General features: G+C 35.4%; 2 protein-coding genes and 1 long non-coding RNA gene across 5 annotated transcripts; 2 read left to right on the forward strand and 1 right to left on the reverse strand.

The window, feature by feature from the left end:
- Positions 1-13,192: 13,192 nt before the first annotated feature.
- LOC117326259 lies at positions 13,193-77,934 on the reverse strand. Of its 2 annotated transcripts, none has more exons than XM_033882938.1 (28): positions 77,373-77,934; positions 66,503-66,576; positions 49,111-49,196; positions 48,497-48,636; positions 47,567-47,683; positions 46,892-47,014; positions 46,516-46,607; positions 44,998-45,070; positions 43,920-44,368; positions 43,664-43,725; positions 38,936-39,222; positions 37,884-38,116; positions 35,834-35,895; positions 34,558-34,838; positions 30,312-30,598; positions 29,829-29,881; positions 29,098-29,360; positions 28,065-28,280; positions 27,286-27,486; positions 25,981-26,184; positions 25,321-25,490; positions 24,936-24,994; positions 23,996-24,255; positions 23,667-23,821; positions 23,022-23,080; positions 22,657-22,817; positions 21,371-21,534; positions 13,193-17,260 (listed from the first exon to the last, which is right to left on the reverse strand). In XM_033882938.1, the coding sequence occupies exons 1-28, from the start codon at positions 77,527-77,529 to the stop codon at positions 16,910-16,912; spliced, it is 4,839 nt and encodes a 1,612-aa protein (XP_033738829.1). In that variant the 5' UTR covers positions 77,530-77,934; the 3' UTR covers positions 13,193-16,909. The 2 variants fall into 2 exon arrangements, with proteins under 2 accessions (XP_033738829.1, XP_033738830.1); XM_033882939.1 differs by having other exon boundaries at positions 17,153-17,260; positions 21,283-21,534.
- A 12,536-nt stretch (positions 77,935-90,470) lies between these two features.
- Positions 90,471-97,521, forward strand: LOC117326260 (tripartite motif-containing protein 3-like). Its single transcript, XM_033882940.1, has 2 exons — positions 90,471-90,561; positions 95,027-97,521. Exon 2 carries the CDS (start codon positions 95,037-95,039, stop codon positions 97,050-97,052), a length of 2,016 nt encoding a protein of 671 aa, XP_033738831.1. The 5' UTR covers positions 90,471-90,561; positions 95,027-95,036; the 3' UTR covers positions 97,053-97,521.
- A 28,708-nt stretch (positions 97,522-126,229) lies between these two features.
- Positions 126,230-142,644, forward strand: LOC117324828. Of its 2 annotated transcripts, none has more exons than XR_004532072.1 (3): positions 126,230-126,288; positions 140,260-140,328; positions 142,048-142,644. It is a non-coding gene; the product is annotated as an uncharacterized LOC117324828 (long non-coding RNA). The 2 variants fall into 2 exon arrangements; XR_004532073.1 differs by lacking the exon at positions 126,230-126,288 and adding an exon at positions 137,060-137,176.
- Positions 142,645-144,179: the final 1,535 nt, after the last annotated feature.

A 144,179-nucleotide genomic window follows, 5' to 3' on the forward strand; every position in this document is an offset into this window, starting at 1 on the left:
ACTTGGTAGTCCTTCATCTCAGCATGCCACTGGCCCTGAATATCATAATTATCAAGTTGGTTAAAAGAAGCTGTTTTAAAAATTGAAAAATTATGACCTCTGTACATGTGACCTTGACAGTTTGTTATGACCTCTGTACATGTGACCTTGACAGTTTGTTAAGATCATTCATTTTAACACACCTAGCGAATTGGTATGGTAGTCCTAATCTATATCCCAGCATGCTACAGGCCCAATATCATTAATCTGTGAGGCTGTTTGCTTGTTGATGTCAGAGAGATAGGACAGATGACAGTCACTTTACCATGACATCAGCTTAATCACAAGCCCTTTGGGAAGGTGTGCTAGATATATATTATAACTTCAAATGAACATTTTTCATTAAGATCTGACAGGTAACTCTGGACTAGATAATAATGGTAATTTATTGAAAATTTACCTGTGCAGCAGATTTACAAATAAAAACAGCATAACCACAAATTTATTTTTAAATCAGCTTGAAATTTCAATTGTTCCCTTTTTAAACTACGAATAATATAAATAAAAACAGCTGACTCATCCATTCCTCAGTAAGTTACACTTATCATACATATTTACATACATATTCACAAACTCTATACTATATACATGTATGCGTTCAAACTACAAGTTTAGATATGGTAAACGTTAAAAAATTTGAACACAAAATAACATGGTGAATTCATCTATGAAATTGTATCATATCTTTTTAAGCAAATGTTCAAACAAGAGGCCAAATAGACTTGTATTACTCATCTACTACTAAATTATGAGGCTGAATACCTCATTTCAAGTCGATTGAATGTTAATTCATTTTGACAAATTTAAAAAGTCAACCCAACAATTATTTCTAGCTCCCAAAATCTTGAACCCAGCTCTCTTGCTAATTTAGATGAAAGATATTAAATGCATTTCATACATGTACATGACCTTTAAAGTAAAGGTTAATTTCTCATTTGAACAAAACTGGTAGCACTTAATTCATCCCATGGTACCTAATGTCACATTATCATGACCCTGTGGGCCTCTTTGTTATTGAGAAAAAGTTAACTGTTATATTTCAGTATATTTGAAACATGTGACCTTGAAAGTATGTAGGTCAAGGTCATTCAGTTGTTTAACAAACCTGGCCATCTCAGAATACACTTTGTAATTTTTTTCCCTGTCATAATAAAAAAAAATATACCAAAAATGGGAAATTTTGATATACTTTACTGGTATGTATAAATGCCCACAGGAAATTTCTGGATCACTTCAGTACTGCTGGAGAACTTAAAATAAAAGTTAATAGATTGATTTTTAAGCTTCCAAAATGGCTGTCATATATGGTAATGTACGTGAATGTATAGCATGAGTTCAAATTTCAGCAAGAGCCAACTAACGATGACAGACACTCCCAAAAAAATTAAAAGAAAACGCAGCACCTTAATTAATTTAAATGTCAGATTGAGAGCCATTTAACATTTGTGCAACACCCAATGAAAAATATGGGCCGATCCTTTATGATATTTGTAATATAAATTTCCTTCGTTTTCTTATTTCACAAAAAATGTGTAATAGATAATAATTGTGTCCAAAAATTCTTTCAGCTATTAATATAACTTTTTCAGGCAAATCAAAAATTTAAACGAACAGCTTAAAATGTTAATTGCCGATGTATTATGATCAACACCATTGAGTGAATTAAGATGATAGTTGTATTTAAACACGAGTATAGATTTGCCTTAGCAAATAAGTATCATTATAAACACTGGAAATGTTAAAAATAGCCTATGGCTATACATTAATATTATTATTTTTTTATCTTTGTAGGAGAAATGTTTTTATTTATTTTGTTTAACGTCCTATTAACAGCGAGGGTCATTTAAGGACGTGCCAGGTTTTGGAGGTGGAGGAAAGTCAGAGTACCCAGAGAAAAACTACCGGCCTACGGTCAGTACCTGGCAACTGCCCCATGTAGGTTTCGAACTCGCAACCCAGAGGTGGAGGGCTAGTGATAAAGTGTCGGAACACCTTAACCACTCGGCCACCGCGGCTGCAGAGTGAAATAGCATCAAGCACCAACTATTCATTATACAAGACTGCATATATATCTTTTTATTCCACAACATATACATTATATTTATAATTGCAGTTGAGCATATTTTTTTTCTAAACCACTAAAGCATTGATGTCATTTTTTTTTAGTTTCATCGGGGTATGAAACAAATTAAATTTGCATAGCGGATTCTTACAGAAGTTTGCAAACAAAATTTGTTTCATACCCGGATGAAACTAAAAAAAAATTGACATAAACGCTTATAATTAATTTTTGAAAATGATTTTCTAATTTAAAACATGTTTTATGTACAATTTTACTGGTTTTAAATGGGATTCTTTTTCTCAATTCTTTTTCTCAAATCAATACGCAACGTCAATTGTCGTATTGTGACGTCACATTTTTCGAGCCATTCTCAGAATTTCTTTCATAGAAGAATGAAAAGAATTTTTCGACCAATCACATTTGAGTATTTACCATGAAAACAAAGAAAAATTAATTATAGCACAATGGTACAAGCATGTAATTGGTGACATTTTGTCGGTTGGTATCTTATACAAAATAGTTCGTTGTTAGATGACAATGAATTTTTATATACTTAGTCGAGTAGTACCTGTCAATCGGCAGCTAGCCTTAACTTTATATACTACAGGTTGAATTGGGAAAACTTCCAACATGCGTGTCATATGGAAACTAGTGTATTATACACCAGTTTGAGTATGGATTTGTTTCTTAAGATATACATCTAAAATCTCTTAAACAGTGAATTTTACAATATTTTATTTAACAATGCATAAATTTATGACGGTAAATAATATTTTACTAAAAGATGTTTACGTAAAGTGTTAGCTACATGTACTTAGAAATGCAATGTTACTCTAACAGAAGTATATTGCATCTATATTTGGTATTTTTGCAACTTGAAATAATCTTTATTTTTGCATTTGTATGATGTTTCATGACTATAAAATAAATGCACATTGGCTGAAAATTTTAAAACAGAAGATAAGTTTAAAGTGATTTTTGCTAGTTTTAGTTAAAAAATATATATATACACACTACTGTACCTCAATTGCGTATAATACTAAGCACACAATTTGGTGTTTTTCACTAAATATTATGTACGAGTACAACTATAGTTGTCATAGTGGATACATGTACCTGTATTTATGTATAACATATACTGTATATATACACAGAAAGCATTCTAAAGCCTACCTCAACAGCTCTTTTGGAAAAGATGGCCAATTCAAGCTTCAAATTGTTTTTGAAGCATGATTATCAAATTATGTCCGCAGAAGAACCATTAATTCTTTAATGTGATGAAATGTCTGTTACAAACATGCATCAGCCAAGAACAATTACAATCTTAACAAAAATCTGCGTTGATTATTACGTCACATATAAACAGTTACGTATGTTACATCTGTTTCTGTAAACATATACAAATTATATACCTGCGTTACGAATCGAGCTTGTCATCAACCTTACTTCGTCACGCGCACCCGACGCTGACAAAATGAAGCGTACTGGTGATCAAGACTTCAAGGTGATCGGGACCACGTGCATGCGAGTACTTTACGTTTAGGAATCAACAAACCCAGTTTTAAATATTATTTTTAATGAATTTAAGTGTATGCAAGCTAACGTGCTAGAGATATGTCAACGCTACTGTACTCTATGTCTTGGATTTGTTTATTTACTTCTCACAATTTCACGTTTTCTTTGAATTTGACCTTCATGTTCTCAAGGGTTTGTTTGCAACGATGACAGTAACAGAGCATTTAAATGACGTTGATATGGAGTATCACTTCGGCATGATTTCTTAAACATGTTTAAGGTTATTTCAAACCATAAACATGTTCGAGTATAAAAAAAAAACAGGCCTAAGGCGAATGCTTTCGTTTACTGGAGGCAAGTTCTCGAGAAAAATACCAATGTCCTACAAGTATTATGTACTATGTATTATATATATATATACATGTATATATATATCCACTGATCATGAGATGCTTTAACTCTGTTCTAGAGAAATCATTTTAATTTTGAGGGCAGAAATATACATACAAATCAAAGTGTGCATTACTAGATGCAGGTCACAGCAAGGGGGACTACTCCGTCGAACATATTGAGATGATGTATAATTAACTGTCTATTCTGTCTTATCAAATGTAAGGTTTTTATACTGAAAAATATCTAAATTGTTTAGAGATATAAAAAACATGAAGGCTGATTCGAAAATTCGCTTAACTGTATTCACAATTTACAAATGGAATGCGAGTTACAGAAAAGTGGTGCATGTTGGCGGAGACCTGTCGAGATCTAGATCTGGGGTCTTCCCCGAACACCAACTCTAGTTAGGGTGGGGTGTTTACATAGGGATTAAGGTGTACATGTGTTGATAGGGAGTTATAGTCTGTTACAGAAATGTTCTCAGTGTAAGAACACAGGTAAATCAGAACACAGGTAAATCAACTCACCTGATTCAAGATTTAAAGATTTTATTCACTATTCACAAAGTGTGTAACAAGAGGTCAATATGACAAAACAATGTACAAAGCTTACAGGGTAATAACATGAAAATACAAGAGTGTATATACTAACGATGTTATAAACAATGTTATCTCACTATACATATAATAACTACAATACAACATATGAAATAATATACTTATCTATTATCTACTTGAAATACAAAGTTTTTCTACAATTTTCAGGAAATGACTCACTCTAGATAATAATGACTTGTTACATATTTCAAACATACCTTCCATTTTAGTTAAACTTGGATTTATATAGTAATAATTTGGAATGTATCTGTGTCTAAACTCTGTCACTAAAATATCATTGCATTGAAATAAATAGTGGTATTCATCACCAATACCGTTATGACATAATAAGCAATTACGATCATTACATGGTCAAATGTTGTTAAAACCAGTATCATTAAGTATTTGTTTTATATAGCTAAGCCATTTAAAGTCTGCTACTTGATTTTCTTGCACTTTGTAGCCCTTCAGGAGATTCGGACATCAATACGGTATCATCTGTATATAAAATAACAAATAACTAACATTCACCAAGAGTATGTTCACATAAACTATCAATTTCTTGCAAACAAGAACCATTATTTTGTTGAAGATAATCTTCTAAATCGTTAAGGTATATAGAAAAAAATGGTGACAAATTTTCGTCTTGTTTTAAACCGACGTTACACATGAACAAATCAGATGTCTCACTTCCGTTTCGAACACATGATTTAGTGTTATTATATAAATTATTGATAACTTTGAAAATTTCACCCGTGAGAGAAGAGGTCTGCATTTTTCTCCATAATCCGATACGCCACACCGTATCAAACGCTTTTTAAAATCAATAAATGAACAGTATAGTTTTTTTTATTTTTAGAGAAATAGATAGAGATAAGAACATGTAGTATGAAAATATTTTCAGTGGTTGAGTATCCTTTTCTAAAACCAGATTGTGCTCGAGATATACTACTTAGTTTTTTTTTGTTTTTTTTTTTAGTTTACATGTTTACATATTTATATATATTTTAATATAATATTGTCATTATAAATAGTAATATATATATATTTAGTGCTTTGAATTTAGGAAATAGCTTCTGATTTTTATTTGTTTTTATATATATATTGTAATCTGATATTGTTACTATTGATAATAAAATATATAGTTAGGCATAGTACTAGTGCTTTGGAAATTTGATTTTTTTATTTCATTTTTATTACTAGTAAAATCATCTATATGATAGTGCTTTGTATTAGAAAACTATATATTTGATTTATTTACCTGAGTTGACCCTTTTTTTTTTACCTGAGTTGGTATTCCATATTGAAACAGGCTATAACTAAACTTCAAAGAACTTCCTACAATAACACCTCCCTTTGTCTTCACCAGAGTTGGTGTTCGGGGGATGAGCCCGAGATCTCATTACGATATATTGAAATTAATCAAACAAGGTTCCTCTAGGAGAATGTTAACCGCGGTGGTAGCACACTTGGTTTTGTGTTTCATTGGAATTAATAACCGACCTTCATCTGTCTCCGAATGAAAAGAAAAAAAAAAAAAAAATAAAAAAAAAAAAAAAATCAGCCTGCTTTTTGGATGACGATTGAGGCAGGGCCCTCATTCTGCTTCACATTTCGAACGAGGTCTTGTTTTTTCGGACGACGGTTTTGACATCATGATTTCACGATATCTAATATGGTATATACGATATATTGTTAAGTACATCAGATATTGGATATCTCATGGATATCTATAATTCTTCTGAAGTATACATGAATATCTTTATATCTCTCTAATTTGGTTAATTACTGGATCAACTTTGCTCCATGAACTTCTTATATGATGACATTTCTAACAAATGGTTATAAAACTATGTCAGACCTCCCCTTCTTCCTCTCCTCACATTTAACGCGTAAGGATACCCATAGTGCTGATGTTTCAGTCTTAAGAATAATTTTGAAATATATTATTCAATTGGCATTAAAAGTAACACTTTTGATAATAACGTGAAAACGTATCCGTGTTTTAGTTTGATTTGGTGCTGTAAAGTTCGCGCGTGGTTCTGATTTTGTATTACCGTCAATGTCACACATAATTCAGTTTCTTTGGATTACTGTAAATGTCACGTGTAATTCAGTTTGTTTGGATTACTGTAAATGTCACGCGTAATTCAGTTTGTTTGGATTACTGTAAATGTCACGCGTAATTCAGTTTGTTTGAATTACTGTTAATGTCACGCGTAATTCAGTTTGTTTGGATTATTGTAAATGTCACGTGTAATTCAGTTTGTTTGGATTACTGTTAATGTCACGCGTAATTCAGTTTGTTTCGATTACTGTAAATTTCACACGTAATTCAGTTTGTTTGGATTACTGTAAATTTCACACGTAATTCAGTTTGTTTGGATTACTGTAAATGTCACGCGTAATTCAGTTTGTTTGGATTACTGTAAATGTCACGTGTAATTCAGTTTGTTTGGATTACTGTAAATGTCACGTGTAATTCAGTTTGTTTGGATTACTGTTAATGTCACGCGTAATTCAGTTTGTTTGGATTACTGTAAATTTCACACGTAATTCAGTTTGTTTGGATTACTGTAAATTTCACACGTAATTCAGTTTGTTTGGATTACTGTAAATGTCACGCGTAATTCAGTTTGTTTGGATTACTGTAAATGTCACGTGTAATTCAGTTTGTTTGGATTACTGTAAATGTCACGTGTAATTCAGTTTGTTTGGATTACTGTTAATGTCACGCGTAATTCAGTTTGTTTTGATTACTGTAAATGTCACGCGTAATTCAGTTTGTTTGGATTACTGTAAATGTCACGCGTAATTCAGTTTGTTTGGATTACTGTAAATGTCACGTGTAATTCAGTTTGTTTGGATTACTGTTAATGTCACGCGTAATTCAGTTTGTTTGGATTACTGTAAATGTCACGCGTAATTCAGTTTGTTTGAATTACTGTTAATGTCACGCGTAATTCAGTTTGTTTGGATTATTGTAAATGTCACGTGTAATTCAGTTTGTTTGGATTACTGTTAATGTCACGCGTAATTCAGTTTGTTTCGATTACTGTAAATTTCACACGTAATTCAGTTTGTTTCGATTACTGTAAATTTCACACGTAATTCAGTTTGTTTGGATTACTGTAAATGTCACGCGTAATTCAGTTTGTTTGGATTACTGTAAATGTCACGTGTAATTCAGTTTGTTTGGATTACTGTAAATGTCACGTGTAATTCAGTTTGTTTGGATTACTGTAAATGTCACGCGTAATTCAGTTTGTTTGGATTACTGTAAATGTCACGCGTAATTCAGTTTGTTTGAATTACTGTTAATGTCACGCGTAATTCAGTTTGTTTGGATTATTGTAAATGTCACGTGTAATTCAGTTTGTTTGGATTACTGTTAATGTCACGCGTAATTCAGTTTGTTTCGATTACTGTAAATTTCACACGTAATTCAGTTTGTTTCGATTACTGTAAATTTCACACGTAATTCAGTTTGTTTGGATTACTGTAAATGTCACGCGTAATTCAGTTTGTTTGGATTACTGTAAATGTCACGTGTAATTCAGTTTGTTTGGATTACTGTAAATGTCACGTGTAATTCAGTTTGTTTGGATTACTGTTAATGTCACGCGTAATTCAGTTTGTTTGGATTACTGTAAATGTCACGCGTAATTCAGTTTGTTTGGATTACTGTAAATGTCACGCGTAATTCAGTTTGTTTGGATTACTGTAAATGTCACGTGTAATTCAGTTTGTTTGGATTACTGTAAATGTCACGTGTAATTCAGTTTGTTTGGATTACTGTTAATGTCACGCGTAATTCAGTTTGTTTGGATTACTGTAAATTTCACACGTAATTCAGTTTGTTTGGATTACTGTAAATTTCACACGTAATTCAGTTTGTTTGGATTACTGTAAATGTCACGCGTAATTCAGTTTGTTTGGATTACTGTAAATGTCACGTGTAATTCAGTTTGTTTGGATTACTGTAAATGTCACGTGTAATTCAGTTTGTTTGGATTACTGTTAATGTCACGCGTAATTCAGTTTGCTTCGATTACTGTAAATTTCACACGTAATTCAGTTTGTTTCGATTACTGTAAATTTCACACGTAATTCAGTTTGTTTGGATTACAGTAAATGACGCGCGTATTTCAGTTTGTTTGGATATCTGTTAATGTCACGCGTAATTCAGTTTGTTTGGATTACTGTAAATGTCACGCGTAATTCAGTTTGTTTGGATTACTGTTAATGTCACGCGTAATTCAGTTTGTTTGAATTACTGTTAATGTCACACGTAATTCAGTTTGTTTGAATTACTGTTAATGTCACACGTAATTCAGGTTGTTTGGATTACTGTAAATGTCACGCGTAATTCAGTTTGTTTGGATTTCTGTAAATGTCACGCGTAATTCAGTTTGTTTGGATTACTGTTAATGTCACGCGTAATTCAGTTTGTTTGGATTACTGTAAATGTCACGCGTAATTCAGTTTGTTTCGATTACTGTAAATTTCACACGTAATTCAGTTTGTTTCGATTACTGTAAATTTCACACGTAATTCAGTTTGTTTGGATTACTGTAAATGTCACGCGTAATTCAGTTTGTTTGGATTACTGTAAATGTCACGTGTAATTCAGTTTGTTTGGATTACTGTAAATGTCACGTGTAATTCAGTTTGTTTGGATTACTGTAAATGTCACGCGTAATTCAGTTTGTTTGGATTACTGTAAATGTCACGCGTAATTCAGTTTGTTTGAATTACTGTTAATGTCACGCGTAATTCAGTTTGTTTGGATTACTGTAAATGTCACGTGTAATTCAGTTTGTTTGGATTACTGTTAATGTCACGCGTAATTCAGTTTGTTTCGATTACTGTAAATTTCACACGTAATTCAGTTTGTTTCGATTACTGTAAATTTCACACGTAATTCAGTTTGTTTGGATTACTGTAAATGTCACGCGTAATTCAGTTTGTTTGGATTACTGTAAATGTCACGTGTAATTCAGTTTGTTTGGATTACTGTAAATGTCACGTGTAATTCAGTTTGTTTGGATTACTGTTAATGTCACGCGTAATTCAGTTTGTTTGGATTACTGTAAATGTCACGCGTAATTCAGTTTGTTTGGATTACTGTAAATGTCACGCGTAATTCAGTTTGTTTGGATTACTGTAAATGTCACGTGTAATTCAGTTTGTTTGGATTACTGTAAATGTCACGTGTAATTCAGTTTGTTTGGATTACTGTTAATGTCACGCGTAATTCAGTTTGTTTGGATTACTGTAAATTTCACACGTAATTCAGTTTGTTTGGATTACTGTAAATTTCACACGTAATTCAGTTTGTTTGGATTACTGTAAATGTCACGCGTAATTCAGTTTGTTTGGATTACTGTAAATGTCACGTGTAATTCAGTTTGTTTGGATTACTGTAAATGTCACGTGTAATTCAGTTTGTTTGGATTACTGTTAATGTCACGCGTAATTCAGTTTGCTTCGATTACTGTAAATTTCACACGTAATTCAGTTTGTTTCGATTACTGTAAATTTCACACGTAATTCAGTTTGTTTGGATTACAGTAAATGACGCGCGTATTTCAGTTTGTTTGGATATCTGTTAATGTCACGCGTAATTCAGTTTGTTTGGATTACTGTAAATGTCACGCGTAATTCAGTTTGTTTGGATTACTGTTAATGTCACGCGTAATTCAGTTTGTTTGAATTACTGTTAATGTCACACGTAATTCAGTTTGTTTGAATTACTGTTAATGTCACACGTAATTCAGGTTGTTTGGATTACTGTAAATGTCACGCGTAATTCAGTTTGTTTGGATTTCTGTAAATGTCACGCGTAATTCAGTTTGTTTGGATTACTGTTAATGTCACGCGTAATTCAGTTTGTTTGGATTACTGTAAATGTCACGCGTAATTCAGTTTGTTTGGATTACTGTTAATGTCACGCGTAATTCAGTTTGTTTGGATTACTGTAAATGTCACGCGTAATTCAGTTTGTTTGGATTACTGTAAATGTCACGTGTAATTCAGTTTGTTTGGATTACTGTAAATTTCACGTGTAATTCAGTTTGTTTGGATTACTGTAAATGTCACGCGTAATTCAGTTTGTTTGGATTACTGTAAATGTCACGCGTAATTCAGTTTGTTTGGATTATTGTAAATGTCACGTGTAATTCAGTTTGTTTGGATTACTGTAAATGTCACGCGTAATTCAGTTTGTTTGGATTACTGTAAATTTCACACGTAATTCAGTTTGTTTGGATTACTGTAAATTTCACACGTAATTCAGTTTGTTTGGATTACTGTAAATGTCACGCGTAATTCAGTTTGTTTGGATTACTGTAAATGTCACGTGTAATTCAGTTTGTTTGGATTACTGTAAATGTCACGTGTAATTCAGTTTGTTTGGATTACTGTAAATGTCACGTGTAATTCAGTTTGTTTGGATTACTGTAAATTTCACACGTAATTCAGTTTGTTTCGATTACTGTAAATGTCACACGTAATTCAGTTTGTTTGGATTACAGTAAATGACGCGCGTATTTCAGTTTGTTTGGATATCTGTTAATGTCACGCGTAATTCAGTTTGTTTGGATTGCTGTAAATGTCAGGCGTAATTCAGTTTGTTTGGATTACTGTTAATGTCACACGTAATTCAGTTTGTTTGGATTACTGTTAATGTCACGCGTAATTCAGTTTGTTTGGATTACTGTAAATGTCACGCGTAATTCAGTTTGTTTGGATTACTGTAAATGTCACGTGTAATTCAGTTTGTTTGGATTACTGTAAATGTCACGCGTAATTCAGTTTGTTTGGATTACTGTAAATGTCACGTGTAATTCAGTTTGTTTGGATTACTGTTAATGTCACGTGTAATTCAGTTTGTTTGGATTACTGTTAATGTCACGTGTAATTCAGTATGTTTGGATTACTGTAAATGTCACGCGTAATTCAGTTTGTTTGGATTACTGTAAATGTCACGTGTAATTCAGTTTGTTTGGATTACTGTTAATGTCACGCGTAATTCAGTTTGTTTGGATTACTGTAAATGTCACGTGTAATTCAGTTTGTTTGGATTACTGTAAAGGTAGTAATTTTTAAAGTTTCTATCGTTCGTTATTTTCTTCAATAGAATCGCGCAATTGCTGAATAATACAATTCAAAATATATGAATTACCTTAAATGAACTCCCATTCAAATGAAACATTTTATTTGACATTTCTGGGGATTTACACCGTTAGAAGACGTATTTGTAGTCCGAGACGAGATCAAAGACGGATATTTGCGGCCAGTATTTTATGATCTTTACTGGTTCTACGGAAGACTGATCTTTTTCTTATACTTTAGTGATTTGATAGCAAATATAACCTAAATATGACACCTAAGATAGACCTAAGAAAATATGTGTCGCACGGAATGCCTTTCTGTAACAGACAAGTCTCCGAAACCGTCCCCGACCAAGGGTCTTGAACTCCAATAGTAACAGCGAATAGTCGGCAGTTTTGTTACATACAGTGCATCTACGTGTATATAGTCCACGATTGCATAGTGTAATATAACTATAGAATGGCAGGGTCTGAAAGACGTCCAACTATGCTAGGCTTGTCATCTAATTGGTTCTGTCTGAATAAATTTGAAAATGATAAATTATTTTCAATATCTAATTTTCAATATTCATCATGGACTTTTTTTTTCTGAATACATTTGTAAATATCTATTTTTTTATCATCACGGACTTTTTGCATTCAATACCATCATTCCTCCCGTATCCAGACAAGGTCTGATATTGTTGTGGGCGAAACAGGTCACACAACTCGAGGTTGTTGGATATGGTATACATTTGTTTGCTAAGCTACAAAATACATATCAAGCAAATAATTGTAGTGTAACCGCTATATCATGATTAGATATCGATACGTGTATATAATCATGGTTATATTTCGATACGTGTATACTATCATGATTAGATATCGATACGTGTATATAATCATGATTAGATATCGATACGTGTATATTATCATGATTAGATTTCGATACGTGTATATTATCATGATTAGATATCGATACGTGTATATAATCATGATTAGATATCGATACGTGTATATTATCATGATTAGATTTCGATACGTGTATATAATCATGATTAGATTTCGATACGTGTATATAATCATGGTTATATTTCGATACGTGTATCTAATCATGATTCGATCTCGAAGTGTATAATATTATAATCATGATTATATCTGGATAAGTGTATACAATCATGATAAGATCTTGATACGTGTATGCAATCATGATTAGATCTCGATACGTGTATTTAATCATGATTATATCTCGATACGTTTATATTGTCATGATTAGGTGTTGACACGTGTATATTACCATGATCTGAGATTTTTGATATGATCTCGAAAAAAGGAAAAGATGAACAGACAGGGAACCAAAGATGATGACCAAACTGCATGATTACTACACGACAAATATAGAAGAATACTAGTTGTTAGGTCTTACTTTTGTACATTCATTTCCTAACTGTGTTATAGGTAAGAGCAATTAAAAAATCAACACATAAACAACAATAACTTGGCATATTTTATTCCTCTTTGCAAAAACTGTAAGTGATTTGTGAGTTGAGTACAGAAAAGACATATGGATAAACCGGACTTTACCGGAACTTTCCGGATCTTACCGGACTCTACCGGACTCTACCGGATCCCACTTGCAAACAAAATCTCAACCTTTTATTTTCGACAAGCCTGATAGTTTCATGTCTTTTTTAAAATTCTTATCTTCTGTTTCTTAATAAGCCCGCAACTTATGTAACTCATCGTCAAACCTGAAAATTGATATACAGATGTACTTATTTCATACGAGACTTTATTTAGTATTGAGATTTATTATGCAAGTCGGTGCAGGTAGCTAAAATCACAATCAGAAAATAAATTATATCAAATACCCAACCAAGATATTCCAGATATTTTGGTCCAAGTCAATATGTTGAGATATACTTTTAAAGTGGATTCGTTCATAAATTTTAAATAAATAGTAGAACGTTTGATGTATATTTTTAATAATGATTCTCAAATATTGTTTCAATTCTTATAATATATATATATAATTATTGACTGTCATCAACACAACAAGTTTCAGTGAAATTTCTTTCAGAATAAATGTCATTCAATGGGTAATGCGTTTCTATAAATAGAAGAAGTGTTGCTGTGACATTTCTCATGTTTCGCGAAATATGAGACCCGACAACAGGAAGATAACAATACGTCTACGTAAAGAATTCATTACACAGAGCCTGACTGCCACTTAAACTGAAATTGTTATACAGAGACATGAAATGGCAATATAAGGTGATTCATGTACATACAACTTGCGTTCATAGCCTGCATGAACTTTGTAAAATGTCGTTTGACCCACCTACACATAGCTCAGTAAATGTACACGCTGCAATGGTCAATAGTGCATAAGTGAGAGCAGACTTTATGTCACAATTAACTTAAAGGGGCATTAATTCGCTTGGACAACAGAAAGGTGCATAATATTTGTATTGATGAAATCTATGTCCGAGGATTATATGAGTGTTCGTGTCTACTAGTATTGAAAGTAACTCCGAAATATACAGAAAAATGATGAAACGCACACAAATAACGTCTGTCTTTGCGGTAATTAGTGATACTTCGGGACGAATTAAGAATTTTAGGATTTGATACTTGAAGAACTTCGGCTTACCTTACGAGTAAAACTGCCGTATCAATGTGAAGATATTAGCTCTTACTACTTGGGAAAATACATATTTTCCATTAAGTTCCATTTTGACGACATAACCTTTATTCAAAAGAAGGATTGCCCCTTTAAAGACTAATTTCTAGCTGAATATATTATCAGATTTATCAGAACGGATAAAGAGTATTTTGTATTGACACTGAGATTCATATAGATCATATAGACACATAATTGATTTCGGTACATATTTGAAGTACTCGGAGTGTCTCAACACTTTTCGACTGTTTACAGGCCTTTCAATCCTTTTGTCTTTTAAATTAATGTTCTATAGATTTATAAGCTGTGATCCTTTCTCGGAAGCCTAATGAATCCCCCATGGCTGGTTTATAAACATAATGTTCTAAATGATTGAATGAAAATACATCGTTTTTCAGTGAATATATTTCACGTTTTGTTTTGCAAGAGGGGAAGCAACTCCAAGAGAGAAACGTTGTTCGGACACTACAAAGAAAAGAAAATTCGACACCCAGCCGTCGATTAAGTAAATGCCTGATTCAGGATACATTCGGCTCCATACCAGAAGATATGGTATGCTTGACTTCAGGTGAAAAAAGTTCTAACGGTATAAAAATATATTGTATTTAGCGTAATTAGTAACAACTTTGATGTAATAATATATATGCATGTACATTTCAATATCAAACTCTATCCATATAACATAACAAAAAGTATTAAACAAAACAAATACAATATCTGTATAATGGCTATACAAAATTTAAAAAAATATATATTCATGAAAATACATATCTGCATTGCATTTGTCCGATGTCCAGTTATGAACTACATGTATATTGTATCAACAAAAATCATGACAAGTGCTGAAGTCAGTCCATATATCCAGTACCTAATCAAATTTCTTTTTTGATGTTCTTAAGGACAATCAAATATTTGTTATTATGCTTGAAAGCCTTTATTTCCAAGATAAATGGGCATATTATGCATATCATACAATTATAGCTTTTTGATAAGGTGGATACATTGTTTAATTAACCTGAACAAAAATCAACCGAGGACGATGCGAGTATCATGGACAAATGATATGTAACACACTGATATACTGTCTAAATCTGAAATTTGTGAACATTGATGGATATGAACTATTCTTACAGTACGCCTGCTTCATACAGTTACTTCCTGTTACAGGGAATGTCTCTGTAATTTTACAGAAGTAAAACCCAGCATCCAGAATTAACAGGATTGGCTGAATCCTGGAGCTCGTTAACTCTTCGTTATAAATCTAATTATTTGTTCTTGCAGGCTTTTAATTCCTAATTGCCTTCTAGCACCACTGACGAGTGATATGATGTAGTTTTGGATTCAGTACCCGGCATATACTGTATCCATAACGGAATCCATATTTAAATAAACTTAATTCACTTATTAAAAAAAACAAAAGTGTTTGTATTTCGTTTCTCAAGATATATGCATTGTGATTAGATCCGAATATAATATAAAGAGAAAGAAAAACTCATAAATATTTATTTTTCATTGAGAAAAAAAAATAATAAAAATAAATGATAATAATTAAAACGATAGGAACAAATCAACTTTGTGTTTGCGAATAGTTAAGAGGCTTTTCTGGATCAGAATATCCTTCTATACCGCCAATAATACTTTGTTCGCTTTTTAAACATTTTACATTTGTTTAAGTATGTCATCTCAACAACATTCCCTCTTTTTTGGAAAAAACTTCAGTATTAAACATACGAGTAAACTTTCTATTCTATGGAGACCAAACACACACAAAACATAAAAATATTCTAGTACTTTTGTGTCATGACTGCAACCTGAGGTTTGTACGTCAGGGTACAATATAATAGATATGATTAAATATACTATTGTTCCACTACGTAAAAAGAAAATCCGATTGATATGTTTCTAAACAATAGCAAAAACTTACTTTACAGAAGTTTAATTTTCATTTTAGTGTTTATAATTAACACATCCGCCACCATCTTGTTGGATTAATTCGTAAGGGAAAGATGTTCTCCCCTTTCGATAAATCTGTACTTAGTATCAATGATTAAATGTAAACTGTAAAAATACATGTTCGAAACATCAAAGACAACACTTAAAATGAAAAACAAACAATAAAAAACAGAAAGATATGTACGCTAAGCAAGCGAAACAATCAGTTTTCGGAAAATTCAGGATATTTCAGACACATTTTGGATAAATATTACTAATCTGACATCGCTAACATTGCCCAACTTTTTATAACCTAACAATATTAAAACTATAGAATTTTAAAACTAAAAAATATGAACATTGTTAACGGGTAACATATAATTCTTTTCGTCCTGAAGTTTGTTTTATGCTACACAAAAAACATCGTATGTGGAGACCATTATAAACTCGAAACTAAACTTCTTTTTTTTTTTTCAAATCTTCATTATTAGCTAATTTTTAGGTTACAGGAACAAATATACTCATCGGAATCAAAGAACGGTTCAAAACAAAAAGGAAAGATGAATCTTCGAGGACAAAACAAAACAAAAACATGCTACTCGGTGACGTAAGTCTCGATCCGGAATTCCGGCTGCGGTTTTGGACCATCATTTACACGCTGCTGCTGCTGTTGGTTAGGGTTGCTTGCTGGCATTCGTCGAACCTGGCTCTGAGTAACCGGCTTTTGATACACGAGTTGAGGTGCATAAGTGGATTGTGCATGGCGGTTGTCATAGGTACGACTGTCGAAGGCAGGGTTGACGGTTGGTCCGCCTGTACTTTTAACCCACCGGTGATACCTGCTTTCATTCCCGTTAACGGATCCTTTGTAATCTGATCTGGTCACCTGACTACTGACGTTGCTGCCACCATTGCCGTTCAAATGTTCCGGTAAGTACTTGTGCTCCTGTTAAATAAGAAATTATTGGATATTGATTATCAAGTATCATCTGTTTGATAATTATTTTCAGAACCAATTCGTAGAGCAAGTGAGCCTTGCAGTGTCCGCATGCAGTCTGTTCAGCGTCAACTTTTTCAACAATTCCCTTTTGCCGACTACTCCATAGTCAATGGTCGAAGATCATGATAACCGGCTGACAGATGCAGTACTATTTCGTTTGTTGACACAGGAGTCAAAGGTGGCAAAATCCCAGAACAGCTTTCTTTCAATTACCAAAATGAGCTAATTCTACAATCTTTGACAATCTTAAACAACTTCTGGCCCCAAATCGAAAGGTGTGTGATTCTGATATTGGGCCAGTGTTATGAAGACAGCAATGCTTTTCAAGTTTGTTCAAAGAATTATCCTTTACCAACTGGTGGTCACAGGGATGAAATGTGCGAATGTCTTTAAGCAAGTTTTTCTGGGTGTCTAAAAGGTCTAGGGCCACACTTATGCTGAAATTTTAAGATAAAGAGGGTCAAATATGCTAACTCTGGGTTTTTAATATCAAAGTCCTGGGATTATTACCATGACATATACCATTAAATTCATTGATTATGATTCCAAACCCATGACCTAAATTAACTTAAAAACTAACAAATTAAACCATTAAATCTGCCATTTTTTAAAGTTTCATTTAAAAATCTGTAGAGCATTAGAGATACATGCCCATTTGACCTCTTGTTTTTAAATACTATTATTTACATTTGTCATATATACGTGTAAATATTTTGTTCAGAACAAGCAGCAAAAATTGCTGATAAGTATTTTACTGAATACTACATTTTTCAGGTTTGTTAGTGGTGGTTTGTGGAAACGATTCCAAAGCAATTACACAGTGAATATTATTGTGCAGTATTTTTGAATTCGTTTCAGCAATCTTTATTCCGTTTACTATATATATTACATTATTTCAATATCTATATAATTATTTGATTAATAATACATTTTAAGCAATATGTTCATTTAGAAAGTTTGTTGAATTTAGATACATTTTGTAATTTTTAATTCAACGTAAGTGTTTTTATTCGACCTTTAGAGAATATTTTCATTCGACCTTAAGAGATTATTTTTATTCTACCTTTTGAGAATATCTGGTAGTTCGTTTGACTATCAAACCTTTGTTAAGCTTTTGACCATAATACTGGCCTTAATATCATGCACTGCATCCTTTTTGGTTTTTGTTGTACACACTTGACCTCTGTTGTGACCTTTGAAATTGCTCAAGGTCATTAATTTAAACATGCTAATGTCCTCGTGTAATAACTAATGAAATAGTTCTTGAGGGAAAAAAATCGTTAAATACTAGTAAATCGACGCCAAAAGAATAACACGCGGGCATCATGGCATAAGCTCACTCGCCAGTTTCCCATTTTGAAATATCAAGCCATGTCATATACACTGCCCTCCAAAAGTTCTGTTACACTTGGAACGTTTAAATCGAATGGCTAGCCAACAAAATTTGAGAAAAAGTGTTGTAATATCAGTATGATAGTCCATTTGTAAGTGACGATTACAAATTATTTGAAAAATAACTCACTTCCTTGAAGGTGCAGAGAGAGGGAATGGAGGGTCATATTTTCCATAATGTTAAAAAATGAATAAAAAAATTATTTTTTACTGACACAAATAAAAGTAATTGTTTAAATGATTAACAGTAAAAAAAATGTAAGAAATGCATTTTTGAAATTTATATTAAACAAAGAGGGAAATTTCCAGAACGTTGCAGTTTGAGGATTTCCATTGTAACAAAACATATCCACTGTTGAAAAATGAACATGAACATTTGAAATCATGAACAAAAACATCCTTAGAAGTTATGATTCTAACAAATTTAAATGAAGACTTCGCGATTAACTTCGCTGTATTTTACGTAATAATTGTAACAGGACTTTTGGAGGGCAGTGTATATGTGTAATACATACTCCAAAATTTATGAAGGAGAATGGTTGACTTCATTGCAAGAAAATGATAATCAACCTTATAACCATGGTAATTAGTTAATAGAGAGTTAGATCGTAGTACTGGTTAATGAATATGCATTTTCAAAATTCTGTAATTTTTGCTTATATCATTGAAATTTCCTTATTTTAGTTCTATCACATTACTTAAAACAAACATTTTTAAAAATCAGATTTTGATTTTATGGAATGAATATTGATGTTACAAAAGTCAACATTTTCATTTCTGCTATATATATTTTCTTCTTTGCTTGAAGGTTGAAACACAGATGATAATGGTTTATTTATTAAGTGACACAACATAATTATTTACGTAATTTCACATTTGCATTAAAATAGAGAAACATGTACAAAACAAATACAATGTATGAGTGAAAATATAACAGAAACAAATAACGATAAAAATTTTGAAGAAAGGCAGATAATACGACACAAGAAAACATGAAATATATACTTATATGAAACTTATATATAAAGTATAGCAACAAAATAATAACTAGAATACATGTTGTAAAATAGCCATGCTTGTCCCAGTGTTTAAAAAAAATTAAATAGAAAGATAAAATTCGTGCTGTGAAATATGGGGTTTTGTAGTCTAGCATGTTTTCTGCATTGACGAAGGGCTTATAATGTATGGTTTTAGTAGGGTCAATAATTATTGGATTATGTAACCTGTGCAGCAATTGAGGGTAACAGTGTTGTAAGTTTATGATATTAAACAGTGCATATACAGATATTAGTAAAAACTTAATAATTTTAATGGGAAACGTCAAAATAGAGACAGTTTGAAGCAAAGTAACGAAATAACTTTCACTACAGAAAAAGAAATATATACAAAGTATCGCAACCAATTAAACCCCAAAGTCACCACCTCTGACGGAAATGTGGTAAAATATACTATGGTATGTCACATGATTTCAGCATATGCTGTTGAGTTGTCTCAAGAGGTATCGTCTTCAAGATCTAGCTTCCTTGTAGGTATGATATTACATAGCAGACAGAATTAAAAGAAACCAAAGGATCTGTATATATGTCGTTTATCATATTTAAGCATTAATTTAATGATAAATACGGTATTTGTTGTACAGCTGTTATGCTCCTTCTTGGACTTGTCAGTGGTGTTAGGGGCATAGAATATGGTAATCCAGAAGTAAAAAACAAATAGGGTGCAGTTACTATGTAAATTAAATTGTTAATTGTGTAAAGTTAAAATATTAGATATTTTTGAAACAACGTAAGATACAGTGTGTATTCTAAACTGGTTCCTTTAATTCGTATGTATGCCGTAGCAATATTAATGCTAATGTAACCAGTTGTTTGAGTCACCAACACTTTAAGACAAATATGTCTGTACAACCAGTTCATCATTACAATACAGTGATGTTTTTTAAAGGTTATATACAATATTCTTTGCCTGGACATGTATACACCATACAACGAACTGTCTGGAGACAGGCAGCTCCGACTACAGTCCATTTTTGAAGTTGTGTGAATTAAACTTGAGAACCTTGCTTACACAATTAGAAAATAATATCCTTGTCTCTCGCTTTTGAGGGTTCTCAGTTTAAAAAAACCAGGATCTCGAGGGAGTTTTCATTCTTTCTCGAAGTTGATAAGATAAAGGAGACCATGTGGTAAAACAGAATTCCTTCGTTTTCGCCGGATAAACCCAAATCGCTTGGGTCTCGACCCCGTAAATGTGAATTGCTTGTTCGAGATATTAAGAAACTGGGAACATAAAGAAAGTCTATCCTATTGATAACAATGTTTAATGTTAATCAGAAGATGTTAGGGAATTAATATACATTTTGTGAATCTTGCAACTTTTCCTGTAAGAAAAGAACTGCTTTCTTTTCCAGACATAATCACCATCATTCTGTCAAAGGATCTGCTGTAATGCACATGGCGAACCCATAACTTCTCGGCTAGCACATTAATCCTACTATAAATTATAGATTCAGGAGTTTTGTATTGTTGGACAACAAACAACTGGTCACAAAGCGAACAAACAAGCCATGCATTTACCCTGTTAGAAGAAGGAAGCGAAGCGAAGCCAGCATCTACACTATTATAGGTGAGAAATGATCGTGCTCCCCGCCATGCCGTTCACTACCTCCTTCATTTGATGCTTCTTGTTGTGGTTGCGGACACAGTTGCACATGCCCAGAAGAAGAATAAGGAGAACTGCGGCCCCAACAAACGCCAGAATGATGATAAGTGGTAGAGGCAGATCTTCTGGAGTCTCGGTTTCAACGGGCTTCATGGTTGTCGGAACAACTGAAACGTGCATTGTAAGGTGATAAATCTGTTATAGCAAAATTGATACATTCTTACCAAAGCGTAACCAAATAAGGAATTTTATTCGAAAGTACCAACCGGTACTTTCATTTATCGTGATTTCACAATGATACCACAAAAATAGATTGAACTATATTTTCGAAATAACTTTTTAAGTTTTGTTTTATATTTGAAGAATCTGAATAGGGAAATTGTTGACATGATCTCATTTTTAAATTTCATGAAACACAAACCTAAAGCCAAATTGAAAATATACTGAGTATAAAATCGTATGAATTATGGAATTAATTGTTTAAAGCATCGTCTTAGAGTTTGGTGGTCATTCAGTAGCCTTTTGAAAAATTGTCATGAGAGTAATAATGCGAAGCTGATGGAACTAAGAAATATCAGAACAGTTCAAACACATTAAAAAACGGCTTAATTTTACCCTAAGACACAATGATAATGTGTTGTCTTTGAATAACATTATTTTCCATGACAAAAGTAGAATTTTAACATTCAGTTATGGACGATGCATGTTAATGAAGACCACGGTGAAATTATATGACCTCAAAGGAACATTATCTATTTCCTTGTTCGATATGAAGTAAGACATGTTCGATGTTCATTGACATAACTGGTCAATAGTATTATTACTACACAATGTTTATGATACTGCTGTGAACACTTTTTTTATTGATGCTAACAATTCAATCGAGCCACGGTCAATTGAGCACACCTGCACGTATTTACACACCGACGTATACATATACAGGTGATCGGTAGTAGTGCAAGGGAGATACCTGCTGTAAAAATACCAATTTAAGCGATGTTTTATAATTCGCGACAGAGTGTGGTCGCTAAATTAGCGAAAATTAGGCACTCGCTAGAAAAACCCGATATACGGTATAATATTGCCTGTATTTTACAAGGATTTACCAACGTCAATGAAGCAGAAAAATTTTACACCTCTGGAACACATGGTCCAATTCAACTTGTTAATTATCGATCGTCTCCGTGCATTTTTTTTTTCATTTTTCAGTGTTAAGGTTAGGTCTCTTTAATCAATCTACTATTGTTATAACCATGAAATTCATCAATATCTAATTAAACGTCTCTCACCTTCTTCTGCCTGGCTAATAGTCAAAGATGATGCATCCACTGTAAATTCTCCATAACTGCCTGATCTTGCCTCTTGATACATGGTCGTATTGACAGCTGTTGTGACCGCTTGGGCTGATCCGACGACCTCTACTTCCGAGTCTACAATCACGCTTCCTCGTCTGTATATAAACATATATGTTGAATCCTTACATACAAATAGCAATTGGCAGTCAATTCGAACATTATAAATAAGCAATTATGTCTACAAGATGAAGGTTGCAAACATTTATCTTATGAATACATTATTAAACCATGTATACAATGTAAGCTATGTAATATGGATTCTGTAAGAAAAATAATCTTATTCTGACATGTGTACTTACGAAAACCCTGTTACGGAGAAAACCACATATCCATCTAGTCTTGATAAAATGGGAATTAACTGAAACAAACAAAAAAGAACACGATTACTACTCTGCAATGTTTTTTTTTGTCTCTCTTTCTATATAAATCTCTATAAGAGTCGGGGCACCTGTTATCTACTATACATATATGGAAAGGTTGTGCAAGATCTTTGTATTTGGTAAGTAAGCCATCGCATAACGATTCATCCTCAATAATTTGATAAAATACATGCATATAACAAGTTTTGTCTCATTGTAGTGTAAAGGCAGGCCGTTCAAAGAACATCATTTTGATGTCCTCACACTTAAAACATTACTGGGATCTGTGGTATAGACTTTTGTAAGAACAAAGCACAGCCTGCGAAATGAATCCACAACCTGGCACATTGGATAACTGATGAGAAACACCGCTGATCGAGGTACAGGAAGCAACATGTGTCTAAAATGCCGCTTATATTGCTTATAAATATAGAGTTGCCATTTGTAAAATATCCAAGATACTAAAGAACAAATTGACAATTTAATATTAAAATTCACTAATAAGCTTTTACCAGAGCTAAATTGAATGTCCAAAGGAACAGGTATCCGGTATAAAGTATGCAGGAATACAGAAATACGACTTACAGAGGCTTCAACACGAGACTGGAGTGTTCTAAAAGTATTAGAATCTTTGTCCAATAGTGCATCATTCCATACCACATCCTGAAGCCTAAACTGCATAGTGACTTTACGTTTCGTCCCCGCAGTTGTGGGTGCAGGTGTTGTTAGTGAAGAGCTCCCTACAAATAAACGTACAAACCCGAGAGAATTAGTTTACTGTGTTGAATTTCAGTTTTTGTGGTAAACATCAGAATACAATGTCAACTACAGTTATTCTGTACCTTTCTGAGAGATTTTATTTTCTAGAGTAGCTAATATGTACAGTTAAACTTTGATTGATTTAGTATATTTACCTCCACACTGGATACAAAGACGCTGTCTAATTGGTGTGATATCGTGAATACCAATTCTATTTGTGACAGGGTCAAATGTTCCTCCAAGTGCAAAGAAAAAGTTAACGCACGAATCTGGCGTTAGTTGTATGTCCTGGTTTGTCTCAGGTGTAGTAAGCGGCCTGGTGAAGTTAAGGACTGTGACGCCATTTACCCGCGATCCACTGACGTCAGTAATAGAATTAGTATCCTCTGCCGGCATGGATCTACCTGCGGCCCACCTGAACAATTAGTAGAGAACAATATACTTACACGTAATTATACGCCTTATTTTTCTAGTGTTGCTTAGTATAGAAGGGTTTAAACAATGCCAAAACAATGACATTTCATTTTGATTAAACAACCCAAACGATCTCCAATTGATAACATGGAAGCGCCCAGCACCCAGATATCAATTCATTGCCAAACAAATACAAGTTTTACAAAATCCCTTATTCTCCAAATTCAGCTTAAGGCATTACATGTATATGATATTATATCGCCTATATCACTCTTTCTGAAATAGTTCAGAAAAATTAGAAAACATATCCAAACAAAATAATTGAAAGTCAAGATTCCAAGCATCCCTTATTTCCTGAGTGACTGAACCATAAATCCTGTAAATGAAGGATGTGTTGAAATGTCCATGTCTGTACAAGTTTTGCTTAATTAGGACTTTTTGAGGAACGGATCAAAACGAAAAAATTCAAAGTGAAATGTTGACGGCGAAAAAGTATCACCATAATCTCGATTTGCGACTTTGTCGCAGCTTGAACAGGTAGCACATGGCACCAACTGTGGCTGAGTATATAATGACTCTAACATGACATTTTTACCGAACAAAAATTACAAAATTTGTATTGATGGCCAGGGTTATTAAAATGAGTAACTTACGACATGATTTGACTATCTGACAACTCACCTGTCCGTCATCACTGCTACACCGTCAACAACCCAGCCTGCCATCACATCCGTGTTAGGCTGAAAGACAACATGCATTTTCACAATTGCTATTTTTCATAATAATACTTTGCCTGACATGGACCATAGGCATCGACACAGATCGCGCGATATGCGCGCGACACGGACTTCGAAAGTAGGGGGATGTCTCAAAATACATCATTTGAATAAAATTGTAAATCATTGGAGAGGTCTGATTTGTAAGAGATGGTTAACATATTGATGGCGTCTTTAATGCAAAAATACCCACACTGCAGCAGAAATAAAACAGACCTTAATCTGACTCCATGGACAATAAGGAAACTGACTTCAAACAATACAAAGGATGTTAACTTCTTTCTACTCACCATTTGGTTGTCAACGGACAGACCCAGAGCTATGTACTGATTGGCAGCAACTCTGGCGGTCATACTGAATCTGATGGCAGACTCATCCGGCATGTACTTCCACGTTACTACGTGTTCGCCGTTCTCCCACACGCAGCTGTCTGATTGGCTTGCGTTTGTGACAGGTTTTCCTGTGAGGAAATATAACAAACTTTATGTACTCTGATTGTTTCTACATGCATGCAAATAATTTCGGATTATTATGTTAATCAATCAATCAATTTGTTTATTTAAATGCCATAATATCATACAGTAATTACATTGTACAAGTATATAGTTACAAAGAATAAAACATAACTTAATATCTGTGATAAGTCATTTCAACCATAATGAAATATAGAATATTGATATTCTAAAAAGAACTGTTACAATGATATTTTTTCTTTAGATAAATAAAACCAACCACAAAGCCACAAATTCCAATCCAGAGAGTACATGTATGTGATTGGGACGATCCCTATCTACAAAATTCTCTGAAATCGTACTTACATATACATAATGATTATTAAAAGACTTCTTTTACAATTATATTGATATCAAAATTTGAAAGTTCAACAGACCCCTTTCCCATCTTTTATGTTTTCCTTCAAGAACTCTCATTTCAACTATAAAAATACTTACTCAAAAAGTTAACCCTGCTGACTCCTCGTTTTAGGTTACCATGGTATTTCAATTCATCAACTTTGTAGAAAAGTTTATCAGATGCTGTTGACACGGCTTCCAGACCAGAATTAGGTCTATGGTTATAACCAGAATTATCTTGTCCATACGCCCAAATAACATGCATGAAGTCATTCATGATTTGGTAATCCGTCCTCTCAGTGGCTGTTACAAAATAAAACAACCACGTATATACTCAGTGACGATGAAAACAAGGGCCCAATGGGCCCGAATTGCCCACCTGCAATGCAGCGATTCTTTCATATATGGACCCTGCATTTATTTCAGGAGTATTTTTAGTCTGTTGGCGTATTAAATTCTTAACTCATGGTTTATTTGACCCTTATGACATTGAAAAGAAACACTTCATTCGACCATGCTACTTGCCCTATACCAGGTCTCTGGGCATTTTGGTTATTGAGAAGTTGTTTTAATGGAAAAGTTGACGGACGGACGGACGGACGGACGGACGAGGGACGCCGGGCCACGCCATAAGCTCACTTGCACTTCGGGCAGTTGAGCTAAAAAAACAGGAACGCAAAAACAACGGGGAACATCATATCTGAGGCCACAACACAATTCAATAAGATTCAAATGGCATAACTATCAATTACCTTTTTTGGGTGAAATTTTAGCATACTCTGATATGATTTTACATTACTTTACAGTAAATGAAAGTTGTGTGCTTTTCGATTCGAAATTTACACAGTGAAGGTTTGTGTGTTTACTTCCATCAGAATTTCACAGGAATGCTTTTTGTATACATCAATCAGAAATTAGATATTTGTGTTTCAATCAAAAATCTTTCCAAAAAGTTGTCAGAAATTGTTTTGTGGATTTCCACAAGGGATTTACAGTAAACATTTCTGTATGTATGTAAGAAACATACAGAATGAAGATGTGTGTGTATTCTAATAGAAAATGTTTCCAGCAGTCCATCCAAAATTTGTATCTAAACTGAAGATTTTTTGCATGAAATTTACACAATGTGGATGCATTTTGGTTTGTTGATTTTGCTTAATGTCCTATTAACAGCCAGGGTCATTTAAGAACGTCCCATGTTTTGGAGGCGGAGGAAAGTCGGAGTACCCGGAGAAAAACCAGCGGCCTACGGTCAGTACCAAGCAATTGTCCCACGTAGGTTTTGAACTCGCAACCCAGAGGTGGAGCGCTAGTGATTAAGTGGCAGGACACCTTAACCACTCGGCCATCGCGGTCCAATGAATATCTTGTTTAGCGTAACAATTTTGTTTTGTATAAACTCACCTGTTATCTTTCTCCTATATAAGATCCTTGTGATGCCAGAATCCTCATTTCCGACGGCAGCTGTTAGGCTTTCGGAACCTCCATAGAAAGAGTCCCGTTGAGGAGTGGAGCGATCTCGAGAGTAATAATCGCCGATACGACTTCTAATTCCTTTAGCCGAACCAATGACCATGTCGGTACAGTCCATATGGTGTACATTACCTGCAATATACAGTGATTATGCAGATAAACAAGATCGTGTCAGAAATGTATTAGATATTTCTACATATACAAAAAATGATGGATTTGTATGGAGATCCTTGAAAAAGTAGAAGATCAGTGAGACCAAGTGTTCCGACAGAGTAAGCGTCTTCTGTTTCATAGATGAGAAATGAGATCATGATGTCGTGTTCTATCAACAATTAAGAAACTATTTCTTGGACAAAATTGCCTTGAAAGTTTTGCGCTAATCTGACCATTGATCTTAAAATCAAAGTCACAGTGACCTAATTTCAGTGCACTATATGCACACCTGTTGGTGGTGTATAAATGTTTCAAATTTCACCAAAATATCATATGTGATTCACAATTATGTCCCTAACAATTTACACTTTTGTGGTATGAAAAGCAGCAATGTTGGAAGGACAGTAGTTAAGCACTAGTTTTGATACAATACCTCTCCCTTCATTACAAGATTGCAATATGTCATAAAGAAACTCTAAAAACAAGCCGAAAACTTATATTTTGATATGCAATACAGATTTTTTGACTGGTGATATCGTAACTATTTCTGGACATACTTCCTGTCGTGTCAGAAGTGCCGCTTGGTCCTGATGAACCACTACATGATCCTGGCTCCCCCTCTGGCTCCCCCTCCGGCTCCCCAGTTGGTTCTCCTTCTGGTTCCCCAGTCGGTTCCCCTTCTGGTTCCCCAGTTGGCTCCCCCTCCGGCTCCCCAGTCGGTTCTCCTTCTGGTTCGCCTGTCGGTTCCCCTTCTGGTTCTGGTTCTGGATTTGCTGTTGATGACAGTTTAAGAATAGATGTATACCATTCATTCCTATATAAAGGTTATCTAAAACAACCAATAAAGTTGGAAAATTGGAAGCAAGAACTGTAACGCATTACATATCTGAGAAACTGAGAGAAGATTTGGAGTCCGTCTTCGGGAACATCAGAAAGACGTTGAAGTCCCAGTAAGCAGCAAATTAACCAGATCAAAACGTAAATAATCAGAGTCCCAGATCAACAAATCAGCCATCACAGATCACGGCACATAACAAAATAATGTGGCTGACCGGAAAAATGCTTAAGTGATTGACAGAGGAGGCAAGATTTTCAGGCGGCAGGTGAAAGAACGCAGTAGGCACGTTCTAAAAAGGGATGAGGGGCCAATAAACATTCGCACATCTATGACCAGGTATTAAACAAAGCGTAGTCGAATCGACAGTCCATCTACAATGAAATTGGTCGCTCACTGGAGTAGCCGAGTCGGCTTCTTTGGAAGAAAGTCACGTCACTATGCTTGTACACCATCACTACAAGCTGCACTTATCTATCGACGATTGCTACCATTTCGTACACACTTACACATTCTATACTGGTCATTCAAGTCTGAGGAAGATGACAGATCTGTTATCGAAACGTCACTAGCAATAAACTTATTTGTTGTGTTAGACAACCTTTTATATAGCTGTCCTTACCTACTTAAAGAATGTTTTCCGTCTTTCATTGTTTTTGAGTTGTAGATACATTCCTTAAGAGTCTACGTATTGTAAGAATATGCCTGTGTCTATTTATAGTTATTTTAACGTAATATATATAGTTATAACATACCACAGGTGTCTATTCTGAAGGTAGAATCAGAAAAGTAACGCTCCGTGTGATAAGATGCTGTATGTGGAGGGGTGAACACTCCTCGGGCAAATAAGATATAGAACGCCGAAGTATCTGTGAACTGCCAATCCGTATTGGGATCGTTTGTAGTTCTCGCCCTTACAAAGCGAATGGATGTCCTACTGCCATCACGCGACCAATCCAATATTCTTATGTCATCTTGTTCCATGTCAGCTAGAGGTTGTGTCCGGCTGCTTGCCCACCTTGGTAAATAGAAAACAATTTTGTGTTGAGTACGTTTTTAGGTCGTATGTCACAATATAATACATGTCACTTTCGTTTTGACCATCTTGCCAGGAATTAATATATGGTTACATATCTGAGGACTTTGTTGTGAAACTGCTTAAAAATTTAAAGTGATGGACTTTTTAATGTAAATGTGAAAGATTAGAGATGCAGTAGTGTAAAGGTTATTTGATATCAACACAGAATAAATCAACCGACAAAATTGTATTTAGTTCTCATCCAATATGTATTAGCGTTATCAACTGTATCTGGTAATAAATACCGAAGTTTAGCAAAGTATGTACATATTCCTGTTCATATCAACAAAAATGAAAACATTTAAGATATTTTAAAACTCAGACTTGTGGTACATGTGCACAGGTTTGTAAGTCGAAGAATATCTTAAATACACATCCAGCATCAGTATCATAAAGAAATAACAATACCTGTCTGAAACTCCCATTTTGTCAGTTTCAACCAGGAATATATCGCTGTTGGCCTACAATGGAGAGAACACTGCTTTAAACAATTATTTATCTGCGTTATAATTCCATTTTAACGTGAAATATGTTTTTTTTTATTTCATTAAACTACAAAACTACCCAAATGGCAAAACAGCAAAAGGTATATGTCATAAGTTTACATTGCATTGCCTATTTTTATATTTAATATTCATAGATACATTGTGTATTTTCCATATTATGTGTCTAGATACATTTTAATTTTTTTTCTTATTTTATGTTTTTGTTTTATGGCATACTTAATGCATGTTTTTAGTTAGAAGTTTTGAAGGTTCATACTTCAAAGATATTCAGATTACATGAAGTATCTCATTTCGTCCCTAAATAATATCATCCCAAAGGATATACCGATTTGGATCATGATAATTTTATATATAATTATGAATATGATTAATGCATATTAATTACCATCATTTGATTCGAAGAGATTCCAGCAGCAAAATAATAGCCGGTTTGAATATCCGCACTCATTGTGAAAGTAATTTCATCAGTGTCAACGTTGAATTCCCACGATATGTTTTGACGACAGACATCACAGTTCCACTGCCCTCTGCATATGTGTGGCTCCGGATGTGGAGGTTCAGGAGAACTTTCTGGTTCAGGCCGAGGAGTACCTTCAGGTTCAGGAGTACTTTCCGGTTCCGGTCGAGGAGTACTTTCTGGTTCAGGCCGAGGAGTTGCTGTCGCAGGTGCAACTGAAATTTATTGCCTAATACATTATCATGGCACAGATCCTTTTAAACAATTCATGTACATGATAAGTTAACAAAGAGAGGAAGAAAAAAAATATTACTTCCCTAACATGCATGCACATAATCGCATTCACATACGAACATACATGATTATAAACATACAGAACGTGCATCGGCAAAAAAACAAAGAAAACAAAAAAACAAAAAGTGTGGTAAATCTCCGGTCAGTTCGAACACGTATTTTTCGCAATAAGAATAAAAGAATTTTCTAGCTAGTTATAGTTCAAAGTCTAATTATATTTGACCCTATTTCGAATAGTTCGAACATGTCTAATGAATAACGTAAAGTAAGGTTATTTTCGACAAATTCCATTGAAGGCTTTTGTCCAGCGGAAATGTGTTAAGACTTTGATCAACGGCCACGTTTAGGGTAATTGGCAGGTGTGATCATTGTAGTACAGCTGTGTCAGAAATATCATAAATATATGCCACAGATGCAGTTTTACAGACTGTAAAGGGGAACTTTAGGCCCCGACGATGTATTTGTAGGCCCCGACAATGTATTTGTAACATGGGATCAGTAAGAGCTGATGTCACGCAGTACAAACGAAAAACATATCTTTCTCTGGAAAGACACGTGGTCAGGAAATAGGGATTGCAATAATATTAGCATATTTTGGGCTAACTGAGTTCTACTATTTTACTCCACCCATGTCCCCCCATTTATTGACTTAGAGGGCTTTTGAAGTAGTATACTACCTATTCTACATTTTGACAGTTCTTTCGATTTTTTTTTTTTTTGGGGGGGGGGGGGGGGGGGGGGGGGGGTATTTTTGAGTTTCATTAACAGTCGAATGGGATGCATGATGAATATTAATGTATACCATTTAAAACATATCTCATACTTTAGTAACAGTTACAAAGGGTTTACTAATGCTGATTTTCAAAGCTGTCTACAGTGAACATTCAAGAAAAACAAATTACATACACGTAACGTACATTTCACAGCCTTGGTTCATTATCTATGTATTCCCAGCCATGGTTCATTATCTATGTATTATCAGCTTTAATTCATTATCTATGTATTCCCAGCCTTGGTTCATTATCTATGTATTATCAGCTTTAATTCGTTATCTATGTATTCCCAGCCTTGGTTCATTATCTATGTATTATCAGCTTTAATTCGTTATCTATGTATTCCCAGCCATGGTTCATTATCTATGTATTCCCAGGCATGGTTCATTATCTATGTATTCTCAGTCTTGGTTCATTATCTATGTATTCCCAGCCATGGTTCATTATCTATGTATTCCCAGGCATGGTTCATTATCTATGTATTCCCAGGCATGGTTCATTATCTATGTATTCCCAGGCATGGTTCATTATCTATGTATTCTCAGTCTTGGTTCATTATCTATGTATTCCCAGCCTTGGTTCATTATCTATGTATTCTCAGTCTTGGTTCATTATCTATGTATTCCCAGCCTTGGTTCATTATCTATGTATTCCCAGCCATGGTTCATTATCTATGTATTCCCAGGCATGGTTCATTACCTATGTTTTCCCAGCCTTGGTTCATTATCTATGTATTCCCAGCCATGGTTCATTATCTATGTATTCTCAGTCTTGGTTCATTATCTATGTATTCTCAGTCTTGGTTCATTATCTATGTATTCTCAGTCTTGGTTCATTATCTATGTATTCCCAGCCTTGGTTCATTATCTATGTATTCCCAGCCTTGGTTCATTATCTATGTATTCCCAGCCATGGTTCATTATCTATGTATTCCCAGGCATGGTTCATTATCTATGTATTCTCAGTCTTGGTTCATTATCTATGTATTCCCAGTCTTGGTTCATTATCTATGTATTCCCAGGCATGGTTCATTATCTATGTATTCTCAGTCTTGGTTCATTATCTATGTATTCCCAGGCATGGTTCATTATCTATGTATTCCCAGCCTTGGTTCATTATCTATGTATTCCCAGGCATGGTTCATTATCTATGTATTCCCAGCCTTGGTTCATTATCTATGTATTCCCAGCCATGGTTCATTATCTATGTATTCCCAGGCATGGTTCATTATCTATGTATTCTCAGTCTTGGTTCATTATCTATGTATTCCCAGCCATGGTTCATTATCTATGTATTCCCAGGCATGGTTCATTATCTATGTATTCTCAGTCTTGGTTCATTATCTATGTATTCCCAGCCTTGGTTCATTATCTATGTATTCCCAGGCATGGTTCATTACCTATGTATTCCCAGCCTTGGTTCATTATCTATGTATTCCCAGGCATGGTTCATTATCTATGTATTCTCAGTCTTGGTTCATTATCTATGTATTCCCAGCCTTGGTTCATTATCTATGTATTCCCAGCCTTGGTTCATTATCTATGTATCCCCAGGCATGGTTCATTATCTATGTATTCCCAGCCATGGTTCATTATCTATGTATTCCCAGGCATGGTTCATTATCTATGTATTCCCAGCCATGGTTCATTATCTATGTATTCCCAGGCATGGTTCATTATCTATGTATTCCCAGCCTTGGTTCATTATCTATGTATTCCCAGGCATGGTTCATTATCTATATATTCTCAGTCTTGGTTCATTATCTATGTATTCCCAGGCATGGTTCATTATCTATGTATTCCCAGCCATGGTTCATTATCTATGTATTCCCAGGCATGGTTCATTATCTATGTATTCTCAGTCTTGGTTCATTATCTATGTATTCCCAGGCATGGTTCATTATCTATGTATTCCCAGCCATGGTTCATTATCTATGTATTCCCAGGCATGGTTCATTATCTATGTATTCTCAGTCTTGGTTCATTATCTATGTATTCCCAGGCATGGTTCATTATCTATGTATTCCCAGGCATGGTTCATTATCTATATATTCTCAGTCTTGGTTCATTATCTATGTATTCCCAGGCATGGTTCATTATCTATGTATTCCCAGGCATGGTTCATTATCTATGTATTCCCAGGCATGGTTCATTATCTATGTATTCTCAGTCTTGGTTCATTATCTATGTATTCCCAGGCATGGTTCATTATCTATGTATTCCCAGCCATGGTTCATTATCTATGTATTCTCAGTCTTGGTTCATTATCTATGTATTCTCAGTCTTGGTTCATTATCTATGTATTCCCAGCCATGGTTCATTATCTATGTATTCTCAGTCTTGGTTCATTATCTATGTATTCTCAGTCTTGGTTCATTATCTATGTATTCTCAGCCATGGTTCATTATCTATGTATTCTCAGCCTTGGTTCATTATCTATGTATTCCCAGCCTTGGTTCATTATCTATGTATTCCCAGCCCTGGTTCATTATCTATGTATTCCCAGCCTTGGTTCATTATCTATGTATTCCCAGCCATGGTTCATTATCTATGTATTCCCAGCCTTGGTTCATTATCTATGTATTCTCAGCCTTGGTTCATTATCTATGTATTCCCAGCCTTGGTTCATTATCTATGTATTCTCAGCCTTGGTTCATTATCTATGTATTCTCAGTCTTGGTTCATTATCTATGTATTCCCAGCCATGGTTCATTATCTATGTATTCCCAGCCATGGTTCATTATCTATGTATTCTCAGCCTTGGTTCATTATCTATGTATTCCCAGCCTTGGTTCATTATCTATGTATTCCCAGCCATGGTTCATTATCTATGTATTCCCAGCCTTGGTTCATTATCTATGTATTCTCAGCCTTGGTTCATTATCTATGTATTCCCAGCCTTGGTTCATTATCTATGTATTCCCAGCCATGGTTCATTATCTATGTATTCCCAGCCTTGGTTCATTATCTATGTATTCCCAGCCATGGTTCATTATCTATGTATTCCCAGCCTTGGTTCATTATCTATGTATTCTCAGCCTTCTCTGTAAAACTCAATATTACAGTGTGACTAGTTGAGTTGAAGTGTGTAAAAGTCGAGATTCTTACCACATCTAGGTATCGTCTGTGGTTGAGAGTAAGCTTCCCTGGCAGTATGAAATGCGAAACTCGCTTGTCCATTTTCGTTCATAACAAAGTTTGGTCCATATGCAAACATTACATAGAATGATGTTGTTTCCAATATTGGTATATCCTTGCTATCCAGTGTATCTCTCAATCTTCGGAAGGAAACTGTTTGTATGGTATTGTTTATTGAGCCACTAATATCCATGGCATTTTGGTTAGCATCATAATATGGTTTCGTTTTGTAACTCATACCAATGGTGTTGCTGTTGAGAAAAAGAAAGTTTAAAAAGATCCAGTTCAATATATGCACAATGTAAATGTACAGTTTCATAAAGTTTACTTTTTTCAATTTTTATATATCATGAGATATTCATCAAGGTTTATGGCATAAATATTTTAATGAATTGATCTTTTCTTACACACTTTCTCTGTTTACTTCCATCAATCAAATCAGTGTTTGAAAAGTTGTAAGCAAAAGATAAACCATTTTTTTTGACATCATTTAGATTTATTGTTCTATAAGACGATTTTTATAGAATCCTCATTATTTATTAGACTTGATTGAACAACCATTTCTCCTAGATATAAACATTAAAATGATTACATACTAATAACAGTTTTTAATAGGAATTTAGCCCAAATATTTTCCCCATTCCAAATAGCAAAACCTTCATTTTTTTTTCCAAATGCAAACATTAAAATTTCCAAAAAAATGGTAGGTTACGAACTTGTCAAAAAATCTGGATGGTGCCATAACCATTTAAAAGGTGCTAAAAGTCAATCCTGGTTTCTGATGACAGTATTTGTTGCAGCGCTACAGTAATGTAGCTGTATACAGTATCTATTTATTGTAGTACTGAAGCGTAGTTGTGTATTTAATGAAGTTGTGTATTCGCCGTTGCTGTGTATTGGACAAAACAGTTTTAATCTAATTGAGATATGTTTTGAAACTGTCTAGTAAAGTTTATAAGTAACGATAAATGCAACACAAGAAATAAACTATACATCTACATTATCTATTATATAGATTTTTCTCTAACTTTTATTTAGAATAAGAACGAGTTTTTTTCCTTTTACAATATGGGTCTGAACTAACTGCATAATGAAATGGAAAAAAAACCCACTATACATGCTAATTTGTTTTCATATAAAAGACTGTGTAGTTTTTCTTATTTTGTGAGGAAAACTAAAGGTACCATCCGAGAACAAAATTTAAACTAAGATTTGTACAAGAATGTCAAGTTGCGCTGGTTATTACCTATCCAGGAAAGATAAGGTTCCAAAACTGTTGATGGAGCTAATGTACATATCGGATTCCAGCTGAAATGGAAACAACACATATTATATATTTACACCAAACCAAGAACGCATGAGCAAGATTTTCGTCGACCATGTACACAGATGTATAAAAAGTATTCGGACGCACAATGATATTGATATTTTACTGTACAATGTATATTTCATGCATTTAAAAAAATCAATGAGAGATTATGGAAATTCCATGCTTTTAAAGTATACATTTGTTAGCTCTAATGATTTTCACATTCCTAACTTTCTATGTAATATATGAATACTGGCCCTGTAACAAAAGTGTGACGTCATTTTATTCTTACTTAATTATGATGTTGCTAAAATTCAAAATTTCAATTTGCAATGATTTCTTGAAATCCCCAGAGGAAATTGAAAAGCAATTATCAAAATGTATAAATTTTAAAGTTAAATATCATGACTCTAATTTGTTGCATGTCTCTGCATATATACTGATGTCGAAGGTGACATGGCATGTAGTCGTAATTTTACAGACGTCAAAGGTATTGTGATATGTAATACATAATGTCAATAAAACTGATGCTAAATGCATTGTGACATGTTGCACACACATTTCGGAGGTGAAAGGTTATGGCATATATACATAAAACTATATATGTTAATTATAACTTGGTTTGGCTTTATTTTGTTTAACGTCCTATTAACAGCCAGGGTCATATAACGACGTGCCAGGTCTTGGAGGTGGAGGAAAGCCGGAGTACCCGGAGAAAAACCACCGGCCTACGGTCAGTACCTGGCAACTGCCCCACGTAGGTTTCGAACTCTCAACCCAGAGGTGAGGGACTAGTGTTAAAGTGTCGGGACATTTTAACCACTCGGCCATCGAGGTCCCTTAATTATTACTATACATATGCATCTCTGACATATGTTTTCCCCATAAAGCATAAACAGTTGGGGGAAACACGTGACCTGTAACAGATATGGGAACCCTAAAAGTCTGACAATGGCGGACGAAGGTGCCAGTTCGCGGTAGGTTCAATGCTTTTAAACTTATTTACTGTATCGATATCAACAATTTAATAAGTGCACGGGACCTGTAACACTTAATACTCAATAGGTATAGACAAAATACATCATTATATGCTGTAGGTATTACAAACACGTCTACACCAATTCTTGCGTATTCAAGTGAGTATACTATTGTTACCATAGACTGATTACTAGAAATATGCACACGTATAGGTATAGCTAACCATGGTTTGATCATAAGTAATATATTCATTTACCAGTAAAACTTCCCATTGATTGATCATAAGATATATATGTAAAACTTACCATAGATTGATCATAAGAAATATATACATTTACCAGTGAAACTTACCGTAGAATGATCATTAAATTTATATATATGTACAGGTAAAACTTACCGCAGATTGATCATTAGATTTATATATATGTACTGGTAAAATTAACCATAGATTGATCATTAGATACACATATATATAGGTAAAACTTACCATAGATTGATCATTAGATATATGTATGTATAGGTAAAACTTACCATAGATTGATCATTAGATATATGTATGTATAGGTAAAACTTACCATAGATTGATCATTAGATATATATATATATATATATACATTGTATATATGTACAGGTAAACTTACCGTAGATTGATCATTAGATATATACACATGTACAGGTAAAATTAACCATAGATTGATCATAAGAAATATATACATTTACCAGTAAAACTTACCGTAGAATGATCATTAAATTTATATATATGTACAGGTAAAACTTACCGCAGATTGATCATTAGATTTATATATATGTACAGGTAAAATTAACCATAGATTGATCATTAGATATATGTATGTATAGGTAAAACTTACCATAGATTGATCATTAGATATATGTATGTATAGGTAAAACTTACCATAGATTGATCATTAGATATATACACATGTACAGGTAAAATTAACCATAGATTGATCATTATATATATATATATATATGTATAGGTAAAACTTACCATAGATTCATCATAAGAAATCCCAAACGCTGCCCATAATCCATTACGATTTGTCACATCTTTAAAGTTAAACGTATGGGTGAACTTAATGTAGTTTGTGCCTGGCATGACAAACCATTCCAATGTATGTTTTCCATCTAATGACTCCACGGAATCACCACAAGCATAAACAGACGGTAACGACGTTACAGGCTCAGGCGAGGGTGTTACTTCAGGTTCCGGTGTCGATGTTTCTGAGACATAAGAAAAGCTTAAAGTGAGTTGTATCTTTAAAAAATGATAATTAATTGATTGAGTATGTTATTAACATAGCACTAGGTAATTCAAAACATAGTCAGTTTTACGATGATAAACTGATTTCATTAGAACAGTCATTTCAAGGAATACCTCCCACAGGTAGAAATCCTTTGTTAACCAATCAAAGGCCTCCATTTCCTGGAAGATCATTGGAGGTCAAGATCTCATTCCTGACAACTCCCTCCTTGAAATTTTCACATTTATCAAATGAAGGGCATTCAAAAGTAATCACTCAAAGAGGTTTTCTGTTCAGAATATCATGATATTTCTCCGTTACATACATTTTAACTTGTAAGCCTGTGTTTTCAAGCGTGAATTCGTGGTCATTACAGGTTCTAATGTCGAGTTTAAGTGCGATATATAGCCGTAAACTTAGACTTTGTTCCACCTCACTTCGACCAAAAAGGTTTTAATGGTCGAAGAAGCTTGTAATTCACTGCAACGCTCTGAGACCAATCCTTTTGAGGTATTCTTACATTTGACCAATGTATAGTAAATATGAAGTCGCCAGGGCAATGACAAAAGGTTGAAAACACGAAGGTATACTTCAACGAAATGTTAGTATCCCCTCCCCATCTTGGTCAAAAGGGGAAATCTAAGTACTGAGAACAGCGAAGTTAACAGCATCTGGTCAAGGAATAACTTTTTTTAATTTATAACCATCCCGACTCTCCCCTCGATATATAAAATAACTTGAAATGGCTATAAATTATACATATTTTCCTACACATTGATATTATAAATAAAACACGTACCACACTTTTGGATGGAATATTTGATAGGTGTGATTGCCTTCGAGGAACCATGGTATTCGTACAACTTCAGTCCATTTATGTCTTGGAAATTAGGACCATCAGCAAACAATACATAGAACTGCTTCTCTGGTGTTACAGGGAATTGGAAATCATTGTTATCAGCTGTTTCTCTCTTTCTGAAGAAAGTCACTGATGAGATGTCACCATTTCGCACACCAGTGATGTTCATAACGTTGGAGACGGGGTCTACTTCCGGCATGCTCCGTACAGAAACACCCATTGTATTACTGTTGGGGAAAAGGTAATTATACATGTCTCGATTATCCCGATTTGTCATCATAGCAAGTTATAATAAACTCTAAAATTTGCTAAAAAATATAATGCACGTGATCTATGGGGTGGGTTGAGATGTCAAAACCACAATTCAACTAGGTTTGGAAGGAATACCACGGATACTGTTAGAGAAACTAGCTGAGCTATACACAAATCTTCAAATACACATTCCCAGCATCACTAAATTATTGTGTGACTAGACAATACATTCTGGATGACATTATGTAAATAAAGGCTATGTTCAGATGTTCATAATGCGATCTAACCATAAACTAACTTTGGTTAGGTATAATTTTGACCGTTATGTCTACCGATATGGTAAATATTCTTTTCCACTATCCATTGCTACCTGTCTAGTAAATAGACTTTTCCACTATCCATTGCTACCTGTCCAGTAAATAGACTTTTCCACTATCCATATCTATCTGTCCGTGCAGTAAATAGACATTTCCACTATCCATATCTACCTGTCTAGTAAATAGACTTTTCCTCTATCTATATCTACCTGTCTAGTAAATAGACTTTTCCACTATCCATATCTACCTGTCCAGTAAATATACTTTTTCCACTATCCATATCTACCTGTCCAGTAAATAGACTTTTCCTCTATCCATATCTACCTGTCCAGTAAATATACTTTTCCACTATCCATATCTACCTGTCCAGTAAATAGACTTTTCCTCTATCCATATCTACCTGTCCAGTAAATAGACTTTTCCACTATCCATATCTACCTGTCCAGTAAATAGACTTTTCCACTATCCCTATCTACCTGTCCAGTAAATATACTTTTTCCACTATCCATATCTACCTGTCTAGTAAATAGACTTTTCCACTATCCATATCTACCTGTCCAGTAAATATACTTTTTCCACTATCCATATCTACCTGTCTAGTAAATAGACTTTTCCACTATCCATATCTACCTGTCTAGTAAATAGACTTTTCCACTATCCATATCTACCTGTCCAGAAAATATACTTTTCCACTATCCATTGCTACCTGTCCAGTAAATAGACTTGTCCACTATCCATATCTACCTGTCTAGTAAATAGACTTTTTCCACAATCCATATCTACCTGTCTAGTAAATAGACTTTTCCACTATCCATATCTACCTGTCCAGAAAATATACTTTTCCACTATCCATTGCTACCTGTCCAGTAAATAGACTTGTCCACTATCCATATCTACCTGTCTAGTAAATAGACTGTTCCACTATCAATTGCTACCTGTCCAGTAAATAGACTTTTCCTCTATCTATATCTACCTGTCCAGTAAATATACTTTTTCCACTATCCATATCTACCTGTCCAGTAAATATACTTTTTCCACTATCCATATCTACCTGTCCAGTAAATAGACTTTTCCACTATCCATATCTACCTGTCCAGTAAATATACTTTTCCACAATCCATATCTACCTGTCCAGTAAATATACTTTTTCCACTATCCATATCTACCTGTTAGTAAATAGACTTTTCCACTATCCATATCTACCTGTTAAGTAAATATACTTTTCCACTATTCATTGCTACTTGTCCTGTAAATAGACTTTTCCTCTATCTATATCTACCTGTCTAGTAAATATACTTTTTCCACTATCTATTGCTACCTGTCTAGTAAATAGACTTTTCCACTATCCATATCTACCTGTCTAGTAAATAGACTTTTCCACTATCCATATCTACCTGTCTAGTAAATAGACTTTTCCTCTATCCATATCTACCTGTCCAGTAAATAGACTTTCCCACTATCCATATCTACCTGTCCAGTAAATATACTTTTCCACTATCCATTGCTACCTGTCCAGTAAATATACTTTTTCCACTATCCATATCTACCTGTCTAGTAAATAGACTTTTCCACTATCCATATCTACCTGTCTAGTAAATATACTTTTCCACTATTCATTGCTACCTGTCCAGTAAATAGACTTGTCCACTATCCATTTCTACCTGTCCAGTAAATAGACTTTTCCACTATCCATATCTACCTGTCCAGTAAATAGACTTGTCCACTATCCATATCTATCTGTCTAGTAAATAGACTTTTCCACTATTCATTGCTACCTGTCCAGTAAATAGACTTGTCCACTATCCATATCTACCTGTCCAGTAATAGACTTTTCCACTATCCATATCTACCTGTCCAGTAAATAGACTTTTCCACTATCCATATCTATCTGTCTAGTAAATAGACTTTTCCACTATCCATATCTACCTGTCCAGTAAATAGACTTTTCCACTATCCATATCTATCTGTCTAGTAAATAGACTTTTCCACTATCCATATCTACCTGTCCAGTAAATAGACTTTTCCACTATCCATATCTATCTGTCTAGTAAATATACTTTTCCACTATCCATTGCTACCTGTCCAGTAAATAGACTTTTCCTCTATCTATATCTACCTGTCTAGTAATTATACTTTTTCCACTATCCATATCTACCTGTCCAGAAAATATACTTTTCCACTATCCATTGCTACCTGTCCAGTAAATAGACTTGTCCACTATCCATATCTACCTGTCTAGTAAATAGACTTTTCCACTATCCATATCTACCTGTCCAGTAAATAGACTTGTCCACTATCCATATCTACCTGTCTAGTAAATATTCTTTTCCACTATCCATATCTACCTGTCCAGTAAATATACTTTTCCACTATCCATTGCTACCTGTCCGTGCAGTAAATAGACATTTCCACTATCCATATCTACCTGTCTAGTAAATAGACTTTTCCACTATACATATCTACCTGTCCAGTAAATATACTTTTCCACTATCCATTGCTACCTGTCCAGTAAATAGACTTGTCCACTATCTATATCTACCTATCCAGTAAATAGACTTGTCCACTATCCATATCTACCTGTCCGTGCAGTAAATAGACTTTTCCACTATCCATATCCACCTCTCCAGTAAATAGACTTTTCCACCATTCATACCTACTCCAATAAATAGACTTTTTCACTATCCATATCTACCTGTCCAGTACATAGACTTTTCCACTATCCATATCTACCTGTCCAGTAAATAGACTTTCCCACTATCCATATCTACCTGTCCAGTAAATATACTTTTTCCACTATCCATATCTACCTGTCTAGTAAATAGACTTTTCCACTATCCATATCTACCTGTCTAGTAAATATACTTTTCCACTATCCATATCTACCTGTCCAGTAAATAGACTTGTCCACTATCCATATCTACCTGTCCAGTAAATATACTTTTCCACTATCCATTGCTACCTGTCCAGTAAATAGACTTGTCCACTATCCATATCTACCTGTCTAGTAAATATTCTTTTCCACTATCCATATCTACCTGTCTAGTAAATAGACTTTTCCACTATCCATATCTACCTGTCCAGAAAATATACTTTTCCACTATCCATTGCTACCTGTCCAGTAAATAGACTTGTCCACTATCCATATCTACCTGTCTAGTAAATAGACTTTTTCCACTATCCATATCTACCTGTCTAGTAAATAGACTTTTCCACTATCCATATCTACCTGTCCAGTAAATAGACTTGTCCACTATCCATATCTACCTGTCTAGTAAATAGACTTTTCCACTATCCATATCTACCTGTCCAGTAAATAGACTTGTCCACTATCCATATCTACCTGTCCAGTAAATATACTTTTCCACTATCCATTGCTACCTGTCCAGTAAATAGACTTGTCCACTATCCATATCTACCTGTCTAGTAAATAGACTTTTCCACTATCCATATCTACCTGTCCAGTAAATATACTTTTCCACTATCCATTGCTACCTGTCCAGTAAATAGGATTGTGCACTATCCATATCTACCTGTCTAGTAAATAGACTTTTCCACTATCCATATCTACCTGTCCAGTAAATAGACTTGTCCACTATCCATATCTACCTGTCCGTGCAGTAAATAGACTTTTCCACTATCCATATCCACCTGTCCATGCAGTAAATAGACTTTTTAACCATTCATACCTACCTGTCCAGTAAATAGACTTTTCCACCATTCATACCTACTCCAATAAATAGACTTTTTCACTATCCATATCTACCTGTCCAATAAATAGACTTTTTCACTATCCATATCTACCTGTCTAGTAAATAGACTTTTCCACTATCCATATCTACCTGTCTAGTAAATAGACTTTTCCACTATCCATATCTACCTGTCCAGTAAATAGACTTTTCCACTATCCATATCTACCTGTCCAGTAAATAGACCTTTCCACTATCCAGATCTACCTATACAGGTTTATCCCGCCATCCTTACTTACCTATCCAGTAAATAGACTATTCCGCCATCCTTACTTACCTGTCCAGTAAATAAACTTTCCCACCATCCTTACTTACCTGTTCAGTAAATAGACTATCCCACCATCCTTACTTACCTGTCTAGTAAATAGACGTTTCCATTGCCATCTTTGTAACTGGTATATATATCGGCGTTAAGCTGTAACGGGGGAAAAATCAAGTTACCAGAGAAAATATCGGATAAAATTTATGTTTGAACCATTAAATTATAAGTTTTAATTTCATATTATTATCACCACATTTACTGTATTCTTCTACATTTATTTTAAGTTTAATATCATTTATTTTCAGACAGGCTAAGTACAATGGGTAAGCAGAAGTACTTAGTTTTACCATTGATTTATTAGAAGAGAATCCGATTGCCATCCATCGGTTGCTATCTATTCTTGATTCGTGGGTGAACTTGATGTAATCTGATCCTGCCGTTACTTCCCATTTCAACACATGGTTTCCGAGTCTCAAAACTGTTGTACAAATCTGTAGGCCCTCGGGCTCTGGTTCAGATGTTGTCTCAGGTTCAGGTTCAGATGTTGCCTCAGGTTCAGGTTCAGATGTTGCCTCAGGTTCAGGTTCAGATGTTCCCTCCGGCTCTGGTTCAGATGTTGCCTCAGGTTCAGGTTCAGATGTTCCCTCCGGCTCTGGTTCAGATGTTCCCTCCGGCTCTGGTTCAGATGTTCCCTCGGGTTCAGGTTCAGATGTTCCCTCGGGTTCAGGTTCACCTGTACTTGATCCAGAACTACCAGTATATCGAATTGGAAAATGCTGGCAGCCGCTTCTGTAACCTATGTACAATTATTTACGGTTATGGATATTATTCATATTGGTAAGACAATTTACTATCAACTACTATTAGAGGATACACTTCTTTTCAGGGGAGATAACTACTTGCAATATCGGGAGATAGTTAATTACTATCAGGAGTGATGAAGTAACTGTAACTCTTCTTTCAGGGGAGGCAATCAAGTGCCAAGACAGACACTATGTGAAAGTGAAGAATCCTTCGATCAAGGGAGATAAGTATTATCGGGGAAGGCAACAGCACTCTGACAGTGGAGATAACTGATATTGGTGGAGACAACTTCGATTATGGTTGACAACCATACGGACAACAGGCCACATTTGCAAGTAGCTTCTTAATTCTCAGTGCTTAATTCTCAAGCTAAATATGTTCTTAGCTGCGAACTTCTAAATTTCAGCTTGCTCAAACACGTTCGTAAATATTTGAGGACGTTTTCAGCTAAGATCGTATTATTTGGTCTATAAGCGGCCTCGCAGTGAATTCTTTTGTGAAAGAAGACGCGATTGTTAAAAAACTACAAGAAAACATTATCAGGGGAGACAACTTCATGTCAGGGTAGACGACTCTCTGGAAAAAAAGCTACACGTATAATAATTAGGGAAATCAACTCACCATTAGGACGCAGTCCAAGCCCAACCCAGGAATCCGTCTGGACCTCAAGCAGGACTTCCAACTCTTGTTCTGTCTGAAAGCATTGCCACACATTTGTTTAGATAAATGTTTGAGAAAACATCACATCAGTATCTCACATGGCATTTTTGTACCTGTATGTTTAATGTTGGTTTTGGTTTCACCATAAAAAAATTCTTAAAGCAGAAATTATCTTAACACATGATTTCTATTCCACTCTTGGATATGCTATCATATGTGTGGCAAAGTATATATCACCTATCAGGATCCTAGTACTGGCTCTAACGTTCCATTTCATAATAAAAGCGTTAGAGTTGTTTAATCAATTTGATTTATAAAAACAAGTGTATATGTTGACTATATACTTGTAAACTAATAGCTATGTCTGCTGAGCTATATACATAGTTAGATTAAATTTTCAAGACACTAGCTAATTCTAATAAGAAAACAGTTTGTCGAGAAAAAAATAAACCACGAATTGGAGTTATCTCCCCTTTAGAACTTATGTATATGTTGGTTTTTTTAATGAATTTCCTTTAAGTTTTAGATATGAGCTTATTATTTTACCATATAATGCATTCTAAATTGATTAGTTTATTGACTAAACCATTAAACTACTTTTAAATTGCCTCAATCATTATTAATATTGAAATAAAAAAACAACAAAAAACTTATTAAATGATAATGATTATGATAATTATAATAAAAATAACTATGATCTTTTAATTAACATTAACACCCGACCAACACCCATGCGTATTATTTGGATATCAATTCACGTAATCTCGAACTATAAATGGATTGGTCGACCGCGAAAATTACCCCCACGGGTATAGTTCACATATCGAAATCATGAAGCTAACCCCCCTCCCAACCGCGAAAATAATCACGTTTAAAGTAAAGGGCATACCAGATCACTTCTGTTCCTCAAATTATAAAGGATAGTTTGGTTTGCTTTGGTTTATTTTGTTTAACGTCCTATTAACAGCTAAGGTCATTTAAGGACGGCCTCCCGTGCGTGCGACATACATGCGTGTGGCGAGTGCGTATGTGTGTTTTGGGAGGCTGCAGTATGTTCGTGTTAAGTCTCCTTGTGGTAGGCCGGAACTTTTGCCGATTTATAGTGCTACCTCACTGAAGCATACTGCCGAGGACACCCAGCAGCACACCCCATCCGGTCACATTATACTGACAACGGGCGAACCAGTCGTCCCACTCCTAATATGCTGAGCGCTAAGCAGGAGAAGCAACTACCATTTTTAAAGACTCTGGTATGTCTCGGCTAGGGGACAGAACCCAAAGCCTTCCTCTCTTTATAGGATATGGTATGAAATAGCATCCATGGTAAACTGAACTGGATAAGACTTGGGTTGGATTACATCAGAAATAACGAAAACAATGATTGTTGACGAACCATGGAAGTAAGAGGACTTGAATAGCCCATCATCGTGAGCTGGTGGACTAAAATAATTTAGTTTGTATTTTATAACCCAGACTTACCTCCAAAACTCTGTGATACATCTGAAACTGCGCCGAAAAGTTGGTGTGAACAAACATTGACTTGTCAACCATCGTTGTCCGGAGTACCGACTCTACAATGTATATGAGAGTCCATATAAAGTATAATTAAATAAGATGAAATAATTTCATTAGAAACATTAATTTTCTCCAGTCCTGTATTAATCGGCTATAGCAAAGAATATACAGCCTACTTTTGACAGAAAATTTGTTTATAAACATTTTTATCGAAAAAGAAATTATTTGTAACACTAGATAATGATATTGCACTGAAATATATTATGGATTACATATTTTGTATATGACCAAAAAAGACGGAAAGCTTTTCAATCCGGAAATCCGGACTATAGATACTCACCGTGTTCGCAGAACTGTCCGTACCAGCCGGGATCGCAGTAACACTGCCGTTTGGGGTAGGACGTAGCTTCCATGAAGGCGCAAAGACCATGGCTACTGCAGTCAGTGTTGGTTTCACAATCGTCTGAAAATAAAGATTGGGCAGGAGATTTTAAACTTGGTGGTACATTTGCAAGCAAAATTCAAAACTTCTATACGCGTGAGACAAATGCGGCCGCTGGTAACCAAAGAGACGTTTACTAATTGTTTAGTGTCATTGACCTTGTTGATTAGAAGATGTGCTCATGGCTTTTCAGATCAATGCATGAAGTGGTTGACCGAGAATGGTTGTCCATAACTTCTAAGCAAATTAAGAGCAAATCTTATTTGATGGGAAATAACTTTTAGATTGTATTTCCCAGATATTTTCATTTACAGATCATTGTACAATTTTAGTTCAATTATTCGATTATGTTAAGGAGTTAGCGAAGGTTCTCATTTCTTGGCCCTACTGTGTTTGTGAAAGTTTTTTTAAAAAATCACAATTCCTAACAAAACTCTGAAAAAAATCAACCATTCATATAATCAGACCTTGACCTATATATTATCATTAAGAATTCATATAGAATTACAATTCTATGAAACGAAATAATGACGCAATGTCTTGCCTTCTGGAGGAACCCCAATCAGTACTTACTCATAAATTGACAATGGTTTCCATGGTAACGTCTGACACATTGACATGTGTAACCACCGCCGGGGTTGTTGATAACAGGTTGTCCATTGCACTTTTCAAACGGCTCCACAGATGAACCTGTCAAGTGTACCATTGAAATATTTATTGTAATACATATCAGACAGGATTCCGAGGGGCTTCCTCTGATAAGTTTTTTCACTGACCAGTATCGGGCCGTTAATTAAAAAAAAACACAAACAAATAAAAAAAAACCACACACACATACACACACAAACAACAACAACAACAATAACAGCAACAACAAAAATCAACAAACAAAAAACAAAAACAAAAAATGAACATAGTGTCCTATCAAGTCTATCCCACACGACCTTTCATTGAAATTAAGAGTTGTACAAAACAGTCACATGTAGACAACCTGGTATACACAGGTGGCATATTCTAGTGAGGCAAAAATGAAATTGAATTTTTACTTAATGTCATAATTATGTTCAACAAACAATATAAGCTTTTTAAGAGCTATTTATTACAACTCTACTTTGAGAACAAGTATTATTTTGGATGTTTGAGGAAACTTTAATCCGGAGAGAAACTGAATCGAAATCAACCCCTACCACTAATGTGTCTAAACCCATATCCTAGCGGAGAGGGTTCTGAAGCCCGTGATTGGCTACATTCAATTCAACTACGTTCTAGCAATCAAAGCCAGGGAGGCACGTGCCCGATTATTTCTGTCGTGAAAGCATTGTCTGCATTTTCAGGTTCTTATATTCACAAAGGCTTCTTCTAAAGAGAGTTTTATTCAATTCTCAAAATGCCGACCTGAAATTATCTTAAGAGAGTTTTTATTCAATTCTAAAAATGCCGATCTGAAATTATCTGTTAAAAAAATATCGATCCATGGCGTCACTGAACTTGGCGGGAACTCACTTGACAGAATGTTGATGTCTGCGCATGACCAGAAAATGTAGTCACATGTGGCTAATCTCCATTCTCCAGCCACTCTGGTCAATTGTAGTGAACAGTTATTGCACGCTATGTCGGGAATGGTAACCTCATGTTGTAATGTCCTGGAAAACAGAACAGAATTTACTTAAGTTACTTCAAGTCACAAACCTACTAAAGATTGTTTTTTGTTTACTCTTTTTTTTTTTTTAATTTTTCAACTTAGATACTGAACATTACAGAATTTATTGCGGAATTAGCAAAACTTACAGATATCGGTTTTTTTTAAATTACATTCATTTGAGGACAATCGTGAATTGTAGTCACTTTTCACACTTATTATAGAGAGAAGTGATGATGTTAAAGGGGTGTTTTCCCTTGATGCATCATTCAATATGGCTGCTACTAAAGGGCAGCCATATTGAATGTTGCATCATGGGAGGGAAACGCCCCTCTTTCGTCGTCACATCTAATTACTGTTATTTCTAATATATATGTCCTTGGTTATATCAGGTATGTTTGAAAATACTTTTCTTGTGCAAATGTAATCTTTTAAGTTAATACATTCTTTAAAGCGTAAACAGACATATATGACGTACGTGGGGTCATTTTGGCCAATAAACCCTTGGAAAAAATCGTGCACGACATTGTCATTGTGATCCAGTACAGCTAGGTGGTATCCTCCCTGGAAGAAGAAAATATGTGTTAATGATATATAAAAATATTAAGATTTTACATCTAGGCAAGGACATGTGCTACCCCTGGGAAAATAACATGTTTTTAGTGATATATATATAAAAAAAATGTATTTGTGTTTAACTTCATGGCGAGGACTTCTGTCCTAGTTTAAACATATTATATATATATGTATCATTAATATACAAAGGGATCGGGCACAAGTTTTCCAACTTATATAAAGCCCTTTTCCAAAAACAGTATTCAACACAAATATTTACACAAGATGACATTATAATTTACATAAAGTAATTTTATTTTGAAAATATGAGTAGAGATAGGGTGATAATAAGAGGGAAACGGAGGAAGAGAATTTAGAAGTCTCCTTCATTTACAATTTAATTTACAATTTTTGAAGAATAATAAGAACATTTTTAACAAGAAAGTTTTAAATTATTATTTTAGACAGAATGAGTGATCTTTCTCGACTCAGCTGACATGTGTTAACATTACACTATTCCATACTTTTAGCTGTCCTACCTGAAAATGTAATCACAAAAAAAAACCAGATGGACCTACGGGCCATGAAAGTCATTTTTAATGCACTTCTGAAAGAAATACGAAATCATTTTATCAGCCCTTATTTCATTAACAACTAAACAACCGTGGACCAACCGGTCAAATCGTTCTACTGGTAATAAACGGAAACGGCTTGGGCCTGTTCTCAACCTCGAGTGTATCAGGGACGTACATGTACGTCACACCTGTTAAAGTATCAAACATGTCCGTGATATCGGGACCACAGACCACAGGGGTTCGTTACTGTACAAATGATCTGTAATATGAGATGGGTCGTACATAAATATTTACTCTATACATACGTGTATGACTCATCTCATATACCATATCAAAGGTCCTCAATACCTATTTCGACATTTAGACGTGCTTGAATTCACGGAGCAGGGTTTTCAGAGATTGGAAAAAATGGTGAGCATAGGCATAGCTATGATTTAAAGATGGAAGGATCTTATAGAACGGGGGCGGGGCAATCGCCCCCCCCCCCCCCCCCCCCCCCCCCCTCCTCTCCAATTTCGTTCAGGTTGCAAAGACTACAGATTCTATTTTCTCTGGGAATGTGAGTGACGTTTCGGTGACTACATCGTCGCTTCATCGTCTGACTGATGAAACTAACACTGTAATCACCGAAATGTTACGTTCAAATACTCTCTAACACATTTATATTTTCCAATCTGAAAAATACATAAATACATGTCAGTGCAGTGAAACTACAAAGATTTCCGGGAGTTTCTAAGAAAATCAAATATCCGTCTCTTAAATTTGAATGTCCAAATTAAACTGAGGGGGGTACACTTGATCGCAGATAAAAGACAAATCAGAAAGAAAGAAATAACAAAATACAAAAAAAAGCACCAAACAAACCAGGAAAATTGGAAATCAAGACGATAAATTCGGCTTGTTTTCTACGCACTATTCATTAATACAATTGTTTAGGTTTTAACAGGTAATATGATTTCATATTACCGGTTTTATATTACCTATCTGGATCTCCTATTTCCCTATCCTTATACTGCAAAACCTATTTTGAATATAAACTAGTGAACATCAAATAAACAGCGTAATATTTCATTCAACAAAACAATGATCAAAGTCCACCATGTGGTAGGCAGACCGTACAGATTCTCCATTACATATACAGTCGAATCTGTATTAAGCGACCACTCAAGGGAGTTGAAAAACGGTCTCTTAATGGAGAGTGGTCTCTTCATAGAGATGGTATCTTAAATTTAATAAATGTTCATAAGCTTTTTATTCGCTTTATAAATTGGCAATAATGATTATAATATGAATGAAAAATGAACCACCACTTTGAATAAAACAAAACAAAAAACTTTTTTTTTCTTTTTTTTCTTTTTTTCTTTTATAATTATTACTGTTCTAATTTTTCATCATTATATGTATTTTTTGAAATTCTTTCAGCATAGCAAAATACATCGATTTAACATGAGAAATATATTTCATTAGTTATTTAGATTACTTTCAAATTATTTATATATATTTTTTTATTTCCTGAAATCTTGGTTTGGATTTCTGTGTGTAAGCCATCTTGATTTGATTTATGGGCGCTTAACGTCAAAGTTCCGGTTACAACTGAGTCTAGGACACGAATCAATCCCTCTTTACACGCGACTTTTTATTACCTGCACGTGACGGTATACCTGTGAAAAATCCAAATATAGAAATCACAGCTTGTTGATAGGCCAATCAAATACTTGAGATTTTTTTTTTTTTTTTTAAATTTTATTATCATTATTTTAGCTTAAGTATGTGTGTTCCTTTCAGTTCTCTTCAAATAAACACAGAATCGCCAAGTCAGTATGTAAACTCGGTTGACCACACAGAGGTAATAAACAGAAAAGTAACCTTCGACAAAGTTCTGATAGGTTCAATTATAAAATTGAAAACATGGCTACAGAGTAGCAAAGTAGTCGTCGCTATCGGCAAAACGAAAACATACATATTTATCACATCTAATAGTACGATTTGTCACTATGATATATAAGTAGCGCCCTAACCGGGTCTCGAACTCACGATCTGCGACACCTAATCGCCTAGCCAGAATTACCTGCAGCTTATAACACTGCACCCCATCCATGTAAAAGAACGTTTCAATGAAGCAGCGATGGTCGGCCCCGATACCTCGACATGGTTCTTGTATGATTCTACAGTATAGATATTGAAAACGTTGAAAATTACTGTGTTGAATACAGTATTTACAATGTATAGATATTAAAAATGTTTAAAATTACTATGGTGAATACAGTATATAGATATTGAAAATGTTTCAAATAAGCAGTGTCCAGTCAAGGTGTACAAATATGATATTTTATCTTTTTACTCTGAGACTGTTCTTGAATTAGGGTGGTCGGTTGACACAGTGGTAACACACTTGCCTTTCTCTTAGGCGGCCGGGGTTCGATTCCCCAATCGGACGTGGAAAGATATGGGTGTTGTATACCCCGATATGACTTGCCAGGTAGTGTCTGATTGATTTAATCAAATTCCGGATATTTGACCCAGCGTCCGGGTCCTTTTTGTTTGTATGTTTAGAGCTGACTTGTTGTTGTTTACGGGATTATAAATGGCGGTAAACGTATAAAGCGTGGATTTATTTATGAAGTTTACACCTCAAGCAGCCAAGATCACGAGTCACCCCCACAACATGGGGTCACCTGCCCGACCACGTGCGTTTCCCCCGGGTACTCCGGTTTCCTCCCGAGAGTAAGACCTCTCGCGCGCTTCCCACCGGGCCAACAAGCGTGATTAATAAAAGTTAATATAACTTGTTTCGCACTTTTTGAAAAAAAAAAAAAATAAAAAAAACTTTTTTTTTCAATAACCGGTTATTCAAGTTTATCAGACGGATGTACAAAATGTATTTCAAAAAATCAAATCAAACATCGTATATACATATGTACATGTACAAACATTTTTGTAACGTTCAAGCAATGAACATCAGATATCTTCACTGAAAGTGTCAGTTAATTTCTAAATCGACAGAGCCCATAGGATTTGATATCTTTCACTTGAAATTCACGCATGGTAGACTTGACATGTAGTGTGTGACTGTCGTGTTTGTTATCGTTTGAAAGAAATCGTGATTTCCTCTGTGACTCAGGTCATGATGGTGTTGGTATTTCTGACGTGTATCCCAGATTACCTACGTTCGCTCGGTGGTCACGCCTCTAGAAAAGTCTTAACTCCAAACATACATCAAAGGAAACATTTAAAATCAATAAATAAATAAAATAACTTTGATAGATACTTATAAATGCATAAATAAACAAATCACTAAATAGAGATTTTGAAAACGGGCTACATATTTAGAACACATACAGCAAAGACATTATTAGAATTTCAGGGATAATTGATTATCTTCGTTTTATATCGATTTAACATCGATGAGAATTTGTGTAGTCCTTATTTACTGTTTAAAAGCGATCTACATAACCTCCTCCAACACTTTGTTACAGCGACAATAACCCTCTCCCCTCCCATACTTTGTTACAGCGACAATCACCCTCTCCCCTCCCATACTTTGTTACAGCGACAATCACCCTCTCCCCTCCCATACTTTGTTACAGGACAATCACCCTCTCCCCTCCCATACTTTGTTACAGCGACAATCACCCTCTCCCCTCCCATACTTTGTTACAGGACAATCACCCTCTCCCCTCCCATACTTTGTTACAGCGACAATCACCCTCTCCCCTCCCATACTTTGTTACAGGACAATCACCCTCTCCCCTCCCATACTTTGTTACAGTGACAATCACCCTCTCCCCTCTCATACTTTGTTACAGGACAATCACCCTCTCCCCTCCCATACTTTGTTACAGCGACAATCACCCTCTCCCTTCCCATACTTTGTTACAGCGACAGTCACCCTCTCTCCTCCCATACTTTGTTACAGGACAATCACCCTCTCCCCTCCCATACTTTGTTACAGGACAATCACCCTCTCCCCTCCCATACTTTGTTACAGCGACAATCACCCTCTCCCCTCCCATACTTTGTTACAGCGACAATCACCCTCTCTCCTCCCATACTTTGTTACAGGACAATCACCCTCTCCCCTCCCATACTTTGTTACAGCCACAATCACCCTCTCTCCTCCCATACTTCGTTACAGCCACAATCACCCTCTCCCCTCCCATACTTTGTTACAGCGACAATCACCCTCTCCCCTCCCATACTTTGTTACAGCGACAATCACCCTCTCCCCTCCCATACTTTGTTACAGCGACAATCACCCTCTCCCTTCCCATACTTTGTTACAGCGACAATCACCCTCTCCCCTCCCATACTTTGTTACAGCGACAATCACCCTCTCCCCTCCCATACTTTGTTACAGCGACAATCACCCTCTCCCCTCCCATACTTTGTTACAGCGACAATCACCCTCTCCCCTCCCATACTTTGTTACAGCGACAATCACCCTCTCCCTTCCCATACTTTGTTACAGCGACAATCACCCTCTCCCCTCCCATACTTTGTTACAGCGACAATCACCCTCTCTCCTCCCATACTTCGTTACAGCGACAATCACCCTCTCCCCTCCCATACTTTGTTACAGCGACAATCACTCTCTCCCTTCCCATACTTTGTTACAGCGACAATCACCCTCTCTCCTCCCATACTTCGTTACAGCCACAATCACCCTCTCTCCTCCCATACTTCGTTACAGCCACAATCACCCTCTCCCCTCCCATACTTTGTTACAGCGACAATCACCCTCTCCCTTCCCATACTTTGTTACAGCGACAGTCACCCTCTCTCCTCCCATACTTTGTTACAGGACAATCACCCTCTCCCCTCCCATACTTTGTTACAGCGACAATCACCCTCTCCCCTCCCATACTTTGTTACAGCGACAATCACCCTCTCCCTTCCCATACTTTGTTACAGCGACAGTCACCCTCTCTCCTCCCATACTTTGTTACAGGACAATCACCCTCTCCCCTCCCATACTTTGTTACAGGACAATCACCCTCTCCCCTCCCATACTTTGTTACAGCGACAATCACCCTCTCCCCTCCCATACTTTGTTACAGCGACAATCACCCTCTCTCCTCCCATACTTTGTTACAGGACAATCACCCTCTCCCCTCCCATACTTTGTTACAGCCACAATCACCCTCTCTCCTCCCATACTTCGTTACAGCCACAATCACCCTCTCCCCTCCCATACTTTGTTACAGCGACAATCACCCTCTCCCCTCCCATACTTTGTTACAGTGACAATCACCCTCTCCCTTCCCATACTTTGTTACAGCGACAATCACCCTCTCCCTTCCCATACTTTGTTACAGCGACAATCACCCTCTCCCCTCCCATACTTTGTTACAGCGACAATCACCCTCTCTCCTCCCATACTTCGTTACAGCGACAATCACCCTCTCCCCTCCCATACTTTGTTACAGCGACAATCACTCTCTCCCCTCCCATACTTTGTTACAGCGACAATCACCCTCTCTCCTCCCATACTTCGTTACAGCGACAATCACCCTCTCTCCTCCCATACTTCGTTACAGCCACAATCACCCTCTCCCCTCCCATACTTTGTTACAGCGACAATCACCCTCTCCCTTCCCATACTTTGTTACAGGACAATCACCCTCTCCCCTCCCATACTTTGTTACAGCGACAATCACCCTCTCCCCTCACATACTTTGTTACAGCGACAGTCACCCTCTCTCCTCCCATACTTCGTTACAGCGACAATCACCCTCTCCCCTCCCATACTTTGTTACAGCGACAATCACCCTCTCCCCTCACATACTTTGTTACAGCGACAATCACCCTCTCCCCTCCCATACTTTGTTACAGCGACAGTCACCCTCTCTCCTCCCATACTTTGTTACAGCGACAATCATCCTCTCCCCTCACATACTTTGTTACAGCGACAGTCACCCTCTCCCCTCCCATACTTTGTTACAGCGACAATCACCCTCTCCCCTCCCATACTTTGTTACAGCGACAATCACCCTCTCCCCTCCCATACTTTGTTACAGCGACAATCACCCTCTCCCCTCCCATACTTTGTTACAGCGACAATCACCCTCTCTCCTCCCATACTTTGTTACAGGACAATCACCCTCTCCCTTCCCATACTTCGTTACAGCGACGATCACCCCGTACTTTAGTGCTTCGTTACGGCGTCAATACACCCACTCCCTCCCTAAATCGCTGCTCTTTCAACGGATATGGTTCAACGCCGATGTTTTGATAGTGAAGTTAATCTAAAGCACGGAAAAATATGAAAAATGTTTTTTTTTTTTTAATAAGGGAGTGTCCGTCACACACTAATAAGTCCAGAGGTCATGGCCCGTATTCTCGAGTATTCCAGGTTGTGTTTGTGCGGTCACCGTGTACGTATAATGACACACACACAAACAAAATACTTATTGAAACTCCCGTCAGACCCGTAATAGATACTTCTTCAAATACAAAAGTTTTTAGAACGGAGTTAGATCGACTGAGGCTTGCTGTTAAATTATAGCTAGGGCGGCATTTTTCAGTGAGAAACAGATCGCAAACCATTTTCGAGAAGTCCGAATGTAAATCAGATTTAGTGGGATAATTTGAACACCCCTAGCTGGGTCAAACATTAGTTAAGTGTATACCCTTCCAGCACTGATATGGGGCCGCGGTGGCCGAGTGGTTAAGGTGTACCGACGCTTTATCACTAGCTCTCCACCTCTAGGTTGCGAGTTCGAAACCTACGTGGGGCAGTTGCCAGGTACTGACCGTAGGTTGGTGGTTTTTCTCCGGGTACTCCGGCTTTCCTCCACCTCCAAACCTGGCACGTCTTAAATGACCCTGGCTGTTAATAGGACGTTAAACATAAAAACAAATCCAGCACTGAACCGGGCAGCTAAATTGGGTTACCATGGCAATTACCGGCTGTCTGGTGTCCCATGCGGATGTGACTGGACCAACCTCGTTATTTCAATTAGCTGACCATCCAATCACTGTCTTTGAATAACCTCTGATTTAACTATGAGAACAGGCGCTGATGACGTCAGTCCTGGTGTGGCCTTAGAACGGGTAATAACGTATAAGCTCGATACCCAGGCCATACATGTTATTAGTGTCTATGAATTACTTATTAATAATAATCAACATTTGTACATCATTATAAGCACAGTACAGAGGGCAACACACAGTTATTCACAAAGAGTGAGATATTTGGTTGTCGAAACTAATGTGGACACAGACACTCCAGGAATGGAAATTGGGTTATCTCCCCTGCTCTCTTTTAGGTCGCAAGTTTGGTTTGGTTTGGTTTGGTTTTAAGGACGTGCCAGGTTTTGGAGGTGGGGGAAAGCCGGAGTACCCGGAGAAAAACCACCGGCCTACAGTCAGTACCTGGCAACTGCCCCACGTAGGTTTCGAACTCGCAACACAGAGGTGGAGGGCTAGTGATAAAGTGTGGGGACACCTTAACCACTCTGCTACCGCGGCCTCCCCACATTGGAAGATTACCCAATATTTGAACAATATGATCGGGAGACGGGACATGGATTCTGAAATCGGAAACTCCCGACTAAATCGGGAATGTTTGCAATTATATCATTATATGATAATTGTGGTAATGATTTTTTTTTTTTAGTGTAATTGTTTTTAATGGAATCAATTTTAATGTCATTTTAAGGTTTTCATGACAGTTAACGTTGAAATAAAATTCAACAAAAGTTTTAATAAACTATGGCATGAAAATTCGCAGAAAATCAGACATTGATCGCCTAGCCCGTTGGGTAATATAATGGAAGAACAGAAAGGAAACCACTAGTCGTGTATTTGTGAATGGCCGACTGCACACGGTTACAGAAAGCGTTCACTGGGCCACAATACAGAACAACATTTAGTCACGATCTACGAAAAAGAATATTGTACAATTTAAAATGGCGGACATTTGATACCACGAGGAATGTGACCTCATATCTTGTTACAGGTACCCTCTGAATAATGACAGGGTTTGTGTAGAATCCACACAAATGTGGCATGCATTGTACAAATACGCATTCATTGGATAAACTCTACGTGTCCAATATCTCGTCAGAATTTACAAGTCAATTTACATGAAGACCTGTTCAACAAAGATTTCAAAACTAACTTACTATTGTTTGTTTTTTGTTTTATTATTTCATTTTTGTTTGTCTGATTGTTGTTGATGTTTTATTTCTATTTTTGGTAACAGGAAAAGAACATGTTAATAGTACAATATATACAAAACATTCAAATATGTCTGTCCAGAATTCGCGAAACGTGTTTGTTTGTTTGTTTGTTTGTTTGTTGGGTTTATCGCTCCGTAAATATCCTCTTGGGAAAAGATCTATAAACGCTTTGTTCACCATTTTGATTCATGAAATGACGGCTATTTTTAACGACACCCTATTGACATATCGTGTATACAAGGGCTAACTTATAAGGAATCTGTGATTTGGTCACTCCTTGATACATGTACTTGTATGGTCCTGGCTGCTGGTGTCTCCTTGACACCTGTCCTCATATGATTCTCCTTGACACCTGTCCTCACATGATTCTCCTTGACACCTGTTCTCACATGATTCTCCTTGACACCTGTCCTCATATGATTCTCCTTGACACCTGTCCTCATATGATTCTCCTTGACACCTGTCCTCACATGATTCTCCTTGACACCTGTCCTCACATGATTCTCCTTGACACCTGTTCTCACATGATTCTCCTTGACACCTGTCCTCACATGATTCTCCTTGACATCTGTCCTCACATGATTCTCCTTGACACCTGTCCTCACATGATTCTCCTTGACACCTGTCCTCACATGATTCTCCTTGACACCTGTCCTCACATGATTCTCCTTGACACCTGTCCTCATATGATTCTCCTTGACACCTGTCCTAATATAATCCTGACTGTTAATGTCTCCTTGACAGCTGTCCTCATATGGCCCTGGCTGATGGTGTCTCCCTAAACATCTGTCCTCTTGTGACTTTGGCTATTGGTATTTGTCTCCTTGACACCTGTCCTAATATAATCCTGGCTGTTGGTGTCTCCTTGACACCTGTCCTAATCTAATCCTGGCTGATGGTGTCTCCTTGACACCTGTCCTCCTATGACCCTGGTTTTGGTGTCTCCTTGACACCTGTCCTAATATAATCCTGGTTGTTGGTGTCTCCTTGACACCTGTCCTTCTATGACCCTGGTTGTTAGTGTCCCACTTGACACCTGTCCTCCTATGACCCTGGTTGTTGGTGTCCCACTTGACAACTGTCCTCCTAGGACCCTGGTTGTTAATGCCCCACTTGACACCTGTCCTCCTGTGAACCTGGTTGTTGGTGTCCCACTTGACACCTGTCCTCCTATGACCCTGGTTGTTAATGACCCACTTGACACCTGTCCTCCTGTGACCCTAGTTGTTGGTGTCCCACTTGACACCTGTCCTCCTATGACTCTGTTTGTTAATGTCCCACTTGACACCTGTCCCCATATGACCCTGGTTGTTAGGGCCCCACTTGACACCTGTCCTCCCGTGACCCTGGTTGTTGGTGTCCCACTTGACACCTGTCCTCCTATGACCCTGGTTGTTAATGAACCACTTGACACCTGTCCTCCTGTGACCCTAGTTGTTGGTGTCCCACTTGACACATGTCCTCCTATGACCCTGTTTGTTAATGTCCCACTTGACACCTGTCCTCCTGTGACCCTAGTTGTTGGTGTCCCACTTGACACATGTCCTCCTATGACCCTGTTTGTTAATGTCTCACTTGACACCTATCCTCTTATGACCGTGGTTGTTGATGTCCCACTTGACACCTGTCCTCCTATGACCCTGGTTGTTGATGTCCCACTTGTCACCTGTCCTCCTGTGACCCTAGTTGTTGGTGTCCCACTTGACACCTGTCCTCCTATGACCCTAGTTGTTGGTGTCCCACTTGACACCTGTCCTCCTATGACCCTGGTTGTTGATGTCCCACTTGTCACCTGTCCTCCTATGACCCTGTTTGTTAATGTCCCACTTGACACCTGTCCTCCTATGACCCTGGTTGTTGATGTCCCACTTGACACCTGTCCTCCTGTGACTCTGTTTGTTAATGTCCCACTTGTCACCTGTCCTCCTGTGACCCTAGTTGTTGGTGTCCCACTTGACACCTGTCCTCCTATGACCCTGGTTGTTGATGTCCCACTTGTCACCTGTCCTCCTATGACCCTGGTTGTTAATGTCCCACTTGACACCTGTCCTCCTATGACCCTGGTTGTTAGTGTCCCACTTGACACCTGTCCTCCTATGACCCTGGTTGTTGGTGTCCCACTAGACACCTGTCCTCCTATGACCGTGGTTGTTGATGTCCCACTTGACACCTGTCCTCCTATGACCCTGTTTTTTGGTGTCCCACTTGACACCTGTCCTCCTATGACCCTGGTTGTTGGTGTCCCACTTGACACCTGTCCTCATATGACCCTGGTTGTTGGTGTCCCACTTGACACCTGTCCTCCTAGGACCCTGGTTGTTGGTGTCCCACTTGACACCTGTCCTCCTATGACCCTGGTTGTTGGTGTCCCACTTGACACCTGTCCTCCTATGACCCTGGTTGTTGGTGTCCCACTTGACACCTGTCCTCCTATGGCCATGGCTTTTGCGAGGTCATTTAACCCGAAACAATCATCAAAACAACAACAAACGAACAACTCGATGAATTAAAATAAATACTATAAAAACAAGCATTTTATCTACAAAAACAAAACAAAAAAACGACATGTGGTTGATTGAATAAACAAGCACAAATTTTGAAATCGAAGAAAAATCGTTCTGCTTCGAAACACAATTCCTGTTATTTGTGTATTACCGCAGAAGGGCATAAAGTTGACGTTGATCAAATGTTTTTAAAAACTGTTGGAAGACATTTTGTATGTTGAATTTGAATAAACGACATTACATTTGGCTAAATGCCTGTATGTATAGCCGATACAGGTACATTACAAGTCGTGTTTTCAGTGCTCTGATATCAATGCGGGCCTTTGTTGACCGTAATGAAATAAAATCGATCACTTGTATCTCACAATAGATTCTACCTTGCCAACAACAGCATTTTTTCCCTGAGTACTGAGGCGGACTTTAAAGGGTCTGGCGATACCTGGGGGCATTTCCAGTAGTAGTTAACGTTCATCATTAGACTACGCATTAATGAATATTTCATTAAGATGAGCAATATGTATGGTAACCCAGTTATGATGTCGTTATCCCCAAGACTATAGAGTCATGTGTACCATGGATTGAGGTGAAGCGTGTACATCAAAACTGTATTTGGAATGCTGTCAGTCTATAAAATGGTTCATAAAATCCTAAATAAATGTCCAGACGTGGTCAGATCTCGTGGTACTCTGACCTATTGTAGAGTGCTACTGGTCTTCCGTGTTGACACAGATACAGTCGTTGTAACGAAATAAATGTCGGTATAAGGAGTCGGTGAAAGATTCAGACAACTTAATCACCATACGATAGAAATAATATGTTTTTGTTTGTTTTGTTTGTTTTTGTTTTGCTTTTTGTTTTGTTTTGTTTTTTTGGTTTGTTTTTGTTTTTTTTGTTTTTGATTTTTTTTTCCGTTTCTATATTTAATTTTGATTTTAACAATAATGGAACAGCACTTAAAACGTATCCTAATCTCATTTTGATTGCCAGGATGTACGCTTAGGGAGGGAACAAGATTATCACAAATTACGGCTATTTTTTTAGAATGACCAAAATTACGGGTTGTTGTGTTGAATAAAAATGTCTTCCGATTTTTGTGACGATGGACTACCGATTCCCGTTGCTGTACAGAATGTCAACCATTTCCGGTTGTTGTATAAAATGCCAACAATTTCCGGTTGTTGTAAAGAATTGTACCTGCTGCCCCCATTGCATGATCGTAAGAGGCGACTAAATTTGGGATCTTATCTTTCTCTTCTCTCTGAACAATTTTCTTCTTCCTAACGTCTCCCTCGACACTGCCTCACTTCTGGCCTTTAGTTAAGCGTTCGCCCCTGTGAGGAAGGCTTTGGATTCTGTCCCCTGGCCGAGACATACCAGAGTCTTTAAAAATGGTAGTTGCTACTCCTGCTTAGCGCTCAGCATATTTGGAGTGGGACGACTGGTTTGCCCGCTGTCAGTATAATGTGACCGGGTGGGGTGTGCTGCTGGGTGTCTTCGGCAGTATGCTTCAGTGAGGTAGCACTTTAAATCGGCCAAAGTTCCGGCCTATCACAAGGAGACTTAACACGAACATACCGCAGCCTCCCAAAACACACATACGCACTCACCACACACATGCATGTCGCACGCACGGGAGGCCGTCGTTAAATGACCTTAGCTGTTAATAGGACGTTAAACTAAATAAACCAAACAAAACCAATTGTTGTAAAGAATGACAACCACTTCCGGTTGTTGTATAGATTAACAAACATTTAAAGTTTTATTCAGAATGAAAACCATTTCCAGTTTTGCACAGTAAAGTCAATTTTCTGTTGTTTTTTTTTCTTTTTGATTTTTCTTGCAGAATGTCAACTATTTCTGGTTGTTTTATAATGACGAATAACTATTTTCGGTTGTCATACATTTTTTTCCGTTTCCTGTTGTTTTGGTGATGCTATATATATCCGGTTGTAAAGGTGGTGGACTTTCCCAACTGTCTGTTTGTTAAGCGATAACTGAAGATGTATTTGCATTGCAGTAGGCCGCTAGTTCTGGTTGTTATGGTGACGGAACCTATTTCCGGTAACTATTTATTAATGAAACTTACATTGTACTGTGCATGTTTATGTTAACGTTCTTACATGCAAATACCACAGTTATATTAAAACCTCCACAGATACGATGGGCGCTCGACTGAACATTGCATGAATATTAATGTTTTTATGGGCGTGGCGGAATGGGCACCTCACGCGGAATCGTAACGGAAGGATTCCTCGTGGTCTTGATCGAGGGAATAGAAATGTCCACATACCTTTGTACCTTATATCGAGGCCATTAAACAGGTGTCTGATGTTTCAGCACCATCCTGGAATATATTAGCTACCGAGAAGCTCTTATGATCGGAGATTGGATTTACCTACACCGAAGTTTCCGCTCGATTTAATCGAGGCTGGACATTAAAGGGGTTTGATAATGGCAGAGCTGAATTTGACATCCAATATATATATTTTCCTGTGTATAACAAATAATAAGAGAGAGTTTCAAAGAGGTGAACGGTTTCCTGGGATGTAGGTAATTTAGACGGATGTAGATATTATACATTAATGTACCTGGATGTTGTTACATTTTCGAATTACTCAGATGTGTAGTTTACATGGGTGTAGTCATACTACCCGGATGTAGTTATATTACCCGGATGTAGTTATATTACCCGGATGTAGTTATATTACCTGGATGCAGATGGTTAACCTGGATGTGTAGTTCGTACCGAATGAAGATACATTGTAGTTAATCCAGTTGTTGAGTTTACCCAGATGTAGATAGTTTACCAGATGTAAAATACAATGTAGTTTACCCAGATGTAGAGAGTTCACCGAGATGTAGATAGTTTACCGAGATGTATAGAGTTTACCCAGGTGTAGATAGTTTACACAGATGTAGATAGTTTACCAAGATGTAGATAGTATACCGAGATGTAGAGAGTTTACCATGATGTAAAATACAATGTAGTTTACACAGATGTAGATAGTTTACCAAGATGTAGATAGTTTACAGAGATGTAGATAGTATACCGAGATGTAGATAGTTTACAGAGATGTAGATAGTTTACACAGATGTAGATAGTATACCGAGATGTAGATAGTTTACAGAGATGTAGATAGTTTACCGAGATGTAGATAGTTTACCGAGATGTAGATAGTTTACACAGATGTAGATAGTATACCGAGATGTAGAGAGTTTACCGTGATGTAAAATACAATGTAGTTTACCCAGATGTAGATAGTTTACCGAGATGTAGATAGTTTACACAGATGTAGAGAGTTTACCGAGATGTAGAGTTTACCCAGATGTAGATAGTTTACCGAGATGTAGATAGTTTACCGAGATGAAGATAGTTTACCGAGATGTAGATAGTTTACCGAGATGTAGATAGTTTACCGAGATGTAGATAGTTTACCCAGGTGTAGATAGTTTACCCAGATGTAAATAGTTTACCGAGATGTAGATAGTTTACCGAGATGTAGAGAGTTTACCCAGGTGTAGATAGTTTACACAGATGTAGATAGTATACCGAGATGTAGATAGTTTACCCAGATGTAGATAGTTTACACAGATGTAGATAGTATACCGAGATGTAGAGAGTTTACACAGATGTAGATAGTTTACACAGATGTAGATAGTTTACAGAGATGTAGATAGTTTACACAGATGCAGAGAGTTTACCCAGATGTAGATAGTTTACCGAGATGTAAAGTTTACCCAGATGTAGATAGTTTACCGATATGTTGATAGTTTACCGAGATGTTGATAGTTTACCGAGATGTAGATAGTTTACCGAGATGTAGATAGTTTACACAGATGCAGAGAGTTTACCCAGATGTAGATAGTTTACCGAGATGTAAAGTTTACCAAGATGTAGATAGTTTACCCAGATGTAGATAGTTTACCGAGATGTAAAGTTTACCCAGATGTAGATAGTTTACCCAGATGAAGATTGTTTACCCAGATGTAGATAGTTTACCGAGATGTAAAGTTTACCCAGATGTAGATAGTTTACCCAGATGTAGATAGTTTACCGAGATGTAGATAGTTTACACAGATGCAGAGAGTTTACCCAGATGTAGATAGTTTACCGAGATGTAAAGTTTACCCAGATGTAGATAGCTAACCGAGATGTAGAGTTTACCGAGATGTAGATAGTTTACCGAGATGTAGATAGTTTACCGAGATGTAGATAGTTTACCCGAGATGTAGATAGTTTACCGAGATGTAGATAGTTTACACAGATGCAGAGAGTTTACCCAGATGTAGATAGTTTACCGAGATGTAAAGTTTACCCAAGATGTAGATAGTTTACCGAGATGTAGAGTTTACCCAGATGTAAATAGTTTACCGAGTTGTAGATAGTTTACCGAGATGTAGATAGTTTACCGAGATGAAGATAGTTTACCCAGATGTAGATAGTTTACCGAGATGTAAAGTTTACCCAGATGTAGATAGCTTACCGAGATGTAGAGTTTACCGAGATGTAGATAGTTTACCGAGATGTAGATAGTTTACCGAGATGTAGATAGTTTACCCGAGATGTAGAGAGTTTACCCAGATGTAGATAGTTTACCGAGATGTAGATAGTTTACACGAGATGAAGATAGTTTACCCGAGATGTAGATAGTTTACCCAGGTGTAGATAGTTTACAGAGATGTAGATAGTTTACCGAGATGTAGATAGTTTACCGAGATGTAGATAGTTTACCGAGATGTTGATAGTTTACCGAGATGTTGATAGTTTACCATGATGTAGATAGTTTACTCTGATATAGCTAGTTTATCAGATGTAGTTTACCCAGATATAGTTTACCAGATGTAGTTTACCCAGATATAGCTAGTTTACCAGATGTAGTTTACCCAGATATAGTTTACCAGATGTAGTTTACCCAGATATAGCTAGTTTACCAGATGTAGTTTACCCAGATATAGTTTACCAGATGTAGTTTACCCAGATATAGTTTACCAGATGTAGTTTACCCAGATATAGCTAGTTTACCAGATGTAGTTTACCCAGATATAGTTTACCAGATGTAGTTTACCCAGATATAGCTAGTTTACCAGATGTAGTTTACCCAGATATAGTTTACCAGATGTAGTTTACCCAGATATAGTTTACCAGATGTAGTTTACCCAGATATAGCTAGTTTACCAGATGTAGTTTACCCAGATATAGTTTACCAGATGTAGTTTACCCAGATATAGCTAGTTTACCAGATGTAGTTTACCCAGATATAGTTTACCAGATGTAGTTTACCCAGATATAGTTTACCAGATGTAGTTTACCCAGATATAGCTAGTTTACCAGATGTAGTTTACCCAGATATAGTTTACCAGATGTAGTTTACCCAGATATAGCTAGTTTACCAGATGTAGTTTACCCAGATATAGCTAGTTTACCAGATGTAGTTTACCCAGATATAGCTAGTTTACCAGATGTAGTTTACCCAGATGTATTCATATTTAGTATCGTTTTAGTTCCGAGTGCCGGCGTATCAATGAATTAAGAATATAATGATGATGATATGGCCAACAATCCTGATCGTCATATACTACATTAATAAATATTGTAACGAGTTTTGACAGATGCACATTGAGGGGTCATTTTGTACTAATAAATATATGAATAGCTTCCCTACGTAAACCTTATTAAGCCACGTTGAGGCGTAATAGACAATTTACCTGAACGTTCCACGGAGATTCAATTGTCGTTTTGTGTTTTACATATGTTGTCATAAAAAATGTCATAAATCTTACAATTTATTATGAAGATATGAAAGAGAAAATTTCTGCTTGATGGTCGAGAGCATGGCTCAACGGCCCGAATCTCATGTGCATGTTAACACGTGGGATGCAAAATCTGAATCAACGTGTTGTAGGTTCGGTCCCTGTTTCTTTTTTCTTGAGTGACATAGACGTGGCAACTGGACAGACGGTCTTTTGTTCAAGGGAGGTAATCTAGCGTGTTAACGAGTTTCCTCTGTAACTGACAATGGAAGAATGCAGAAGAGAGATCTGGGGTCGCTTACCTGGTGAGGATAGCCCAAGTGCCATGTGACGTTAATTTTCGTCCCTGCCTTGAAAGTTGTGAGGGCACCCAAACCTACAATAGATTAAAACATTTTTTTTTATTTGGTAGTAGTATAACGATGGTTTACATAAAATGGTACAGTGTATATCAGGGGCAATGTTTACCTGTAAAATGGCAATATAACAAGAGTTTATATGCCTGATTGTATTACAAAGTTCATAACTGCATACAAGTGAGAGATTACAAAGTTTAACTGTATACTGGTGGCGGTAAAACACATCTTATAACTGTATGACGGTGGCAGTATAACAAGGTGTTCACTGTATGACGGTGGCAGTATAACAATGTCTCACTGTATAATGGTGGCATTATAACAAGGTTTTACTATAATGGTGGCAGTATAACAAGGTGTCCATTGTATAATGGTGGCAGTATAACAAGGTTTCACTATAATGGTGGCAGTATAACAAGATATCAATTATAATGGTGGCAGTATAACAATGTCTCACTGTATAATGGTGGCAGTATAACAAGGTGTTCATTGTATGATGGTGGCATTATAACAAGGTTTTACTATAATAGTGAGAGTATAACAAGGGTTTTCTGTATAATGTTGGCAGTATAACAAGGTTTTACTATAATGGTGGCAGTATAACAAGGTGTTCATTGTATGATGGTGGCATTATAACAAGGTTTTACTATAATAGTGAGAGTATAACAAGGGTTTTCTGTATAGTGGTGGCAGTATAACAAGGTTTTACTATAATGGTGGCAGTATAACAAGGTTTCACTATAATGGTGGCAGTATAACAAGGTGTTCATTGTATGATGGTGGCAGTATAACAAGGTTTCACTATAATGGTGGCAGTATAACAAGGTGTCCATTGTATAATGGTGGCAGTATAACAAGGTTTCACTATAATGGTGGCAGTATAACAATGTCTCACTGTATAATGGTGGCAGTATAACAAGGTTTTACTATAATGGTGGCAGTATAACAATATTTCACTGTATAATAGTGAGAGTATAACAAGGGTTTTCTGTATAATGATGGCAATATTACAAGGTTTCACTATAATGGTGGCAGTATAACAAGGTTTCACTATAATGGTGACAGTATAACAAGGTTTCACTGTATAATGGTGGCAGTATAACAAGGTTTCACTATAATGGTGGCAGTATAACAAGGTTTCACTGTATAATAGTGGTAGTATAACAAGGTTTCACTATATAATGGTGGCAGTATAACAAGGTTTCACTATAATGGTGGCAGTATAACAAGGTTTCACTGTATAATGGTGGCAGTATAACAAGGTTTCATTGTATAATGGTGGCAGTATAACAAGGTTTCACTGTATAATGGTGGCAGTATAACAAGGTTTCACTGTATAATAGTGGTATTATAACAAGGTTTCACTATATAATGGTGGCAGTATAACAAGGTTTCACTATAATGGTGGCAGTATAACAAGGTGTTCATTGTATAATGGTGGCAGTATAACAAGGTTTCACTATAATGGTGGCAGTATTACAAGGTTTCACTATAATGGTGGCAGTATAACAAGATATTAATTATAATAGTGGTAGTATAACAAGGTTTCACTATATAATGGTGGCAGTATAACAAGGTTTTACTATAATGGTGGCAGTATAACAATATTTCACTGTATAATAGTGAGAGTATAACAAGGGTTTTCTGTATAATGATGGCAGTATTACAAGTTTTCACTGGATAATGGTGGCAGTATAACAAGGTTTTTGTTCTGTATAATGGTGGCAATTTAGTAGGTTTTCATAGTATAATGGTGGCAGTATAACAAGGTGTTCATTGTATGATGGTGGCAGTATAACAAGGTGTTCACTGTATAATGGTGGCAGTATAACAAGGTGTTCATTGTATAATGGTGGCAGTATAACAAGGTGTTCATTGTATAATGGGGGGCAGTATAACAAGGTGTTCGCTGTTTAATGGTGGCTGCATAAACCATGTTTATAATGGTGGTAGTTTAGCAGGTTTTAACTGTATAATGGTGGCAATATAATAAAATATTACTTATAATGGTGAAAGTATAACAATGTTTCACTGTATAATGGTGGCAGTATAGCAATGTTTTTTATTTTCTGTACAATGGTGGCAGTATATCAAGGTCATACTATACAAGTGCAATTAATGATTGCGAAAGCTCACCGGGGGCAGCAATCACACTATGCATTCATTTTTTATGTATGTATAAGCATGTAATTTTGAAATTGTACGTCACATAATATCGCTCCTAGACCTTAAATGGATGTATTAACTAAATAAGAAGGGCGTGGACTTACAAGCTTTCCAAAACTTATCCCCAAAATCTTTAAAGTGGGTTTTGGTGCCAAACAAATTAAGTCCACTAAATGGTAAAATGCGAAAAAATCAAAAAACAAAAAATTGCATGATTTTGCCATAACATCCCTCCTAGACCTCTAATGAATGTATATATAGAAGGGTGTGAGGTGTATACTTTTTGACTTACAAGCTTTCCAAAAACTTACCCCAAAAACTTTAAAGTGGATTTTGGTGCTAAAAAAGTTAAGTCCACAAAATGGTAAAATGCGAAAAAATCCAAAAAAATCTGCATGATTTTGCCATAGGTATAAACCAAATTAGAAGGGTGTGAGGTGCATACTTTTTTGCTGACAAGCTTTCTAAAAACTTACCCAAAAACATTTAAAATGGGGTGGGACTGACGCCGACGCCGACACTGACGCCGGGGGTACAGCATTAGCTCACGGTTACTCGTAATCAGTGAGCTAATAATGGTGGCGGTATAGCAATGTTTTTGTGTTAACCAATAGAATGGTGGTACTATACATGGTTCCGCTGAATAAAAGCGACAGGAAGAATAAAGTTTTACAATATACTGCTATATTTAATTACAAATTACTACAGAAAGATGAATGAATAATAGTCCATATTACGTACAAGTGTGACTCCTACAAACTTTTACACGTGTATTCTTTAATTAATTTAGCAATAGTGACGTAATAATAATATGTGGGTGTTTATAAATATGATACATACTGCTTGTGTCTGGTACAAAACTTCTGTAATATATTCCTATTTCACACTGAAATTACGATAAATTTTAACAGCATGCATTTCATCTCCACTGGCACGGAAATTTTTAATGATGTAAAAAATATGTATATACATTTAAATATAAATAGTAGTAAGCTTAACATGGTTTATAGATAATTCGTGATCGCCATGAATGATGATATGCAAAGTACGATACTTGTGACGATACTCTCAATAGCTTCAGTCTTTGTATCAGCGAGGCTCATAACATTCTGTAATATGGTACACTTTAATTTGTGTTTGCTGTTTCAATACATGTATATATTTAGCTGGTGTAAAAGTACTTTTTCAATTGCTTCTAAATTTGATAGAGATATCTCTTCTTGATTTAAACCCACAGGGGCTTGACATTATCCATCACTATTTCCAGGGACGTACATGTACATACACATACATGTATATCTGTTCCCGCTATTCCATAACATGGAAATTACTTGACTTGCAGTTTCCAATAGAAAAACATCACATAATTTAAGGAAAGCTCCTAAACAAGGCTTGCTCCTCAAATTCTGTAATGCTTTGCTTTAGAACCTTAAGTCAACGTTAAGTTAACCGTTGATGAAACCGGAGGCAGATACAACAATAAGCATGTACCTAATGACCTTGGGTTATAGCAACTTGTCAAGTCCCTGTGTTTGAGCCACTATGACCCGCGTTATACGCTCGACTTTACGTTCGTTTGTAGTGTCTAAATATAACGTTGTTTGCTGTATTAGTACATAATTATATAAGAAGCCTATATATTAATCACGCGTTTAGAAATTCTCTACGTAACTTGCCCGAGGGGACGGGACGACAACAATAGGGCCACATACTTATAATTATGTAGTGTCTGTATTGTCAACTGCTGATGAATCTGTCGACTTAACAGCGAGGTACGTAAATAACTAGAAAGTCTTATAGCTACATATGTAAGTCGTCAAGTGTATATTGAGAGGAAGTATCCTCTCTGTTAATTTCTGATTAAGGCAGCGCGTACTAGTGATATATGTATGCTGTACCTCTAACGTAGAAGAGTTCTAATTTGATGTTTTGCTTCCCTTTTTACGCTTTTTACTATTGCTGCTTTGTCTTGGGTTAAATTGACATATATAATTAGATATGTTCCAAATTAAATCAAAATTTAAAAACCGAAATTTCAATGCTCAAGACTAGACAATGTAAGCGGAACTTGCAAACATCACATTGCCGTGGCATAACATTTGGAAGACAGGAAAAAGCATTTAGACATATTCAATGTGTATGTCACTTCCCGAATAGTCGCTTTGATATATTTGATAATATTTTCTTTATTTAGTTTCAAAATTTGTCTAGTTGTTTAATTAAATTGATCCACATTCATTAAATTTCCAATCTAATTAAAATTAGACTTGTTATTTCCACTCCTCTATGATACTCTACGATACACTGCAATACATACATATTGTATTGCAGTGTATCGTAGAGTATCGTAGAGGAGTGGAAATTACAAGTCTAATTTTAATTAGATTGTTAGATGTCTATGTTTGTATATCAGTAAAGAGAGGGAAACAAAAGTTAATTGGAATGTACATTCTATACCTTTCGAAGAATACAGAAGAAAAATAGCGCGCTGGGTCCTCTACCTTATGTTGAATATTCATTTTGAAATCTTACACGACCAGAAATCTCAAACTTGGTAATATCTGCACTTTGCCCGTATCAAAAGTAGCTATTTCATTTGCACATAGAATTATTTCATTTGTTACAAAAATGTAATATGATTCAAAACGTGTACAGTGTGTGAAACTGATGATGGTTCTGTGTTTCGCTTTCGGTTTTCAGAATAGACAGGGTAAATATCTTTAAAAAAGATAAACGGCATAGTTTTAATGCTGCTGGTTATAATGTAAAACTGCTGGTGAAATGAATTAACGAATTACTGCGTTTCAGCACGGATAACAAAATTATATCAGTTAAAGTCATTTTTGGTGATAATAAGACTACATTTGAATCAGGAATATAATTTGATTAATGTGTCATATGAAAAGATACACCCACTTATTCAGCTTGCATTCAAATTACTTTGTTTCGTTTTTAACTGCATATCTGCATTTTGCATTTACCGCTACATTGACCAATCACATACTTCATCTTGACCAGTAACGCCACCTGTCGCGTCATATCCGGGGCCAAAAGAATATTATACGGCTATGTCGGAAAACACCGGGACCAAATATCAAAACCGGTAAAGACAGGTAACCGGATTAGACAGAGGTCCGTTTAGACAGGTAATCCGACATTTATTGTTTGTGTATCTCTGTTTGAACAGTGTAAGTGATATCAATTTATTGAGCGACTGTCCTCTGGTGTCATGTTTAGTTTAGACATGTATACAGATGTTTTATCTCTGGTGTTATTTCGTTACCTTGACAACCGTATATGATTTCAACACCAAACCATTTCTGTTATCTATACTGTACATAAACAGGGACCTGACACGATTCCTAGTAAAATATCCACGTATATATGTTAATTATGAACCGCGGGTTTTGAATCTGCGTCAAGTCCCTATGTAGACATATAATCAATGTCAGTTTCATTATATCAGTTCGACTGGCCACTGGTGTCATGTTTATTTTAGACATGTTTACAGATGTTTTATCTCTGGTGTTATTTCGTAACCTTCACAACAAGAACCGTACAGTGTGAACCCAACATCAAACTATACGTATCATCTATACACACACAAGGAATTCCGACGCGAATTACCAGTCCAAGATCCTTGACCGTTGATATTATATATGCCGGAGTTCGTAATATGTACCAAGTCCCTGTGTAGATATTCTTGATATCAGTTTCGTGCGTGCAATGAATTATATTATATCTCCGTGGCTGAATATCGAACCAGTATCGGGTGGTCGAGTTGCACAGTGGTGACACACTTGCATTTCACCTTGGCAGTCAGGGTTCGACCCCCCACCCCCCAGTTGGACGTGAACAGGTAGGGGGTCACCTGCCCGACCACGTTTCCCCGGGGTACTCCAGTTTCCTCCCACAATAAGACCCCACGCGCGCGCTTCCATCCTGGCCAACAAGAGTGATTCATATCAGATGACATAAGTTGTTACGCAATTGTTGTAAAATAAATAAAGTTTATATTTATGGGATCGATTTTGCGGCTGGTTTTGATTCCTTTTCAAATTACCTTTTATTATCGTGTCCGGATCAGTAGACGAATAAACTCATAGATTTTCCCTATCATAAAATATAACCAGTTATTTGGAGTGAAAAACAAATACTTTTATATTGAGGATTAAAAAGAAATATCAAAATTTTCACATATCCGTGGATGAAGGCGGAAATTACATGTACGTACAGCCTTTTTGAGGTCATTGACTTTGTAAAGCAATTCATAAAGACGTATAGCATTTCACACTAATGACTTGTGAATACATGTTATTTCCGGCAACGGTACCGGTTGGTCCTATCCGACAGGGGAGATAATCGGAAAGAAAAACATCACTTTATGACTGCCAACTATACTAGTCAAGTGTTCTCAATTCGATAATCTCCTTTTCAGTCATACTTGTGTACATTTTCTGATTTAAAGCGACTTTTCGACTTATATGTTAAATTCGAATCGTGACGTTCATTGTATAGGTGGATTAAATAGCGTGATATAAAATGTTGTACTGTCATGCCTACATGATTCTTATTATCAAACGTGAAACACATTAAACGATTCTGAACTTAACTTTTAACCCACATAGTCGCTCAACCATTAAGGATAAATGATACGCGTATACTATGTACATGTACGGCTTGCCCGAGTTTCCTCTGGCCCTAACATCTACACCAAACATGTTGTCAGGGCTAGAGGAAACTCGGGCTAAGGTACGGCTATCTTTAAGATTTACTTACTTTCTGAGCGCTTCTGGGAGTAGACAGGGTGCCCTCACTACCTAAAGACGGTTTTAACCGTGTATATTTCTTAGTGTCGATACGACCGTCTTTATTCGATATGGGTATCTCCAATTATAAACTGTTTATATTAGGGTGGGGATGGATTGGTGGTGTAGGGGAGAGTAAAAAGCCCCAGATTGACAGACACGTAACAAAAAGGGAACTGACATGCGTGGAAATCTCTTGTAATTCGATCCCGAACCTCTCCTATCGGACATCTCTATACACTGACATTCCAACAGTTTTTGATTTGGTTTATATTGTTTAACGTCCAATTAACAGCCAGTGTCATTTAAGGACGTGCCAGGTTTTGGAGGTGGAGGAAAGCCGGAGTACCCGGAGAAAAACCACCGGCCTACGGTCAGTACCTGGAAACTACCCCACGTAGGTTTCGAACTCGCAACCCTGAAGTGGAGGGCTAGTGATAAAGTGTCGGGACACCTTAACCACTCGATCACCGTAGCCCCTTCCAACAGGATTTGCCCTCTGACCGAGTAATACATGTAATGCACTACAATCTTTATGTACCGTCATCTCGATTTGCCGGTTAATGCTGTCTGTAAGATTATATTCCGTTCAAGTTTTTAAAAAATCTTGTTATCTAATGCAATCATATAGCCCTCTCCCACACCGACCAAAGCTGTTGATACACAGGGGCTTGATAATATGTATCCAATATATGACTGATCGTATTTGGACGAGTCCCTGTGTGGTTCAAATACTGTGACAATTTTCAGGACCAAGCGTAAATGACATTTCAGTGATATGACACTACAAATGCCCAATATGTATCGTCCTTAACTGTGCTGGGTAAGATGATAATTAAAATATTTCCCTACCTTAAGAGAGTGATGGGAAAATCTAAAACCTGATGGGGGGATTCTCTTGGTTGTCTAATCAGAGGCTCTGCCGAGGGTAAGACAATCATACAGCGATTGTTGAAAGTTTCTATGTCAGGTCCTCAAGGAAGAGGATCAATATGTAATGCAACACAATGTTCACGTGATGTGACGTCATTGCATTATTTTTGTGACGTCACTACGTTATTGCCGAGAAGTCACTATATTTTTGTCGTAACGTCATAATTTCATTGTCGCCAGGGAGAAAGAACGTTGAAAATGCGTCACCGACCCCGTGACTTTTAAAAATCGTGATGAGGATTTTATAACAGTGAGAGTCAACTTTCGGCAATAATTTGTCGATATATAAAGGTTGAAATCCCTCTTTGTAAACGGAAGTCCTGACGCGCATGTGCGTTATATAACCGGTAATCCATTTAAGTCATATTAAATTACACCGTTAGAAGTTATCGGTTATCAAGGACAGATACCTTGTATACTCCGGAATCGTAAGCTCAAGTTTTAAAACCGATATTGGATATTCTCCAATCTATCGTGTTGCCATTCAGTGTGAAATGGTAGATTAGTTGTGGTGTTGTTCCATTTTTTATCTATTTAGAATTTATCTATTTATTTATTTATTTATTTATTTATCTATTTATTTCATTTTGAAGTGGATCTGGATTACTTATTTTGACTCCATTAATGGTAGATTAGTTGTTGTGTTGTAGCATTTTTTTATTTATTTAAAATTTATTTATTTATTTATTTATCTATTTATTTACTTATTTATTTATTTATCTATTTTATTTTGAAGAAGATCTGGATTACTTATTTTGACTACATTATATACTGAAGCTTGTTTGATATAAGTATCAGTAATGTCCATAGAACTGTACATTATGTTTTCGTCTTAAATAACACATTTTTACACAGCCTATGTTCGAAGTCCGATAATTGTGTTCCATAGATATGTACTACACCGAGGACAGAACCCTTGGGATTTGAAGATGTATTGTACATCGACACACTTCAAGGTCGTAGGAACTCTACATATGGAATCTCTGTCCAGAAACATATTATTACTTTTATTTGGCCTAATGGGATGCCGTAATCGACTGTCCCTCTTACGTAACGTTATAAACAAATATATTATTTGTTGGGTTAAAGCTGTATGTCACCTACGACAAGTTGACAGATTACATGGCTGGACGAGAGTGGACATTCGGGTCGCGCTTTCGGCAATTATGCTGTATATACATAAAGGATTTATAATCAAATGCTAATAATGACGTCATAATTGAGATGGTAGCTTGTTTGCAAATCTGAGGGAGGAGTTGATACTATGGACAATTTTGCCACCTAATTTCAATGGTTAGATAACCAAGCCATTTCTCTATGAAAACTGTTTCAACATTTATATACACACATTCATGTGTAAATGCTCTTTAAACTAGATCAAGAAATCTAAATGCTATAATGCCACTGTTGATGTAAATTAGCATACACCTTTAATGTTAACTTATCAATATAATTAAATTAAGGTAGCATACACCCTTAATGTAATACCACTTTGTCTATAATGTTACAATTAATTGTAACTTATATAAAAGTTAGATTTTTTATTTCGCATTCACATACGACATTGCGACCGACCTGTAGATTTCAAATGGTGTCGTGCAATTAATTTACTCCATAATGAATTTCACAAGTATACACCTCCATCAGCTCCTTCCAGGGACGGTAGAATGTATATTTAGAAGGATTCTAAGGGGAGAAGAGTGATCTGGACGATGGGGGTGGGGTTGGGTGGAGTAGGAAGGTAATGTGAGAATTCGAGAGAGGGGGCCAGGGAGACTGGGCGAGGAGACAAGCAACAAATGAAAGCAAAATGTGGTGAAAGTTGGAGGTTGGGAAGGCAGGATGTTTGGAAAGTGGGAGGTATGGAAAGTTGGGAAAGTGGGAGGTCGGGAAAGTGGGAGGTTTGGAAAGTGGAAGGTTGGGAAAGTGGGAGGTCGGGAAAATGGGAGGTCAGGAAAATGGGAGGTTTTGAAGGTAGGAGGTTTGGAAAGTAGAAGGTTTGGAAAGTGGGAGGTTGGGAAAGTGGGAGGCTTGCAAAGTGGAAGGTCGGGAAAATGGGAGGTCGGGAAAGTGGGAGGTTGGGAAAGTGGGAGGCTTGCAAAGTGGGAGGTCGGGAAAATGGGAGGTCGGGAAAGTGGGAGGTTGGGAAAGTGGGAGGTCGGGAAAATGGGAGGTCGGGAAAATGGGAGGTCGGGAAAGTGTAAGTTTTGAAGGTAGGAGGTTTGGAAAGTAGAAGGTTTGGAAGGTGGGAGGTCGGGAAAGTGGGAGGTTTGGAAAGTGGGAGGTCGGGAAAGTGGAAGGTTGGGAAAATGGGAGGTCAGGAAAATGGGAGGTTTGGAAAGTTGGAGGCTGGGATCGGGAAAGTGGGAGGTTTGGAAAGTGGAAGGTTTGGAAGGTAGGAGGTATGGGATGTGGAAGGTGGGGAAAGTGGAAAGTGGGAAGTCGGGAAGGGGGGGGGGGGGGGGGGGGGGCAAGCGGGAGGCTAGGAAAGTGGGAGGTCGGGAAAGTGGGAGGTCAGGAAAGTTTAAGAGGCCTGAAGGAATCAGATGGAAAGGGAAGGAAGGAAAGACAGAATACAGAGTTGGACAGACACAAGGATACGGGAGGGGAGTGAAATACCTGTGTGTTTTTGATAACGATATACAGTAGTATAGTAAGTTTCGATAGCTGGTTTAAACTATGGATAAACGTCGAGGGTTTACAATATATCTTTATATATAATATCAGATATTTTTTTCATTACAAGCAAACAACCAGTGTAGGAAACTTAACATAAATAGCACATACCTATAACAATGCGTTTACATGTACTTACAAATAAGCCGACATACAACTATCGATCCATCAAACCCGCCTTTGTACTGACACAGTTATACGATATATTCAAAATAATACGACAGCATACAAACCTTTCGGCATTCCACAGGGCCCTGGTGTACGGAGATTATCCAGAAAGTCCAGGGCATATTTCCTAGCAGGTGGAAAAGTCAGGGACACATGGGCATTTCCAGGGAGAAAAAACATCGTCAAAAATAGACAAGTCACCAGGATTAAAAATCCTGCCATTCTTATATATTGTAGTGTCAAAAACACACGGTAGTATCCTCGAATCTGCGTACAGTGACGGATTAAATATCCAATGTGTCACTGGTAGGGCCAACGTAATGTGTCTAAATGGAAACAGGTATCGATATGTTACAATGTATCCAAGTACTACAGGAGGCAGCGAGTTCCGCACACCTCTCTCACGCGGACAGGTAAACACAGCGTGCAATGCCTGGAGATTCCTCTCAATCGATTCCACATAAAGTCATCGGAGCATGGAATGTTGAGCGGCTCAGCCGGTTATAACGTCATAACTGATTGGACCTCCTTAAATCATATACCTTATACACTTATGTGATATACAATGTATATTGAGGTCACAGATCACGCGCTCAATAGATATTCTACTAGTTCGAATTCGCTCCAAGTGCGACCCCGCCCATATTGGTAATTCAAAAAAATATCATCCGGGTAACGATTTAGTCGACTTAGTCAGTAATACGGGTAGCAAGTAGGAGGTCTTAAAGTATCTATTTATAAACGCTGATTATATGCGTTCTATTATCATGAACCAGATACCTTCCGTATATATATACAACAATTTAAGGTACTTGTAAAACGTGACCAGCTATAATTCGGCCGGCCGGAGATGTTGCCTTCGATGGGAGGGTCGGGCCGGTCGGTTATGTTGCCCTCGATGGGAGGGTCGGGCCGGTTGGGATATCTGGCAGAATTTTTTCGTATTTCGGCGAATTTCACCCATTCGCAAGCATTCTTGATATTCTTTATTTTGTAGTACTACAAACTACTACCTATATTACATTATATTGTAAATGTAGATATGTATTACAAAGACAACAATCAGAGCGCCTGTGTTAGATTGTTGTTATTTTACTAGCTATATAGTTGACCACCTTCATGAATCCGTCCAGTCCCTGCGTCCTTTTTACACTTAAACTGTAATGACCTAAACTTCCCTTGTTCTAAAATCACGAACTTAGCGCCCCGCCCGTGAAAGTCGAAAAGTTAAAATTCAGAACATCACGTGATTTTACAGACTACCGCACACGTTAGTATTCACCAAACGACTATGTAATGACTATTATATATAGGTCTTTTAAGAAATGTCGATAATTTACAGGGAAATATATAATGCTCGTCACACATGTATTGTTAGAAATAATGAACCGTCGACTACCCTCTTTCAGACCCGACAGTAGGACGAACATCATACACTACATAAAGAGAACTACGCGAAACGTGTAGAATTTGTCTTAGACCAACATTTAGATAAAATAGATAGCATTTGTTTAGTTGATTTATGTACATGTATATTGTGTTTGAGCCAATGTCCTGTCCACTGCGATCATTGGCGGATTTAGGGGTGGGGGGCGTACCCCCCCCCCCCCCCCCCCCCCCGTAAAATTATATGAATCTATCGAGACTCACTAGAATGCAGCAATTTTAAAACCTCGATGGAAACCTCGATGGATCCAATGGTAGTTATACAGAGAATATATGTTTTACAAGCATGACGTAATATCTGGCAAACCATTCAACTTCCTTTTTATTTCATATTTGAAAACAAAAGAAGAAAAATAATCAGTATATCATAATCTGTAACGCCGCATCCTTATGAGTTTCCGCTAGCGATAGACAACATGATGAAGTCATTTTTTTCATGTCACATTGCTGTTCTATAAACATGATAGGCCTATATTACTTTCGCATGATGTCATAAATTCATGACGTCATGATAATTTATTGTGTAGTAGTGATGCGTTTTTCGTGAAAACTCGCATTTAAATTACATTATACATACTGTATGTATGTTTTTAGAGTAATATCACATCAAAAAGTCTTTCATTTGCGTTTATGTTATACAAAAGTGTACTCAATTTATTAAAAAGGACATTCTTATTTCATACGAAAACTAATTAACTCGGTCAAAACATATGACATCACATTGATACTACTCAGGACACATCACGAGCGAACAGGTTCCATACCCAGTATTTTATTTTCAGTAATGTTAAAATTTCATACTTTAAAGTTTGTCATTAAATCTACAGTAAACTCGGTTAACTAATTAATTTATGTTTTACCTTAAGTTAATTGATTGATTGAGGTTTTGTTATTTATTTCCAACACTATCTAAATCTTTCTCTCTCGCATTAAGAGTACATCAAGTACAAAAGTCACGTGACCGCGATCGTGACTTGAAGGCGTCTTATCGTCAGTCGGATGTTCTGCATTGCTAATTAATTTCAATAACACATTTTTTCATTTAATGACGTTTTATGAAGCCGAGTCCGTTTCATCAATTTCTACCACTCAAACTGAAGTTGATATAAAATACTCGACGATGATATCTCAATGTTGTTTCTATAAATGACTTACGTTTTATTTATCTTAGTGCAGCTACTTTATAACTCCCGTGCTTCTAACTCAAATTCGATAGTAAGACAGCAAACTATGAAGAAAATGGATGGGACCATGGCCTTATTTAAATTTTGAACTTGACCATCCCACAGTCGTCTGCGTTTCGTTAGTATTTATATATAAAAAATAGCCCCTACTAAATAAAAAATATAGTATACACAATGTAAGTATTGGCTAATATTTTGGAGTACACCATTAACATTCGTATGGATTGATATTTTAAAAGGACTATTACCTTAGATTTCAACCTCAGGAATTGTAGAATTCGGCCTATGAATAATCAGATATATCAATAATTAAGCGATACAAGCGCCAACACCGTCAACTTTGTTGTTTTTATACGTTTTTTTAAGGTCGGAATATTGTTTATCTTGAGTGTTGTTTGTAAACAAGAGCACGCTCGCCTTATTACTATTTATTATTATTTAATGTTGAAATTTGACGAGTCATTGATAAATGAAAACATATTGGTCATTATTATTCTCTCTCTATGGTCATGCAGTTTCCTGACAAATGACACACATATTTATCTTTATGGCGAACCATTAAAAGGGTCAAAGGGAAACAGGACCATATATTTCGGAAGGGCTCTTGTTTCATCGACGTCATCCATTTGAAAATCAAGGTCGAATGCATGGCATACCACGCTTTCTAAAAGAGAACAAGGGTAATGGCTACGGAGCCACTAGATATATCAACGAACATCGTCACGTCCGTGGTGTCCGCGATTTTTCTAGCTACAATATCTCCGATCGACATTGTCGATTAAACTTATTTTTGCGCTTTTCATGTTTAAGGAAATTATGTGCGATTTTTCATAGCACGTTATTCCATTATATGTTGAAATTTACACGTGCAAAACATAATACAGAGTCAACACCCATAGGTCAAAATTTAGCACAGCGTCAACACTCAAAATATACCACAGCGTCAACACCCAGAGGTCAATATATATTACACAGTCAACATTCAGTCGACAAAATATACCACACTGTCAACACCCATAGGTCAAAATATACCATAGCGTCAACACCCAGAGGTCAATATATACCACAGCGTCAACACCCAGAGGTCAAGATATACCACAGCGCCAGCACCTAGAGGTCAAAATATACCACAGCGCCAACACCCAGAGGTCAATATATACCACAGCGTCAACACCCAGAGGTCAAAATATACCACAGCGTCAACACCTAGAGGTCAAAATATACCACGATTTACAAGATTTACAAGATTTTATTGGTTCACTCATGACATATATACATATGTAACAAGAGGTCATAAAGGGGAAAAAGAGAACTATTGGATGGACAAAGTAATCAATAGACAAATCAAGATAAATCATACAAATCATGAATTATTCTAATGTTCTTTACATACTTAAAAGCTTAATTACTCTTTGGATAAAACGACTTACTTTACTTAACAAACCTGAATTACATATAGAGAACATTCCTTTCATTTTGTCACAATTAGGATTAATATAATAATATTTTGGTATATAAATTGCTCGTAGTGCTACAACAGAATCATTTTTACAGACATATAGATAGTGGTACTCATCACCAACACAGTTTGTACAGAGAGGACATAACCTTTCCTCGCGAGGAACGTTATTCCATCTCCCTGTCTCTATAGGAAATTTTAAATTAGAAGTTCTAAATTTACACAAATATCTTCGGTCGTTATGATTCAATTTCAATAGGTATGGTTCAAAATTAAACTGAGATTTATACAAAGAATATACTTGTCCTCGCGAGGAGCTATCAATTTCATTAAACCATTTTTGAACAAATTGATCTTGAAGTCTTTGTTTAATGATTATTTTAAGATATTCTCTATTACTTGTACAAGAATGTTGAAGTAACCATATATCATTAAAACCAGTATTGTTCAATATGTCTCGTATATATAATAACCATCTAGAACTAAATACTGAATCCTGATGTAACTTGTACATTAATTTATACATTGTAGTAGATCATTTCATTTCGCCTGTTATGAGTTTATGCCAAAACATAATCATTCTTGTTTTTATTTCAATTTCTAAAGGGTACCTACCCAATTCACCATATACCATATAATTTGGCGTACTTGTGCGAACATTTAAAATCCTTTTACAAAACTGTAAGTGTATTTTTTCAATAATCTTAGTATTTTCGTAGCCCCAGATTTCACATGCATATAACAAAATTGGCATAACAAGTGCATCAAATAGTTTTAACTGCAGATCTATCGGTAATGAAATATTTCTAATTTTTGTATACAATGCGTACATGGCTTTCTTTGCTTGTTCCGATAATTTACTTCTGGCTTTTGTGAAAACACCATTATAATTTAACATTAATCCAAGATATGTATAGGAGTCTTGTATATCTAAACTCTCATTATTGAATAAAAAGTTGACGTTTCTTCGACTTTTTCTTTTTTCAAATATTATTACTTTTGTTTTTTGCGTGTTAACCGAAAGTTTCCATTCATCACAATAGTTTTGAAATTCGTTTAATGCATTCTGTAACCCATCTGGTGTTTCAGCCATAAGAACAGTATCATCAGCATATAATATAACAAACAGTTTTACATACAAATCCAGGTTTTGTTCACTTAGTGTATATACATCATTCAAAAACGGAACATTATGTTGGTCAAGAAAAGTTTCTAAATCATTAAGAAACAAGGAAAACAAAAATGGTGACAAATTTTCCCCTTGTTTTACCCCGACATCACACATGAAGAAATCAGACTTGTCATTACCGTTAATTACACAAGATTTTGTATTTTGATAAAGATTATAAATGACCTTGAATATTTTCCCCGTTATTCTACTATTCTGAAGTTTTCTCCATAACCCCGCTCTCCACACAGTGTCGAACGCCTTTTTAAAATCAATGAAGGAGCAATATAGTTTTTTACCCTTCGAGAAATATAAAGAAATTAATGAATGTAATATGAAAATATTTTCGGTGGTAGAATATCCCTTTCGGAATCCGGCTTGGGCGGATGACACTAGATTGATTTTATCGGCCAATTTGGTTAATCTATCATTAACTATAGAGGTAAATACCTTTCCCAAACAAGATACAAGTGTTATCGCTCGATAATTATCTGGGTCCCTAGGGTCTCCTTTGTTCTTATATATTGGTTTAATTATACCAGCACCTAGAGGTCAAAATATACCATAGCGTCATCACCCAGAGGTCAATATATACCACAGCGTCAACACCTAGAGGTCAAGATATACCACAGCGCCAGCACCTAGAGGTCAAAATATACCACAGCGCCAACACCCAGAGGTCAAAATATACCACAGCGTCAACACCTAGAGGTCAAAATATACCCAAGCGTCAACACCCAGAGGTCAAAATATACCACAACGTCAACACCCAGTCGACACACAAAGACTCCAAAATACATCTGTTTTCCGTCACTGCCGTATACAGCAAAAATTTAAATGGTGCAATGGTGTATTCCGACAATGCGGTGGCAGTTGCAGGATGAACACATGTATACTTTGATTTAGTATTGTTTAACCTCCTATCCACAGCTATTGTCATGTAAGGACAGGTTAAAGTACAATGTATTAATGTATTTAAAGATGTTAATCGCCGGCAGCGTATGTCTGATAAAACACCAAGAAATGAAAAAAAAAAAAAAAAAACCATGAAAAAATAAAAAAAAAAAAAAAAAACCGATTACAGAATCTTAAAAAGATCGCTTGGATACATGTAGACTTAATTTCTTCGAAATGCAATTAATTATTTATCAAATTCAAATGTAAAAGAATAAATAAATAAACATGTACCTTTAAATCTGAATGAAGAAGCAAACATAAGTAAGCAGGTTTGAGTCGAATAGGGCCTCAGTTTTGGTAGGGTTAAAAGACAATCTAATTAAAATACACATATTCATTATTGTATATATATCATGATGAAAAAAAACATTAGCTGGTTTTCAAAGTTTCTCCAATCGGATTGGTGAAACAGAGAGACCCTCTGACATAAAATATCGTTGTTTTTTTCTGTTGAATCTAACGACCGATACCAGAATAACAAAAACAACAACAACAAAATGGTGTCACATCCTAATAAATTGTGTAATTTAGAAGTATGAGAGATCACTATAAGAAGCAGAAACAAATCTTATTGTCTTATTATTTATATGTGTGGTACTTCTTACTATTGATTTGTATTTATGTACGATCAACGTTGATTTCGGAACTTTTTGCTAGATGCGGTAATGTTGAGACTGACGGTCAATTGAAGGGAGTTAACTCTGAACAAGAAATATCTTTAAAAAAGATAAACGGCATAGTATTAATGCTGGTGGTTATAATGTAAAACTGCTGATGAAATAAATTAACGAACTAATTAATAATGCGTTTCAGCACGGATAACAACATTTTATTACATTTTTACCAGTGAAATATCAAAAATTATTCATTCTATAAAAGTGATATTTTTCAGTCATATTTTTCACTAGTGAAAATATCACTTTTGCTTTTGACTTTAAACATATTTTATTTACACATATTTGCAAATAGGATTTGGCACAAGTTATTACAACTTATGAAGCCATTTCCTTACAATAGTTACATAGACAACAGATGATATTACAGACTGATAAACTGCAATACGAAAGAGATATAGGCCTACATAACATTAGGCACTCACACAAAATAATATAACAAAGTCAATACAATTTTCAAACATGTTAAATATTTTTAAAATCTTGTTAAAATCTTCCGCTGGATTTTATAAAATTTTGTACTTTGTTAAATACAACACAATTTAAATCCAAAGACATATTTTCATTTCCAAAAAGTAATAATCTTAAAGATATATTTATATCTAAATCACTTAAATGATTTAAAAGCACAACTCGAGCATTTGTGTAAGATTGACATTCAAAGAAGAAGTGATAGGCATTCTCACAATAATAGCCACAATTTACACAATTTGAGTTTTGGACCAGATTTGAACGGTAAAGATCATGATTAAGGGAACTGCATTCATGTCTTAATTTAGTGTGAATAATATTAAGTTTTCTATCACCAATTAAGTAATAAGGGGGTACTGAGCATGGTAAGTTAGGGGCTAAAGCTGACTTGAAAGCAGAAAAAGGCATGGATCTAATATCAGAATGTATAGAGTTCCACATCGTCAAAGAGGAAGGTAGAAAAGATTGTTTTGTAATAGACAGTCTGAAATTTGGGATTCTATATTTTTCATTATTTCTTAGACCCTGTCTGTTTTCACCGACTGTAGAGGGAAGTAAATTTGTAATGTAGTTTGGAGTTTGATGTCTATCCATTTTGTAAACTAATTGTAATTTCCGTCTTTTCCTTCTAACTGAAAGTAATTCTAGACCTGTTTCTGAATACAATGACTCGTTTCTAGCAAATAATGGTAACCCTGTTATTATCTTAGCTGCCTCCCGCTGAACCTTCTCTAACTTTTCTGAATCACTTGAAGTGCACCCATCCCAAACTTCACACGCATATTCTAAAACTGGTAAAATATAAGTTTTTATAAATTCGTAAAAGAGCATCACGCTTTAATGTATATTTAAGTTTTCGCAATATATTTACTTTTCCCATAGCCGACTTATAAATTTCATTTATATGATCTACCCATTTAGCATCTGAATTTAATGTAACTCCAAGATGTCTATGCTTACTACTAAAATTTAAAAAATGACCATCAAAAATCAGTTCCAGATCTTCATCAACGTTATCCGAATTAGAAATAAAAATAACTTCCGTCTTATTTGGATTAAAAGTAACTAGCCAAGTACTTGCCCATCTGTTTAAAGCATCCAGGTCTCTATTTAAAACTGTTTGTATTTCTAGACATGAAGATGAAGAGACTTTCAAAGAGGTGTCGTCAGCGAAAAGACGTGCAGTAGATTGAAGAATTTCTGAGATATCATTGATAAATATTAAGAAAAATAGAGGCCCAAGAATGGAACCTTGAGGGACGCCAGAATGTATCAAACCAAAATCCGAATAACAATTATTTATAAAAACTTTTTGTCGTCTGTTGGTTAAGTAGTTTTCAATCCATGATAGAAAATTTCCGCATATCCCGTATGACTTTAGTTTTACTAATAAACCTTTATGCCAAACCCTGTCAAACGCTTTAGAAATATCACAGAAAACTAAACAAGAATGTTTTTTTTCTTCTAGATCAAGGCAAATGTTATGATATAAATCAATTAATTGATATACGGTCGAGTGACCCGGCATAAATCCTGATTGATACTGATAGAAAAGTGAATTTTCAAGAAAATAATTATGTAAATACTTGAAGATAACTCTTTCAAATGTTTTACCAACAGAGGACAAAAGTGATATAGGTCTATAATTAGAAGGAGAATGCCTATCACCCTTCTTAAAAAGAGGTATCACTTTAGCAAGTATCGGGATAAATACCAGTTGATAACGACAAATTAAAAAGCAATTCAAGTGGTCTACATACAGTTTTAGCAGTATACTTCAACATGTGGTGGCTAATTTCATCAGAGCCAGAAGCTTTACCAAGTTTTAAATTCATCAAAACATCAGATATGTCATTTTGACTTATTACAGGTAACTCAAAAGAACTCTCTGTTTTAGGTTCTAACAAAGGAACATCGTTATTGTTGTCATCTATGCTAGTGATACTGCAAAAATAGTCGTTCAATGCATTACATTTGGCCTTATCATCGACTAATAAACGTTCCGAAATTGGATCAACTAAAGTAGGGATATGACGTGATGTCTCAGAATTCCCCATCAATCTTTTGACAAGTCGCCAATAGTTTTTAGGATCAGACGAATGATAAAACTCAATAAGATTTCCAACATTTTCATAAAAAGACTGTCGTGCATACTTTTTCATATTATTCACTTTATTTCGCTGATTTTTGAATTTAGCTATGTCCCGTGGATGATTGGTACGTTTGGCTATTTTCCGAAATCTATCACGAGCTCTCATATTTTTTCTAAGGTCTGAAGACATCCAGGGCTTATCGTTTGGTCTTACAGTAATTTCCTTATGTGGTATCGATCTACGAGCAAAATCAAGAAAAAATTTCAGTAAAACGTTCACTGGCCGAATTGACAGAGTTGCATGTAGCGAAAAGAGTATCCCAATCATATTCTTCAACAAGACGATTAAAAAGTACATAGTCGCCTCTTTTATATAACCAAATTTTACGTTTATATGCTAGTTTCTGAAATGACGGAACAGAAATATATACAACACAACCTTGGTGGTCAGTAACTACATTTTCAGTGGATACTACAGAGGAATAAGTGTATGAAATTGATTCTGATACCAAAATTGGATCGAGTAAACTTGACCTCGTGGGACTTATACGAGTAGGTTCATTTATGACATTTATAAAATTAAACGAATTTATTATATCAGATAAAACATGATTCTGTGACATAGTAAGCATGTCAACATTGAGGTCTCCAAGCAGTATGACATTACTGGATATTTCCACCGCATCACTTATTGAAGCCTGAAGATTTTCCCAGAATTGATTTGTATGAAAGGAAGAACGGTACACAGTCCCAATGAGTATGCTTTTTTCGGGAAGATAAATTTGGAGCCATAATATTTCAGTGTCGGGACGTTCTAGATCAACTATCCTGCTAACTTTCAAAACCTCGTTTACATATACTAAAATCCCCCCTCCCGCAAAATTTCTATCAAGTCTAAAAGGGTGGTGGAAGCCATCCAGTAATAACTCGCTGCTTGGGACTTCAACATCAAGATGAGTTTCAGTAAGACATATTACGTCATATTCACCTGCTATATTTTCAATATATTCAAGTTTTTTTCTCACACTTCTAATATTTAAATGAAAAACAGAAAGTTCACCTTCTACAGGCCCTGGATTTGACTCAATATCCATATGCTGTAATAATAGTAATATCAAAATAAGCAAAAAATAGTTATTGCTCATATATGTTTTACGATAATTTTGCTGATTTGACCAATCAAATTAATGATTAGAAAATACAAAAATAATTGACCAATCAGAAAGCCCGACATATATGTCAGCACCTGGACAGGGGGAACTACTTTTTTTGTTTACAAATTATCGCTGTAGGCCTAGTTAGCATACGGGGTAGGTTTTTCGTTGATAAAAAAATGTTATAAACAGAATATCTAACAGTGTCTTCAGTAATACCAAATATATTTCACTCGTGTGGCTAATATTTTGATATTTTTCACTCGTGCTGTGCACTCGTGAAAAATATCAAAATATTAGCCCCACTCGTGAAATATATTTGGTATTACTGAAGACACTGTTAGATATCCTCTATATATCAGTTTGAATCATTTTTGGTGATAATAAGACTGCATTTGAATCAGGACTGTAATTTTTTTTAATAATGTGTCATTTGAATAGATACATCCACTTATTCAGCTTGCATTCAATCTTAATTTTGTTTCGTCTTTAACTGCATATCTGCATTTTGCATTTACCGCTACATTGACCAATCACATTCTTCATCTTGACCAGTAACGCCACCTGTCGCGTCATATCCGACGCCAAAAGAAAATTAGACGGCTATGCCGAAAAAATATCATGCAAAAGACCACCTGGGCCGATATGTGACGGGTGTACTCGGAGACATGGCACGAATTCCCAACCCACGTGTGGCAGTTGCCAGGTACTGACTGTAGGCCGGTGATTTTTCTCCGGGTACTCCGGCTTTCCTCCATCTCCAAAACCTTGCACGTCCTTAAATGACACTGGCTGTTAATAGGACGATAAACAAAAACAAACCAAACCCAACCCACGCTCCATATCTATACACTGTACAATAAAGTCGTATTAGACTAATAACCGATGTCATGATTTTTGTTTTAATACATGGTATTTTTCCTAAACAGAATTTCACAATTGATTTAATATTTAATTAACTATTAAGAAATGTGTCTTTTAGCTTCAGGAAGAAATTACAAAAGAATGGACATACTGCCTGATTTGACTTGAAGTTGTCCGCTAAGGAAGTTATATGGTGTGGAATGTGTTGCCTAACTAACTCAGGACAGCTCGTTCTTTTACATGTTTTCGTCGGATTTCTCGGCACCCTAGAGGCCGAGATGTTGACGCTACCATTATGATTAACCGACCTATATTATGATTTTATCTCTCCAAGTTTAACCTACATTCTGCTTGAGCTCTATTCATGTTCCTAGTAAGGGTTTTGTTCAAAGATTTTTTTTCAATTTTTTTCCAATTCCTTTTTTATTTATATATACATGTAGTATTAATTTTTTTACTTATACATGTATGAACCAGCTTAAACATATTTTTTTCATTAACGTGACAAGCGGATAAAACTACAACATACGAAACGTCATCTTTCTTTTACTCCTGTGAATTCCCTCCGATGCTTTATTGTCAAGTTCAATATGTGATGTACTTCTTTTTGTTGATATATGTAAGTAGAATTTTTTATTTAACAACAATTTAGAAACAGATTATAACTTATGTTAACCAGTCTAGCTTATTAACCCAGAAAATTGAGTGTGGGGGCTCTCACTGTGGGTGGGAACAGGACTACCAGGAGAAAAGTCAACGTTGTCAGGTAGGAGACCGCCATGTTTTGTTTTGTTTTTCTTTTCTTTTCTTTTTACTTTACCTTTACTTTGTCCGCTGTACTTGTATCTTTGAAAGGTGGAACAAAATTAAGGTTTTGACTCGTCCACGCCTTTGGATGCCACGCCAATTTGCATTGGTTGGTGTTCGAAACTCAACGTTACGATATTATGATTTTTTTTATCGAGAACTCCAATAGTACACACTCACTGAGAAGCACTTTCAAAAATAATTGAACCATTTTTCAAATATCATTTCAGAAAGAGAAGCAAATGCACTTGAGCGTCTTCAGTCAAAAAAAAATACATAATCAAACTGAAAAAAAGACAATCCAGCAAATTGCTTCATACGTACTTGAGTGCTTTCAAAAAATTGAGCCACTTTTCAAATATTATTGCAGAAAATATGATTTCAGGAAAATTCAGAAAAGTTGCCATTTTCAAGTTTATATTTCTAAAGAGAGAAAGTTAAGAGCCTCATTTTTTCTGATTTTTGAAATCTTTCTAAAAATATAAGAAAATAAGAGTAATGTGGAAGAGATTTTTCTTTTTTTCCCTCATTAAAATTGATTGATGCTATATTAACTTAATTACCGTAACTAGAAAACAAATGATTGTATCAAAATTAATCTTTTATTATTATATCCACAACTACATGTAAGCTGGCATTTTCACCACATATAGGCCTACATACAGTAAGTTCATTCTGGTAATTCACTAGTGATCGTGGCGTAGACCTAGTCTCGTCACCAGACAGACGAGATTGTTGCGAACTTGGTATTTGGTATATACAATTTAGTGTGGTATCAAATTGTTGCTAACACCTGGTTAATACCAGGTACCGGGTGAACTTTCTACTTGAGCTACAAATATTCCGGAAATTGTATAGATGGTTTCGAGAATTAGTATACAATATCCGGTGGATGATCGCATTTGACAGACGAAGAATGGATAGCGAGAATAGGCCATTTATTTATATTATAAGCTTCTGAATAACTAGCATCTACAGGTATGTTAACAAATAGAAAATTGTGTAAGTTTTGAGTCCAAAGTATAGTAAAATTCCCCTGACTGACGTAGAATAGCACACACCGATTCTGTCGATAGGACTTCCGGTTTAGATATTTTTTGGAAGAAATTGCTATTACGCCTTGTCCTGCTTGTCAGATACGGTCTACACGTTTCTAGATCTGATCATTTATTCAACGGATATGCATGACTTTGATGATCATTTTACTAGAGAATACTCTTACACATTCAGGGATTTTTCTGCGGGCTTGTAGGGGCCTAGAACGAATATTAATACCCTGCCTACACTGGACCATCTGTCAGAAATTGTCCGTCCGTCGTCCAGAGCTACGTTATCGCAGCTAGTAGGGGCCCCATCCCAAATAAAGTTATTTCATTTTTCAACCAAATCAACAAAAAATGTAGTTAATCCTTCCCCAATCTTTCCCAATTCACCAATTTTCTTCTCAAAATGAGACAAAGGCCCCTTCGAATTCCCAAATCAGTGAAAAAAATGGCCTGACATTGTTAAATTAGCGCTGCCTGTCAAATGAAAAATAGGTCTTAACGGGTGGTTAGGTGACACAGTGGAAACACACAACCGTTATTAACACACATTTGCTTTTCACCTGGGTTTTCCATGTTGGTTTTCCCCCGGTACTCCGGTTTCCTCCCACAGTAAGACCCCTCGTGCGCTTTCATCCGGCCGGCCAACAAGTGTCATTGATTTTAGTCGGTATAGCTTGTTTTGGAATTGTTGTAAAATAGATAAAATTTCAATTTATGAAAAATGAAAGTGGCAAAACGCAAGTATTTTATCTATATAATATTAGTACTGTAGTACTCGGAACACCTTCGAAATCAAGATTTCACTAAAATTATTTTTTCTTCTTTTAATTTCTTCTTCTTATAAATATCAAACATACATTAATCAATGTTAACATAATGAGGAAAAGAGATTGTTTGTTCTTATAAATTGACATAATCAGGTTGGGGAAAATCACCAACTTGTGTATAATACCCAAGCTTAATAGCTATTATATGCTGATTGAGGTATGATCATGATTAGGTACTAGTGGTTGGCCAATCATCGATTATAATTGAAAATTAATTGATTTGAAGCATTTCTAGCGACTTGAATCATAAAATTCAAAAATTGAATAGTGAATTTTCTTAGTGGTTTCCTGTTTTCCAGAATTAATCTCCTATATTTTTTTCTTCATTAGTCAAGGGGGTCCCACAGGCACTTGTTTGACTTGTTGTAGTAGCAATAAAGCATTTGACTGACCCATGCATGCTATACAAAATGGAAGACAAGTTTGTTTGTTCAATCAACGGGGTGTCAGCTTGCCAATTAAGGTTTGGTGTTTATGTTGATGTTTAAATGTAAAAGATGACTTTCCAAACAAGGAGTTCAGCGGTCACTTGGTGTGGTGTGGTGTTTATGTATGAAAACATATACGAATAAAGATATCAGGATTAGATGAATGTCAATGCATCTGCACTATACACGGTTGAAATAAAGATAATTCATAGGGTGTTTAATTTACATGGAAACATAATAATATGTGTCAATAACTGCAACAGTTGAATTTAAAGTGAAGTTATTATATATGTAGTTGTGATCTCCACAAGTTAGATATAATTCAAACACGAACTTGTATTACCCCGGTATCTAATTTCGTAATCAAAGCTTATGAGCTCAGCTGTCTGGTTAATATTTAGTCATCCTCGTTATTTCTGCCTCAAAAAAAGCAGCAGACTGAAGTTTGATCAATTGTTTTGCTCCTGAATTCAACAAAAAATGAAATAGTGATGTTTACTGAACATCATTTGCATAACTAATAAGACACATTTTAGGCATTTCTATCCAGATTCAATCTGATTTAAAAATCCCACTATAATTTAATCGATAATTGATCAGACAAGTTCATCCGATTATCCTGATTAATCGAATGTGAAAATCTCATCCGATTTCTATCATTATCAGGTACAGCTGTACTTGCTTTCAAACCTGGTCCCAATCGCCTAGCCAGAAATACCCGCAGCTTATAACGCTGCACCACATCGGCGTTCTTAAAAAACATTTAGTCTAACCACTGTGTCCCATGTATCATCAAATATTTAATAGTGTCAATACTACTTCTAACTCTTGTATTGAACCCCAGAGTCTTAGCTCTGTCTGCTACTCTACATGAACCAGTTGATAGAGCCAAAGAGAACTGTCCACTAGTAAGCATCTAATTACATATACATGTATGTGACTTTTTAGTTATCCTTCAAATAGTGGTGTAACAATTCACTGATGTATCGATGTATTGTATCGTAGTGTGGTGCATCGATGCATCATCTATCCTTGATTTGACGTATCACGATACTTAGAAATTTGTAGTTATCTCCCCCGACCAACGTTAGCTTACGTTTTGTAGTAAACAAACATGGCTGAAAAGGCTGTTCCAGCAGCTTATGAAGTTGCCTGTTGGAGTTTATTCAAAATCAAATTTTCTATAAATTCAAGAATGCTTTTTAGGAAACAGACAAAACATATGTTTTTTGTAACAAATGTAGACCAGGACATCCAGTTGACCCTTGACTTTTAGCAATTTCAGAAGTCAAATCACTATTTCTGAAAAATATGAAGGGTAAAAATGTATGTCAAATAGACATGTCCCTTCAAACCCAAGAGTCAGATCTCAATTTGGGGAGTCAAAAACATACTCTCAAGGGTCTACTGGATGCCCTGTAGACAAAGACTCAAATATTCCCGAAATACCACAAACAACACATGACTTCTGTACGATGGAATACCAGATATCTGACAGGTCATCAGCTTCCATGTATATCGTGATACGTATCATATCTTGACCCTTGTATCGCGATACGAATCATATCGCTATCCACCTTGCGATACATAGCTCTACCTTCAAATAATTAAACTCGGCCCTGTGATGTATATATGTGCTAAAAATCACAGGCATCTGCTTTTGGTAAGTATTGATAGAAAAAAATATATACCCTACTCCTACTATGTCAACAAGGTGTAACACTCGAAGATCTACGATGTATCGACTGTGGAACGGATGTAGACTTGATTGGTTGACATTTATAATTAATATTGTTGATGGAGTGGTCGACCATTTGGTTTGTTTTTGTTTAACGTCCTGTTAACAGCCAGGGTCATTTAAGGACGTGCCAGGTTTTGGAGGTGGAGGAAAGCCGGAGTACCCGGAGAAAAACCACCGGCCTACGTTCAGCACCTGGCAACTGCCCCACATAGGTTTCGAACTCGCAACCCAGAGGTGGAGGGCTAGTGTTAAAGTGTCGGGACACCTTAACCACTCGGGTCACCGCGGCCCCCCTGTCGACCAATCAGATTGCCCCATGCATACCCATACCGCTCTAGAATATACAGACTACTTCTGTTCCACAGGCGATGCATCATCGGCTATCGTGATCGCTTTTGATCCATCCTCTCATCTTTAAATCATTGTCACACGATAAAAAAGAATACCATGAATAGATATTTGAGAATTCTAAACCAAGGTACGTTATTGAAGTTTATGTACATTTTATGTTTTAATTGGATTGAACTTGAATTCTAAGTGAATCGAACCTCACCCCCCCTCCTCCGTTTTTTCAAGTGTTACACCTTGTTGATATAGTAGGAGTATGGGCTAATATATGTATTTTTTATTAATACTTACCAGAAGCAGAAGCATGTACTAAAAGTAGTCTATCATCATAAATACAAGTTTTAATATCGGTCCAAAACTCATGTTTTGATAGTGGCCGACTATATATTAGCCATGAAACAGTTTGGATACCAGAGAAAAAGTCTTGTATAGTACAGACATCTTACTGTATGTCTGATGTGGCAAACTCGAAAGGACCTTGTAATGATTGGTTGTAAGCTTAAGACATGCATGGTCCCTGGTCCTCCTTTCACAGGTACACATTTAGGTTGTCAGACACCCATAAAATTATATTATATAATTCATCGGCTGCAACTGACCTCCAACCCCCCCCCCCCCCCCCCCCCCCCGGTCCAAAAATAAGCTCCCTTCTTCATTTTTCTTTCAAACACCAGTAATTATATATATATTTAGCAACAAGGCTCTCAAAGCCCTTCCCAAACTTAATCGTAAACTTTTTACACTTGGGAGAGGTGGCTTATTTAAGGATATTTCAATATGGTAACAAAGAGTTGCAGCACTCAGATCACCAATCACTTGCAATTGGTGAATGTGGTGTTATAAATTTGTAAATTGAGTTGTACTATCCTGGTAGAAAATTGTTTTGCGTATATTCCAATTTCGGTTTCAAACTTTGTTATATTTTGCCTTCATTTAAGATTCATTTCCATCTTGTCAAAACCAAAACAGTGGAGGACATGTTTCATTAACATTTTTAGCTGTTATATATATTATACTACTGTTTATATATATTTTTTTCATTGTTTGTTGCAGAAAATGAAGAATGGCTACCTCGGATTTCCAAGAGAACTTTTTTCACTGTTCTATCTGTACTGAGAAGTTTAGGCATCCAAAAGTTCTACCATGTCAGCATACATTCTGTAAAAGCTGTATCCAGGCCTACATCAGACAAGAGGTTTCAAAAATACCTGGAAGGCACGGATTTCCATGTCCGATTTGTCGAACCTTCACGTCGATCAGGAATCCCAGTATTCCATATGATAAATGGTCTGATTCTCTGATAACAAACTTCAACCTTATCAACATGATGGAAGCAATTGAAGGAGGAAAAGAAGTGAAATGTTCAATTCACAACAAAGCTGTTGAATACTTCTGCAAAGTACACGAGAAAAACATTTGCTCCGATTGTGCGATATTTGATCATAGGAGCTGTGAAGTAACAGCTCTTGCTGCGGCAAAAAAACACGAGAAACTCCTAGGGAGCATTTCAGAGTGTCTTCTAGAAGCTTCACAATTGGAAAAGAAAAATTTAGACTTGATCAGTGCTCTTACAGAAAGCAAAAACTCTGTGGAAAGGAAACTAAAAGATCATTTTACACAGATGAAAGAAAGAATTGACACAGCAGAAAAAGATCAGACCAACATGCTTCAGTGCAAGTATGACTGTGAGTTAAGTTGTTTGAAGGAAAATCAGGAAAAATGCCAGAACTTGAGTGAAAATTTGCAAACTGCAATGGAAGAACTTCGTCAACGAAAGGGAGATTCCTCAACAGACATTGATAGCTATGAGGGAAATGTTTTGGACTTGAAAGGACAATTAGAGACAACTTTAAAATCGATCAGGAGCAAAGGGGCAATTCATGTATCCCTGAGAACTGATGTTGATTTGGAAAGCAGAATTGAGAAACTGTCAACTTTAGTTGGAGAGGTGATTGTGAATATTTCTTCAGAAGAAAACCAGCCAGGAGCAACTGGGAGCAGGGGCCCTTTACAACCATCAGCACTAGGGAATAGGTTTCTGGATCAGAATGGGACTATGGATGATGTCGGTCTTCCTTCTTATGCAATGGCTGTACAACAGTTAGGTCCAATGATGCATCCTCCTCCCGGAGCTCCAGGAGTTGTCCATATGGTTCATCCTGGGTCGGTGCCTCCAACAGGCCCCCTGGGCCCGCCACAGATTCTGCCACTGGGGCCGTTTGGACCAACATCCAATGCCCCAAAATCTCTTGTCCCAGGAACATCATTCAATGCCAAGAGGCCAAGTGATAAAACTCATTGTTGGCTGACAGGTGCAGCATTTCTGTCAAATGATAACATTGTAATGGCTGATCGAAATAACAAAAAGGTTAAACTTTTCTCAAATACCTTTTACTGCATTGCCGAAATGGCGATGCAAACCTATCCATTTGATCTGGCAGAGACATGTACAGGAGAAATTGCTGTGACTTTGCCGAAACAGAATCGGATTGGATTCTTTCACCTGGAGACATTGACACCATGTTCTCATTATATTGATACCGAGCAGCCATGTCTGGGAATCACGTCGGGCCACGAGAGATTGTACGTCTGCTGTGACACAACCTGGTCCAAGGTTGGGTGTATACGTGTCTATGACAAGTTCAATCAACTGCTGATCAAAATTGAGAAGGATGACCGGGGCAAGGATATGGTGAGTGTTACAGACTATCTGACAGTGTGTCCGCTTTCTGGGAACCTCTTCTTTAAACGTGGAGGCCTCAGTAAGGAATGTATCCACTGCACAACCAACCAAGGTACAATCCTGTGGAAGGCCAAAGTTCCCTCATGGATGGACGTTCCAGCCGGACTGGCAGTCCTCAATGACGGACTTATAGTGTCTATTGGAAGTCTCAAGTGGATTTCTCCTGGAGGCCAAAAGTGGGAGAAACTGATCGACTCAAGTGATGTAGGAGGACCATGTGCATTATCTGTCAGTCATGACAAAACACGGCTTCTTGTTACGCAAGCAGATGCGATCTCCAACTGTAAGGAAAATGATGAAGTCCGTATTTTCAACATCATTTACCAGTTTGGTTAATTGTATGGCTAATAAATTATTTGTCTTTCGTTTTAAATGTGATATATATATATATATATCCTGTTGAAGTGTATTTGTAGGAACTGAATCTATAGCTGTTAACTAAAAGACTTTCATCATAATTTTCTTTTATATAACACATAATTAATGTATAGAATTAATCCAAATGTTAGTGATAAAGATTTTCTATACAGTGATACTTTCAGTATGGCCTGTTAATTTGAAGTTTTTTATAGCTGTTAGTGGCAAACATGTAGTTAGCTAATTATATATATATAATCACCATCCATTGTCTGTAAACATTTGGAATGTTTTTCTTTTTGACATATATATGTTATATGTATGATTCTGTACTTATAGTCCTTACCAGTGAAACCTGGGGGACTATATACTATATAGGCAGAAGTTATTAACATTTCTCGTAGTTTGATATGTGTGTGATATTTTGATTGCAGTCATTTGGTCCCCCCCCCCCCCCCCCCCCCTTTTTTATTTACCAAATTACAAAAGTTTTTGCTTGTATTAAGTTTATGATAGCTTTTAAAAACATTTTTCTATGATAAGTTTTTTTGCACTTAGACCTTCTTATCTAATGTGACTGAAGAAATTCAAACTCAACAGGAAGATTTTATTTTTGTATTGTAGCACCATGTTACCTTCATAGTAACATTAACAGAGGAATCTTGTTAACATGTATGATGTAAAGAGAAATCTTGTTAACATGTATGATGTACAGAGAAATTTTGTTAACATGTATGATGTAAAGAGAAATCTTGTTAACATGTATGATGTACAGACAAATCTTGTTAACATGTATGATGTACAGACAAATCTTGTTAACATGTATGATGTACAGACAAATCTTTTATGATTTACAGAGAAATCTTGTTAACTTGTTGTAGAACCTGCTTTATTCTTACAATTTTTTCACAGTTTCTCCTAGCAGAATTACTCCTTGCATGAACAACTCCAAAAAGTAAAACGAATCTGGTTATTTCCACACAGCTACCACACATAACCTACATAGTTAACTTCACACAGCTACTGCAGAACCTATATGGCTATAGCTAGTTAACTCCACTGTCCACAGCTACATGAGAACCTGGTTAAGTGTACCCAACTACATCATAACCTGGTTAAGTCTACACAACTACATCATAACCTGGTTAAGTGTACCCAACTACATCATAACCTGGTTTAGTCTACTCAACTACATCATAACCTGGTTAAGTCTACACAACTACATCATAACCTGGTTAAGTGTACCCAACTACATCATAACCTGGTTTAGTCTACTCAACTACATCATAACCTGGTTTAGTCTACCCAACTACATCATAACCTGGTTAAGTCTACACAACTACATCATAACCTGGTTAAGTCTACCCAACTACATCATAACCTGGTTAAGTCTACACAACTACATAAGAACCTAGTTTAGTCTACACAACTACATCATAACCTGGTTAAGTCTTCACAACTACATCATAACCTAGTTTAGTCTACCCAACTACATCATAACCTGGTTAAGTCTACACAACTACATCGTAACCTGGTTAAGTCTACACAACTACATCATAACCTGGTTAAGTCTACACAACTACATCATAACCTGGTTAAGTCTACACAACTACATCATAACCTAGTTTAGTCTACCCAACTACATCAGAACCTTGTTAACTTAAACATGAATAATCTAAAAAAAAAAAAAAGGGGGGGGGGGGGGGGGGGGGGGGGGGGGGGGGGGGGGGGGAACCCAGACAACTTTAATATCATAATGATTACTAAAACCTAAAAGGACAATAACTTTATTCTGTTTTTTGAGAATTCTATCAAGTATATTATTTGTAAGATATATAATCAAACAATGTACATGTATATTGTTTTATTTGAAAGTTATACTTAAATGGAATTTAAATAAAGTGTGAACATGTGTCAGTATAAAATCCATGTAGTGCATGTAGAAAATCCTATTGAATACATGATTTTTTTCTATGATGAATTTTTGAGAAGTTTTTAAAGCATATGTTTCATTATTTTTCCTTTCTGATAGTGTGTACTAGTATTTAATGTGCCATGTAAGGATGAAGATAAACTCTTAATATTTTTGCTTTTGTTTTGTTTTGTTTTTGTTTTAATTGTTTTTGTTCATTGTTATTGTGATGCTGTTGCATAACCATTAAGTTTTTTTTAGTTTTAGTGATGATACTGTCATACATTAATTTTGATGTAATTTTAACTGATTACTGTATACATGTATATATTCACAAGTATATGCTCCATCCATAAACAAGCTCCGCCCACAAATAAAGGCCCCCTCCCCCTATATCATTTATTGTGGTAGAAACAGGTCACACAAAGTCGTGGTTGTTGTATATGATATTTCTTTCACTCTCGTCAGTTATTTTTCAAAAGTTACAAAAAACACTTGATAAAGGGGGCCGTGTTGGCCGAGTGGTTAAGGTGTCCCGACACTTTATCACTAGCCCTCCACCCCTGGGTTGCGAGTTCGAAACCTACATGGGGCAGTTGCCAGGTACTGACCGTAGGCCGGTGGTTTTTCTCCGGGTACTCCGGCTTTCCTCCACCTCCAAAACCTGGCACGTCCTTAAATGACCCTGGCTGTTAATAGGACATTAAACAAAAACAAACAAACAAACACTTGATAAAATTAACTTTTGAAAAATAACTTACTTGAGGGAACTTGATACCAGATACAACAACAACTCGTTGTGGAACCTCTGTGCCAACTGATATCAATCACTTTTGATCAAGAAATAGAAAAAAATTCTATGTTTATTGGTTTCAGATTATAAAAGTGTACAGTCGCTTTGGAGACAATGAAAGATCAATGCCTAAAGCAGACATTAACTTCTGTCGTCAGTTATGGCATTCAGTTCAATTTGGCTAATTAATATGGCATAATTGGGGCGATATATGCAAAAGTTATTACTTAATTTTAAATTTCTTAAAAAGTTTGTGTAAGCTGATGAATGTTTATATACTGTGTGCACGGCGGTTGACTTGGCTTTTCTTCTTACAGTCGATTCAAAGAAAATAAACAAGACATAGTTTTCCTATTTCCTTTTAAATTCTTACACAAAACAATCTAATCATTTTAATCATCAAGTATTTAGTAGAATTAAATTTCAAGTTAAGTTTTGTGATAATCCGTCTTAGTTAATTTTCATTCATCAATTTTGGGATCTCCTAGACATCGCTTTTGGTCAAAGTCTTTCATGCACAAAATATATGGATAGAAGTTTTTTTCCAGCATTTTAAGTCCCAAAAAGTACCAGTGCAAATTACACAGGTGCGCAAATTACATATTGAAATAAAAAATGACTGGGAAAAGACACTAACGTGCTGTCTGTGTTGTGTAGGGAACCATATCGTCCACTTAACTACGACACCTGATCATGATGGCTTCGTTTCTAAGACGTAATTCATTAGAGGTAACGTGAGCGGAAATTACATGAGTTTTTATGGTATTTAACCTGTCTAGGTATTAACATTGCGCTGTCCAACCAGGACAAATTTCTCGTACTTTATAACTCGGTCTCACTTTTTTAAAAAATTTGTGGACTTCTTCTTCTTCGAAGGTTCTTGATTTCTTCTGAAAAAGATGTTTTGTGTGTCTTAGTTCACGTCCTTTGGTGCCAATCCATACAGACCAGAGCATTTTCTACTGTCGTAACTTTTAAAGAGGTCAGGAAACTTGTTGATAAAGGTGATAATTTCAAATCCTTTATAACTTGTATACATACAGTGCACAATGTATAGGTCTTCAGTATTTGTGTAAACTCAATGGCCATCATTTGAACAAAAGATAAATTTCACGTCGGTTTAAAGGAATGTTTAGACGACGGTCTTCTCCTTATTTTAAGTTCTACATTTGTAAGGCATAATTTAGTATAGTATTTGAATTTTTGAGCACCTTTCTGTCAATTTTAACCATTGTAATTCTGGACAATCCAGAAACAGTATACCAATATTTTAATTTCCCTCATTGAATTAACCAAGTTTGACGATACATCAGAATTTTGATTAAAAGATAAATATTACTCTGGTGGATTTTGGATTTTAGTTATTTTTACATTTTAATTTATCTTTAACATAAAATTGTACACAAATGTAGGACAATTCTGTAATTTATTGTGAAGACATATTGAGTTGTTTGAAGCAATCACTATTTTACTACTACCAACAGCATATGTTAGATTATATAATTATCTCCCTTAGAACACATGATAACATCATATGCTAACACTATCTCATATGCATGACTAGAACATGTGTATTTGTATGTGTTTCTTTCAATGGATGAAAACTTTATCATATATTTCTTCAATGCCTTCCTTCGGATTGTTAGAACGCAGCGTATTATATACGTGAATACATAAAATTTCTCAAATAAGCCCCTGCCAACAAATAAGCCCCCTTCAGGTTTTTCTTCAAAATCATCACTTGTAGAATTATAGTGAAACCTGAAAGTGGTTAAGTAAATAAATCCTTCTTAATATTAAACTTTTTCATCAAGGGAAGGGGTTTATTTGAGGATAAATACAGGACAAAATTTTAACACCAGAGGAGGGTAATTTTTGAGAGGAATTTTTTTTCATTTATGTTCAGTTGACGAAGAGTTGGAAGCATATACGACTACATATTTAAAAGTTATTCTCTCATTGTGTCTTTGTTTTATGGTTGATTGAATCTGAAGTTTATTTTATTTATGCTGGTGTTTTTTTGACACAATGTGTTGCAACATGTATGTAATTATGAAAGTTTTCTACTATGAATTTCACTTTATGATGTATTTTTGTTTCTTTTTACTGATTTCTGATAAATTAAGAAATATAAAAGTTTACAGGTTTGAAGTGTGCCTAAAGCCTTCAGGGAAAATACAAACAGAAGTTGTATGTGTAATTGGATGGAGTAACAAAAAATAAAATACATGTATATATATATATATATATATATATCATTGGATGGAGTAACGAAAATAAAAGACATGTACATGTATGTGTAATTAGATGGAGTAACGAAAATAAAATACATGTACATGTATGTGTAATTAGATGGAGTAACAAAAATAAAATACATATACAGGTATGTGTATTTAGATGGAGTAACAAAAATAAAATACATGTACATGTATATGTAGATGGAGTAACAAAAATAAAAGACATGTACATTTATGTGTAATTAGATGGAGTAACGAAAATAAAATACATGTACATGTATGTGTAATTAGATGGAGTAACAAAAATAAAATACATGTACATGTATATGTAGATGGAGTAACAAAAATAAAAGACATGTACATTTATGTGTAATTAGATGGAGTAACGAAAATAAAATACATGTACATGTATGTGTAATTAGATGGAGTAACAAAAATAAAATAAATGTACATGTATGTGTAATTAGATGGAGTAACAAAAATAAAAGACATGTACATTTATGTGTAATTAGATGGAGTAACGAAAATAAAATACATGTACATGTATGTGTAATTAGATGGAGTAACGAAAATAAAATACATGTACATGTACATGTATGTGTAATTAGATGGAGTAACAAAAATAAAATACATGTACATGTATGTGTAATTAGATGGAGTAACAAAAATAAAATACATGTACATGTATATGTCATTAGATGGAGTAACAGAAATAAAATACATATACAGGTATGTGTATTTAGATGGAGTAACAAAAATAAAATACATGTACATATATGTATAATTGGATGGATCAGTAACAAAAACAAAAAAAATTCAGCTCACTCTTGTGGATTCTATTAGCCACCATTTTTACAATATCTGAATGTCTATTGACTAATGATTGTGTTAAACACTAGGTTTTAGCTGATAACGTTTTATATAAATGGTTGTATATAAATACTAGCACTGCTGTTGATAAAGATAGGACAGAAAAAATAATTCTACTGATGTCGCACATCCTTACCGTTTGTAAATGGAAAGTCTAGCTACACATCCCTGTTCTAGTCTGTGAGAATGTTTTTTTTTTTTTTTGCAAATGGTTTTGAATTATTACAATGCCATTTGATGTCATTTCAGCAGTTTATATGAGTGATAATTAATCAACATTTTGGTATGTGATATTGACTTGAAATATTATTCTATGTATTTATTGTCTTTAAATAGCTATCAAAAGATTATTCTGGAAATAATACACTGTTGTAGACGGTTTTGCTTGTAATGTTAGATTATAATAAAGTTTATAGCGTCTGATATTGGTCAGTTTTTAACCGGCACCTGGTCAGTGTATGACCCTTTTAGGCAGTGGTGCGATGTCCGTTGTTACATTTGTATATAGGTATTTGTAAGATTTATAAGTAATCTAAAATTAGTGGATGTCATGTTTAATTCAAGAGTTGTCTGCATTTCCTTTAATGTCAAATCAACCGAGAATATTACGTTTGATATTGTCATCAATATCTACGGTGACTTTAATTTCAAATCAATCAAGGATCCCAATCAGCATCCGTCTATTATAAAATGAACCGTCAATCTACATATATTACGAAATATTTGACATCAACACATGACAGGATTGAAATCAGAGTCTATCTACATGTATTACAAAATATTTAAGATCAATTTACACAATGTTGTCCAGATGAGAGCCGATCTATTACAAAATAGACAAGCGTCAATCTACATGAATACAAGATATTTGAGATAAAAAACGGCAGGATCCAAATCAGTGTTCATGTGTTACAAACTTTTTAAGATCAAAACGCAATCCAGATCAGTGAACGTCTATTACGACATATTTGAGATCAGCACATAATAGGGACCACCAGGAATATCCATCATTCACTTACAATTAAGGGGAAGTGTCATCATTCACTGACAATTAAGGGTAAGTGTCATCATTCACTGACAATCGAGGGTAAGTGTCATCATTCACTTACAATTAAGGGTAAGTGTCATCATTCACTTACAATCGAGGGTAAGTGTCATCATTCACTGACAATCGAGGGTAAGTGTCATCATTCACTGACAATCAAGGGTAAGTGTCATCATTCACTTACAATTAAGGGGAAGTGTCATCATTCACTGACAATCGAGGGTAAGTGTCATCATTAATGGACAATCAAGGGTAAGTGTCATCATTAACGGACAATCAAGGGTAAGTGTCATCATTCACTGACAATCAAGGGTAAGTGTCATCATTAACGGACAATCAAGGGTAAGTGTCATCATTAACGGACAATCAAGGGTAAGTGTCATCATTCACTGACAATCAAGGGTAAGTGTCATCATTAATGGACAATCAAGGGTAAGTGTCATAATTCACTTACAATCAAGGGTAAGTGTCAGCATTAATGGACAATCAAAGGTAAATGTCATTATTAACGGACAATCAAGGGTAAGTGTCATCATTAACGGACAATCAAGGGTAAGTGTCATCATTAACGGACAATCAAGGGTAAGTGTCATCATTAATGGACAATCATGGGTAAGTGTCATCATTCACTGACAATCAAGGGTAAGTGTCATCATTAATGGACAATCAAGGGTAAGTGTCATCATTAACGGACAATCAAGGGTAAGTGTCATCATTAATGGACAATCAAGGGTAAGTGTCATTAACGGAAATCAAGGGTAAGTGTCATCATTAACGGACAATCAAGGGTAAGTGTCATCATTAACGGACAATCAAGGGTAAGTGTCATCATTAACGGACAATCAAGGGTAAGTGTCATCATTAACGGACAATCAAGGGTAACTGTCATCATTAATGGAAAATCAAGGGTAAGTGTCATCATTAACGGACAATCAAGGGTAAGTGTCATCATTAACGGACAATCAAGGGCAAGTGTCATCATTAACGGACAATCAAGGGTAAGTGTCATCATTAACTGACAATCAAGGGTAGGTGTCATCATTAATGGACAATCAAGGGTAAGTGTCATCATTAACGGACAATCAAGGGTAAGTGTCATCATTAATGGACAATCAAGGGTAGGTGTCATCATTAACGGACAATCAAGGGTAAGTGTCATCATTCACTGACAATCAAGGGTAAGTGTCATAATTCACTGACAATCAAGGGTAAGTGTCATCATTAATGGACAATCAAGGGTAAGTGTCATAATTCACTGACAATCAAGGGTAAGTGTCATAATTCACTGACAATCAAGGGTAAGTGTCATCATTAACGGACAATCAAGGGTAAGTGTCATCATTAACGGACAATCAAGAGTAAGTGTCATCATTAACGGACAATCAAGGGTAACTGTCATCATTAATGGAAAATCAAGGGTAAGTGTCATCATTAACGGACAATCAAGGGTAAGTGTCATCATTAACGGACAATCAAGGGCAAGTGTCATCATTAACGGACAATCAAGGGTAAGTGTCATCATTAACTGACAATCAAGGGTAGGTGTCATCATTAATGGACAATCAAGGGTAAGTGTCATCATTAACGGACAATCAAGGGTAAGTGTCATCATTAACGGACAATCAAGGGTAAGTGTCATCATTAACGGACAATCAAGGGTAAGTGTCATAATTCACTGACAATCAAAGGTAGGTGTCATCATTCACTGACAATCAAGGGTAAGTGTCATATGATCTCTTGCATGACCATTTTTACTGTGCCATACCATATTTTACATAAATGTATTAATATACATACAGTCTATTACATAATGTTGTTACTGTGCCATACGGTATATTACACAAAAATAATACTTTAGCATTCAATATATTCCATAGCTTCATTACTGTGCCATAAGGTTTATTAACTAGATGTATTACTGTGACATACGGTCAATTACAAAACATTATTACTTTACCACACGATCTATTACACAACATTATTACTTTACCATACGATCTATTACACAACATTATTACTTACCATACGATCTATTACACAACATTATTACTTTACCACACGGTCTATTACACAACATTATTACTTTACCATACGATCTATAACACAACATTATTACTTACCATACGATCTGTACACAACATTATTACTTTACCACACGGTCTATTACACAACATTATTACTTACCATACAATCTATTACACAACATTATTACTTACCATACGGTCTATTACACAACATTATTACTTTACCATACGATCTATTACACAACATTATTACTTACCATACGATCTATTACACAACATTATTACTTTACCATACGGTCTATTACACAACATTATTACTCTACCATACGATCTATTACACATTATTACTTACCATACGGTCTATTACACAACATTATTACTTAACATACGGTCTATTACACAACATTATTACTTTACCATACGATCTATTACACAACATTATTACTTACCATACGATCTATTACCAACATTATTACTTACCATACGGTCTATTACACAACATTATTACTTACCATACGATCTATTACACAACATTATTACTTACCAACATTATTACTTACCATACGATCTATTACACAACATTATTACTTACCATACGGTCTATTACACAACATTATTACTTTACCATACGATCTATTACACAACATTATTACTTACCATACGATCTATTACACAACAGTATTACTTACCAACATTATTACTCTACCATACGATCTATTACACAACATTATTACTTTACCATACGATCTATTACACAACATTATTACTTACCATACGATCTATTACACAACATTATTACTTACCATACGATCTATTACACAACATTATTACTTACCATACGATCTATTACACAACATTATTACTTACCATACGGTCTATTACACAACATTACTTACTTTTACCCATCACGGTCCTATTACACACACATTATTACTTTACCATACGATCTATTACACAACATTATCTACTCTAACTACGTATCTAGTACACAGACATTATTACTTACCATACGATCTATTCACCACAGCATTATTATCTTACTCAACGATATATTACGCAACATTATTACTTACCAAATTATACTTTCCATACGAATACTATTTACACAACATTATTACTTACCATACGGTCTATTACACAGAATATTACTTACCATGCGATCTATACGCAAAATTATATTACCCACATTACTTACCATACGATCTATTACACAACATTATTACTTACCATACGATCTATTACACAACATTATTACTTTACCATACGGTCTATTACACAACATTATTACTTCACAACACGGTCTATTACACAACATTATTTACTTACCATACGGTCTATTACACAACATTATTACTTCATAACACGGTCTATTACACAACATTATTACTTACCATACGGTCTATTACACAACATTATTACTTACCATACGCGTCTATATTACCCAACATTATTCTTACCATACGGTCGATAACAACAACATTATTACTTACCATACGGTCTATTACACAACATTATTACTTACCATACGGTCTATTACACAACATTATTACTCTACCATACGATCTATTACACAACATTATTACTTAACCATACGATCTATTACACAACATTATTACTTACCATACGATTTATTACACAACATTATTACTCTACCATACGGTCTATTACACAACATTATTACTTACCATACGATCTATTATAACACATTATTACTCTACCATACGATCTATTACACAGCATTATTACTCTACCATACGGTCTATTACACAACATTATTACTTACCATACGATCTATTACACAACATTATTACTTTACCATACGATCTATTACACAACATTATTACTTACCATACGATCTATTACACAACATTATTACTTACCATACGGTCTATTACACAACATTATTACTTTACCATACGATCTATTACACAACATTATTTACTTTACCATACGATCTATTACACAGAATTATTACTTACCATACGGTCTATTACACATTATTACTTACCATACGATCTATTACACAACATTATTACTTTAGCATACGATCTATTACACAACATTATTACTTTACCATACGGTCTATTACACAACATGTTACTTACCATACGGTCTATTACACAACATTATTACTTTACCATACGGTCTATTACACAACATTATTACTTACCATACGGTCTATTACACAACATTATTACTTTACCATACCATCTATTACACAACATTATAACTTACCATACGATCTATTACACAACATTATTACTTACCATACGATCTATTACACAACATTATTACTTACCATACGGTCTATTACACAACATTATTACTCTACCATACGGTCTATTACACAACATTATTACTTTACCATACAGTCTATTACACAACATTATAACTTACCATACGCTCTGTTACACAACATGATTACTTACCATACGGTCTATTTTATAACTGTAGCACTGTGCAATACGGTCAATTACATAAGTGTATTACTTTGTCATACAGTTTATTTCATAACTGTATTACTATGCCATGAGGTTTATTACACAGCACTAGTATTTTTACGATACTGTCTAGCATTTTATGATGTTTATCTCTATTAAATCTGAATAGAATACTCGCAAAAGTAACAGTACTATTATAAGTCATCAATACATGGAATTTCAATATAATATATTGAAGAATGTCTTGAGCCACGAGGAATTTTCCCTTTTAACGTTGTATTTTGTATACACTTGTGCGGGTACTGACCGAAGAATACTTTTCTGATTTCAAAGCTTCTAGCTAATTCTGTCAAAATACAAAATTAAATCAGCGACAAAGCGGTTGCCACAAAAGTCAGAGGATAACTTTTTCGTCTTTAATTATCAATAAAAACAAGATTAAGAACAGCTGAACAATAGATTTGATGAGATCATTTATAAAATCTTATTTTTTAACTTATATAATGCCTGGTCCTCTATATTAATGTTTGAAGCGATTTCTCTATTAAATTATACTTTCGATGTATGTCCAGGACACTGGCATGTTTTCACAAGAAGTTTAATGAGGATTTCAATTATTCTCATTAAACTCAAAGAGTCAAAAGATAACAACACTCGCCTGTCTGTGGAAAGTATAGATCGTATCATCATATTATCTAGCGCACACACATTTTTGATATGCAAACAGCAATCCACTACACCAAGAGCAACCAATAAACTCAGTGGATCGTCCATTAGTATATGTCGAGCTTGTGTTTATTAGCCAATGATAACAGAGCGGGGAGGAGCCTGAAGACGGGTGCCCGTCAACTGATAAGAGGTAAACAGAGGCAGCATTGAGACCTGTCAACACGAATCACCTCTGCTCGGGTTGCGCCTATTGTATGTTGCATTCATTATATAATTGTATTTGGAATGATGATACTTATTCAGTTTGGGGTCTATCAAACAACTCTTACATTGACAGCTTATCTATCGGTAAACCAGATTCTCATTTTCCATTTTCCTGCATCACCACTCCGATACGTAACTGCATCAAAGTATCAAGCGATTGTTAGAGAATCACAGGCTGTAAAACTACTCCCTTAGTTGAATAGCACAATCAAAGGTTGATATTTTTATCCCTAGGACGAAGGCAAACCTTTATATTGCCAATGTAATCCATGCTATGCATTTGGTAGTGGTAGTCAACTATGTAATATTGTGTTTACAATTGTCGTGACTATACAATAACTTCTTGATAATAATGAACATTCCATTATCAAAATAAAAAACGACAAAGTCATAAACAAGTCAATGGTGTACAAAGTGCTGGTCAATGTGGTTAAACAGAAAAAAGCGTTTCTCTACAGTTCAATCTTAAGTTTGAATCTTCGTCCAAATCACTCAGAAATAGTGATAGTGATTGTTACTACTACTTGCATCCACGAATAAATATTCATTCATGGTTTGTCCTATGCACTCATACCTACGCATTTATATCAAATTAATTTGCCTGCAATTATTCCTTGAGAAATAATAAGAGTGACATTTTGACATTCCAATTTACACTACTGAGGAGTAGATGTCTATGTTAAAATACCATAAATGGAAGAAATGTGTTGACTATATCCAATCAATCGTATTCCTAATAACAAGATGGTTAAAGAATAACGTAAACAGTTTACCTGGTAATCTAATATATCATGCATATAGTGTATATTTTACTACAAAATGATAATGTAATGTACGGTTATTTTTCCCAACACATACGTACATGTATATACATATGGACATTTATTATTTATTCAATTGCTTTTAATATTGATAGCAAAAAAAACATACTTATAGCAATTCAAACTGATCACATTTTTTGTAGATGAAGAAATATATTTGAACCAAATTTGTTTCCAATAACGATACCCTTACCACATCATGTCAAATATATTTTGTAATGTTCTGAAAAAAACAGCATCAAAGGCTAGGTAGCGATTTGCTGATGCGCCATAGAAAGTGAAACGATCTAAAATCATATAACAACACAGTTCATATATTGACAGTGCCTTAGTGATATCTAATACCAGAGAACAAGTAGAATATATTGGTAACAGCCTTAAGAATATTGGCCGTCTGTAACTGAGGATATTTGCATTGTCCCATGCCACAAACAATAATTACAAAAAAGAATTTAATTAATTGTATTAATTAATGTTGTTTTATTTACAATCAGAAATAAAATGCTAATTAAAGAAGACGATTATTTCCTGAGATTTAAGAAATGATAACTGATCATTTTAAATCAAATCCAATACGTTTCCTGTACTCAGCAAACCTTTCCTATATTATATATTTTAACGTTTTTAATAATCTATATCCATATAAACACCAAGGTTCAAATACTTATAATATCATTTTTAACATAAAATTTGTCTTTAGACATCCTCTCGTAAAACAGGAACTTTCATATCGCATATTTGCAACACGTTTGTATAGCCTGTGTGAAAAAAACCAACGTTTTAGTGATATATGTACTCCCCCAATGGTTCCCGGGACCAACAAGAAAGGAAACGAAAAACCATTAGCTAGGGAATAGAAGTTAAACATGTATCAAAACGTTTGATCGAGGGGAAATAACTCTTAACTTGTGTGTATGACGATTGTGGCTGCACTTTAAATCACGGGTCACATTCCAGTACTATCGTTTCCCGAGTGTAGGCTCGTTTTATTTACCCTCTTTGTAATAGATATGCTACTGCCGGCGCAACCCGAGCAGAAGTAATCGGTGTTGACATGCTCCACGGCTGCCTGTGTTAAACACTAGTTGACAGTCACCTGGCTTTAGACTCCTCCCCTAGTCTGTTATCATTGGCTAACTATTACAAGCTTGATATGTCAGTTGTTATGCATACTACAAGGTAATGGACGAGCCCTTGGGTTTCGTGATTGACTCCTGACCCGATTATCCATATGCACTATATACATTTCATATCTAAAATGTGTGTGCACTATGTAAATATGATTAAACGATCGAAACTAGCCAAACGCTGCTATCTTTTGACTCTGAAAGTTTAATAAAAGTTTGCAATCCTCAATAAACTTAACTTAGTGAAATACTGGTCAAGGTCTTGAACATGCATCGCAAGTATAATTTACCAGATAAAATCGCATCAAAAACTGAATTTAAAGGGACAAGCATTATTTAAGTTAAACAAATACGATTTTATAAATGATGTCATCAACTCCGTTGTACAGCTGTTCTTATTTTTTTGGGCACAATACCCGACATGTTAATGTTGTAGAGACCATACCTGCCGGTTGTGTTGGTTTCGTTTATTGTTTTGTTGCTGAATTTTGTGAATTAACGCATATTTTTGTGGAAAACCACTCGATTTATCTGTTATCAGAAGGTTTTTAACAAAAAAAATATGATTAATAAAACATTGATGTTATTCACAACATAAATCATTAATTTTATTCGATAATGTATAGAGTCAATTATTTCTCAAAACATTTTATAATATTTTTTTTATATTTTTTTTTATATTTATAAATACATCAATTATCTAAAAGCGCGACATGCCGCAAATTGCGTTCACCTTTTCAAACGTAAAACTGAGGCAGCACATGTTCACTGTGTTGGAATTAATCCGGATATATGTACCTGGCGAAGCGGGGTTGGACAGAGCGGGCGAGGATAGGGGGTTATTTTATGCAATATTTATCATATCAAATATTCTCAATTATTGCACAAATAAGTGTATATTATTAATATATAGCAATTAGTTATCCTCAGAACAAGTGAACAGAGTCCCATGGGTTTCGGGTTCCGGATGAGAAGGAAGGGAGACTTCCTCAGCAGCACCTGGTCATTCCTACAGCCTGTTTATGACGTAGAGCTTGCTATTTATATCCCGGCAGTGGTCAGTGTGGGGTTAATAATTGCTCCTGAATTGTTCAAGCTCATGTAGAAGGGATGACCTTATAGGCCCTATTTGATACACACATAACACATTCATTCAGGCTGAACTGATGTCAGAGTAATTTTGTTACACTTATGGTTTGTAGTGGCAAAAGGATTGTACACAATAGAAAAGGAATAATAGAGACAAGCCATGCGTCGAATAATTAAAGTGGTGGACATCAGACCGTCCTGATAGGTAGTGAAATTGCTAATGAGCTCTAGGTATATTGGTTTGACAGTCGAATGTGTGGCGCTTCATCTCGCGCCGCCAAGCAAAAGAAGGCAGATATACCGATCAAGACTTACACATGCACGCCGATACTTTAGTTTAGACAATCCCCATGGACTGCGCGCATAACATCTGTTCAACAAACTTGTGAGCATACTTTATGTATTTGACAGCAGGTTGGGACATCGGGCATTCAAATAAATATCAAATGTGACTTATTTCGTTTTGTCGCCGATCTTACATAAACATCCAAACATAATGAACCGAAGACGCCTGCATCTGATCAATCTTTCCCAGAGCGATAGGAGGGATTGGAATCTGATTTGTATTTAAAGATATGGTTGGGTTACAGGCTGCTACTTTTATCTATGAATATTTACCAGAAACAGACGCCTGTACATCTAGAAATATTGTCCATATCAATATTGTTGGCATCAGAACGGACACCATCAGTACTGTAATCACGCATGTGTCTACAGTCGGCGGTATGATAACATTTGTTTTAATTGATCTAAGGTTACATGTACGAAGCACAGTGACCTTTTCAAATCCGGCTTCGTCCATCGTCGGTTCTCAGTTAAAATGTTCACGACTTCTTGTTAGAACTCGTTTACTATTTTTGATGAAATTTCCTGTGACAAAGGTCTAACAATATAGGAAACTATAGTATCCCCTCCCCCGGGGGGCTAAGGGGCGGTGCCAAAATGAGTCAAATTGTTTGATATTTCAAAAATGTTTTGCTTAAGACCGATAATACGTCTACAGATGTGCGAGACTGACAAACACAGATAAGCTGGCATCCTATTATTCAATCACTGTAATATCAAACTGATGATTCTAGGACTCGTCAGTGATGCCAACCTTTGGAAAACTGTATACAAATGATAAGATATGGTGGAATATGAAATGACAATCCTCCCTCGGGTCTGGGGACTAGTCACAAAATACGTAGCATTACTGTCTAGGTATATCGAAGACTTTGACCTGCTATAATAATGTCATCAGAGTCATATACCGAATTACATGTCCAAAATCAATATTATTACATTAATGCAGAATTATCCTGCTGTCACATTTCGTACATTAGTACTGAAGCTCGTCTGTAAAGAACATTACAGCAGAGCTATGATTGGTTGTATTGTTTCAAAAATAAGTTCGCGTTTGCTTTACACAATATTGTAGAAAGAATTACAATGTGTATCAACTTTACAAACATATCTGATTTAAAGGACAAGTACTTCAAGTATTGATATTTAACATTTCCTTTTTTTTCTGATTTATACGTTCAAGAGGCTGACATATTGAAGGAATCAACAGATGATAGACCTATATATAGATTTATTGTCCACTGTCAACAAACAGGAAATATAGTAAGTGCTCCTTATTTCCTGTACATGCTGTCAAAATACAACGTAGTACACGATAAAGATCCTCTGCCTGTTGCTAGCTTTCGTATCCAAGGACAGGCGTTACGTGGCGCAGAATATTGTTGACCTGAAACATTTAATCACAATACTGGAAACCCTTCAATCATTATATAGAGGATATTACATGAGTGGCTATGTCATGAGATTTATCACATACCTATGTAATCTTACAATAGTGATACAACAAATTTCGGTGGATGTTTTCTGTCGGTTTGTATCACACATGTGTGATACAAGATGTTGTATCACCATACTAGCCGGAACTACTTTTAAGGGGAATTCCCTTTTCCATGAAACTAAAAATAGAAAGTTCATTGGAAGAAATAAAGTGACGCTGTATCTTACAACATTGATTAAAAATTATAAAAACATTTTTTTTAAAAATAAATGCATTTAATTACAAATAAAAATCAATTACTTGAATATTTTAAATGTACGTTTATTTCTCTTAAATAAATATTGTCCTCCCGACATTTCTGTCGTCTGCTATAGTCTGTTTGACAGCTCATAGTCTATCATCACAACATGGAACTTTCGGACGTTAACTTTGAAATTCTTCATGATATTATATTTGATGAAGTGGATAACGAGGAAGGGTTTGTAAAAGACGAAGAAAATCACATTGTTCCTTCACAGCAGCCCGTACAAACAGCTAACCCCTCATTACCTGCGTCTTCTCTCCAAGTTATGCCTGTCCCCCCACCAACGCCCGTCCCCCAAACAATGACAACACCGTCTGATCATGTATCTACAACTGCTCCCGAGCGTTCATTCACATTAGGGATAACAGACTTGCGTGATTATATAATGAGTAAAAGAAAATCCGTAGTCTCTACTCAACACTGTGTGGTATCATAATACAAAATTGTTGGGGTTCAGGGTGTGCGACGAAAACAGGCAATTAAAATGGGGGGATCTTGAACTGAAAACTGACGAAAACGGCCAAGAATATTTGGAATTTAATGAAAGATCAACAAAAACTCGTGGAGGCAATTCAACTCACCAGAGGTCATTTAATCCAAAACTTTTTGTAAATCCCGAGAATTCATCCAGATGTCCAATCAAATCATTTAAACTTTACGCGAAACACAGGCCACACGAAATGAACACTGCAGAATATCCCTTTTATCTTGCTGTCAATCACAACGAGAACGGTAAACGTTGGTTTAAAAATCAGCCAATGGGGAAAAATAAGCTTTCTGATATGATGAAAACCATGGCAAACAATGCCGGCCTTGTTGGAAAAAAGACCAACCAATCCCTCCGAAAAACTCTGTGCACAAAACTTTTGCATTCTGGCGTAGCACCGACAACAATCATGCAGTTGAGTGGTCATAAAAATGTCAACAGTGTGAATAATATTATGCAGTGGCATCCATGCAGCAGCAACGAGAAATGTGCGAACTTCTACAAAATGTCCCCGAAACATCTTTGTCAACAAAGTCTGTCCGATCGACAATTTCTCGTAGTGAAGTGGCAAAGAGAAATATCCAGTTATGAAAACGCGGTCGAACCAGTTAAAAATCCAATGCCAAGGTCATCTGAAGATTGTCAAAATCTTGCCACGGGAATGTTTTCTGGGGCAAATATTACTGGCGGCACATTTAACATTTCCTTTCAAATATCTTCCCATTCTTCCTCTCAAGTTATATCTCCTCCTAGGAAATATCGTAGAATCCTACGAATCACTGACGATGACGATGACTCGGTGTGACATGTCACTTGTTTTTGTGAATGAATTGCACGCGCTGTGACGTAGTCGCTCAACGACAGCCCATCAGCTATATGTCTAGGTATGGAGAATGTGTTTGATGCCATCGATATATAGGTTTAATTTGATTATTTTACTATATCCATGCTTAACTAATGCTAAATCAAATTAAATTAAACAGTATTTGTAAAGTTTGCTGCTTGAAGTAAACGATGTTGTATTTTAAATCATAATTAAATGCCGAACACTTTCACTGACAGTTGGGAGAATTTATTAAAATATATCTGATTGAAAATAAATGATTTCGCATCAATTAGTGCTGTGATTTTCCTTTACATTTTCAGTTTGAAAACAGAAGGGAGTTAATATCAGTACAAAAATATTGATCAAGTGTAAACTGCCTAGATCTGTCAACTAGGCCTACACTTTTAATCAGTTGACGAACTATAATGATGACGAGTTGACGATATGACGATTTTTTTTCTTCATTGAAAACGAAAATAATACATAGTGATGTGACGCCACTTGAAACCGCAAATGGATTCCATAATTAAGGAAAGTTGTAATTAATAAAGGTATGTGATAAAAGCAAAACCACCCATATGTGTTGATCTGTCGAGTCGGATCGCCCTCGTTTCTTGCGCGGAGGAAAAATATCACTCGTGTGCTCCGCACACTCGTGATATTTTCCTCCGCGCAAGAAACTCGGGCGATCCGACTCGACAGATCAACACATATGGGTGGTTTTGCTTATTTATTAAACGAGTTCAATAATTTGCTTAAGATTCGTTGGATATCATATTGTTTAACGAGTTTGATAAATTTAATATGATATAGCAATGTGTATTATATTTTATTTACCAGAAAACAGCTATTGATGAGAATATAAGCAAAAAAACTTTCAGTTTTGGTTTTGTATGAGACAGTCGAAATCCAGCCCGGATATATATCGGGTGGCAATCTAAGCGCCATCTGGCCAGGGTGAGAGGGTCCCGACGGGATGTAACTCTAAAATACATCTAATCAGCTAAGGGACAGAAATCTAACGATCTTAGATTAAACTGTAAACACAACGTGTAACAGAAGTATGGCCTTCATATGATGGATTGAATCATTTTAACGAAATTATTTTTATTATCAATAGAAATCCAGCAAAACAAAACACAAAACAGGACATACATATTATGGTCGGGTTTTATTAAACACAATATTGCAATAAAGTAGGATGCCTATTGGCTTCAACCGCGGGATCAGAAAAATGAAGGAAACTGGATACAAAAAAATCCTCCGAAGATAACTGATGTTAAATATCAATTATACCATCCGTTGGTGCCCGATAACGTTTACTCCAGTTAGCTTGTTGCATTTTTATGTGTGATTTTTACGTATTTATAAATCAGACCTAGCTGATATTAGTCATATTGCTGTTTGAGTAGTTTGCGTTTTTATATTGATATATCTACTCTCATTTATATTTTGAAAGTGTTATTGTTTTAAAGTTAAGTGAATTTCTGTCATCAGAGATCTATACAGTTTTTTTTTCCGTAGACTATTTTCTTTCTTTGTATGGGACGAAGAAACTCAAAACTATTGTATAATTTGTATAATTATAATCATAAAATAAACAAGAAATGCTCCTTTAGTACTTTCACTCTGAACGAAATCCTGGTAACAAAAGCCCGTTATATTGCCAGCATTTTTTTCGACGTTGTGAAATTGTTAATGGTAGTTAATTATGTTATATTTAATACATTAAAAATGTGATTGTAGAATAACCACCTTACTGATATCAGTATTCAGATAGCACAATAAAAAACAAACTAAGTTTTAAACATGTATAGAGCAATGCAGTTAAAATATGCAATGCGTTTCTCTATATATAGATATAAAGTAAGATTATTCATCCAAAACACTCAGAAATAGTGATACATTCATACTACTATTTTATCTGTAAACAAATATCCATTCATGGCATGTCCTATGCACATAAAACTACGTATTCCTTATAAAAATACGTTGAAAGATTAAAGCGTATGGGTTGCCATGGTAATTCAATATATCATGTATAGCTTACTAAATTATTTTACATTGATAAATAATGTACTGTACGTTTATTTTTCACAGCAAAGACATGTTTATGGGCTTGATATTGATTTTCTGACTCATAACATATATCAATAAAGTTCGCCAATACGCAGTGCTCTACTGATATCTAATCGTAGAGTGCAATAAGAGGAATGGACTACCGTTTATGTGTCCATATATTGATAACAACATATACTGCCCGTCTGTACCCGAAGATATACATATAGTCCCATACCTCAAACAAGTATTTCATCAATTGTGTAATATATACATACTGTAACATACGGAAGCTTGTTGAGATTATTTTCGTAAGAGAAAATGATATTACGTTTGAATTCATGTTCGTTTACTCACAGTCGGAAATAAGATACAAAACCAATAACACAATTATTCGCTGTAATTTTGGATATGATATCTGCTAATTTTACAAAAAAATGTAATACGTTTCATGTTTTTAGCAAGCCGATCACGAAACACCAATATTTCTATCATCTTGGACCACTCCTGTAGTGATAATTGTTTCCCTCAGCATCCAAAATTTATCACAGGAGTCACAAATCATGTTCTACATAATAAGTGTTAACGTTTTGGTTGATACACCAAGGTTCAGATGCAAAAAAACCCAACATTTACTTTGTCTTTAACATGATCTCCAAAAAGGCAATTTGCATATCGCATATAATACTTTCTGTAGCCTGTGTTAATAAAATAGCGTTTGAATGATATCTCTACTCCTCAACTAGTTTGAAGCTCCCAAGAGCCAACAATAAAATAGAGAACCACTAGCTAGGGAATGGAATGAAATAACACTAAAATAAACAAAAAGGTGTACACAGCTACATGTGTATGACGAGTGTGGCTGCACTTTAAATTACCGGTCACATTCCAGTGTTATTGTTTACCACGTTTAGGCACGTTTTATCTACCATGTCTGCAATCTATATTACTGCCGGATCAACTCGAGCGGAGGTGATTGGTGTTGAAAAGCCTCACGGCTACCTGTTTATTTACGCCAGTCTTCAGGCTCCTCCCCGCTTTGTTATCATTGGCTTACAAACACAAGCTAGACATGTCCATTGTTATGTATACAAGTATATAGACAAGAATCAGCACTTAGAATGTAAATAAAGTCGTATGAGCAAATGATCTTCTACGTATTAAAGTGAACATGCCATCCACTCCCCCTGCTCACTACCTGTAGCACAATAACACTGTCTTTACAGCGGACGACGTGTAGTTTATGACAAATAAGTGATTTAAAAGGACTAAACAGTTCCATCCCACTTCCATGCATGAGTTGGTGTGATGATGGGTTCCCTTTCCGTTCTAAATTATCCTCACTGAATTCTACTTTGACTCCGTTCTTTATCACTTTCAGATATGTTTTCACATCTTGAAAATGATGATTGTCGATGATGTTCATCGTCATTAATCATAAAGAATACAACATTGGATGCACTATGTTTAAGCATTGCAGTGATAACCGGTTGTATACGTTTACAAATTTCTCAATGGAACCGGTCAACAAAGTTACATAAGACAGTTTGTCACTTAACATAGCTTAAGGATTTGGATTTATAGAATGAGGTAAAGACAATAAAGAACAACATAGTAAGTTTATCAAGTTAAGCGCATGTTATTTTAATTTAAATTGCAAGTAAATACATTGTACTGATCACAACAAATTATATAAATCATTTAACGACGATTTTTATTGTATTTCATCTTCTGAGTATATATGTATACATTTATACACTGTTGTTAAACATGTGAACCATATCAAACAACACAGTGGCATTATATATTAGATATTAATAATCAATATATGTGCTAAATTATTACAGAGGAAATCATCGACAAGGTACATTTACTTTTAAGACATATAAAAGCAAAAATGATGTTCAATATAAACAAATGCAAAAGTAATTATTATAAAACCAGTTTATTGTGTATTTACTACCATAATCAGCAAACAACATATGTGAAATACAAAAGAAAATGTTAAGATATTGACCTCGTTAGTCAAACACCTCAAATAAACTTTCATTCGAATGGACGCGAAGGAGATCAATTTATGCTAATTTAAAAATGAAATAATATCTCACTGTTTACAATGTTTTACAGTGTGGTCACGTGACCTTTTAACCCTGCCTATGTCAATTGAGAAAACACAGTCCGATATAACAAACGTATACGGCCTTAAATAAAAATAGATTAAAACAAACAAACAAAAAACCGATTTTCGTACTAAATAACTACAGATAGATACATCGTTATTTTAATTTGATGATGGATAAAGGCAAAAATCATAGGAGGATCTTCAATATATAAACGTCACAATCTCATCACCATATTTTAAGCCAACTCATTTACAATTAGCTCATATACTTCACTTTGTTTATTAAAATATCTAGCAACCAAACACAAGTGTCATATTGAGGAGGGGTCTCCCTGTAGCAGTAAGTGACTTCCGTATCGAATAACATACTGAAGCTCGTCGTATGCCATCTAGGGGCCGCGGTGGAAGAGTAGATAATGTCTACCGACACTTAAACACTAGCCCTCCATCAATGGGTTGCGAGTTCGAAACCTTCGCGGGGCAGTTGCCAGGTGCTCACCGTAGGCCGGTGGTTTTTCTCCGGGTACTCCGGCTTTCCTCCACCTCCAAAACCTGGCACGCCCTTAAATGACACTGGCTGTTAATAAGACGTTAAACAAAAACAAACAAACAAACACTTGATAAAATTAACTTTTGAAAAATAACTTACTTGAGGGAACTTGATACCAGATACAACAACAACTCGTTGTGGAACCTCTGTGCCAACTGATATCAATCACTTTTGATCAAGAAATAGAAAAAAATTCTATGTTTATTGGTTTCAGATTATAAAAGTGTACAGTCGTGTACAAATCGTATGCCATCTAGAACAATTAAGTGTTTTGCCCATGAACACAGCAACGACAGCACAGACCGGCCCGTTTGTCAGTTTTTTTTCCGAGAATCACGAACTTACACGGACCTGCGCTCTAACCGACAAAGCTATTATGGCCCCTCTAGCTATTAAAGTTTCTGAAGTGATGACAAATCCTTATCTCAATAAGATTTCATTAGAAACATGTTTGGTCTATTGTTAGAGATCAATCGAAAACTAGCAACATGACAGCGCCTCTTCCATAATGTCATGTATATTTTCAATCCTGTCTATTTTTTATGTAGGTAATATTTACACATTCGGAATATCAATTCATAAGCGTGGTAATAATAAAATACCAATATCATCACCATGCTGCACCACTCCATTTTATGTTTTTTTCGCACGTAGTCTGCATCTTTATGGAAATAACTTTTGTTCTCCATGTACTTGGCTGCCTTGCAGGTAGGGCGAACGAATTGTACTTGCTGTTCCCATTGCATGATCAGAAGAGGCGACTAAATTTGGGATCTTATCTTGTCTCTTCTCTCCGAACAACTTTCTTCTTCCTAATGTCGCCCTTGGCATTGCCTCACTTTTGGTCTTCAGTTGAACATTCGCCCCGGTGAGGAAGGCTTTGGGTTCTGTTACCTAGCCGAGATATACCAGCGTCTTTAAAAACTGTAGTTGCTATTTTTGCTTAGCACTCAGAATTTTGGGAGTGTGACAACTTGTTTGTCAGTATAATGTGACCAGGTGGGGTATCCTGCTGGGTGTTTTCGGCAGTATGCTTCAGTGAGGTAGCACTAATAATCAGCAAAAGTTCGGGTCTATCACAAGGAGACTTAACACGTAAATACCGTCGCCTCCCAAAACACAGATACGCACTCACCACACGCATGCATATCACAAATACGGGAGGTCGTCCTTAAATATGACGTTAAACAAATACAACTTAAACCAAAATCAAAACCATGTACTCGGTAATGTTCGGTTTTATCCACAACTGCATGTTAAACCATTTTTTTCCGATGTAATAATTTCGGATCAAAAAGAAAGTATCCTTTCAAATTTTTTCACATCTTTTTGTACCATAGACAAGTGTATACAATGGTATAAAAAATGTTAAAATTCAAATCATTTTGTACTATATGCGTTACAGAAAGATCATAAACAATTTAGGAAGAACTACAGCTTACATTCAGATGTGTATGTACAGATAGCCGGTATCAGCCGCCAAAATGATGTGAAAGGTTATGTACCGCGTTACACTTTTTTTTAATTTCTTTTTGTACATTCTTTGATACCAAAAGAAGTAAAAAAAAAAGTGTACCATGAAATAAAAAGTTTCTGTGGTACAAAAAGATGTGAAAAACTGTACCAACAGAACATCAGAATGTCGTTATCCAACACGATGACCAGAGCTGACCCTGAATAGTAAAGGTTTGATAATACCGTCACAACAAGCCGCAAAGTGTATTAATCACTTCTGAGGACACAAATCGAGTCGAAACTATAGTGTATGTTTTGGAGTGCACCTTATGGCTAACAATTATCAAACCAATCCTGTATAATGTCGTCATTTCCATTTTAGAGACATAGATAGTATCTAACAGTGTCTTCAGTAAAGCCAACTATATTTTATGAGTGGGGATAATATTTCGATATTTGCGCAATCGTAAAAATATCAAAATATTAGCCCCACGAGTGAAATACATTTGGTAAGATGCTTTTGATTTGGTTTATTTCTGTCTAACGTCCTTATTAACAGCCAGTGTCATTTAATGTTGTGCAAGGTTTGGAGGTGGCGGAAAGCCGGAGTACCCGGAGAAAACCCACCGGCCTACGGTCAGTACCTGGCAACTGCCCGACGTATTGAAAATGCTGTTAGATATTATGTTTTCTACATTGCTATAGCAATATATACCTGATCAGCTTTTAACTTTTCCCATTGTCGTTTGTATTCAAGGTTTTGATTATTCAAATCAGAAAAAGAAAATGTTGTCACTAGTGAAAAATATCAATCTAAAACGGACCTCATCGGTATTTATAGTTTCTTGTACTGGGGAGGTTGAGGCAGATTGGATACATTGACAATGTAAGTTCAGATGATTCGTCTCTTGAAAAATTATAAAAGACGTTATTTTAAAAATAAAATGTCATTTAAAATTTAAAAGAGACAACTGTCCATTCTGCTGGCCCATATCAGTATACATGACGATTGGATCATCCAGTAGTCAGACATCCCGGGATATTAATTGACAGGCTATGTGAGCCGTTTCATATGTTTCTATACCGTGGCTGGTTTTGGCCGCTTTTTGGTACAAAAAGATACAAAAGCGACCGTCTCATTTCAACTCTGCTTTCACATCTTTCTCTACCGTACAATTGTACACAACGATGTGAAAAAAATACCATGAAAAAAAGTCTGCAATCGTAACATCAGACATGTACAACATAAACGTACATGATATTATATACAAATATTACAAACGACATGTAAATAACCTGTACCACGCATATCATTCCAAGGTTTATATCTTCAAATCAAGGGGAGTTAAGTACCGATGGCTTTGAACTAATTCCAATGGGTATATCACTGACATGTGTACACACTTACATGTGTATACGACTTTTGAGGTTGTACTTTAAATTACGGGTCACATTCCAGTGGTATTGTCCCCTCGCTTTAGGCATGCTCTATAACACGATACCTCTTATACTGTGTATAACGCTAGTGGTAGTCAACTGGTAACATATAGTTTGTTTAACGAGTTTACACAGATATGAAGTAAGCCATATTTTAAATTGTGAATTTTCCGGTTCGTTCCTATCAGTCAATGAAGGACATGCAATTAAAGGACCCAGTTTTTTGACTCTTCATTTCACTTGGACAACGGCAATTAAAACAACTGAATATAAAATTAAAATGAAATACAATGCAAAACTACTGTTATAGTCTGTTAGAAGGTCTCGTTATGAAAATGTTGAACAATCGTGCGCTTTAACAGGAAATTAATGAATGAAGATAATAAAACATGGCTAAGGTTTAAAAAATCTACATTCCATAAATTGCTCTTGGAGTAAACAGTATTGTGTCACTGACTAAATTGTACTATAAATGGTTGTAAGAAGCTGAGTTGAACAACTATTCGAGTTAGTAATAAAATATTCTTTTGTTTCTTATATTTAATTCATAAACAACACTAGATACATTTCTCTGAGTGTTCCCTTACATCATCATTACATATTTTCCAGGTTGTGTACCTTTATATCAATACAGTAAAAATAAACATGCATGTACCTTATAACATAATTTCTCGGTTCCATTTGAATCATATCGGTATACCATCATATGTATATCACAGTCTTTGTTTCAGTCATATCATGACCTGTTTATCCAATTCTGTATGGCGGTAGATTTGTGTCAACTACCCTATCCAAAGTTGTTCGAATAATCTACTATTTTTGTAAACACACGGACTTTGCTTATTGCACATCTGCATCAGAGTAAGTTTTGTTAAATTTTCCTTCTTCCACTGATAGGATTTATCGACATCTGTAAGGCCCTTGTACATGATAATACTTTGATGGGAAATTGATTATAGCTCTTCTTACTAAAGAAGGCGTGTTTTTTAAATGACCCTACAGTGTACATACATATATATATACATGGCAGATCATGCGAGTATTTCCATATAACATGTATACAAATAATGTCTATTTAAAAATCTTGCTACGAAAAAATGCAACTTAAAAAATATAAAAGACCTGGCTTGTCGTCAATATTACTATGACATAATTATTTAGAAATGGTGCAAGAGTAGTTCCTTCCGAAGGTGAACGCTGTCGACATTAAATATAATCACATTTGTAATGGACAAAAAAAAAACGTTTATTAACTTTATTATTATAACACGAAATACAATATATTGGCGGTCACTGCAATATAGCAGTGTAGTATCAATATATATAGAGAATGGATAGATCTGTTTACAAATTTAGACATTATATAAAATGTTTCCTAAATTGTGTAGCATCATGTACATATTTACATAACAATGTTAAATCATTAATATTTGTTGCATTATTTTATTTAGTCATCTTGAATACTGATGATTTCTTTTTTTGAAGAACATTTAAATCAATCTAGTTATTAAAGCTTGAAAATTTTGACAAATTCAGAGAAAGTGATATTTATTTTCTATGTCACCAGAGTTGCAAACTCTACACAGACGTTAATTTCTTACCATATTTCGATATGGACCAGTTTCAATTTGCAAAGTATGTGCTGAGAGACGTATTCTACTCAAAGCAATTATATTACGTTTGGTATATATTTACATGTACTAAACATCTCATAATCCGTATTCCATAAGTGTGTTACTTTGCAACATTGTTGTGTGCACACATGTGGAAAAGCTTTCAGATATTTACTTTAGTCGCTTTAGGCAACACAATATAGTTCTGGAAAAGTTTGAATTGTTGGGATAACCAAGTCATGAAATCCGGAATGACTTAAAGTTTTGATAGACGTAATAAGCTCGGTGATACCAAGAGTGTTATTAATGTTTTGTTAGATCTTGAGTATTAAAACAGTCTGCATTATATTGGAATATGTATAAGGCACATAGGCCACCTGTTTCACATGTGTATATTCGTGTATACAAAAGTATCACAAAATTAAAAAAAAAATTGAATTAGTGAAAGATGGTGAGGTATACAACTAGATGGTCCATGTAAACAATGCAAACTAAAAGACAAGCTACAGAGTCAAGATCAAATTGCACTCTGCACGTATATTCACAAAGACATTTTTATCGTGGATTCGTTTGTATACGTACAATTATAAAGATACGATCTGTCAGTGCTTGTGTGCTTTTTTAAATAATGAAATCCCAAATCACTCCGTAGGATTCCATGTTATAGTTTTGTACAACATTACGTATCCAGAATTGCACGTAACCTTTGTATCTAAGTGAAGAATGGGATATTCTACGGCAATGGCATAAACTCGTCTATGAGTTTCTATACTAAGGTAGGTTCATGAAACAAGTCGACACATTTTCAAATTTGAACAAGCTCTTATGAAGATATTAAGATAATTGTGTAATCTTATAATAAATCTGATGCAAAAAATAAAAAGTAGGATTTTGTTATATCACATTATTCGTACGATCTAAAATGTCGATATTTTACTTCAAAACTATAAGACGATATTATACAAATGGGAAACGCTAACCTGTTGCTACAATTGAAATGATGCAAATTCACAATGACAACAAGTTTTTTTTCTCCTTATTTTCATATGTTTGCATGTAAAGTAAAACTTTAATATGTTTTACAATAAGATTGTTTCGAAATTAAGTAATGAACACATTTTTGACTGTGTACACGTTGAAATAGTGACAACAGACATAGTCATACGGTCATACAGCACGGAGCGAAATCACACGTTATTTTATACGTTCCGTGTCCTAAGGAGTGATTTGAAAATGGCGTCCTACTACAAGGCGTTTGGAGACGATTTACCTCGTTTCGAAATTTAAGGTAATCTATATCCAGTTTTGTTTTCGTTGTTCGCTGTAGCTTGGAGCATGCATGATATACCTATATTTTGAAATGATTACAAATCAAAAATAATTTCAGCTGTGTGTATTTCTGATTGCTCAATAATACAAGAAAAAACAAATATGACTGTTTTAGCTTGTAGTCGGTCAAACATTACCATCCCAGGATAGATTGTCACTTGGACATAACAAATGTTTCATCCCAGGACAGAGATTTAGAAGTCAGGCAGATATTCCTACTTTTCGTCAACCTAGATATGTACTGGTTAAACATACGGTGTTCTATGATCTACCCAGGGATAGATAGCGGGTTAGGATAGAAAATATTATTTTACAACTGTATAACTCGATCACCGGGAAAACAGCGGGTAGTCTGATAGACATTACTAATTCCCTCCTGTCTCCATTTTCGGTACATATAACCGGTAGTCTGATAGACATTAGTAATTATCTTTACCACTTGGATAGACAAATGCTGTTGAACAGTATCATTTCTCTTCTGACCCTTAAATGTACTAGTGAATCAATTCCAGCCAAATCTCTGTACCTAGTAGTCAAACAGGCATTTGTAACTATCCCTACCACTGAACAGGGTAGACAGAGAGTCAGAAATTGTATTTACACATATCATCCTAAAGCCAACTGAGATTTCTACTTACCCAAATTTAAACCCCACGAATACAGAGATCGGCCAGCTCGATAATACATGCTGGAAAAAGCAGCTGTAAATAAACAGACAAAATATTCAAAATTCATCATGGGTACTTCAATATTTAATAACACGAATTAATGCAATATTAATTATTTGAAACGGATTAAGATGAATACCTATAAATTAAAATCTATATTACAGTCTTCAAAATATTGTGTTACAGAAGTAACCAGGACTTTATCGATTGTGTGAATATCAAGATATGTTTTAAAAATTGAATTCAATTAAAACTGATATAAAGGTGAAGTTTAATATACGAAGGTTATTGAAATCAGCTAACCAATAAGTATTCATAGGTTATACGTATATTTAAAAACAGGCAAACCATAGCTGTAAATAATATTTATAGGCATACGAGTTGTTCAGTGCGCACAACTCTGTGGCAAAATATATCCAGACAATCATATACACATATTCTTGACATGAAGTTTGGTAGGGGCGCCTACATTACATTATGTACCTAATTGAAGGCGTTATCGGAAAATAATTACTTTAGCACTGACCTGTAATATGCCGAAATAACCGTGTAAGTTTAAAGGGACAACTTAGCTAGACGTCATAACTGAAATTATAAAAAATGGATATATCTACACTAGATGTTTAAGGTTAAATGAAAGGGGGTTTCTGTTAATCTTAGCGTGTACTACTCTAGATAAATGTAGGGGAGTCACTTATGAAACAAGAATATACTATTATGGGTATATGTAGAGGAGCCGCTCTTAAAACTAGTGTATGGTTTTACAATTTTGTTCTCCAACCTACCAATACATGAACAAAGACAAATTCTGCCATCATGTGTTTGTTATAATGCTTCCTGTATCGACAGGAATATTCTTGACCTTACCACTGATATATAATCCAGTATATTACATTTTAACGAAGTGTTAACCTCTGTCATTTATTAATAGTTGTTTACTTCACACCATGTTTTCGATCGGTAGGGCGGTTTTGCTTCTGGTTCAAAGTTCAAGCTATTTTTGCTGCAGTCGGGATTTGGCTCTCTTTTTGCACTAGGATAATAATGTTAGGCCGTTACTTTGTAATATAGGGTCCTTACATATTGTATTACAGCCCTAGTAATCTAGGGCCAAAACGTAGTTACGTTAGCACACTAACATAGCTTTCTTATGGCCCTGACTTGGTTAACCATTGTTTTGACATATACATCTATGTAGGATAGCAATGTAAGGGTCCTAGGCTACGAGGTTTGAGCCCGAAGATAGTTATGTGTGCGCAATAAGATACCTATTTTAGAACCATATATTGCCTAACATAGCTTTCCTAGAGCCTTTAGATAACTATATTACGATTACAGGTAGCTACAATACCTTAAGCCTCTTACTTTTTAACTGAGTGCCATATATATTACACCGGTCATTTCTACTAAACATTAAGGTACCTAAAATGAAACTGGTGAATTCTTATCTTCTGAAATTTTAAAAGGGGTAATGAAATAAGCACTAATGCTGTGCCATCTCATTACAATTTAAAAAAATAAAAATCATAATTCAAAATTTAAGAGAAAAAATCTTAATATTATCATATTAAATGTGTCCCTCATTTTTAGTATTTGCCTGTAAACAAATGAATATTTAGATGTGCAGATGTAAAAACACTATACCATAGACCAAATAAAGGAAAGATGAATATTTATAAACATGGCACATGGATTAGCCATTTGATATACAATGGCAAAGTACACTGTTCTACTTTTTTAACATTCTTGCTTATACTAAGTCTTCTACTTAATGACTAATCAGTATTTATTTTTATTTCAAAGAATCGTGGTTTTTGTCTTTTTATAGCGACTGCATCAACCTGTGATTGACAAAAAGAATAACTTGGAATGGCGTTTGGCTAATAATTCAGGAGTAAGTACTATGTCGTCCAAAATATCATTAGAAATTGTGTTTGGTTCAGAACTCCAGAGTAAGAACCAGTGGTGTAGAGGGAAAATATGTTCGTAATGGTAACGTTAAAAAACTCAATTTAAGAAATAACCAACGGCACATGTATCGTTGTATCCGGCGTTACTAAAATTATTAGCCTAATTACTTAAATTAATGTAAATATAAAAATAAGATTTAACATGGATTCAAATTATTATTTCGTATATATCTAGGTAAATTAAGTAATTAAAAAATATACAAAAACAAAACATTATGAAATGTAATAAAGTCAACAGTAACGTTAATTCCAATTATTCAAATGCAACAAATCCATCCACTTTTTCAAGAGTGGAAAATTATTGCGTTTAACTGGTTTTGATTGCAAAGGCACATCATTCCAAGGTTTATATCTTCAAATCAAGGGGAGTTAAGTACCGCTGGTTTTGAACTAATTCCAATGGGTATATCACTGACATGTGTACACACTTACATGTGTATACGACTTTTGAGGCTGTACTTTAAATTACGGGTGACATTCCAGTGGTATTGTCCCCTCATTTAGGCATGCTCTATAACACGATACCTCGTATACTGTGTATAACGCCTAGTTGTAGTCAACTGGTAACATGTTTAACGAGTCTACACAGATATGAAGTAAGCCATATTTTAAATTGTGAATTTTCCGGTTTATTCCCATCAGTCAATAAAGGACATGGAATTAAAGGTCCCAGTTTATTGACTCTTCATTTCACTTGGACAACTGCAATTAAAACAACTGAATATAAAATTAAAATTAAATACAATGCAAAACTACTGTTAATAGTCTGTTAGAAGGTCTCGTTTTGAAAATGTTGAACAATCGAGCGCTTTAACAGGAAATGAATGAATGAAGATAATAAAACATGGCTGCGGTTTAAACATCTACATTCCATAAATTGCTCTTGGAGTAAACAGTATTGTGTCACTGACTAAATTGTACTATAAATGGTTGTAAGAAGGCTGAGTTGAACAACTATTCGAGTTAGTAATAAAATATTCCTTTTTTTCTTATATTTAATTCATAAACAACACTAAAGATATATATTGAAATAAAATGGCGCAGCTACTTCTACAATGAAATTGGTGAACTCGATTGCAAATTCAAAGATATCAGATAATTGTAAAATCACTTAAACGAGCCAAGTGTGTATGCTGTTATTGACATACTAGCAGAACAATTATTCCAAATGCGAAATCATTAACCTAGTAATTTTCCGCTCATGAAACAAAAACAAGATGTCTGTTGAATGCCGCTCTAAATAATATCATATGATAAATTAACAGTGGGATACCACACTAGAGCAAACCAACCGGTATTAACGTAATCGGGATAAAAACGGATCACTGATCTCATCATCACATATGTCATATAAGCATAAGCCACTTTCCTTCAGTAATACTTTAGGAGCTAACAGGGAGTACGTAGACCGATCCCCTTACTAAATTGTACTCAAATGATAGTAATGCTGCCCTGACTAAACTGTACTAGAGTCATAGTGAAATGCTTACGATTGCTGACCTGAAAAAAATGTACTTAAACGATAGTATGAAGTTCAGGACGGCTGCCCTGAGAGAATTGTACTAGAATAATAGTAAGAAGGTTAGGACTGCTGCCCTTACCTAACTATACTAGAATGGTAGTAAGATGTTTAGGACAGCTCCCCGGACTAAGTCGCACTAGGATGATTGTGAGAAGTGTAGGACTGCTGCTCTTACCAAATTGTACAAGAATGGTGGTAAGAACTTGACGGCGGTTGCCTGACTTAGACGTACTAGAATGGTAGTAAGAGGTTTAGGACTGCTGCCCTGATGAAATTGTACCAAAATGATAGTGAGAAGTTGAGGACTGCTGATTCTACTAAATTGTACGAGAATGGTAATGAGAAGATTAGAACTGTTGCCTTGACTTGATGATACTACAAGGGTGGTGAACAATTAGTACTTCTGTCCTGACTAAATTGTACTAGAATGGTAGTAAGAGGTTTAGGACTGCTTCCCTGAATACACTGTACTTGAATGGGAGTTGGAAGTTTCGGACTGCTACCCTTACCTAACTGTACTATAATGGTAGTAAGAGATTGGGGACTGCTGCCCTGACTAAAGGGTACTCGAATTCTAGTAGGAAGTTTAGGATTGCTGCCCTTACTAAAGGGTACTAGAATGCTAGTAAGAAGTTTCGGAGTTAAGGACTGCTGCCCTAACTAAATCGCACTAGAATGCTAGTTAGAAGTCTAAGACTGCTGCCCAGACGCAATTGTTCTAGAATGGTAGTAAGAACATGAGGACTGCTGGTCTTACTTAACTGTACGAGAATTGAAGTGAGAGGTTAAGGACTGCAGGCCTGACTTCGATTGTGGGTGTGGTGATGCTATTACTAATATCATCCACCCCTTCATTACATCAATCGTTAATAGGGGGGGGGGGGGGGGGGGGGGGGGGGGGGGGGGGGGGGGTATTGCTGAAGTCACTCACCACTCCTTAGCATAAGTCTTGCCACTATATTTTACAAAACTGTTCTGCAATAGACCATATGACACAAATGACTGGGTCGCTATTTCCGCAAGATGTCTATCACGTAGTACCTTTACATCATTTCAAAGACAAATATATACACCACAACGCATTGTATATAGAACAAAGGCAAACTCCGCAATTGTATTTGTAAATCTCTACAAGGATCCTTTACTGACATACCCGATCAATTGTTAGTAATAATGCATAAATTGTCCAAACGAGTGACTATGCAATAGCTGCCTACTAAATGGCGCCGTGCACAGAGTTTTCATAGCTATTTTGAAACGAATGTAAGATATGTCTCAATCATTTACTATACGAGTGCTGTTAATGAAAGCTTGAATCGTAAAATTGAAGATTTCAAAACAACGCCCAATTTATTGTTTTATCATCATAACACAGAATTAGGTTGATATATAGAAGTATGTTTGTGTTTGGTTAGGTGGATAGTGGTACTTGGCTCAATGGTTGACTGAATCAGATCGCAGGTATTGCTCATATCACTCACTGCTAAATTAAGTAAGTTCCGATAATTCTAATTGATACAAAAACTTAAGACATAACAAGCATTTGGTATCAAAAGATCAACAAACAGAAACGTATCCGAAGAAGATCATAATAGTTTGTATAATAGACACCCACGTAGCAACCATCGTTATGTATGGTTAATGATATATTCTTTTGATATGTCATGAGAAAAAACTACCTTCAGGGAATGGCTCATGTCTTTTACTTAAACAAACGGGGGTTGTTTCATATCTTTTACCTATACATACAGGGGATGGTTAATGTTTTTTACCTATACATACAGGGAATGGTTCATGTCTTTTACCAATACATACAGGGGATGTTCCATGTCTTATACCTCTACATACAGGGGATGGTTCATGTTTTTTACCTATACATACAGGGAATGGTTCATGTCGTTTACCGATGTATACATGGGATGGTTCATGTCTTTCACCTATACATACAGGGAATGGTTCATGTCTTTTACCTAAACATACAGGGGATTGTTCATGTCTTTTACCTATACATACAGGGGATGGTTCATGTCTTTTACCTATATATACAAGGGATGGTTCATGTCTTTTACCTATATATACAAGGGATGTTTCATGTCTTTTACCTATACACACACGGAATGGTCACTGTATATTACCAATAAACACAGGAAATGGTCTATGTCTACTACCAATACACAGAGAGAATGACAGATAACTAAGACTTCGATACGATTGTTATTTTTTTTTTAATTAATCAAGCTGATACGTCCATGCGATTGATAATTTTTAAACTAAAGAAAACTGATGCGTCCATATACTTGTTAAGTGTAAATAAATCACTGAGACTTCCGAAAAAATGTTAAGTTTTAAACTAAGTTTGATGCAAATCTGCATATGAATGCTCGCTTTAAAACTCAATAAATTTTAGACCTCCTTATGTTTATGAGGTTTTAACACATTTGCTTTCTCTCACTTATCATTGAAATGTTGTTAATTGTTATATTTAATATATAAACCATATTACATGTGTTGATAATTACTTTTGTTATATTGCCATCGTGTTCTACATACATATTTCATAAAACTTAACATGGTCTACAGTGACAAGTTACCACAATCTCGAGATTTACAGCACCAATAACAACATATCTGACGCTGTTATCAACGTGTGCATTTAACCCGAACGTTTGTTCTTTTTAATGTAATTGAATACTACATTTATAATACAGCTAAACCCGTTAGTGTCTTTTCTTTTTGTAATACTCAAACCGACACAATGAACACATACTATTGTTTGGTAATTAAGCGTATATAGTGCCTGGTAAATATAGGGGAATCACAGTTAGGACTCTGGTCAATTAAAGGGGGCACATGCAAAGGGAGTATGCTTTGTAGAGAATTTATCTTAATAGGCAAATTAATTTGACAAAGAATATAAATGGAAGATAACATTTGAATGATAAAACCAACTGTGGCGTCAAATTACAATGGCAAAGTATAGTAAAATCATAAAAAAAATGGAACAGGAAAAAAACCTCTTAGAGGCGCGACATCAGACAAAAGGTGTCACAACATCACGCTTTTCCTTATATGTTGTTTTCACTCGAAGATCATGAACATAAACATAGTATGTACATTGTAATATTGTATTCGACATCATGATGATAAAACATCCATTGACATCATTAACCTGGCAATACTCCTACCGCACAACTGTTCGTTGATTCTGATTAAGAGAATGTGTCCTCCTGGTTTTTTATCTAAAATAGTGCACACTTTGATTAGGCATATATCGAATCACTGCATTATGCAGCCATGGATTTAATGTTATGTTGTCTGGAGCAGGCTAATCGAGGAAGTGTTGACTGTGGGCTGGAATGCGAATATTTCCGTTTGAAATGGAATATAAACAAGCCTAATGATATGTTCATAACGTTAACGTATTTATTTTTTTACGGGTAACATTCCTGTGCTATTAGGCATGCCAACTGTAAATCGGAATCGAAATATTAGTGTATTGTATATTAGGAGAAACTCTATCATACTTTTATGCTAGCAATATCGGTAACAACCAACCCATTAAAAATCTACTCTCAATCCTGATCTTAAACCCTATCCCCAAAAGAGAAAAAATGATATCGAATCTGTATTACTGCAACATTAGAAATAGAGAAAGGATTCATAGGTCCGATATATAAATGGTAGAACAAGGAAATTGCGCTATTTAGATATTAATACGATTATAGTTACATAGGCGTACAAAAAATGATTTATATGGTACTGTGGGATGACTGCTCAGAACCAAAGGTAAATAAACGGATAGTTCAATAGATTTTATTGTTCATTTAAGACATAACCATTTTCCATGAGTTTCTATTTTATGCGAGGTTCATGAAAGATAACGTCGTGGTGGGTAGATTGAATATTATTGAAACAAATAAAAACAAAACCTAGATTTATTTATAACATAATCAAGCTTTCTTCTAAAAACTCATCGAATATCAGTTATTCTCATGGTGTGTTGATGTCTGCAATGTACACATTTTTACTTCAAAAAATAAAAACGTTTCAGTGTGACTGGCAATGTGTACGTTATAAATAAAAATCTACAACGAAAGTAAGGTATATTCAGCGCGGCATGAAAAATGTCCATAGCATATACCTTGATTTCAATATATGTTGCGACACAGATGAATTGCTATTTCCCGCTATCAAGAAATGAACAGATTTCTACCTGTGTATACCGCATTATAGTTGCAAAGAATACATTTCATAGTTTATGGTGCACGATATATTAGTAATGTAGAAATATATTTTACATGATTAAGAGGTAAACCATGGCGCTATTTAACTACACGATACTGAGCGAGTCATTGGCCATTTTTTTATATTTAGGCTATCTTAACGTTACAGTCTAGCAATCTGTCAGGAAAAAAATTTGAACGGTTCAAGTTACTAAAGATGAATTATATAAATTATAATTATGCATGTATCATATACAGATTAACACCACACGGTATCCATTAGTCATTATAAATAATATATCAGTATGCGTATCCTCTATGTCATCACCGTATATATTTTAGTTTGTGTGTCCTCGAAATCATTACCTGTACATATTTCAGTTTGTGTAACATATATATCATTACCGGATACATTTCTCTGAGTGTTCCCTTACATCATCATTACATATTTTCCAGGTTGTGTACCTTTTTATCAATACAGTAAAAATAAACATGCATGTACCTTATAACATAATTTCACGGTTCCATTTGAATCATGTCGGTATACCATCATATATATATCACAGACTTTGTTTCAGTCATATCATGACCTATTTTTCCGATTCTGTATGGCGGTAGATTCGTGTCAACTCCCCTATCCAAAGTTGTTCGAATAATCAACTATTTTTGTAAACACACGGACTTTGCTTATTACACATCTGCAATCGCAGTAAGTTTTGTTAAATTTTCCTTCCTCCACTGATAGGATTTATCGACGTCTGTAAGGCCCTTGTACATGATAATACTTTGATGGGGAATGATTATGGCTCTTCTTACTAAAGGAGGTGTGCTTTTTTTAAATTACCCTACAGTGTACATATATATACATGGCAGATCATGCGAGTATTTCCATATAATATATATACAAATAATGCCTATTTAAAAATCCTGCTACGAAGAAATGCAATTTAAAAGATATAAAGACCTGGCTTGTCTGTCAATTACTATGACATAATTATTTAGAAATGGTGCAAGAGTTGTTCCTTCTTAAATAAAATTACATTTGTAATCGACACAAAAAAAATAGTTTATTAACTTTATTATAATACGAAATATAATATATTGGCGGTCACTGCAATTTAGCAGTGTAGTATCAATATATATAGACAAGGGACAGATCTGTTTACAAATTTAGATATTATATCAAGTGTTTCCTTAACTGTAGCATCATATACATATTAACATAACAATGTTAAATCTTATACATTTGTTGCATTAATTAATTGGATCATCTTGAATACTGATGATTTCTTTTTTTGAAGAACATTTAAATAAATCAAGTTCTTAAAGCTTGAACATTTTGACAAGTTCAGAGAAAGTGATGTTCATTTTCTATGTCACCAGAGTTGCAAATTCTACACAGACGTTAATTTTTTTACATTATTTCGATATGGGCCACTTCCAATATGCAAAGTAAGTGCTGAGAGACGCATTCTACTCAAAGCAATTATATTACGTTTTGTATATATTTACATCTACTAAACATCTCATAATCCGTATTCCATAAGTGTGTTACTTTGCAACATTGTTGTAGCTATCACAGATGTGTGCACACATGTGGAAAAGCTTTCAGATAGTTATTTTAGTCGCTTTAGGCAACACATTATAGTTCTGAAATTTCTTGGATTATTTGAATGTTGGTGTCACCATGTATTGCAATCCAGGATACTCATATCGGCATCATGATATCCGGAATGACGTAGAGTTTTGATAGACGTTATAAGCTCGGTGATATCAAGAGTGCTCTGTTAGATCCTGAGTTAAAAGCTGTCTGCATTATATTTGAATATCAAAAAGGCACATAGGTCACCTGTTTCACTTGTGTATACACATGTATAAAAGTATCACAAAATTTGAAAAATGAGTAAGTGAAATCTGAGGAGGTATAAAACTAAATTGTCCATGTAAACAATGTATTCATAAGCAAGCAGAATGTGATTCGCCATAGAAGGTAACCTTTGTTCACAAGTTCAATTCAGGCAGAGCGAAGTGAATATACAAATACTTGCTATATGCAGTCTGCAGGTGCAGAGTTTAACTGTCGGTAATCAGATATATGAAAACGGATGTCTGTCAGCTTAGAATAGAACAACAACAGAGAAATAAAGAGGACGCAAACAAAAAGGCTAGCTATGGAAACAAGATCAAATTGCACCCTACACGTATATTCAAAAAGATATTTTTATTATGGATTTTTTTGAATACGTACACTTCTAAAGACAGGATCTGTCAGTGCTGGTGTGCTTTAAAAAAAAATGAATAAATCGGGGAATCCCCATGAAATCCAAAATCACTCCATAGGATTCCATGTAATAGTTTTGTACAACATTACGTATCCAGAATTGCACGTAACCTTTGTATCTAAGGGAAGATTGGAAAATTCTACGGCAATGGCATAAACTCGTCTATGAGTTTATATACTAAGGTAGGTTCATGAAACAAGTCGACACATTTTCAAATTTGAATAGGCTTATATGAAGATATTGTGATAATTGTGTAATCTTAAAGTAAATCTGATATAAAAATTTAAAAAGTGTGATTTTGTTTTATCACAGAAATCAAATTTGATCTAAACTTTGATCACACCAATAATTCGTTTGATCTAAAATTTCGATAGTTTACTTCAAAATATTTGACGATATAACACAAATGGAAACTGCTAACTTGTTGCTACAATTGAAATGATGCAAATTCACAATGGCAACAACGTTTTTTCATTATTTTCATATGTTTGCCTGTAAAGTAAAACTGTAATATGTTTTACAATAAAACTGTTTCGAAATTTAGTAATGAACACATTTTTGACTCTGTATACGTTGAAATAGTGGCTAAATCATAGACTACGGTCATACAGCACGGTGCGAAATCACACGTTATTGTATACGTTCCGTGTCCTAAGGAGTGATTCGAAAATGGCGTCCTACTACAAGGCGTTTGGAGACGATTTACCTCCTTTCGGAATTTAAGGTAATCTATATCCAGTTTTGTTTTCGTTGTTCTCTATAGCTTGGAGCATGATGTAACTATATTTTGAAATGATTACAAATTAAGAATAATTTCAGCTGTGTGTATTTCTGACTGCTCAATAATACAAGAAAAACTAATATGACTGTTTTAACTTGTAGTCGGTCAAACATTACCATCCAAGGATAGATTGTCACTTGGACATAACAAATGTTTCATCCCAGGACAGAGATTTAGAAGTCAGGCAGATATTCCTACTTTTCGTCAACCTAGATATGTACTGGTTAAACATACGCTGTTTCTTTGATCTACCCAGGGATAGATAGTGGGTTCGGATAGAAGATATTATTTAACTACTGTATAACTCGATCACCGGGAAAACAGCAGGTAGTCGGATAGACATTACTAATTATCTCCTGTCTCCATTCTCGGTACATATAACTGGTAGTCTGATGGACATTAGTAATTTTCTTTACCACCTGGACAGATGAATGCTGTTGAATAGTATGATTTCTCTTCTGACCCTTAAATGTACCATTGAATCCATTCCAGCTGAATCTCTGTACCTAGTAGTCAAACAGGCATTTGTAACTATCCCTACCACTGAACAGGGTAGACAGAGAGTCAGAAATTGTATTTACACATATCATCCTAAAACCAACAGATTTCTACTTACCCCACTTTAAACCCCATGAATACAGAGATCGGCCAGCTCGATAATCGTGCTGGAAAAAGCAGCTGTAAATAAACAGACAAAAATATTCAAAATTCATCAAGTGTACATCAATATTTAATAACAAGAATTATTGCAATATTAATCATTTGAAACGGATTAAGATGAGTACCTATAAATTAAAATCTATATTACAGTCTTCCAAATATTGTGTTATAGAAGTAACCAGGACTTTATCGATTGTGTGAATATCAGGGTTTGTTTTAATCAATTCAATTCAATTAAAGACTGATATAAAGGTGAAGTTTAATATATGAAGGCTATTGAAATCAGCTAACCAATAAGTATTCATAGGTTATACGTATATTTAAAAACAGGCAAACCATAGCTGTAAATAATATTTATAGGCATACGAGTTGTTCGATGCGCACAACTCTGTGGCAGAATATATCCAGACAATCATATACACATATTCTTGATATGAAGTTTGGTAGGGGCGCCTACATTGTGATGTAACACGGTTATTGACGGCGTTATCGGAAAATACTTACTTTAGCACTTACCCGTAATATGCCGAAATAACCGTGTAAGTTTAAAGGGACAACTTAGCTAGACGTCATAACTGAAATTATAAAAAATGGATATATCTACACTAGATGTTTAAGGTTAAATGAAAGGAGGTTTCTGTTAAGCTTAGCGTATACTACTCTAGATAAATGTAGGGGAGTCACTTATGAAACAAGAATATACTATTATGGGTATATGTAGAGGAGCCGCTCTTAAAACTAGTGTATGGTTTTACAATTTTGTTCTCCAACCTACCAATACATGAACAAAGACAAATTCTGCCATCATGTGTTTGTTATAATGCTTCCTGTATCGACAGGAATATTCTTGACCTTACCACTGATATATAATCCAGTATATTACATTTTAACGAAGTGTTAACCTCTGTCATTTATTAATAGTTGTTTACTTCACACCATGTTTTCGATCGGTAGGGCGGTTTTGCTTCTGGTTCAAAGTTCAAGCTATTTTTGCTGCAGTCGGGATTTGGCTCTCTTTTTGCACTAGGATAATAATGTTAGGTCGTTACTTTGTAATATAGGGCCCTTACATATTGTATTACGGCCCTAATTAGTAATCTAGGGCCATAACGTAGTTACCGTTAGCGACACTAACATAGCTTTCTTATGGCCCCGACTTGGTTAACCATTGTTTTGACATATACATCTATGTAGGATAGCAATGTAAGGGTCCTAGGCTACGAGGTTTGAGCCCGAAGATAGTTATGTGTGCGCAATAAGATACCTATTTTAGAACCATATATTGCCTAACATAGCTTTCCTAGAGCCTCTAGATAACTATGTTACGATCACAGATAGCTACAATACCTTAAGCCTCTTACTTTTTAACTGAGGGCCATATATATTACACCAGTCATTTCTACTAAACATTAAGGTACCTAAAATGAAACTGGTGAATTCTTATCTTCTGAAATTTTAAAAGGGGTAATGAAATAAGTATTAATGCTGTGCCCTCTCTTTACTAATTTAAAAAATAAAAATCATAATTCAAAATTTAAGAGAAAAAATCTTAATATTATCATATTAAATGTGTCCCTCATTTTTAGTATTTGCCTGTAAACAAATGAATATTTAAATGTGCAGATGTAAAAACACTATACCATAGACCAAATAAAGGAAAGATGAATATTTATAAACATAGCACATGGATTAGCCATTTGATATGCAATGGCAAAGTACACTGTTCTACTTTTTTAACATTCTTGCTTCTACCAAGTCTTCTATTTAATGACTAATCAGTATTTATTTTTATTTCAAAGAATCGCGGTTTTTGTCTTTTTATAGCGACTGCATCAACCTGTGATTGGCAAGAAAAAGAATAACTTGGAATGGCGTTTGGCTAATAATTCAGGAGTAAGTACGATGTCGTCCAAAATATCAGTAGAAATTGTGTTTGGTTCAGAACTCCACAGTAAGAGCCAGTGGTGTAGAGGGAAAATATGTTCGTAATGGTAACGTTAAAAAACTCAATTTAAGAAATAACCAACGGCACATGTATCGTTGTATCCGGCGTTACTAAAATTATTAGCCTAATTAGTTAAATTCGGGGAAATATGAAGATAGGATTAAACATGGATTCAGATTATTATTTCGTATGGTTATTAATACAATCGTGTATATATCTAGGTAAATTAAGTAATTAAAAAATATACAAAAACAAAACATTATGAAATGTAATAAAGTCAGCAGTAACGTTAATTCCACTTATTCAAATGCAACAAATTCATCCACATTTTCAAGAGTGGGAAATGATTGCGTTTAAGTGGTTTTGATTGCAAAGGCAGTTTATTACTCATCTTGTCATTTGTAATTTGTATGTCATTTTGCTATAATTTTGCATAGATTTTAACTAAATCTATTACATATTATTATAATCCTTTTCATATTAGCTGGCGTTCAATATGCGTAAACAGATTTTAAAAAAAATAGAAAAAAATATTAAATTAAACAAAATTGCATTGCAAAATAAAGTTTTCATTTTTAGTTATAACGACCGATTTAAATATATATATAAACAAATTAAAAAGTAAAGAAAGCAATTCTTTTCCATCACAAATGCATACAATGAATAAATAAACCTATTGTAACACACATGCATGACATACACATGTGTTAGATTTTAGTTTAAAAAAAGGAAAACATTCTTGTCCTCCCCCTTTTTTTGCGAACTTTCTATGCCACTGAGTACTATGTCCTCAAACGTGTCACAGGAAATAGCGTATGGCCCAGAAGTCTCGAGTAATGTGTGCCCTAAAAAGTAGCATTATAAACCGCCCTGGTTCAGAAATCTGGATGAATAGTATTTCTCAATTCTATCATTAGAAATTGCGTCTTGTTTCGGGTTCAGAAGTAAGACTGTGTACTAAAAGTGGCATTATGAATGGTGTATGGTTCAGAAGTCTGAAGTAAGTGCTTTGTCCTCAAAATTATCATAAGAACTGGGCCCTGGGTCAGAAGTCTGAAGTCGGTACTGTGTCAACAAAAGTATTGCCAGAAAGCCGTCTAGTCCAAAGGTCGGGAGTAATATGTTTCCTAAAAGGTAGAATTGGAAATAGTGTCTGGTTTAAGTTTAGGAGTAAGTACTCTGTCTTCAAACGTGTTATTCGAAATGATGTCTGGTGTAGAAGTCTGGAGCAAGAACTTTATCCTTTTAAAGTGTCAACAGAAATAGCTTCCGGTCCGGAAGTCTGGAATAATATGTGTCATGAAAGTATAATTAGAAATGGCGTTTAGTCTAGAAGTATTGAGTAATTATTGTGTCCTCTTACCTATCCCTTGGCATAAGTCTTGAGTATATACTTTGCCCTCAATAGTACCATTGAAAGTTGCGTGTTGTTCGGAGCTAAGGAGTAAGTACTGTAATATTAGAAAGTCTGGATTTAGTCTGAGTCCTTACAAATATCAACAGAAATGGCATCTAAAACATAACTTTCAAAAAATATATGTTTTTCAGTTCTTTTGTGAACCTGTGAAGTTTTTCAAAGTAATTCATGTATGGCAAATGATTAACGATAAATAGTACGGGAAACGTAAATCCTGCCCATAGCTATCTCTATTGTAATATTCCTACAGCTACCTCTTAGGCATCGTAAATAGAGGTGGAACTGGATTTCAAAATGGCGTCTGGTTCCAGTGACGAAGGTCGGGATTCACCTGATGAAGGCACACTTTCGGGTAAGTAATCCTTCATAGCTATTTGTGATTTATTTCACGTCCGACCACCTATTGAAATCATGAATATGACCTGTACATAGTCATATATTAAGATAATTCACGTTTATGCTGTGAGAAATCTTCATTGTGTTCCTTGTATATGAAGACAAATTTATAATATCAAGCTGCAAATGCTTCGCTTGCTGAGTGGATTGAATCTATAGTGGTCATTATAATTCTTAATCCCGATATCAAAACCATGTTTAACGTGGTTGTGCCTGATGATAAGAAACCTGATAGTTTGATCTTCATCTGTAAACAATGCTGCAAATCCTGAACTAGACTTCCTGATAACCAGGTATGCTAGGAAAACATTATCCAATTTGTCAATAGAGGAAAAACTTACTGATCAGATTTCTTTTAACAATCTTGATCCTCCGCTCTGACACATCATTCTGATATCGACGGAATTAGTGAAGCCTACAGAGAGATATCAAATCCCCCAAAATACACATTTGTCGCTTTTTTTACTGTATATTTTTATGTCTGTTGAACATGAAAAGATTGCGTTTCTTTTTTCCTATAAAATAGTTCTTATTGAAATGATTGATTTTCAATCCATACTTTGGAATATATTTTCGATCAACATATTTGATTGTGATTTGATAGTAAACGCTTTCAACCGTTTATATTGAAACACCAGTGATACATAGTTTGGAAAATATTTAAACATGCTTTTTTATCAAACATGACAACAGGAAGTAATTTATAGTTTTGACTTTTACGAAACTGAACCTTTTCATATTCCTTAATATCCGTTCAATAAAGAGGATGATCCAATTCAAATCATGAAATATCATCGATAATTTCAGCTTTGATATTGGCATATTTTATAGTAAAATATTGATGTTGGAATAAAGCATGCAATGTAGTTAATTTTGAAAATAAAACTTTAATGGAAATGCAGTTTTAACTGCAATTTGGTTATCGATGCCTTATTTTAGTAATATAATACACATTATAAATCCTTCTCATCAAATTCAAATTATCAAATTATTTGATATTGTATTGATCAGATATGTAACATTGTTTTTCATCCCTCTGACTACTGGTGAACCTGACTACAGCTGGTAAGTAATACTTTTGTTTCTATGTCTGATAATACGCATATTCCTACATATTGATTCCACAAAATGGTGATTTAATACAATTATTAAAAGGATTTCGACACTAAAAGTTTTGATATTAGTATTCATTGATAAATAAAAACTTAATAAACGATGAAAGTGAAACTTGAACCTTAATTTAATGTTGATCAATTCAGTTTTACCTGATCAAACTATAATACAGATCAAATCCCCGAGAACATATACATCTGTCTAATGATTCTGTATAATTTCTGAATGTCAGGCAAAATGCCATAATTGCAATTCTTTTGAAAATGAATTAATTCATAACTACGTCATTTTAGGAACCATATCATAGATTTAAACAATCTTGATCAAATAGCAATTATTGATACAATATTCAATAGCTCATATGTGTCTGGCTTCTTTTAGGCGACCTTTTTATATGTATTATATAACTCAGTATCTGATATTCATAACAAGAAACATGTGGTTTATCAGTTGTCCAATGAATATTTTCCAGATTAATTAATATTGTATATTGTATATATATATTGTTATCTTAAATATGGTTATAGTGAATATGTCACACGATTCTGTTTTTGATAACATAAGTATTTTTCTATCAAATAATAAAACCGATGAAATGCTCTTAACATACACAACTGTCTGATTATTCTTTTGTGTATCTTTTAATGTTAGACACAAATGACATGATATCATTTCTTTTGCAATTAAGAATGTCGATATTACCTAAGTATGTCGTCTTCTAACGAACTATATCAACTGTGAAAATAAAATGCTTCTATTTTCATACACATTTTAAAAACATATATAACATTGAAATGATTGCATTTCAATCCATACTTTGAAATACATTTTCGATCAACATTTTTGATTGTGATTTGATAGTAAACGCTTTCA

The sequence above is a fragment of the Pecten maximus genome, chromosome 4, assembly GCF_902652985.1.
Source record: "Pecten maximus chromosome 4, xPecMax1.1, whole genome shotgun sequence".
NCBI lineage: Eukaryota > Metazoa > Mollusca > Bivalvia > Pectinida > Pectinidae > Pecten > Pecten maximus.

Excerpts from the sequence above, each read along its gene's own strand:
- LOC117326259 (XM_033882938.1), bottom strand. The coding sequence starts at position 77,529 with ATGGCAGGATTTTTAATCCTGGTGACTTGTCTATTTTTGACGATGTTT. Across the intron at positions 46,608-46,891 it reads CGGACAGTTCTGCGAACACG|AGTCGGTACTCCGGACAACG; the intron begins GTGAGTATCTAT and ends TATACATTGTAG. Across the intron at positions 24,256-24,935 it reads GTAGCAGTGATGACGGACAG|GTGGGCCGCAGGTAGATCCA; the intron begins GTGAGTTGTCAG and ends CTAATTGTTCAG.
- LOC117326260 (XM_033882940.1), top strand. The coding sequence starts at position 95,037 with ATGGCTACCTCGGATTTCCAAGAGAACTTTTTTCACTGTTCTATCTGT.